Here is a 141,605-nt window from a genome sequence, read left to right as displayed (position 1 = left end):
AAGTCACGTCTAGTGCCAGGCAAAAGGTCATTTCAGGTCATTCTGGAGATGAAAGGAAGGGGTAATGTATGTGAGAATGCCTGAACTGGCAAGCGAAGAGAAAAAAAGGGCGAGGGGGTGAGAGAGAGAAAAAAGGGAGGAAGGAAAAAGGATGCGAGACGAGGAAGGGAAGGATAGAAAGAGGGAGGGAGAAGATGAGAGGATGATATCAGACTAAAAAGGAATGTTCTTATTGCCAGGAAACAAATAAAAGACTGAATCGCAGCACCTCTGCTGACACACTGTGAACTTGATTCCTCATCAAATAAAGCGGCTGCCACGTTTTCCGGGGTCATCTCTTTAATTCATTCCTTCAATTAGGTTTTTCTGGTTCTCTTTTTTTTTTTTCCCCCCCCCTGCACCTTAACTGCTGAGAAAGGCAAATGCTTAAGGGAGACAGGACTATCCATTGTCTGGGGTGTCTGCTTCAGCTTCCTTTGTCTGGGAATTATAAGAGAGAGGTAGAGGCTGCTTGCCTTTTTTTTTTTTTTTTTTTAATGCATCTTAAAAAAAAAAAATCAATTTTGCATTTAGCAGCGAAAAATAAAACATCACAATGCTCCAGCAGACAGCCCAGCCTTTCTCCATTCGCCTTTTCTCACTTCTCCCCCCCTTCCACTTCTCAGCCCCCACCCCTCCACGAGGTAGTAGTCGGATAAAATTTTCACTCGAGCCCATCAGTCATTCCTGAATCCATTCCAAGGCTCCCCCTCCGCCCGGACTCCTTCCACCTCCCCCTGCTCCCAGCCCCGGCTCTGCTTGTCTAACAAATCATTTTTGTAGGACAAGCCCGGCTCATGTGGATCGCACACCCAGCCCCGCTCTGCCGGCAGGGGAGGAAGAGCTCCAGTGCCTTTTTGTGTCGTTGTTCCTTTATTTGTAGAAGCATTCCCGGTCTGGGATACCCTCCTCCTCCTCCCTGCTCCCCCTCAGCCACTCCAACCTCGAGCTGACCACACTGGTTCTGCCTGGAGCTTCACGTTGGGAATTACATCCCATGGAATTCTCCCTCTCTCAGCGTGGTGGGATCCCTTTGTTGCTCAGCAGCCTCACCCAGCCCCGTAAAAAACACCACCTTTGTGCTTTATCCCTCCAAATGTGCTTTATCCCTCCAAATGTGCTCCCTGGCCACGCATGCAAAAGCTGCTGCTGTTCCCCTCTCCATGGATTCGGTGCTTCCTAAGGCTTAGGAGAAGGGAAGATTCCCTGGGGAATGACTGGAGATGTCGTTTTTAGCAGCAGGACGCTGTGTTTGTTGGGCTGGGGAGGGGAGGGTGGGTGTTAAACCACCTGCAGGTTTTGGGGGGGCTGCTGAGGGTCTGGGTGGGCACAGCCACAGCACAGAAGGGACCTCTGGAGATCTTTTAGTCCAAGCCCACCTTCCCAGGCAGGGTGACACAAAGCTGGGCCACCCCACGTGGCTGCTTTGAACAGCACACGCTCTTGAAAACCACAGTTTTTAGTAAAATAGCTCCGGACATGCAGGAAAACACCCAGGTGAAGCCTCTGGAAGCTGCTGATAGTGGTGACATTCCCAGCCAAGGCTGATCCAGAGGGTTTTTTCTCGGTTATTGTTCAGGCAGCCATTTGAACCAACAATTAAAACTCATTTCAAGGTTTTGTAGTCAAAGTCCTCCGAGAGCCCAAGTGACTCTCTGGCTGGAGCTGTGCAAGCCCAAGGTTTAAGTCCCACACCTAATTAAGTGGGATGAATTAGGTTCCCTCTCTCCTGCTGATGGTTCTTCATTGACAATAAATTACCCCGTGCACTTTTTTCATTCAGTCATGCTAAGTTTCCAGCAGACACACCACTCTTCCTCATTTGTCACTTTTATTATAGCACTATCTTAGACTCAGAGTTGCAGACACTTAATCAGTCCTGCTGAGCTGTTGTGTCTCTTTGCAACCTGCTGAAACTCTGGAGAAGATTCCTACACGACTCAGAATCCTCACCAGAAAACCTTGGCGCTCCCACTTGCCTATTTATTTCCTCCTGCTGGAAGTTAAGACATTCCACAGTGCCATTTGCCCCCTAAGAGCTCGTTGCCAAACAAAAAAAAATCACTCCCTACTTTGCTCAGGTGTTGACTCCTGGAGTACAGGGATAAAACAAACTCAAACGTCCCTTCTTGACACAGAAGTCACTCCACATGCAGAGATTTTCCCTCCTGTGTTTTTCCAGCCCTCCCAAGGGTTAAAACATGTTTGTGGATGAAGGTGCAGGTGTGAGAGCACTAATTGGGAGCTGAGAAATAACGAAGGCAAGAGCTGGGATGGTGGGAAGGGGCTTTTGCAGTGGGCTGAGCAACCCTAAGAGTGAGTTTCTGCCAGAGAAGATAAAAACCACGATGGATTTTAGCGGCTTGCCAGTGCCCCACACCAGAAGTGTGTGATGCCCACAGAGCTGTGCCACCAGTGAGGCTGATTCCACACATCCCTGGTTTGTTTGCCACTCCCAAAAGCACATGGACAGCAAACCTCCTGACCAGCACTGAGTCCAACCCAAGCTCCAGCTGAGAAGCGGCCTGAATATCAGGGGAGGATGAACAACACTTGGATTTTTAATTAAAAATTAAAAGTTTTCAGCCAAAACCCAGGGGGAGGAAAAAAAAAAAAAAGTAGTTTGGCTCGTGTCTCAGTGCTAAGGAAACAAAAGTAAATATTATTAATTATTAGAAGCAGGTAGGCAAAAATGCCAGCAGTGGAGGATAAAAATAAAATCCCCAGCTATGGTTCAGTCCAAGCCTGGCTCTGGTAATGCAAGAACAACAACAACAACAACAGCAGTGTAATTTAGTGAGCACATGGTGACCCCCACCAGCCCTTGGAGCTCCCAGAAAGCCACGCAAGAGGCAGGGAAATGCAAAGCAAGAGCTAATGCACAGCAGTTCCACAACTTCAGGCACGAAAAAGAAGAGAAAAATGATGATTAAGAGCAAGAGGTTTCTTATTCTCAGTACAAGGCACGAGGAATTTGCTCACCAAGGGGTTCAGGAGGAAAAAAATCGAAGTGGAAAAACATCTGTTAAGGGACAATCTGGGTCTTGTGATCCTGAAGTGGAGGGTGGGGTTGGACCACAGGGCATCCTCCCCAACCTGAGGATCATAAAGCCATGTTCAATCCCAGCTTCAGGTGGCCAACCTTGGAACAGTCAAGTGAAATCATAGATGGGTTGGGTTGGGAGGGACATTAAAGATCCTCTCATCCCACCTTCCACCAGCCCAGGTTGCTCCAACCTGGCCTTGGACACTTCCAGGGATGGGGCAGCCACAGCTTCTCTGGGCAACCTGTGCCAGGGCCTCCCCACCCTCACAGCCAAGAATTTCCTCCTAATATCCAACCTAAACCTCCTTTCTTTCAGTCTGAAGCCATTCCCCCCTTGCCCTGTCACTCTGTGCTCCCACGTGAGACACCAACCCCTGAGAGGAGCTCTCAGGATGAATTTACTGGGGTTTTTTTCCCTCAAATGAGAATTAAACAGAGCAGCACAGACCTCACACAGCATTTGTTTACTGTAGCTAACAGGGAGTGAATATCAGAGACTTCTAAAGCAGGAACAGCAAAGAACTTCCAGTGAAATTAAAAATGTAAATGTACTTCTGATATCAGTTTCAGGTTCCATCCCCCCCAACCCCACTTCCTGAAAATTAGTGTCTAAGCCTCTGCCACCAGATTTCCAAGATAGCTTCCTGTAATAGGACTGGAGGCATATGCCATCAGCACCTGAATATTACTTTGTTGTTAAGGACCAGCCATATGTTTCCTATTTAAAAAAATTACTTTATATCACAGGAAGCCACTTTTTCTAGCAACAATAGCAGAGGTTCTTGTAACCATTTCACCCATAGAGGGGAAAAATAATGACTAACCACCCACTAGAACAGCTTTGTCAAAGTCACAAGTGGAACCTGGGGGGGGTTTTTTTGAGGCTTCATATTCAACAAATCTTATGTTCTGATTAATTTATTCAGTGAAATGGGGCTGTTGCAACAGCAGCCAGGGGAAATTAAAAGACTTCAGGATATGAACAACATGTTGGAATAGTGTCAGCTTCCTCAGTCACTGTGCCTGAAACTAAACCTCAGCTTTATATAGGGACAGAACACTCGGAATCTTGGCAGAGCGTTTGGCTCTTTGACAAGGAGACACCTCTCCATCATGAAAACTGAGACCCAGTCACTCAACATGGAATTTCCAAACCCATACTAAAGGCAGTTTCTGATGCTCCACACAACCATAACAGGGGGTGTCTGCGACGGGAGGTGGGAGTTTGCCAAAATTCAATTACGGTTTTTCGTTTGAAAAGGAAACTTTTCTTTCAAACAACATTATTGGGCGATTTTCCTCCTGGAAAACATCCTGAGCACATTTCCATGTGACAGACCACTGCCATCACCCCGTGTCTGAGACAGGAGAGGGACCAAAGCTCCTCCCAGAAAAAGAGGGACAGAGAAATATGGCAACTGCAGCCTGTTAGGCACCACGATGTCTTATTTCTGGAACCCAAACCATTTGGGGTTTCAACTACAATATTTAGTATTTGATTTCTAGCAGGAACGAGGAAAAAAAAAAAAAAAGAATTTTGTCTTCCTCAGAAGCTCTTCTGGAAAAGCTCCACATCCCATTCCTCCTTTGCCAGCTGGCCAAGCATCCAGAAACATGGCACTAGGCAGCAGTTGCTTGTGGGTATTTATTGAGGGAGGCATTTGATGCGTCTCTTGACAGAAATTGAAAGTGTCCAAAGTTTTAAGGGAAAGCAACAACAATAAGCAAAGCTTTCCAGAGGTGGAGGGTTCAATAATTCAGGGTTATTCTCAGGGTGGCAGGTACATCTGCTTTACAAGGAGGAAGATGCCCAAGTCTCGAGCTCTGCTCTGTGAGGAACAACTCGAGTTCCCTCCTCTCTGTTACAGCTGGGATTTTTCAATCCCAGTGTCAGAAAATTCCCAGTCAGGCACAGCCCTGAAGCTGGTTCAGGTTGTCACAACATGGACTCGAATTTGAGTTGAAATTCTCATGGCATTTTTGGGAAAATGAAAATACACGACAAACTGTGTCCCAAACGTGAGCATTTCAGGTTTCACACCCCAACCCAAATTTCCTCCTGAGGGGTGGAGAACTCATTGTGCAGAACTCTGGCACGTGCTGTAATTCACATTGGACTTGTGGGAATTTCAGCAGGACGGAGTCAGACTCAAGACAGATGGAACTCAGAGGGAAAGGATGAGTTTTCTCAAGATAATTCGATGTTTCCAGTCCCAGATAAAACACCACGACTCCCAGATGCGTGAAAATCAGCAAATACTTAAGGTTAAATATATATATATATTTTATTTAAATTTTTTTTTTTTGCCAAGCAGATGTTTTGGACCAAGCTCCTGGTTGGCTGTGGGCGTGTGGAGTGGTTCAAAGTGCCATCTGCACTGGAGACAGTAATGGGATGTGATGGGAGCGCAGACACAACACGGCGCAGGCGGCTCTGCCTCACCCCCACCATTGTCCTCCAGCCTCTGGGAGCTCTGCCTGCATCTGGCAGAAAAGTTGATCAACTTGGGGTAGCTAATCAGGCTGCTGCAATTTCCGGCCCTTTCTTTCCCAGATTCCTCAGATCAAAGTTCAAGTCCCAGAATTATTATTCCCCCGAATGCTTAATGAGCTCCAACCGAGGGACACCAAAGGCAGAGCTCAAACATTGACCGTGCACTTCATTGAGTTTGGCCAATGTGGCTAAAAACAAGAGGGTGGGATCCATGGCATGCAAAATCACAATATACAGATTCGTATTTTAATCCAATTAAGATTCCTACACGGGAGCAGGGACACAAAAAAAAAAAAAAAAGGGGCTTCAGTGGCTTTGTAAAGCGAGATCTGCTTTCCTCGTTGCTCTCTCCCCATATTAAAAATTTTTTGCAAAGGTAGAACTGGCCTTGTCGTCAATCATTTCTAAAGAGCTCCCTTTGGGGAGAGCAGCAGAGCCCCACAAGCACAAAAGACTCCTTGAAGACTAAAGTTCAGGATGTTGAAATGCAAAAGTCAGATTTTTGCCAGGAGGCACGATTTCTGAAGCCAGATGATTCCACCTCAGATTAAGTTATTGAAGATCTTTGCATGCAGAAACATTTCTTTGTTCTGGCAAAGCGCTCCCCGAGTTTTCTATTCACAAACGTGACCCCAAGGAAAGCCAGCCAAGATTCTTTTGCTTTATCAGGTCAGAATGTTCGGGGCCCAATTATTTTAATAGTTACAGGGAAAAAAAAAAAGCAAGAAAAAAACACACCCACCCTGACAATGGTTCAGTACACCAGTGAGAACAGTATTGAGGGACTTAACAAGTCACTCACTCTAACATCTGGCATGTTCTTTCGAGAAGACTAAACACATGGAGAGTCTTGCTGCAAAAGTCAATGGAAAGGAATGATAATTGCTCATTAGAATGCCTCCTCCACAGGTTATTTTTAACTTCCCCTACTCTTTCTAATCACGGTGCACGCATCAGATGCTACTGAAAAGGGTCAGTGCATAGGTTTCTCCTCTCCAAAAATCACACTGGTGACAAAGGCCTTTCATGAAGCTGAGGATTCACATTCTGCACCCAGGGCACCTGTTCTGTTTGGGCCCCCGCCTGCAGCCTAAAAACAAAACAGTCCCCAAGCCCCACGCCCTCAGCCAGCCAGCCAGACTGCACAGGCACTGAATGGCAAAATGGAGAGCTTTGTTCCAACCTGTGGCACAGACAATTGTTTTCCCTCTCCCTCGGCTCCAAGAAGGGGAAGAATCCCAGGTGCCCAAAGGCAGGGATGTGAGACACGGAGAACAGGGACAGTATTGGGAGCTTGGTGTCAACAAAGCAATAAGGCAGAAGTCACTAAGAGTCAAATGAAGCAAACCAATTATTTATCTACTTTCAGAGGAAGTAAAATTCTGGCTGAATTCCCACAGCGTGTTTCACCCTCTGATTTCAAGGCTTAGGGCTGGAGGTCTTTTGCGTTGTTAAAATCAGTGTTACCAGGGCAGAGCCATGAGAAGAGACAGCAAACTGGTCAGGGAATATTGGGCTGCATCAGCCTGGCTTGGCAGGGACCCCTCTGCATCCTCTGCCTTTCAGGCAGTGCAATGCAAAGACAACTCAGCCCAGCCCTGCCTAAATGAGTTCAGATCTTTTTGCTGAGCCCATCACCATAGAATCTGAGCCTTTGTAAGCGACACAAAAACTATTTGCATGGGTCACCCCACTTCCTCTCAACCTAGTTACATGAAACTTTTCTTTTTCTTTTTTTTTCTTTTTTCTTTTTTTTTTTTTAATGGGGGTTCAGCAGAGCATTTGGAAAAAAGGGGGGTGGGGGGATTCTTTGTGGTGTAACATCAAAGACTGCACACAAGGAATCTTGTTCTGAAGCCTCTCACCAGGAAAAGCCAAATGAATTAAAAGCTCACATCAGACAGTCAGAAGACAGCAAAGGCAATGGACCTGGAGGCACAAGGAAAGCTTAAATCCAACAGTTTATGGCCTGGACTGGGGAGGATGTGTCCTTATTTAAGGCTTTTTAAAGCAGCAAAAAGCTGTTTGAAGAGGAACTGAAGGCCATGCTCATAATGGGCTGTAATTTGTTTGTTTATCTGTCTGTTTTTAATGAAGGAACCACAGAGCCTACTGGAGAATATTCGAGTTTCACTTCTGTCATTGTCCCAGCCATTCTCTAAGAGCGCTGCCACCACATCAAACAGCTGCCAGAGCTCCCTAGGAATGGGCCTTAAAACACGTTTCAGAGCACTGAGCCCTGGGGGAAGGCAGTGGCTGGACGCGAATCTTGGAATCTCCTGGAATGCAAATCTTCTTTCAGCAGCCAGCCCCGGCCCTGACAGTAGCATCCCTCACGCCTCCTGCTCCAACCTGCCCCCGGACCACCCTGAGAGGATAAATTGCAGGCAGAGAGGGATTTGAGAGCAGGCATAGAAGGGCTTTTCAGCCTTGATAAGTGGAGCGAAGCTGCCAACAAACCCGGCCACCTGCGCCGCGGCCACCGCCACGCTCCCTCCAGCTGCCCCGAACCTCCAGCACACGGCTCTCTGCGCCTGCCAGGGCACCCCTGGGCCAAAGACAGGGCAAGGGTTTGGAGGTGAAAGCCTGCAGCTCCCAGGATCCATCCAGATCCAAGCCATCTAGTGTCTGCTCCCAGCTCCCGGGCGCGAAACCCGCACCGCGCTCCTTCGGCGCTTTCCCTTCCCCGCTTTGGGGCAGATCCTCGCTCCTTCCAGGGACGTGTTCTTCCCTAGCACCGGGTTTTGCCACACTGGTTTGCTTCTGTGTTCAGCAAACTACCCGGAGGTGCCCAAGAGGAATTAACCTCCCTCCTGGGTCAAGTTTTCCTCCAAGGCCACGCTGACTTTTCGCTGCCGCATCCACAGTGCAACACTGACCTCCTGCGGCTGCCGCTCCTCAGCCACGGCCCCACGGCAGCTCTGCTCTTCTCCCCACCCGGCTGAGCAATGTTTAGATTATTCTGGGCAAAACGGGCTGAAAAACACCCCTCCTCTGTGCCCTTCACTCTATTCGTGTGACCGTCCATGTGTCTATCAGCAGAGAGAGGGTGAAGGAAAACTTGCCTTTCCTCCACTCCTGGCATGAGTCCCAAAGAAAACCAACCTTTAGGATGTCAAACTATTCCCTTCAGTGAGAAAAAGACACTTATTCCTACAAAACAAGGCTCGTGCTATGCAGGGTTCTTGTGACATCACCTACCTACAGTTGGATTCCACCCATCCATTCCGCCCCGTTCCATTACCAGTGGCAATGGTAACCTGACTTCTGTTTATTCTCATGGCTGCCTAAACTCAAAAAGAAATGGCACCTTGCCTGTGTTGGAAAGGGGTCTTGGGGACACGAGGATGTCCAGTCATTCCCACAGATACCACTCTGAGCAATAGAGTGGGAAGTGCAGTTTGTTCAGGGCTTTATGGTTGTCCCACCTCCCAGGTGCTGAAACAACTTCCACAGGGTGTTTTCCCCTCCTGCAAGCTTCTGCTCTTATACCACAGGAAATATGGAAATCCCTTCTAGGAGACAAAGGTAGGTTGTCCAGGAGTTTCTACCTGAGAAATCCTGCAGGAATCAGTACAGCTCAGAGCCCACAGAAGCCAGGAATCCTACAAAGAATCTCACAGAAACAAGGAATCCCACAGAAACAAGGAATCCCACAGCAAATTCAAGTGCTTCTAGAAGGTCACCATGGTGAAGACTTTTAAAGATCCAAGTCCTATTCAAAAAATTTGCCAGAGAAGTGTGTCAGCTCTCTGAGAGCCCAAAATGAAGAGGGCTGTGGGATCACCTTGCAGGAGGAAGGTGACAGCAGATCCCTCTGGGAATTTGTCCATTTAGGACTGTGCTAAGCCTGGCTACAGAACAAGCAGCTCAGGTACCCTCTGGGATGCTCAGCAGCACCCAGCCCTGTATTGCCTGACTCCCAGGAGCCACACTCATGATCCCAGTAATCCACAGAGCCTATGATCTCCAGATACCAAATATTTTAGGTTTTTCTTTAAAACAGCCTGGCATTAGGAGACTTTTACACTAAACAGCAGCAGCACACCTCTCAAAGACAAACAGCTGCCTCCTAAATGGGAAATCAGCAGGGACCAAGGTGTCCCACAGAGTGAAATTATTCCTCTTGGGTTCTCTGGGGGACCCCAAAACCTGCCAAAATCCTTCAGACACGGCCTGGGAGGTGTGCAGAGGGTACACTCAGCCAAGAGCTGTGACTTGGCACAGTGAAAGGACACTTTCTCTGTCGTGCCAGCAGGAAGCAGGAGGGAACCAGGAACTCCTGCCCTTGCCAGGAGCTGTTAATCAGTTGGGGTTTGCCCCTGTACAGAACAGTGGCTCCTGCTGAGCTGAGAATTATAAACCTACATTTTCACTCCCACCTGCCCCCATCTTGCCCCTCGTTTTGAACACTGGGTTGTAAATGATGCATAACCCTTCTGGGCCTTCTGCCTGGGCACAGAAACTTTCCCATATCAAGGGAATTAAAAACTAGGTTAGACAGACTTGTCACTCCAATAAGTTCCTTAAAGCAGATGCAAAAGACTTTTTTTTTTTTTTTTGGTCACTTCTCATTAGAGATTCATGACAAGATTCCCTCCAAAGGCTGGGGGTGTTAGATCACAGCTGAAACAAAGCAGAGAGGGGCTTGTGGTGGCCCAACCAGCCAGCCACCTCCATGTGTTTAACAGGCTCCTTATCCACCAGCCCTTCCAGAGATTATCAGGGAAAAGCCTTAAAGTCATCCAAGAGATTAAACTGACAGTACACCTGAGTACAACATTCCTTACCCTGAACACCTGAGCCTGAACTGAGCATACTGGAGCTCCACCACCTCTCAGGCAGCTGGATGGCAATGCTGATGTTGGGATATGAAGCATCCCAAAGTACAAAAAGTCACCACGTGGGGCATCTCCTCTGCCAGCTCCACAGAATCCCAGAATGGTTGGGCTTGGAAGGAAACTAAAAGCTCATCTCATTCCACCCCCTGCCACGGGCAGGGGCACCTTCCACTAGCCCAGGTTGCTCCAAGACCCATCCAACCTGGCCTTGGGCATTTCCAGGGCTGGGGCAGCCACAGCTTCTCTGGGCAACCCCTGCCAGGGCCTGCCCACCCTCACAGGGAGGAATTTCTTCCATATATACAACTAAAATTTTCTGCCTTTCAGTTTGAAGCCATTCCCCCTTTTCCTGTCACTCCAGTCCCTCCCTGTCTTCCCTGTAGCCCCTTCAGACCCTGGAAGGTGCTGTGAGATGTCCACACCACCTTCTCTTCTCCAGGCTGGACAGAGAGGAGGTGCCCCAGTCCCCCTTTGGACTTGCTCCAACAGTTCCACAGCCTTCCTTATGTTGGGGACCCCACAACTGTGCACAGTGTTCCAGGTGGGGTCTCACAAGAGCAGAATGGAGTGAACAAAATTTATCCCCATTATTTAAAGGCAAGGTAGAAGCCATCAGAACATCCTTTTTTGTGTGTGTGTGTTTTTTTTTCAAGAAAGCACATGGCACACATGTCACTGCTGCACAATGCAGGGCATGGGTGCAGTGAGGAGACACTGGCAGGAGGAATGTACAGCTAAAGGAGGAGAAAAGCAGAGAGACACGCCGTGACATGTTATCATTAGGGAGTCATAATTTCCTTCCTGTAGTCATACAACAGCTGTCAGTAACATCTTGAACACAGACCATGTATTAGAATACCATAGCAAATGCCTTTTCAAAGAAAAAGAAAGAGAGGGCATGTTAACTGGGTGAATAGCAGGAAGAATATTTTGACAGCTTGAATGCATTAACCTCCCCGGAGAACGCCCACAACCTCTGCTACAACTTGGCTGGGTGACACCTTCCCCAGGCTGGCTGGGGAGGGGGGGATCCAGCAGCTCCAGCTCGGGCACCCCCAGAGCCAGCAGCTGCCCAGGGGCACGTGTGGTGGGCAGGGCAGATGCACTCCCACATGGTCACCTCTGGGGTCACCTCTCCAGCCCCAGCTTTGCACTCTCAGCTTGGAGTCACCAGGGCCAAGGTGGGTGTTGGATGCAGTGTGGGTGTCCTGTCTTGTGGAGGGAGGGAATGATGGCCCAGGCTGACCTTACACATGGGGATATATCCTCTAGCCTTGCCTTCTGAAGGCATTTTTTACCTTCTAGAGCTGTGACTCTCAACCTCTGGAGCAGGTCCAGAGGAGAGCAACAAGGCTGGGGAAGGGACTGGAGCACAAGTCCTATGAGGAGAGGCTGAGGGAGCTGGGGCTGTTCAGCCTGGAGAAGAGGAGGCTCAGGGGAGACCTCCTCACTCTCTGCAACTCCCTGACAGGAGGGGGGAGCCAGGGGGGGGTTGGTCTCTTTTCCCAGGCAACAATCAGCAAGACAAGAGGGCTGGGTCTTCAGCTGTGCCAGGGGAGGTTTAGGTTGGATATTAGGAAGAATTTCTTTCCAGAGAGGGTGCTCAGCCATTGGAATGGGCTGCCCAGGGAAGGGGTGGATTCTCCATCCCTGGAGGTTTTTAAGACAAGACTGGATGTGGCATCAGTGCCATGGGCTGGGAACCACAGCGGGGTTGGATCAAGGGTTGGACTTGATGATCTCGGAGGTCCCTTCCAACCCAGCTGATCCTATGAACATGAGGTCCCTCCAAAGATGGCCTAATTGCCATTTCAAACCAGAAATAATTCAACCTAAGTAACCACATTCCTTGTGGCTTCTGCCTCGATCAAGAGGTTGAGAAATCTCTTTCTGAGAAAGCTCCACACCCTCCTCCTCACCAGGAATCCACCTTCTCTTAGCAGTAAAACCAGGCAACGCATTTTAAGGACACATTTTCCTCCCATGGATTAGGTCCTCAAGGGTTACTGTAATAAGACCACGTCCAGACACCTTGAATGTTTGCCATAAGTAGTTTATCTAAGGCAGCCTGATTATTAAAGCTTCCAGTGCAGCTTTTCCAGGAGCAGTGGTTCTCATTACAGGCAGGCTGCAACAACTCATCAATCTTGGGCTAAAGATAATTAATCAGCACCCAGAGCCATTTTTGCAAATATAAAGCCTGGCTGAAACAAACCAAAATAAGAGGGGGTTGGGGGGAGCCACGACAGAGCTGTTGGCACTTGCCAACTCTTCTTGATTAAACTTATTTTCACCTCCAGGTGCATACACAGGATGAGTTTTGTTAATTAAACCTGCCAGTCACCTCATTATGCATTCAATTAAAAAAGCCTGATGCCTTGATTTTATGCAGCTGGCAGGCTGTGCAGTGACAGGCCATGTTGTTATAGTGCACAGGTTCTAATGGGGAAAGGAGCTCCAAAATATGGCAAAGTGTGAGATTTGCTAATTGGACATCCTCTTGGTGTTTTGTCTTTTTTTTTCCCCTCCTTTTTTTTTTTTTTACATATATTTTTCAGGCTATAACGGGTGGGTTGTTTATCAGCAAAGTGGAAGTGGAGGCAGAGAGAGTGGAAGAGCGTGTTCACCTCATTTGGAAACCCAGAGAGATGCTCAGAATATTCATGATAGACTCTGGCAAGGTTAAGAGATGAGGAGAGTGGCACCTAGATGCCATGGTGATGAATGCTGTGTGAATAGATTAGACAGAGGCCCTGAAGCTTCTGTAAAATGGTGGGGGTTTAATTTAGATGAAAGATAGCCTTTATTCTCCAGGCATCACGCTGGGAGCCGGCAGAGCCCGATGCAGGTCCTGGCTCTGCTACAAACTCCTTGCATGACCTTGAATAAATCCCAGAGGACCAGGCTTTAAAGGTGGCTACAGTTACATCTTTGAAGTGGCAACCCTCAGCCACCCCTGTGTTCCTCATCCATCCACCAGCAACCCAAGGCTGTCACTTCTGCAGGGCTATTTATACCCAGCTCCCTAAGAACAGGCAGCATCTCCTGTCAGACGCTGCAAGAAACCCTGGTACAGAGGATCTCCCATCCCAGGGGACAGACAGACAGCACCAAGGGCTGAAGCATTTGTGACAAAAGAACTTGTGATTCCACGCAGCTGAAACGGAGCAAGAGTTCTGAGCTGCTGGAATTCTGTTCTGAGGGGGTGTTACAGACCCTTGCTCTGAGGAATAAAACTCTAATGTTAAAGGGACAAGTGGTACCCTGTTCCAAGAGCTCTGCCTAAGTATGTTCTGTACTAATGAAAAGATAACATAAGAAAGGACATAAGATAACATAAGAAAGGACAACTTATTAGTCATGAATTAGATAGGATGGACATCCAGGGAGATAAGCAAGCTGAAGCAGGGGGAGTTTTTCGCCAGCTCCCAGTACATAGTCAGGAAAAGTTCATGACAAAGAGGACACTCTTGAAGCTGAAGGACCAGAAAGACCACCAGAGGACTCCCTAAAATGTCAACTTCCGTCTCAAGCTCCGCCTAGACTCCACCTATTATGAATATGATAATTAGATTGTGAAATTAAATGAATATGCATGTATAGCTGTTGTAATCACTCATAAAAACTGTATCAATTACCTGGCTTTTCACTGAGAACTTCGGAGCTGGTTTGTCCAGCACGAGCTGGCTACACTCCCCAGTGTTGCTCAAAATAAATACCTTTGCTGCTTAAAGACTCCAAACTGTCTCTGAGCAGTCTCATTTCTGCCAATTTTGGCATCACAGCAGCTTCACAGTCACCCCACCCTGACACTGCTGAGGCCACAGGCCTGAGCCATGTCCTGCAGCAGAGGTGACCCATCTGTCCTGCTCTGAGGAAGAGGATTTATTGGTTTTTTTCCACTGTTTCTGTTGTTTTCTGCGAGTTTGCAGCTTTCCACAGAGCTGAGGTAAGATGTATTCTGTCCCCAGTGTTAGTGTGTTAATCACATCTCTGCAGCTCAGGCCACCCCCCAGTCCTTGTGAAAATCTGGGAACATTATTTAATGCATATCCCAACCATGGAAATGCCTTCAGACACTGGCAATAACACGGATTTCCTCCTTTTTGTTTGGCTTTTTTTTTTTTTTTAAAGATTGTGACTTTTCACATCTTTCCTGCAGTTCTCCAGTGTGTAACTGGATATTTTGTGACTGCTGAAGAATAAACCAGATATTCTAAATCAGCCCTCTGTCCTAGAGCTGACTGTGTGAGGAACTGAACTTTGACCAAGGACATCCCTCGAGTCTTGTATGTTTGATCAGCCCATGAGACAGAGAGGGTGTTGTTATTATTATTGTAACCTTCTTTGCTATCTGGTTTCGTGCCCCCTGCAACTGCTGGAAGCAGCTTCACCAGGATGTTTAAGGACAAAAAAGACACAGCAAACACTTGGTGAATCCCAACAGAAAAATCCAGTGACCTGAGTCCCATTGTCCACCAATATGAGGGTTGGTCCAAATCCAGAGTGACTCCAGTTAAATGCAAATCAAGAGTCTCTTCCCTTGTGGATTTATTTATTTTTCTGTTAGCAGCTGTGTTCCTATCATCAAACCCAGCAAGGCAATTTGGGGTTGGCAGGAGCTATTGCAGCTGCTCTGAATTTTTTATTTTTTTGTTTTTACGCTTTCATTGAGAAATATTTTGTCAGAACTCAAAAAAAAAAAAAAAAGAATAAAAAGTTGTGGAGGATGTTGGGTCAGATATTTTCTGTTGGGATCAAACCACAGGATGGATCCTGGAGACACTGAGCCCTTCCAGCCAAATAACCTTGGATTGAGGCTGTTTGAAAAGGCCAGGCTGGGCTTGGAGTAACCTGGGATTGTGGGAAGTGTCCCTGCCCATGGCAGGGGGTGGAATTAGATGAGGTTTAAGGTCCTTTCCAACCCAAACCATTCTGGGATTCCATGAAAATGCCACATTTAGGCTCAGATCTATTTTCTGACCCAGACTTAGACAGGAGCCTTTCCCATCCCAGAACTTGGCCCCCTGGACCAGCAGCCCAGGAATATGTTCAAGGAATATCATCTCCCTGTGGAAGTTCTCTAAAAATCACAGCTGGGCCTTACATCTGGATAGAGCAAAGTGATAAACCCACAGGTTGTTTTTTTATCAGCAACCTGTCCCTGTTGAATTCCATCCAACAACAGAAGCTGATCACCTTTTCCAACAGATGATTTGCAATTCCACTGTGTGGGAGCAGTTTATTAACACAGCCAGGGACCAGCAGCTACAGCCAAACAACGTTAAAACAGGACAAAACTTCCTTTCCCTCTTCAAACTTCCAGTCCAGGAAAACAGCCCCTGACTTCAGGGATTTTCTCACACAGAAGTTACACCAGGTTAAAACTAAACTTGCCACCTCAAAGGGAATTCGAAGAGAATATAAAATAAAAATAACAGACATTCCAAAAGAAGCTGGAAAAGCCTTTTCCCATCCTATCAGTGTAATTGCTGCCCACCTCTATTCACAGGCATTTGCAAGGATAAAATAGAAAAAGAGAATTACAGGGTCTACAAGTAATTGCTTTCTTTCCCAACCAAGAAAATAAGAATAGTTTGCAGTTTTATAACCAACTCCTCTCTGTGTACTTCCCCCATACAATTGTTGCTCCAACAGCCAGAAGGCAAAACAGAAACCAGGGACTTCGAGCTGCCTTAGATAAATTGAATTAAAACACCACAACAAACTCCAGGCTCAATACAGGGTGTACCCACTAGATGGGGCAAAAAAGCTACATTCTGATTAAAAAGCTCCTTTCAGAGCTTCACCCGGCCCTGACTACAGAGGTCTTTTAGAAATGTGTGAGAATTGAAAACAAGAGAAACTCAAAGTTGCTGACACAGTGGGATGGTCCTTTCTCAAAATCTTCCCAGAAAACACGGGGGGGTTTTTCAGGCTGAAACCCCGTTACCAATTGCACTCTGATCCAAATCCCACCATCCCAGACCAGCTCAGTACACAGAAACCAAGGATTTACAGGCACACTCATCCCACATCTGTCCTCCAAGCAATCCCTGCAAGACTGGAGTCCACATTAGACCCCAGTACAGACCAAAATAATGTCATTTATTTGCTGTAAGCACACACCAAAACGAGCTTTCTAACCACCACACCACAGCCTCCTCTCCACACCCAGAATTAGCAGCTGATAAATTAAATTCTCCCACCTCAAAAGGCTTCTTCTCTTCTTTGTGCTTTGCGAGACCACGGGACAAGAAATGAAATAAAAAGTGGTGAAGCTTCACAGAAAATAAAACAAAACAAAACAAAAAACCTCGGTTTGACTGGGAACTTCCACTCCCTGAAACCAGGGAGGTCTGACTGAGCAAAAGAGCTCTGGTGTCTCTGGAGGTGTTTTTAAAGCCCAGCTCTGCCTGATCACCTAATCATGGTTATACCCAACACCTGTGCAAAGCCTGGCACAGCCTTTGCCCCCCCCTCCTGCAGGGATTCATCCATGGGACTTCTTGAAAACCCCCAGGAAGGGCACAGAAAAGCCTGATTGAGCCCCCAAAAACCCGAGTCAGCTCCCTATAACCCTGTACAACTGAAATGCAGCTGCTCCTGACCAGGAGGACACTGAGGTCTGACCAGGGCTAAGTTTGAGGCAGGGAATAAGAATCTCCAGGCTGGATGTTCCTCCCAGGCTGAACCAGAGCCCAGCTGAGTGCAATCAGAGCGTTTCTTTTGCCTTGCCTGTGCCTTGGGTTTCTTATTTCCATGCTGAGAGCTCTGGGGCCACTCCAAGGATGGGAAATTCATTGCTAATGAGCCTCAACCCTTCCTCCACCACTGCCAGAGCACCTTGCACTCCTCTAAGAGGCTCATGATCCCATTCCAGCTAAACATCCTAATGCAGCCCCATTAAAGGTCTCAAGTCATGCCTGCAAACCTCATCTTCAATCACACATCCCACACTTGGCCACAGACTGGACCCTGATTCGTTTTTTCCCCCCCACACTCCTTGTTTTGTAATAAATAATTGCCAGGCTCTCAAGGAGGAGGATAAATGGAAACCAGTCATTTGAGGTCTGCATTAAAATCAAGTGCTCTCATCTCTCTTTACCTGACCTGCTGGAAACTTCCTTCCAAATCAATAGCTGAGAGCAGCAGGGTGCACACCAAAGAGCACTGAGAAAACCCACTTTGTCTGGGGAGGGCAGGAAGAAATTCCACATTTAAACACCTGTGGAGAACTTTTGCCAAGCAAAAGCAACTGCACCTCAGCACGGAGACAGATTAAACCCCAGCAGAGCAAGTCCCAGCATTCTGAGGACAGGCCTGGCAAACATTTCTGTACAATATTCAGAATACAGAGTTAAGTGAGGGAAGCTGATCCCAATCCATGTCTGGCTTCCTTATGGTGTCACATCCAGAGCTGAGGGAGGAAGACAGGCATCTGTGTGTATGTGCTGCAAGGATGTCTGGTCCTGTACACCCCATCTGCCACGAAAACCACGTGTTTGGATGTGTTGGGAGTTTGGGATTTGTCAAAGAAGTACCCAAATATGGTGCAGAACGGAGTGAAATCCTGCAGCAATAAAGCAGAACTTCCATATATGCCATATATGCCACATTTTGAAATATTTCTGTAGGAATATTGCTGGTCTGAGACTCCAGCACAAAAAAGCTCAGGAACAGCAAAAGCAGGAAAAAAGCCATTATTGGTCACACTGTAATTAAGCAGCTTCAACCTCCTTATTCACCCCAGTGAGAAATAATTGATTGGAATTTTCATTATTTTTCTACCATTACGTGGTTTTTCTTCACAGCAAAAATTCGAAACAAGGGCTGGAACACATCAGCCAATGGAAAATCTCCTCACTCCATCTCTTGCCTACAAAAAAATCAGGGGATACAATTATACTTTAGATTTAATATCTCTGGGACAGACCCTGATTCTGCCATTATTCCCAGACTGGTTTAAACTCCATGGGTTGGAGTGTGGAAGGACAGGCAGGACCTTGCCCTCTTGGGAGAAATCACTGTTCCCTGACATGGACTTTTTGTTCATAAAAAAGTCAAAATGTCACTGTCCTGGGGCAACTCCTCCTCTGTGTGCTCAGCCATGGGGTTGACAAACTGGCCAGGATCATCTCATGTTATTCAGTGCACAAAAACAGGGGGAAAAATCAAAAATGGCATGGGGAGTTATTGGACTATTGCAGAAACTCTTAGGAAAGGGGAAAATCGAGGAAGGGCAAACTAAAGCTGCTCAGCATCACGTGAGGGGGACACTCCAGAGGGAGGCTCTTGCAAACAGAGGAAATACAGTATTATCAGCCAACACAAGAGGGAAGTGCAGCACCAAAATCCAGCTTTTTGCAGGGAAAGAGCAACAGGCCTCGGTCTGGGCTCACACCCTGGGACATTTCCCCCTCCCCTTGCACTGATCCCTGAGCCCTCTGACTTTACTCCCAATACTTCAGAAAATGCTGTCATTTAAACCCAAGCTCAACTTCAGTTGCATTGCATGAAGCCCCATTTGTAATTATCCATGTTTTTTCTCGTTAAATTCAGCTATTCCATCAGCTACTCTTTGCCACGATGCCTCTAAAATGACAATCTGACCAGTCCCTGGAGCAGGAATCTAAATCCAGCCACTTTAGGATTTTTCTTCAGTATTTCAGAGGTTGACATAGGAAATCCTACCAGATTTAATGGGGATAATGAGCTTTCAGCCCGTGCTTTGAGCACAACCACAACAATTCTCCATCTCAATGGTGCTACAGAATAATCCAAAAACTCTTTGTCAAATGAAAACTTTTTAAAAATTATTTGGGTTTGGGATGTACCGGGGATTCCTGCAGGATGCCTCGGAACTGCCAGAAAACTCGGGGGACAACTGTGCCCCGGGAACTCCAGGAGTTGTCAGAAGATGTTTTCTCAGAAGAGGAAAGTCCCTCCTGCTTCTTTACCACGAAGCAGCACAAGTGAAGCAGCCCAGTCTGCCTGGCCAGGGCGATGCTGGGCTGGCAGACGATCAGTTTGGTGGCCACCACACCTCCATCCCCTTCCTGAGCAGGTCTGTCCTTCCCTGGCCGTGCCCCAGGGACCATCTCCTCCCTCAAACAGCAGCTCAGAGCTCAGTTTTCACTCCCCCGGGGCTGCTTTTAGCTCCTGTAACAGCCCGGATTCCTGCAGGGCCAGGAGCCATCCACACAGAGCCCGGGAAAACAGGGATGCAGCCCGGGAGGAGGCAGCTCAAAGCCTCCCCCAGGTCTGGGAGCTTTCAAACGAGACATCCACAGCGTGCAAACGTTCCCCGGAGTCAAACAGAACGAGAAACAGATGGGAAACGATTTGCAAACAGGAACTCTTTTCTTCCCTTGTTTGCCTCCCCTGTTTTGTTTATCCCTCGAAATCCTAACAAGGAGCACAAGCAGGATAATCCGACTTCAAGGGCTGCTTCATCCCGGCAGAGCTGCACGAACAGAACCACAAAGCACTGGCAAAGCATTTATTTTTTAAGTGATGTGTTGGGTAAGGCATCGAGTCTCACCTGGGGCTCCAAGCCCAGCAAATGCTGATCCAGGGACTTCATTTCACTGCTGGGAATGCAAGGAGCAAAGTTAAACACGTGGGTGCACTTTTAGGACCGTGGCCTTCACCACTAAATCTTAATTATCCTCTGTTTTGCAGAAGGTTTATGCTCAGAATGATTAGAAGAGATCAGTTTGGAACTGGGTGTGTTTAACTCACCACATCACTCAGATGAAGAGCAGCTGAAATCCAAGCACCACGGAAATTTATGCTCCAAGTAGGGATGTGACACTGGAGTAAATGATTGCAAAGAGTTACACGTGGAGCCACAGACGGGGGAATTTAATTTACAGGGAGCAGCCTCTATCTTTTAGCCATTCATCTAATGAAGATTTAAATATGAAATAAATTGCAGGCACTTCCAGCTGAAGCAGGATGTTGGATGATGTTCATTCATATTGAAATTACATCTTTAAGTTCCTCTCAAGCTACATAAATATATCTCTAACAGACACACACGGACATGTGAAATAATCCCCTGCTCTAATAAAAAGATGTGCATTATTAAACTGCTGCTTTCCAGATAAAGTTCTTGTCATAAACATTAAAAATTGGTCTCTTATGCATGTTTGATGACTACATTAACAACACTTTTTTCAAATTTTGGCCTTATTGCTGTTTTATTATTTCTATTTCAATGAACTTTGTGGAACTTGACTGATCATTTCCACTTCTGTTTGGAAGCACTTTCATTCTCTTCTCCATTCAAAGGCTGTGGTTGTATCCGAAGAGAGGAAAGTTAAAAAGCAAAAACTAACTAAAGAAAAATGAGAAAAGGAACCAGAGCAATTCTTAGTATCACTCCTCTGATTTTGGTCGGTTCATTCCTGCCTTTGAGACTAAACAAAATCATCCATCCTTGTTTTATTTCAAACAATTCCACAAAGGAATTGGGAAGATTTCAAGTGACCACAAACACCCCCTTCTTCCCTTCCTTTTCAATATTCCACCAAACAAAAGCATTTTTTTCCTTCAGGGACTCTGACAAGGGCCCAGGAATGCAGCTAAACAAATCCCAGCAAAAATAATAATTCCAACCCAAGCAAAAGTCAAAGAGAAAGGGCTTTGCAGAAAGGGCTGCAGACTTTGCACAACCTCCTGCAGCTCAGCATATTTGCCTGTGTGGGGGAGCTGGGGAAATCCCAGCAGCTTTCTATTGTATCCCGTTATTCCCTGGCTCATTCCCCAGCAAATAAATAATCATGGCAATAAACTGGATTCATGCAAGTGCAGCAGGAACACAGACATGGAATCCCAGAGATAAGGCAGCCAAGGATCAAGATGTTTCTTGCACATGGGCTGGAAGTTGGGGGCCTGTTAATGTTGGGTTTGGGTTTTTTTTTGCTCAACTGTTCTTCTGCTGACAGAGACCAGGCTTAGAGAGAGCAGAACCAGCCAAACCAGGCTTCTCCAGCCCAGAATAAGTGGATTTCACAGCAGTGTGCTGATTTACCAGTGGGTTTAGTCAAATCCCACCTGTGTTACTGAGCAGGGACTGGGAGTGTTCAGAGCACACTGGAGTTCTCCCAGTCTGTGCTGCTGTTCCAACAAGTCTGCAGGAGAAATTCAAAGGGATATTTGCTGAATGCAACTGATTTCATATATATATATATGGGAAAAAACTCAGCTCTGCACAGTTAGGAGAAGGTGGAATCTCTCTTTGCAAAGCCTCAGCTGCTCCCCTGGCCATTCCTGGTCCAGTTTCTAATGACCCATGAAAGGCCATCCTGCTAAAGCTGCCCAGGGAAGCTGCCATCCTTCCTCACACAGCATCCCCTATTGCCTCCTGACCAAAAATAGCTCCTAGAGGTTTAAAATACATATGTTATCTTGTTTTCCTTTCACTTGCAGGCTCAGCAAGCTGCACTGGATGTCGTCCCCTGCCCTGGAATATCTGGAGGATGTTTTGCCTCTTGTCTTATTCCTGCTCGACTCCACAGCTCCGTGCCCAAATAGAGGGATTGGGATGAAATTAAAGTGATTTTTCTTTTTAAAGGAGGAAAATACATTTCGAATTTGAAGGAAACCCGAGCTGGAAAAGCAAATTCTCCTGTGCCCATGGCCCAACATCCTGCTGCTCTCTAATGAAGCCCAGCACGAACCCACCCCACAATTCCACATCTGCAGCAGAATTTGGAGTTAAAACCCTGAAGCAATAAAAGCTGGAGATGGATAAAAAAAATCCCTGGTCCTTCAGGAGTGCTCTGCTGCCCTAATAACTCTCCCAGAGCCCAAACCTCATGGCAGAGGTTTGAGGTGAGGTGGATACAGTGAAGGGTGAGAAAGTCCTTTCACAGCCTTCTGGACAAAGCACAGGATCCCTTCTACAAACCAGCTGCTCTTTCTATTTTTAAACACTCTGGAGGGACTCAAATATTGCAGTGATGAGAGGAGAGGAGGCTCGTGTGAGTACCTTGGCAGATGGATGCTTAGCAAAGGAAGGGAACTATCCCTGTGGGATGGGACCAGGAATAAATGCTCATTCCGACCCCATTATCCAGCCCAAACAGGTAAAATAGCTGGACAAAGGTGCTTTAGGCTTTAAGGAATGTTGTTCTTCCACTTTTTCAGCAGTTGTTCCCAACAGGAGCAGTTACCAGGAGCATAGGAAGTGGGCTGGACTTTGCTGTTTCTTTAGTCTTAGCTTTGTCAAAACTCTGACTAATAATTTTGCCTCCCTTTTCATGCTGGTTTGAATCAAGTGTGAGGCAGCTGTTCATTTTTCTCAGCGATAAATCACCCTTTCTTGACACTTGGAAACTCAGGAGACTGGAAAAAAAAAAAAAGGGGGGGGGGGAGAAGTGCTGAGGGTGGAGTCAGTTTTATTTTTAATTTTTTAGCACCTTCAGCTGCTCAGCCCCAAAGGCTGAGTGTTGACACCACTTCAACGTGCAGGGAAATAACTGGAGGATGGATTTGCCAAGGATGGATAAGGGATGAGGGGCTGGAGCCCTCCCTCCCCCACGGGCCTGAAGTTGCCATGTGGAATATCTGAGTGTGTAAAATGGCTTAAAGCATGCAAATTATTGCAAGATCAGGCCCAAAGTCTAGGAAACAGCAATTGTTCAGCTTGGGCTCAATGTTTGCCTTGTGGCAGACTCCTTTCTCTCCTCCCTGGGAGCAGGGGGGAGCAGGGACAACATTCCCTCTGCTCCTCCTGGCCCAGGAGGGGCTCTGCATCCTGTCCCTGTCCCTCCCTCCTTCCCCCCGGGGGCAACCCCACAATTCAACTGGTAATAATTCAAAAGCAGAGTCTGGAACAAGGGCTTTCTGAAGGCATCTGACCCCTTTTTTCTTTTTTAAAGGAGGAGGAAAGCAAACCCCCTGCTCCATTTCCTGCTGTTGTGCTGGTTATTCCAGAATATTTCCATTGTCAGAGAGCAAACCCTTTGCCTGCCAGCAAGGAGGGAGCATCAGGCTGGGGAGAGGGCTAAATTTGGCTCCAATTCCTCAGGAGCCTGACCTCTTCCTATTGAAGCCTGCAGCAACACTCCCACTCACTGTCCAGCAGCACATTTTTAAACACTCCCCCCTCAATTAATTCCGTGTTGCATTGAAGGAAGTGATAAAAATAATCCCCTCAGAATGCATTTTCCTGTAGGTAAAAGGAGAATATTTTCAGTTCACTGGGGGAAATAGTAGGGGAGCACAGAGGGCACAGAGAGGAGGCTTTTGCTGCAGGAACTTGAACCTTTGGGCACCCAAAAACTGGTGCCCTGGCTCAGGAAAATGGTGAGCAGCAGCAGTAAGTGAGCACACACAAATATCCAGGGTCAGACCAGCAACAGGATAGCCATGTGAGAAAAAAAACCAAAGAAAACAACAGGTTTTCTGTAAAAATCTTACAGCATTTTAAATAAACTGAATATCACAGATTTCATACAGGCCCAATCCTTTCATAGATTTCCATTTTTTCACGAAAATTACTGTTTATTTGGGTGACTGCAACACAGTTTTCTCTGTGTTTGCTCTTTTAAAAATTTGCTTTCTGCTTTTACTCTCTTTCCCTATTTGCTCACTGAGACAGCTTTCATTTTCAGCCTTCCATCAAAAAACAGAAAAGGTGGGAGGAAGCTTTATTTCCAGGAATATATTTGATTGTTGAGGGAAAAAAAAAGGAATTGCTTCCCAATGAAAGGGTTTCCATGTAAAGAAGCACAGCCAGATCAAACACAGAGACACAGAAGTTACAAGGACATGAGGTGGTCTCTTGGGAAAATCATTCCCAGCCAGTCTCACCTATGGATTGGGAACTGTACACAGCCTAGATGTGTGAAATCCTATTTCTGCTCCTTCTTGTTGGTTGTAACATCTTTTATGCTTCCAGTGGAGTTGCTGCAGCAACTCATCCAACCAACAAAACTTCAACATTGCAACTTCTATAACGTGGATTTAGGTTTTTTAATTGATTCTATGAATCTGTCACAGCTACAGGGAAGAGATTCCCATCTGGGCAAAGCCCCTGGGAGCCACTTCCACAGCAAATTAAGGTTTTATTGTTATTTCCTGATTGAGAAATGCAGCTGGAGCACAAAAACCTGCCTAATTTGGGCACAGTGAGTTAAGTCAAACTACAGCAATCCTCCCAGATTTCTGCTGGCTGCAGATCCCTGGGCAGGGATCACATTCCCCTGGGAATTGCCTGCAGTGCTTGGCTGGGAGGTGGGAAGGTGGGACTGGTGTTAATTTGGGATTTTCATCTTCCCCTCTGGCAGGTCCAGCATGTTCATGGTGCTCCCAGCATGGCTGGGATGAGTTCATGGGGGACAAACCCTTCTGGGGGCTCTGGCAATCCATGTTCCAGTGCAAATATTCTTATTAATAACCCTTAAGTCTCCTCCTCTGTTAAAATGGAGTAGATTGGCTGCCTGATCCTGATTTAGGGCTGAAATCCAGGACTGAACACCCCTTGGTTTCACTCTAATGAAGTCCTTGCCAATTAACAGTGGGGGTAAAGGACAGAACCGGTGCCTCAGCAACACCAGAGGAGTTCAAAGTGTCTTCTTTTAACTTTTTACCTATTAAAAGAAGCAGTGTTTTGTGCCATGTCCTCCTGGCCCCTGAATTTCCATGGCATCCTTAGTTCAGGCAGTACAGGGAAGGGAAAAGCAAGGGGCTGGTTCTCCTCCTGCCTTCGGATCCAGAGGCAGAAAATCAACTGGCACAAGAGGGGAACGAGCAGGGAGCTGGGAGGGTTTGGTTTTTTTTCTTTCCCTTCATTGATACAACAAAATGGAAATGGGCTCTTTGTTTTCCCAACTGTAGTGATAGATTTGTCACTGCCAATATTGATTTCCTTCCCCGACATAAACTATTTTTAAAAACGCCTCTTAATGGGTTTTTCTTTGCTTGCAGGGCTGTGATTCCAGGCTGTGATCAGCAGCGGGGTCTGCTTGTCTTTAAAAGTGAAGGGAAAAGAGGGAAGAAGGGGAAAAAAAAAAAGACAATGAGAAGGATGAACTGAAATACAGCAGGGAAGAAAGCAGGAAATAATAATGGAAATAATAGAAATTACAGAGAAATAAATGGAAAATATAATAAATGAATAGAAATAATAATAGAAATCGCATATAAATAAATAGAAAAATATAATATGGAGATAAATAGAAGCGATGATAGAAATTATAGATAAATAAATAGCAAATATAACAAATAAATTTCCCAAATCTTTGGTCGCGAAGCCCAGCTGTGATGATGATGAACAAATAAAGAGAAATAATAGGAGAAATTACAGATAAAAATAGAAAATGTAATAAATAAATGTAATAATGTAATGATAAATAAATGGAAAATATGATAAACAAATAAAGAAATAGAAATAATAATAGAAATTACAGAAAAATAAGTCGAAAATACAATAAATAAATAAATATAAAAATAGAAATGACAGATAAATAAGTCGAAAATATAATAAATAAATGAATATAATAGGAATGACAGATAAATAAATGGAAAATATAATAAACAAATAAATAGAAATAATAATGGAAATGACAGATAAATAAATGGAAAATATAATAAATAAATAAATTAAATAAATCAATATAATAAATAAATATAATAATAGAAATGACAGATAAATAAATGGAAAATTTGACAAAGAAATAGAAATAATAATAGAAATTACAAATAACAGAAAAATCTAACAAAAAAATAAAAAAAATAAATAAATGGAAATAATCGCGCGTGCACGTGCTTTTGTGGGTCTTTTTTTTGTGTTCTTTGGGTTTTTTTGGGTTTTTTGGGTTTTCTTTTAAAGGAACCTTCCTTTCTCCTGCATCCGCCCCCCGGGTGTCTCATCCCCGGCTCCCGGGTGGGCTCCCCCCATCCTCCCCTCCCACGCCCCCGTGGCCACCCCTCACCCTCTCTCCCTCCCTCCCTCTCCCTCTCCCTCTCCCTCCCTCCCTCGCTCTCCCGCACCCGGAGGCGGCGGCTCTGCCGCGGAGGCTCCGCGGGGGCTGCGCGGGGTGGGCGGGTCGCTCGGCGCGGGGCCGGGGCAGCGGCAGCGCTCCCGCGGCGGGTGCGTGGATGGCCCCGCGATGGCTGCGCGCTGATGGCCCAGCCCGCGCCGCTCGCCATGGCTGCCAGGGACGAGCTGTACAGCAAAGTCATCCCCCGGCGGAACCGCCAGCACCGCGCCGGGACCATCAAACACGGCTCCTCGCTCGACATCCTGCTCTCCATGGGCTTCCCGAAAGCACGGGCGTAAGTCTCCCGAGCGGCCCCTTCCCCCTCCCTCCCCTTGTCGCTTTACGGCGGAGGGAAGCGGCGGGCGCTGCTCCGGACCGGCGGGAGGGAGCGCCGGGGATCCGGGGATCCAGGCGGGGATGCGCTGCCGGGGCGCGGGGATGAGGTCCCGGAGCGGGGGGATGCTCTGCCGGAGCAGGGGGGATGCGCTGCCGGGGCGCGGGGATGCAGCCCGGAGGCGAGGGATGAGCTGCAGGAGAGGGGGGATGCACTGCCGGGGCGCGGGGATGCGCTCCCGGGGAAGAGGGATGCGCTCCCGGGGAAGAGGGATGCGCTCCCGGGGAAGAGGGATGCGCTCCCGGAGCGGCCGGGGCAGCGCGGGATTCTCTCCCGGGCGCTGGGAATGCTCTCCCGGGCGCTGGGAATGCTCTCCCGGCAGCGGGGATGCTCTCCTGGGCAGCGCAGGAATGCTCTCCCGGGCAGCGCAGGAATGCTCTCCCGGCTGCGATGGGATACGCTCCCGGAGCGACCCGGAGATGCCTTCCCGGAACGCTCAGGGCAGCGGGGAATGTTCTCCCGGCAGCGGAGGGATGCGCTCCCGGAGCCGGGGGGATGCGCTGCCGGCCGGCCGGGGCAGAGAGAGGATGCTCTGCTGGGCAGCGAGGGAATACGCTCTCGGAGTGGCCCTGGGATGCCTTCTGGGAAAGGCCAGGGCAGCGGGGAATACTCTCCTGGCAGTGCGGGGATGCTATCCCGGAGTAGGGGGATGCGCTCCCGGAGTAGGGGGATGCGCTCCCGGAGCTGCCCGGCGGTGCCACAGGACCCGAGGGATGCTCCGGGTCGCATCCCAGCCTGGCTCCGAGGTGCTGGGGAGAGAGAGGCAGGTGCCGTCCCGGGCTCCGTCCCCACCCGCCGCGGTGCTGAAGGGCCCCCGCACCGCCGGGAAGTTGGGGATGGCCACGGAGGCAGTTTTTGCGCCCCTGAATTGAAATCAGAGCCCGTCGCTCCCGCGCCGTGAAAATAAGAAGTCCCTGGCGCGAGTACTTTAGCTTGGTCACCCCGGGGATTTTCTTTAATCCCTGTACAAGTCACCCAAAAAGGGACGGAGCAATGCAAGAAAATTTCCGTGCGTAGCCCGAAGTGGTTCGGGTTTTCTTGTCCGGTTTATGCCCTGGTGTCATCTCCCTCCCTACATGTGCTTATGCATTTAATTAATTAGGCAGCAACGTAATGGGAACTTAATGATGAGACGGAGTGACTCCTGAAGTGGGACCCGGCGCTTTAGGATGCAAATGAAGCCAGGGGGGATCGGGATGGTTCCTTGATCTCCTTAAGTTTTCCCGTTTGTACCGGTCAGAACTCCGTGGTTTTGCAGCCTGTCTTTGGGCAGGTTTTTTTCTAAATATAGAGACAGACAGATGCAGTTTAAGGACATATGTTATCTGTGGATTCATGGATCCACTAGCACGCAGGAAATCTTGTGTTTTCCACAGTCCTCCTTGCATTCCTGAGGACTGTCAGTGATCTATAGTTGTCTGTTGAGATCAGCACACAGCATTTATATACAGTGAATGCAAATGCAGATCAGAGGAGACTGGTGACTTCATGCTCTGCTCGACTGGAAAAACAGATGTGCATCTTTCAGACTAGCTAGAGAAAAAAAGCAGCCTGATCCTATGAATGAAACTGGTTATTACCTGCACAACAGTGCCATCAAGGCTGACAGGCAGCCCTGCTCTTACCTCGCTGAGGAACTGTGTCTATGGGTCATGTTCTTGCCCAAGAAAACACTGACATTTGATAAAAATGCACTCAGAGCTTTGTCAGACAAGCCAGAGAAGGTTAAACACGAGGAGCAAGCCAGAGAAAGGGGCAAAATATCCCCAAGTGCAAAAACTATTCATTGCAAATCTAAGCAGCCAGACGGGTGAAGCTGTCATGATACTAAATTCAGGATAATGTGACATAACCCTGCTTGACAGCTCAGCTCTCTGCTGGGAGAGGGACCACTTTCCCCATCTGAAGTAGCAATTAGTGCCCCTGTTCCAGCCTGCTGGAAATGCTACAAATAATTCATCATTAAAATTCAGACGGGAAGCAAAACGGAAATCAGACATCTCAGTAGTGCCACCAAGGAACAGCACAGGTTTGGGAGCCTGAGAGACAGGACTGTGTGGCCACAGGACATTCCCTAAAGGTCACTGTTCCCTAGAAAATGCTTTTTAACTCACAGAAGATTACTCTGTAAGTGTGAATGAAAGAGAATACCGAGATGGCAAGGAGGTAAAACCACCGTCTCACTCTCAAATATAGCACTGAGAAGTCCCCTTAAAGCCCTTTTGAGTTTTCCCCCCAAACTCTCCCACCTCTGTTTTCTACCCCAAAGCCACAGTTACAGCAGGAGACAGGGAATTCAGTGAAATTTGAGTTCTGTGCTTGTAGATCCTGCCTACAAACACAAGCCAGGCTGGTACTTAAAAGTGGTGACCATCTGTTTGGGTGGCTTATGCAAAACAAAGCTCCAAGTTGTCAGACGAGTCTGTCAGGCATGTCACAAAATGCCATCTCTGTTGGCATCAGAGGCCTCCTGGCTTTCTGTTAGAGCTGGGGGGTATTGATTGGGGCAGGGGACAGAGGGGACCCCTGGAGACATGATCAGAGGCACAGGAGTTAGCTGGAAAACACAGGGTTTGGGATCGAGCCAGTACTGAGATCCTGAGCAGTACTTTCACCTTCTAATTCAGCTCGAGCAACTTCATGTATCCCACTCCCCTGATAAAGAACACCTTTTGTCTCTTCTAAACTGATATTGTTCATTATTTGATAGTGTTTCTCTGTGCCTACATTTTAAAAGCTCAGATGGCCAGGATGACCCTGGGCTTGCACTGCTGACAGGAGCTGAGGAGTCTCACGTTCCTTTTATTTCCCTGCTTCTGTGTTACTTTGGGCAAGCCACTTCCACCCAGTGTATGATGAAATAATCAAAGGTGAAAGGCTAAATATGGTTTCCAAGTGTTACTAGGATGGTTAGTCCAGACTAACCTAGTACAGACCAGCTCAGTTAAGGGCAGAAAACGTGTGAGCCAGGCAGGAACCAAGAGAGGCTGTCGGGTATCAAGTGGATCTTGTGTTCAGATCAAGGTGTTATTAAATAAGCCCGGTTTTTTCCATCCTGAGTGTGGGTTGTGGGGATAAAAGGTCCGTCAAAGGACATACCCATTCACCTCTAAAATCCTTGTTGGCACAGGTCTGCCTGTCTTCCTTCCCAGCAACAGCTTCAATTCATCTGAGCTACTCCAAGTTACACAGTGATGCCCAAACCACCTTTGGATGCCTTTACCTGTGCATGGCAGCTGCTCAAACCACTGCAGTGTGTCACCCCTTTGAAGTGGTACCAGCAGCTGCAGTTCTACCTTGCCTGCTTTTGCCAGCACACAACCATTATTTCTTTCTTTCGCAATTAGCCCATCCCATTAGGTGCTGTCTGCTTCCCCTACCCCAAGGAGTTCCTGATTTAAACAAGGAAGGAAGGCAAAGGTGATGTTACAATTCCCATTTTGCAGTCTGGGTGCCAAGACAAGCATTTTACCCAAATCCTGACCAGATCCCCAACGCCTCAAGGTCCTAAACACAACAGGCTTCCTCTACAAAAGGATTTCACACAACTGTTATTTCCCAGTTGCCCCAAAATATCGTTTAGCATCTCATTCTGGATCTCCTGTTGCACCTAATTCTGATCTAACTACAGCTAAATACAACTATTGTGTATAATCCCTGTACATGTGCTATATTCTTTGTGAAAGGAGAGAAGCACAATGCAGTTTACAGGCCATCAAAACCACAGGGGGATCACTTAAAACTATTATGTAGGTCCAAGCAACTAAAAAAAAAAATCTATAACCTGGGTCTATAAAATGCTAAACATAGGAAAATTTAGTGATGGACTGCAATTTCTTTCAGGATGGAAGAAGACCTTTGACCAAATTTAAATTATTGAAACTTATCTGGCCTGCACGGTGCAGAAATCAATGTACCTCCAGAATCTGCAAGTTCAGTGATCCAGAGTTTTAAAAGTTTCATGTTAGACTTTAAACTCCTCCAAAACATCCTTGAAACCAGAAAGTTAAAATTCTAGCATGAGACCAAAAAAAAAAAATATCCTGCTTTCTTTTTTTTTTTTTAATTCTAGGTGCACATATGTGCAGGAATATATAAATATATAACATTTAAAATGTTACTTCAGTTTCATACAACTCTGAATTCAAGCCACAGCCCTGAGATGTTGTTTTAGAAGACATCCAGGCCTAGAAAAATGAAGATAATTCCCTGGCCCCTGTCATTACTCAAGCTGAGTAAATCACTGTTCATAACCAGAACGCTTCAATTAGAGGTACTGTGCTTTTTCAGTCACTGTGTTCTCTGTGATAAGAGTGAAGGATAACACAGGTGGCAAAGCTTCCCAAAAATAAATGGATGTTCCTTCCCATCACCTCAGCCTGGAAAAGGGGAATTATCTCCTGCAGACAGGTGGATAATATTGGTTTAATGTGTAATGCTGTGTTCCTGGGTGGATCCGAGCACAACTGCAAACATTTCCCCCCCATAAAAATGGGATAGACAGGGATATTGGACAATTTACAGTGATTCAGCTTCATCACTTCCCCTGTGCTGCACATTTCCTCCTTCTTCCCTCCCACAAAAGACCACCTGGTTTAACTCTGTGTCAGCTCCCCTGGCCCTGGATAAAACCAAGGCAGTCTGATTTGGATTTGCTTTCCCAGTGGCTGTGAGAATTTAGGGGTATTAAGGGTTCCATTATTGTCAAAGAAAAGCAGCTCAGACCCAGTTTACAAACAGTAAAATCTTCTCCTGTGTTTTGAAAACGTTTTCTAGCCTGCTACAACATGTTTTGCCTGGTAACAGACTTAGCAACACAGCAGGGCTGGAAGTCTCTCTCCTTCCTCTAGGGTTTGGGAAAATCCAGCATGGAAAAAGAAGTGTGGCAGATGATCTTTCCCTTTTGAAGTGGTTTCTCTTCCTCCGTGGCCTTGCCTTCAGGGTGTTAGTTTTCTGCAAATGCTCTTGGCTGAAATTCATCCTGCTACAAAGAACCAGCCCAAAACATGGGCATGCCCCAAGCTCCAACTGAGCCCAAGTCTTAGAAGGGTTTTCATGAGTTGTAGGGACTTGTGTTGGCCCAGGTGTGGAGGGAAACCCCATCCCAAGGGGAGAAGTTGATGGATAGAAACGTTTCTAGAAGCAGCAGCTTGGAAGGCTCCACTGAAGGGTGATTTCCAAGTTTTAACAACAGCTCTGGAGGAAATCTTCAGCTGTTGAACAGAAAATCCAGGTGTTGGATTAGGGAGAAGCTTCCCCTAAAGCTCTGCCTGTGCTCATCACTCGGGACAGTGAGTTTTGGGCTTGGCTGGAGCCGTGGATTGTGTGACAGAGAAACCACCTAAGCAAAACACTTCCAGTACTGCATAAAAACCATCAGGCCCACGGACATTTGTGAGCAGGAGCTTCACAGCAAGAGTTTGTGACCTGTTTACAAATAGTGAAAGAGGAAGAAGCTGCTGGAAGTGCTTGGAAAAGACCCCCCCTTCCCCTACATGACCCTCCCTTTCCACGTGCCCGTCTAAGCTCTGACCTTTAAGCTCGGCCCACGCCGGGGTTTAACAGATGAGATCGTAACTTGAGCAATAGTTTGAGCAATTAACTGCTCCAGTTCACTATTGCAATTCCTGGGCTCAGCACTGAGGCCTCAGAAGGATTTTGTACATCTGTGCTGGCAGGGATCCAGCAGGTCTGCACGGAGCAGTGGGACACGGGGAGTGCAATGGAATTAGCAGCTGCCAGGAAGGTGCACTGGAGGAAGGCTGGAGCAAACAGGCATTTGGGGCTGAGTCCCATGGCTGCTCTGCACATGGATTTATTATTTTTTTTTTCATTGGCTTTATTGCAATCTTCTGCTGTTGGGGCCAGGAGATGATTCCTGCAGGATTCAGACTGTTCCGTGCCAGTGGCTCCGCTGGGTTTGGGGGTGGGGGGATCTCCATCCTAACCTTAAAGATCTAAAGTGATAAACCATACAGGGCTCTTTATTTCCACTGTAGAGTCTGGAAACCGAAGCACAGAGAGGCTTAAATATATACATCAGATCTATAGTTAGGCTGATACTTGCACCCACCTAAATCTGATACTTGATATTCTTCCTAAATCTGGAGAGTTTCAGCCCAACAGCTTAATGACAAGACTCAGATGTCTGGTCTAAATGGAACAGCTATTTCCATGGCGTTGTACAGAATTCTCAGATGGAGGGACATTCCTTATCAGAGGCAGGAGAAGCCATTCCTGTGATAAGATCACCCCCTGACATGCTAATGGCAGCAGCAGTGCCCTGTGTTACCTCAGTGACTCAGGATACTGGACACAACTGCCATTAATCATATCTGGTGGCTGGGGGGGGGGGGAAGTGGAACAATCAGATATTCAGGTCTGATATGGGCAAAGAAAATGCTTCTGCCACAAACAGTTTAAGGCCAGAGCCTCCCTACACAAAGATTGCTCCCAGGACAGCCAAGGTCACTGCAGTACTGGCTGGATAAGTGCCAGGGAACAGGCTGGGTGTGTGCAGGGAGGAGAACACACCCCAAGCCCTTTCCAGTGCCTGCACACACCGGGCTGCAGTGGGAGCTCAGATTGAAATGTCTGAGTAGCATCCCCACGTGCAGTGAATCCCCAGTTCAGTGGCAAGTCAGCCAGAAGCCAGCAATCCCTGGATTGCTGGGATGTGGTTTTCAGGGCTCTCTAACTTTGGCAAACGCTGGAGGAGATGTCAGAAAGTTTCCCAGTCCCTGAGTACTTGGTTTGTTTGGGTATTAAAATTACATGGTGACAAGAAAACATTTGCTTGTGCTTCTGTGTCTCTGATGAGTTTTTTGTCTCGGAGCCAAGGTCCTGAACTTGATCCTACTCTCTGCACTGGGAAGGAGAGGAGCTTCAGAGGGTGCAACCCAGACCTCCCATGTCACTGAGAGAGCCTGAAAAATTGCTCTGTGCCTTCTGTGTCAAACCCCCAGGCAGTTAATAACTTGATCCTTAGCATGCAATTCCCTTTCAGGCTTCATATCAGTCTGGAGTGATACAGATACCAGTGTTATCTTTCCTGTCCCTTTTTCTCTCTCCTCACAGACCTGATACCACTGTCAGGAGCCAGTTTAAATTTACTGATGAGATTCTCAAGACAAAGGCTCGCTAGAGAAACTCATGATTTCAGATATCCAGACTCTTTGAATGGAGCCTTGTTTGCATTAAATGCTGATTATCCTTCCCCCCCTTGGAGGCTCGGTGGCAGTGGCAGCAGGTCAGCCTGTTCCTGCAGAATTCTGCACAGTGCCCCTTATAAAGGAAGTTTATCCCTAAATTATTGCTCCCACTTTGCTGTGGAGCCCATGCTCAAAGGATGCTGCCAGTCCTCAGCACCTCCTGGATAACTACACTGACACAAGTCAGGGGGGAATTCCATCCTTTGAAAGGTCACGAGCGAAAATTTGGAGAAAAAAAAAAACACACTAAAAATTTAGTGCTTTTAAACATCAAGTGCTAACCCTGCTGGCTCCTGATGCCCCTCGTGTTTTTAAGTCACCTTTGAAAGCAAATCCTGGCCTCCCAAATCTTGCTCCCGCTCGGAAACATTGCCCTGGGTTTTCACCAGAGCTCATAGTGGATTCACAGCATGTGCTCTGCAATTGCAGGAAGAATAGAGACATCCGTGTGTGTGTCTGTGCTGCACCAGTCTAATTATCCTCAACAAGCAGAGTCATCAAAAGAGCTGTAGTTCAGCAGCTGACAGGGTTTTGGATTCCATCACCAAGACTCTCTGCAGGCTTTGTGCAGTACAATGGGGTGCACTGCCGAGCCTGTGTCTTACTCAGCCCCTCTATAAACAGACCCAAAAAGAATAGGCCAGGGCTTTGCTTGGCATTATTCTGTTCCCCACCATATTCTGTGCTGTGCACAAGGATGAATCCAGAGAGCAGCAAAAAGTGGAGGGGGGAAAAAATAAAAACCAGCAAGAAATAGTGGAGTGGGTTGAGGGAATTGCTGAAGTCACCGTAACAAAGCAGCTGACAACCTACACAAACAGAGCTTTAGACACCTTGTACCTCCTGTCTGTGTTCATAAGGTGCTGTCCCTTCAAATCCACTCTCCCTGATATTTCTCCTCAAGCTTTGGCAAGCCCCAGCAGCAAAAGGTGCTGTTTAAGGTCCTCCTGAATACCCACAACTCGTGGTACATCAACCTCCCACAATCAGAGAGCAGCTCCTCCTTTCCCTGGGAAGCCTCAGCCTTCCCATTTTTCCCACAGATTCCCAAAAGAATAAAGGTGGGCACAGAGAGCAGAGTGGCACGTGCAGGTGTGACAATGCCCTGGGTGGTTTGTGTCACCCACCACTGGTGTAAAATTTAAACAGAAAGCAAACAATCAGGAACTGGAACATGGAATGAGCGAGAGGAGATGTGTTTGATGGCTTTGCTTTCCCCAGGCACCAAATCCATGTCCTTGAGGGTGAATTCTCCTGTCCCTACCAGCAGGAGATCAGCCATGGAAATGCTGGAGAAAGGTTATGGCTGAGCAAACCATGGGATGTCTGCCTTGTGTGCTAGAAATGCAGAGGCAAACCCAAAAACTGGGAGCTCTGGGAACTCAAGTTCCCAAGTCTGGGAACTTGATGTGGAAGGAGGTTTTAAACTGTATTTCACTCACACCCATCACCCCCCTGCTATTATCAAACACAGGGCAAGTGCCACTTGTCCCCCCTTTCATGACAGTGCAGAATTAATCCTTCCAGGCTGGTGACTGTGACACAATTCCAGTGCAGGGGCGGGCATGTTTCAGGGAGATTTTCCATCTCCCGATTTTTAAATTGACTCTTTTCCTTCTCCTCTGCTTAATGAAATAACAGCAAGTTCTCACACGACACAGATCCCATTAATGCTCTGATTCAGCAAAGCCCTTGAGCACGTGCTGGAGAATGGCTGAGACCAGGATGTTCCAAACCTTTCTCCCAAGTTGAACGGCACTGGGGACACCTGGCATGGCCAAGGTGGGGCTGTTTTTCTCCCGAGCTGTTCCCCATTTTATGGAGAGCGACTGAAGCAGTTTCAGGATGCAAATTTCAAGCCCAGAGTTTGTGCTGACACAAAACACTAATATCATTTTTTCCCCAGCGAGCAGAAGCCTGGTTTTCATGTCCCACAGCCCTGCTGTGCTGTGCAAAGAGGAAAGGCAAACACCCTCCCTGCTCCAGGAGGCAGGAAGAGCAAATTCCTCCGGAGAGGAGGATGGGGAGAGGCCAGACAGGATCATCTCCTGCTCACAGACACTGATCCCAGCATTGCCTCCAAAATCCCTCACTCCCTGTGTTTCCCATAGTTACAGCAGAGTTAGATTGATGGGTAGAATTCACAGCTGCATGAGAATGGCACTGGCAGGAACAGCCACTTCCAAATAACTATCATTCTCATTTTACAGACAGAAAAATTTACCATGAGACAATACATCAAGTCACTTGATGCCAGAGAGGGCACCTTAATTAACATTTGCCATCCACTTGAGACAAAGGGCTCTCCAGAACTGCAGGCTCTAAGTGGTGTCAATGATGTCCTGCTCCCTTGTTCTACAATTATATCGAATTTTTTCTTCCCAATCAATATTTCTTTCTGAGAGGAGCTGCCAAGGCCCAGCAGGTGTCAAATCACAACGTATCAGCCATGGATAAGTTGCAGTCAGTTCTCCCAGGCCCCATTCAAAGAAATCTCAACCTAACCAAGAGCTGGATCTGGTTCATATTCACACTGTCCACGGGCAACAGAAACAAGCCTTGGAGTAAATGTAGCTTACAGCTGCACCTTAGAAAACACATTTATATTCCCTTTACAGTCTCTGTGTAGCTGTGTCATAAATGCATTCATGCTCTGAGAGGCAAAGCCTTCCAGCAGTGTAAATCAGCCCAGCACCATTTACTTTCTTGGAGTGATGCTAATGCACACCAGCTTTGAGCATCTTACCCAGAAATAACCCAAAAAAAAGCTTCCTTTAGAGAAATGAGGGGGTTTTATGCCATTCAGAGCCTGTGCATAAATAAGACTCAGTACCAAAGCCTCTGGGAGAAAAATATAAACCTCAGGTGTTTCTCGCCTGTTTGCAGCACATTTATATGTTGGGGCCGCAGAGGATTTTATAAAGAGTGACTCCAGCTCTGTGCCTGGAGCTGGGGCACGTAATGATGTTTTCCCAGGCAGCTGGGGTGCATTTTGGTCCCTGGATACCCTGATTATTTGGGCCTGAAACACGTCAGCCAAGGCTGGGCAGAGGATGAGTCAGGATGGCTCCGCAGGGACCCGAGTGGTGCACGAGAGGCTGGGCTGGGCTGGCTCAGGGCAGCTGGGGCTGCTTCCCTTCAGCAGCACAGCAATTCCAGGTTTACTTTTGCAGGAAAATCCATTGTCCATCCTGTTTAACCATCCCTTCTGCCAGGAGCTCTCCTGTGTGGGGTGTCTTGCATGACTAAAACCCCTCACACCAACCTGAAACAACTGTCTGGGGAGTGTTTTAAGTCTCACTTTGACTGGGTAAGAATAGTGCAGTTTGGAGGGGGATAATGACCCACTTCCCTGTGGTATTTCCTCTTTTCTCCCTGAGGTAATATTTTCTACTTGCATGGGAAGATCAGCCTTTATAAGGACACTGCATTTCATCATCCAGCTTCCCAAAAAAGCTCATAGATGTTATCTCAGAGAGAGGACTTAACTCCCTAGGAAGACCCTGACTTTGGGGGTCAATTTATCTTCCCAGCTTCCTCCACTTCCTGCCCCAGAGCTGCTGATCCTCCTTGAGATCAAAGCAGCTTCAGCCCTTGGGAATTCCAAGGGGGAGAATGGCAGGTCAGAAGTGCACAGCACAGTGCCTGGAGTTCTGTTGGATTCCCATATCCCTCCCAACATTTGCCAGCAGTCACTGGCACAGCCTTTAGCTCCTCTGGAAGTGCATCCCACACAGAGGAGCTTCTGCTGGTGCATCACCCTGTGATTTTAGCCTTGGCTGTGTCTTAGTGCCCAGGAAATGTGTCTTGCCAGGCTCCTTGTGTGAGTCAGCCTGAGCCAGAGTGCTGGGCAGCCTGCTGGGATCCCTTCCATCTCCTCCTGGGAATCTCTGGTGACCAGCTGCTGATTTCTGTGCTTGCTTTTGGTCTTCAAATAGGCCCATCTGCTGCAAAGTCGACTTTGAAAGGGTAAAGCCAAGGCTGCCCAGAGAAAATTGGACAACAGGAGGGAAAAAGTGAATAAGTCCTTTAGGATGTGTCATTCCCAAAGAGCCTGAGGCCAGATTAGCAGAAGTAGGTTCCTTGAGCCACAAACAGCTCCCAGGGCAAGGTGCCTTGGCTCCAAGAGCACAGTAACTCCCTGTCTTACAGATATTTTGGAGGATAAATACATTAAAGGTGCAAGCTATGACAATGATGGAGCACAGGAGTTGTGTACAGACCACAAAAAGGGCACGATTCCCCCTTGGATCACCAAAAGCCAAAATCCCCCCTCCAAATATTCAGCTATCCAAGATGGTATAAAGGCCAAAAGCAACTTCTTAAGTTCTTCCTCTCCTCTCCTCTCCTTCACAATTCTTACTAAGAGCCAGTAATATCTAAATATGTGAAAATCTTAACCGTGTTCTCAAAAATATAACATGGGAGAAAGTTGTATTGCTGGGTTTGGGGTTTGTTCACTGAAAGAAACTGTGAAACCCGAGGGCCTTGCAGTGGGTGGAAACCAAGCCCTTTTTGGAAGTCCAAAATGACCCAAAGTCAGCAGCCACTTTGGAGAACCTTGGCCAGCTGATGCTCAGTGTGTCTGCAAGTGAAGCAGCTCCTAATGAGCATGAAAGCACTTTAAGGTATTTGCCTGAGGACACCAAGACAGTCTCTTGCAGCACTGGGTTTGGAGCTCAGTAATTTAGATTTGCCATCAGGCCATAAATAAGCCAAAAATGTGCTCTTAGGTGGCACTTAGCTCCTGTTCCAGGCATCGAGCTCAACCTTCCACCTACTAAATATTATTTCAGTTTTGCTGCAGAATATCCCCGAGTCTTCCAGGGCCTTTGATGGGACTTTCATTTCAGTAACAGACATGAAATTTTGTGGTTTCTTAAGATGGGTGTGAGTGCTGCTAAGGAAGGAATCCTTTTTCCATGCTGCTTTATCTTCCCCTTACTTGCAACCCCTGTTCTGAGTGTCAGGAACACGCAGGCAGTTTATTTGTGGAGCGTCTTTCTAATCACAAAAGTATCTGAAGCAGTTGAACAATTTAGATGAGATTATGCAAATGGGATTGAATGTTGTGATTAGATAATTGTCCCTTTGCTTCGAGGTATGAGTCAAAGCAGAGATGAGTTTTTGGTTGGAATGAAAATTCCTGAAAGCCGTGGCTTTCTTGTTATTGTTATTGGTGGGAAAACAAGCAGGGAGTGTCAGCAGCATCCCAGCAAGGCTTGGGAGTTGGTTCCACTCCTGAAAAGAGTATTTAAGGTACAACATCCCTGTGGCTTTTGAAGGTTTAAGGCAGGACTGAGCTCTGCAGCAGCACGTTAAGCAGAGGCAATGTGGTCCTTTGAACAGGGCACTCTGAGGAACCACACAGGTTTCCACAGGCTCTCCCAGCTCCGAGGAGGAAACCAGGATGGGTCTCAGTGCCAGCTTGGCAAGGGATTCAAACGTGCTGCTCAAGTTCAAACACATGAGTGGTTCCTTTGGTTTAAGCTGAGATTACTCAGGTGAATGCACAGCCTCGAAACAATTTTGTTTTTCAGTGCTGTGGTGCAGGGTGGAGTCTGCTGATGGCCCTGTGCTGTTGTTCTTGCCATTGCCTAACTGCCACCCCACATTAGAGCTGCTCGATTTGGTTATCTGGATTAGTGTCTCTAATTTCATTTCCTCTTGGGTGTTCATCAAGAAGGGTTTTGCTCTCCTGTCTGTGCATCCTGTTTGTTCTCAAACATGCAATTGCACCCTCTGGCTCTGCTCGTTGCTGTGCCCGCTGCCCACGTCCCTCAGCTCCTACTTGGAAGAGGATTTCAAGGACAGGCATTGCCCTGTGACAGCTGTGACTGTTCTGCCTCCCACTGTGGCGTGAGGAAGGCAGAGAGGTCTCCAGCAGCTTCCCTGGCCATCAGCAGGGTGAGAAGTGTTATCACAGAGAGGGAAACTGCAAGTACAGAAGGATTCAGCTGCTGTTTTCAAACCTGGCTGTCAGTTTTGGGGGTTTAGCCATGTAAAAGCAGGCATGTGTGAGTGCTCACACCTCCAGCCCCAGATGCAGCTCAGCACCGTCTCTGAGAGGTGCACAGCTCCTCCCTTGTCATCCAAGGGATGTTTCCCTTGCACAGCTGAGAGGGAAACATCCAAAATCTGCACCTGCTCGTGGCAAACTGAGACATTTCTCCAAACCACCAGTCCAATGTGAATATAGAACCTGAAGGGAGATGCCTGACATAGCCTGTGAATTCAGGAGTTATTTTCAGTGGTGATTTGGGGCTGGATTTTTAGTAGAATTCAGCCATCTAGACACACAATTCCATCACCTCCTGTTCGATTCTCTCAGCACTGTCTTGGCTGCTACCACAGCCAAGCCCTGCACTTTCCTGCCTGCCAGATTTTGCTGCATATCTGAAAATGGCTCCACTCATACCTGTGCTGTTACACTGCACATAATTCAGAAGAAAAACAGGCTTATATTCTACCTGATTCAGGTTAACCTTTCTTTTTCAACACTGCAGCTTAAGGTCTTCTAACCAGGCAGAGGAGGCAAGGGGATCTAACATCTAACACAAGAGCCTTCTTTAAAGATGCAGATTGCATTATAGGAAATGAGAAGCAATAATCAAAGGAAGTTCTTCATTCTCATTATCAGCTCGTTTCTCACAGTAGAGCACTTCTGCATCTCCAGCACAGCCCCTCTCAATTCTCTTCATTAGAGCCTGGAGCCTGCCTGCCTCTCATCATCACAACCTCTGCACAGCCCCAATCACCTTCCCCGAGCCAGCATGGATTTTTTTGCCTTTACTTTTAAGCAACTCATTTTCAAGCCCAGCAAAAGACGCAGCTCCTTTGCCTCAGAAATCAATGGCTATCAAAGCTTTCCTTTGTCCAGCCTCATTCAGAGCACGCTGGCTTGAAGAGGAATCATTCCCTTGGATTCAGCAGCCTTTGTAAGCATTGATTTTCCTGCCTCACTCGTGTGCTGGTGATATCCAAGCCAACTCCAAAGCCACTCCAGGCAGGAAGGGTGATAAGCCTGGCCAGGGAGGTTGGAATGGCTTCAGCTGGTCAGGAGACCAGGCTGAGAAGAGAAATATTTGCAATAATTGGAGAAAATTAATCTTACATGCTGGTGGCTGAATGGGATCTGTTAAAACACACAAAGACTTTTAAGGTTCTGATTTAAGAAAGCCCTAAACACTTGTTTACACCCCGTGTCAGTGATTTGGGATGGACTGAGGTAGGGGAATATTTTGCTCTCTGACTGAGGTAGGGGAATATTTTGCTCTCTGCCTCCCTGTGCCAGCTGAGCACAGGGCAGTCATTTCCCCACTTTGCATGTGTTCAGAATGGTTCCAGACAGCAGAGGGCTGTAGGAAACCCAACCCTCCAGGCCCCAGAGTGCTGTGCTTCACCCACACTGGTCAGAGTTGGCAGAAAGTAACTGGTGGGTTTCAGTTTTAGGAGGTTTCTGAGCACCCAGCTCGCTGCCAGTGTCACCCACCGTGCCAGGGGACACCTTTGCAGAGGGTTGCCTCTGTGGGTGGTGTTGGGGGAAACAAGAAGAGCAGCTATGGAGCAGGGCATGGCCATGATGAGCTCCCACCCAGCTGCAGAGCACATCCCTCCCCACTGAGGTTGCTCAGCACTAAACACAACCTTTCCTCCCCAGCCCTTCCCAGCCGTGCTCCACCAGCAGCTCTGGAGCATATTTTTTCCCTTCTCAGGGTCTCCACTGGTATTGTCCATGATGTGACAGCTCCCAGCAGAGCAGCACTGAACACATCCCAGAGACACCATCCCTGGCTCCCACTGCATCCCTTCCCTCTCCCAGGAGCGTGTCAGACACAACTGTTCTTGCTCTGGGCAGGAAACAGAGGTCAGAAATGTGGAGCTGTAAATCTGCCAACAGTGGCTATTTCTGGGTGTAGGTCTGGTTACAGAAACACGCTCTGGTGACAGGTGATTTTTGCAGGCCCACTTTAGGTGAAAAAAAATGTTGAAATACGGGATTTTTATGTCTTCCTCTCCCCTCCTCTTGATGACGCACTCAAAGGAGAGAAATAATAATTCTACCCCCTGAACTGGGCAAGTTTTAAAGCTGCTCTGACTTTTTATAAGTCACAGTCTTGTGGTTTCTTGCCCAGGCCAGTGCAGGCCCTGGAGCACTTCTTTGACGTGTCTCCATAACCTTTACAAGCCATGACACAAGCAGAGAGGATCTAGGAGATGGTGGAGGTTCACCCAAACACTGGTACTGGGCTTTGCTCCCTGCAGTTTGTCTCCTGTGTGTTTCTGAATCTGGGAAGGGAAAGGAAAAGGACTTTTTCCATCTCTACAGCCCTTCTGCAACTATCCAGCTCGCCCAAAACATCTTGAGGGAATTGGGAATCCATTCAAATACAGCTGAAAATCCCTGACATTCCTTAGGGCTGTAAAAATACACAGATAAACCTATTTACTCTATATAGGCAGGCATATGCACACATTTATATGCATGTACACAAGCATATGTTCCTACAATACATACACTGAAGTATTCAGGGGATGGACAGTTGAAATGAGGCAGGTCTGCTTTCTTCTTTATTTTTTTTTCCCCCCTCTCTACAATGCAAAGCAAACCATCAGATTTAGCAGCAGAAGCCAGGAGAGCTTGTTGGTTTGGAAAAGAACCTGAAGACTGATGACAAACATCACCTATTAAAACTAAACCCACATCCCAACCACCCAGGAGCTGCTGTGGAGGGTCTGGGGGGTGAAACGGTTCAGACACAAAGAATGTGCAAGGGCTGGCACTAAAAACCTGTCCTACAACATATTTGTCCTGATGAGGTTTGCCTGCCTGGCCACACTCTGTAGGAACTTGATGCCTGGTGAATTAAATCTTAACCTTTGCACAGTTTATTCTGTTGCTGTTTCACCCTCGCCTTGCAAGCTGTGGCCTGGATCACCAAACCAGACATAGAGCAGGGCTTTAAAAGAGCTTTGTGGAGATGGAGAGTGTGTCTGTGCTGTCTTGCAGGGCCTCTGGTGTGGGTTCACCTCCAAGGCTCCCAGCACTGCCTGGCTGAGCACACGCAGGATGTGAGCTGGTGGTTTTGGGAGATGAACGGGCTCTGCTCTGACCGCGGTGACAAACGAGCAGCCCAAGTCCCCCGGTGCCAGTGGGGCTCTGCCACTCTCAGCAGCCACCAGTCCTGCCCTGCTGCAGTGCCACAGATGTCAGCAATCAGCCAGCCAGCCCATAAAGAATAACAGCTTGTCCTTCCTCTAATGTGCACACATGAACATACAGGACCTGCCTGGCCCGTTAGAGGAGATTTATTATTTATTACATTTAGCTGAATACACCACTAAGGAGTTCTTTTCTTCTTAATCTGTGCTCAGGAGATTTCCTGAGCCAAACTTTGCATTTGGCCCAAAATGCTTGAAAGCCACCATTAAGCCAATCCTAATTGGATTTCCCTTTTCTTGATGCATTTATACTTCAACCACAAGACTTTGTGCCGGTAACTTCCACCACTCAGAGCATCGTTCTTAAAAGAACTCCAGTGTGTTTGCTCATGTTTTTAAGCACAAAAGCTGTTGACTCCTCTAAGCTCAGGTTTTAGGTTGTCTGAATACCCATCTAAACCAACTCCAGAGGATGCCCAAGGCTCCTTTAGGTGATATTTTAAAACATGTCTAGAAGCATCCAAACCTGAGTTTAGCAAATGATTCAACAGAGAGGACTAAGTTTTACTGGTTAAAAAAAAAAAAGTCAAACATCTTCCTTCCCTCTCTCCCCAAAGATCCCTGAGCCCTCTATTCCTCAGCCACTCATGGGGGTCCTGCTTTTATATTTTTTAAATGGAGAAACCTGGGGAAAAGCACAGACGTGCCCTTAGCTCTTCTAAATGCCTTGGGCAGAACTCAGTTATTAATTTGGCAGCATAGCAAGTGATGGGTCAGACAGATTTTAATCCTGGCTCTCCCTGGGTTTTAACAGATTCCCAGTTCACCTGTTTGCTGTGACCCCATCAAGTGCATGTTGAGGACACGAGCATGTTAAAGATTTCAAAGACAATGCTGCAAAGACACATAAAATCAGTGGGAGCCCAGCTCTGACCTGCAATCAAACCATAGCCAGTACAGTTTAGAAGAGTCCAATTTACTGATTCTTGAAGGAAAAGGAGAGAACTAAGTCTACAACACGAGGGTCCAGACAGACAGAGGCTGGTGGGTATTATTTAGCTTCATTCCCTTTTAATGGGAAGCCAGAGGCACTCAGTAGAAGTGGGAAATCTCTCTTCTGCCTTTCAGATAAAAAAATGAGCTTTACATTTCAGTGTGAGAATCTGATGTGCTTGTGTGGTATTCCCCTGCTCTCCCTTCTGCATCCAGGGCTGTGTGACACTTCACTGTTGATGAGTCTGAGCTCAGCTGAGGTGGAACACCCCAGAAATTAGTCAGCAGGAACAGGAGCGAGCCATTGTCAGGCACAGCAGTCATGTGCCTGCTCTGAGCCAGCTCTGGGATGAGCACAACTACAAACCAGTTTCCAGAAGCACAGAAAAGTGGGATATAAGCAAATCCCAGTGCCTGGCACCTTTGATTCTGAGCTGAGCTTATTATTGGATGGATGATAGTTAATTGGAGGTGGAGGGGAAACAATACAGGAATAGTTGGAAGCAAAGTGTGCCCCTTGATCCCGAAGAAAGTAGCCCCATGTGGGCTCACATCTGCACAGCCCAGGAGCTGGAAGGAGCTCAGAGTCAGCCCTGCAGTTAGTGTAGCCCAAAACCTGAACAGGAGCCAAGCTGTGCAATCTCTGGGATCCCTGCCATCCCATTTCCTTCGGCCTCGGTGGGGAGGTCACGTTTTAGAAGTGACTGAGAGTCATGAACATCTGGGCTGTCTGTTGGGAGCAGCAGAAGGTGTCACTGTATCTGCTCCGTGGGTGGGAGAGCCCCTTGCTTCCAGTTGGTGCCTCTTTTGTTTAATTCCTTCGTGGTGACACTGGATAAGGGAGCTTTTCTCAAAGCTGTGGCTGGTCCCTGGCATGGGGGAGCCACGAGGTCCTGCTGTGACCACCAGTGACTTCAGGCCACCTTCTGCCCCTCTTTCCTCAGAGCACATCACTTCAACTGCAGGAGGATTTTCCCTGACCAAGAAAAAGAGGAGGAGGGGCCAAAAAGTTCAGGGACAACTGCAGGGCTACAGAGATCAGGACTCCACCCAGATGAGTTTGGGCAGGAGCACTCAGACAGCGGAGGCTGAGATCTGCAGGGTGGTGGGAATGAACCTTCATTCTGCACCCAAACACTCACCAGGGGCTGGGATTGGAACTGAAACCTTTCCCTGCAGCCCTGGGCAGGCAGAGCCTCACCTAAACGTGGGCCACTGGAGGCTCAGCAGCGTTGGGAGCTGCTTTGCTGTGCTGTCTGGTGGCTCTGAATTTATAGCCCTGTGAATGTTCCTTAATGAACCCAAATGAACCCAAATTTCAGTGCCCATTTCCCTCCCCATCCATCACACATCTCAGGTACAACCTCACCACCACAGGGGAGGGAGAGAATCACATAAACCTCACAGCCCTGGCTTCTCCATTTTCCCACCCTTCTTTGCCTCCTGTCTCCTCTTCTAAAAATTGTTGGGAATTAAAATTTTTAGGAAGATTTCTTAGCAGACAATTGGACTTTTTTCCAACTGGAAAAGGGGAAATTTAGGTCAGATATTAGGGAGGATTCTTCCCTGGAAGGGTCCAAGGCCAGATTGGAGCAACCTGGGCTAGTGGGAGGTGTCCCTGCCCATGGCAGGGGGTGGAATGAGAGGATCTTTAAGTTCCCTTCCAACCCAAACCATTCCATGATTCTTTTAAACAGTCTCACCCAAACGTGGCCCCTGGAGCTCAGCAGGGTTGGAGCAGCTTTGCTGTGCTCTCTGGTGGCTCTGCCCCGAGCAGGGGTTGGGGATGACGGGAGGTTCAGCTGCTGACGGGGTGGAAAAAGCTGCTCACAGACCCAGGTCACTGTGCAGCTCTGGGGCAGAGGTGACAGTCACGTGAGTGACCAAATACTGGGCAGTTTATAACCACTGCCCTCCCCCCCAGCCCCCAGTCACACATCCTGCACGTCTTTGGGGGTGTAATTCTCAATATTTGCCGTATCGAGCCCCTCTGCCTGTTGTTAAGAATGATTGCACTGGCATAATACAGGTGTTTTATGCAAAACCCACAGAGCATTTTACAGTAGTGCAGGATGAGGGTGTCAGGGGGCACCTGGAGTGTGAGGAACGGGGTGTCCTGTGTAAAAGCAGCTTTCCAGGCACAGCAGTTGCCCCCCAAGCCCGTCCCTGAGAGTGCTGGTTCAAGCTTTGCTTTCAGTTCCATGTAACAGCTTGAGCTATTATGGATTTACCTCCAGAAAAACCCTCTTTTTGGGCAGCTGGACCCTCTGTGATAGGTGCTAAACTTACATGAAAGGGGAAAATCCAAAATAACAGTGCAGAAACCACTCTGCTTTGGGAGTGGAAAGCTTTAATAAAACAGGGGCTGAGACCTACTCAACACATCTGACCTGCGGTCTGGGAGGTCCCAGGGATGAGATAGTGTTTATTCCATCCTCTGTTTAGGCTGTGAGTACTCCAGGGCAGGGATTGTGTCTCATCCTCTGAACAAACAGCAGCTCTGGGCCTGGAGGAAGTCAGAGCATCTCTCAGCCTGCATATTTTAGCAAGCCTGGGCAGCCTGGCTGTGAGCAGCACACGGGGTTCAGCTCTTAGACTGACAGAATACATGAGAAAGTGTAGTAAACAACCCTGGTTATGCTGTTTGTTTGAGAGAGGTTTTAAGGGACGTGGGTGGTGTGATTTTTTTTTTAATTTTTTTCACCCCCAGTCACATTACAGTCTCTTGACTGTTGGGCTGTGCCGTGTTATAGTGAAAATGGATGGTTTGTTCCTGTGGAAAGAGATGGAGCATTCGAAGAAACAGCCTCCTATTAGTTCTGAGCAGATTTTAACACCCCTGCAAAGCTGCCATCTGCCACCCTGAAAGGGAAATTAAAGCAGGATGCTGAGATTCAGGCAGCTGCCAGGGCTTCACTGCCTCCCTGCTTTCTGCTTTGTTCCAGGCAGAAGAAAGCTGCCACCCAGTTCAGGTGTTGTGCCATTAAAAGAGCATTTCTGGAACTCCTTGAAAATGAGGAACTCTCGGGTTGGTTTGGGGGGTTTGTGTTTGATAATTGTCAGCCTTGGAGCTGTAATTAGCTTTTCTGTACTGTGTTTTTATACAGGGGAAAATAGTGCTTTAGAGATCAGGGCTTTCCCCGTGCTAACAGAGGGCTTGTGCCACATGCTGGGGGCTCTCTGGGGGCTCAGATGGATTCCAAACCAGCAGTGCCCTTCACCTCACCCCACTGGCAGCACAGGAGGTGGTTCTCTGATATTTCCTACTCAGCTACAAGAAGGGAACCCTCCTAAGGCAGGACTCTCCCCAAATGTCCCACTCCACGTCCAGACCTCAAGGCTGAAGGGGATTATATTCCCATGGGGATATTCTCAAGATATCCCAGCCCAAAGCCAAGGCAATGCTTTCTCCATAGTCATAGAAACATGGAATGGTTTGGGATGGAAAGGCACCGAGATCTTTCAGGGGGATGGGGAAATAAATGACTTCCAAATCAGTCAACACAGTGTGGGGGAAAAAAAGCAAGAACTCCACACCTTGGTTTTATCAGCCCTCCTGCCCATTTGCAAGGTCAAAATGACTGGAGCCCATTAAAAAAAACCAAATAAACAAAAAAACTCCACATTCAGGAATATTCCTCTGCTGATAAAACCAAATTAATTCCCCACAGTCATAGAAACACGGAATGGTTTGGGTTGGAAGGGCACTGAGCTCTTCCAGGAGGATGGGGAAATGATGTCTGAAGTATAAATTGAAGTCCTCTCCCTTCTCTGGGATGTGCTGTCCCTACCAAGCTGTCAGCCCAGAAATGACCAAACAAGCTTGGTGGGTCTTTCAGCTCTTTTTCTCTCTTCCAAATCAGTCAACAGAGTGTGGGGGGAAAAAGCAAGAACTCCACAACTTGGTTTTATCAGCTCTCCTGCCCATTTGCAAGGTCAAAATGAATGGAGCCTGTTAAAAAAACCCTCTCACATTCAGGACTATTCCTCTGCTGATAAAACCAAATTAATTCTACAAATGTACCAGTATGCTAAACACATGAAAATTAGAATTTCCTGGAAGTAGCTTGGCCAAATGTGACCATTGTCAAGGCAAAGGTCTTTACAGAAAAGGACAGACAATTCCAGAGATGTGAACTATTCACCATAATTATAACCTGACTGATGCTTTCATCTCCAATGCCCTCAGATAATTCCAACATGAAGTTTTACTCTGTGTGCTTCCTTTTATTCTCCCTTTCTAAATTATGTCCCCAACATTAACATTCCTACCTAACTTTTTGCCCTCAAGTCCTCGACTATATTATTATCTACAAAAAGACAATGCCTGAGGCAACAAACAATAGGAGCAGGAGGAAGATGAGATGTATTTTTTCCTTCTAATATTCAGCGAGCGGGACAGGAGAATTACCTTGTTCTCTCACTGAATTACCACGTTCTAAGTTTAGCTGCCGTGGTTTTCTCCCTGTTAATAAGGGTAGTGACAAGCTGAGACAGCAACCTGGAGTTTAATCCACTGTGAGACATCCCGAAATCCTCAGAAAACCAGGTGCAGGAGTGATGCTTCCCTTCAAATTCTGGGAAATTCAGATGTGTTCCTGAGTGAGACACCGTCCCTTTAAGTCATTAAATATGTAACTGCAATACAGACACGCTTAAATAAATTATTTAAGGTTATTTCTAGTCGTGTGTGGGAGGTGGGTGGGCGCTGAAGTTGATACTTGGTGGTTAGAGCAGCCTTTAGCCTTTCCATCCCTCCCCGCTTCTGCACAAGCACTTTTTTGGGGGCTTTTTAACTCCTTTGTCTGAGACAACAATTGGGCTGGTTCTGATCAAAGTCAGGCACCTTGGAAATGTCACTTTGTGGCACTACAAAAGCTGGTGAGGTGATGAGAGCCCAGGAAGGACTCCTCACACTTCAGGCAGCTTCTCAGGCTCTTGGCTTCCATCCTTTTTAGTTAAGTATTAAACCAGATCATTCCCGTGGCTTTTTTTTTTCTTTTTCTCATGAAACTTCATCTGTCTGCAACCAAAACTCAAAAACCACTCCTGAATTACAGCCCTGTGAATGTTCCCTAACGAACCCAAAGTTCACTGCCCATTTCCCTCCCCATCCATCACACATCTCAGGTACAAACCTTCCCACTGCAGGAGAGGGAGAGAATCACACGAACCTCACAGTCCTGACTTCTCCATTTTCCCACCCTTCTTCACCTCCTGTCTCCTCTTCTGAAAATTGTTGGGAATTTAAAGTGTTAGGAAGATTTCTTAGCAGACAACTGGACTTTTTTCCAACTGGAAAAGGGGAGATTTAGGTCAGATATTAGGGAGAAATCCTTCCCTGGGAGGGTGGGGAGGCCCTGGCAAAGGTTGCCCAGAGAAGCTGTGGCTGCCCCATCCCTGGAAGTGTCCAAAGCCAGGTTGGAGCAACCTAGGCTAGTGGGAGGTGTCCCTGCCCATGGCAGGGGGTGGAATGAGATGGTCTTTAAGTTCCCTTCCAACCCAAACCATTCTATGATTCTTTTAAACAAACAAACCAACCAAAGTTCCACCCCTGGATTCAGGATGAGTAGGATTTAGTTACAGGGAGAAGCAGGCAAGTAGCAACGCTGGAAGATGGGAAAGCAAGGAGGCCCTGAAAAAAAAACCTGATCAGAAAGGTTCCTACAAGACTGAAAAATACAGTTGCAGTTGGTTAAGACTGGGATTGAGAAGGAACTGAGACTTAGCACCAAGAACAGCCACATCACTGTCACACACTGAAAGCTGAGTGTATCATTCCTGCAAATGGCTCTTCATGTGTGTTTGTTGATGAGTTGCCTCCCTCAAACCTAAAATGAGCCTGGCATACATTTTCTGCCTTTCCCCACAATCTGCTGGTTCTGGGGAACCATCCAGCATGACCACAATCAGGTTTTGTTGACTCGTTATAAAAAATGCTCACTGTTTTAAAAGCAATTTCTCAAGTTAATAAGAAAACCTATGGAAGTTGGGAAAATAACTTCTGTTATTTAAGGAGCTCTCTTTGTTTTGTTTTTAAGGAGCTCTAGCTTAGACACAGCAAATATAGATGAAGCAGCTTGATCCATCCTCACAGAGCTTTATACACCAAAGCACAAAGGAAGAGAATTCTGGTTCCTCACAAGTAGTTATGATATTTGCATTAATAATGCATGTGCTGGCAGAACCAAAAAGCCTCCCTCTGACATCAAGGTCACAAGCTACTGAGCACTGTTCATACATATATTGATGCTCTTTGCTAATAAAAAACCCTCCACCTAAGAACTGAAGAGGCAACATCGTGTGAGCACAGACAGGGCAAGGAAAGGTGGGAAAGTGCAGGAGGAATTGGCTGCTTCATTGTCCTGCACCCAGAGTGGGTTTTGCCTGGCAGGACTGCACCTAGAGCTTCCCAAAAAGCCAGGAATATTAGCTCTTTTCACATAAAGCACTGTTTATTTCCCTCTGGAAGTCACTGACCCCACGCTGAGCTCTGTTCCAGCAGGGACCATATAGATGAGCTCTGACTCAGGAATCCTTCCAGGGGTGGGCTTGTCAGGGGTTAAGCAATTCAGCTCTTGGCAAAGCAAGGTGATTTTGATTTTAGGAAGCCCTCACTTCAAGGTGCCTGTAAAACTCCCTGAGCTGAGGTGCTCCAGGGAGAAAAGAACCATCAAAGGCTTTGTTGTGCTTGAGGTACCTAGAGGGGAGAGCTGGAAATGCAGAGCAAAGCAGCAGAGAAGGGATGAAAGGAATGAAATGGGCATTGTCAGAGTGACAGGGCTGTGGATCTCATGCCCTGGATGGAGCATCACGTGCTGGGGCAGTGCCTGGGACGTGGGACTGGCACCCAGAGCTGTCACCCCTGAGTGGACACGGCCCCTTGGAGTGACTCAGTGCCAAAGCTCTCCAAGGACACCGGCTCCAAACCCTGCTTTCAATCCAGGCAAAAAAAAAAACAACCCAGTCCTTCCTTAAGCAGACAGCAGGGAATGCAATTAAGGTTGGCTTGTGGAGCTCATAAAGGCTAATGCGTGAAAATGAGCAAAGACAAATTGCAGGGGAACATCAGGGAGAACATTTCTAATTGTGAGGTCGCCTGGCCCTGGTCCTTCAGCCTCTGAGTGCTGGGCTGGGGGAAGGAATGAAACAATCCTCCTGGGAACAGTCCTGTGCTCTTGGGGAGATGGGCAGGATGAGTAATATGGAAACTCCTTAATGCACTTCTTCAGCCCTGCTCTGGAAATCCAGCCACAGTTTCTGGCACTTCTTTATGAACCTGTGTCCTTCAGAAATTCAGATCTTCTTCTGTTGTTCTGGCCCAGCTGTTTTCTCTCTCCTCATGGGATGTTCCCTCAGCACAGGACATTACTCAGGTTTACTGATTCAAGAATATCTCAGTCACTGCTGGAATTGCTCTCCAGCTCAATATTTGACTCTTCTTTTTGGTTTGTTTTCAGAGCTTGGCTGTGACTTGAGCTTGAATTACAAAAATACCACATGCACACACTGAAAAAAAAAACCCAACACCTTGTTCTCAATGTTTCCTGCCATGACAAGTCAGGTATTCTGCCTATTCCAAACTTCTTTCCAGGCTTGTGTGGTTCCTGTAGTTTAATCCAAGGAAGGAAATCTGGGAAACCATCACTTGGAATCCCTCCCCAGTCTTTGGGTGCTTAGGATCACCCACCAACTTCTTTGGTTTTCCCCTGTGCCTGTTTTCCAGGCTGTAAAATGAGAATATCCCATTAGTAACCCAGCAAGCTTTTCCATGGGAGTGTAGCTGTGGGAATGGGGGTATTTGTCACAAATCAAAGCTGCTGGAGGGTTCATTCATGCCTCGGTGGGGAATGTGAGATGCAGATGAATATGCATGGCCATTTTTATTCTGTCTCTCATATCTTCCAAGGCAGCTGCAGGGCAGAGGGATGGACAAACAGCAGCATTATTCTGGAGTGTGTGTGAGTTTATCTCACACTCTCAAGCACAGGGAAAGAAATCACAAGATGGTGGTTAAATAAGCCTTTGTGCAATTTTTATCTACGATTTTCCACTGTGAGTCACCATCATTTACATGTTATCTAACACTGAGAGTCCCAGGTTTAGGTTACTCTCTGCTCTTATCCAGTGGGAAAAATCGACTCCTCCAGGCTTATCCTGCTTGGAAGGAGGTTCCCCTGGATTGAAGGAGTTAATGGCTTGCTGGAATAACTGTCAGCAGACAATTGTGTTATAAAGAGCAGCAGTTACCAAAATACATTTTAGCCTGGAGCACGGGGGAACAATGCAGCCATTGTGCTGCAGCCCCAGAACTTGGCACTGGGGGAAGCTGGAGAGGGAATCATGTTTTGTTGATGGAGGAAGTGATGGAATCCATTGAAAGGTTATTGTTTGACTCCTTTTGAAGCAAATCCCAGCCCCTTTGCGAGGGGTGTCTGCAATCTTTTGGGTCAGAGGCAGAGAGGACTTTGTGCAGTGCTGTTCCCTTCATAAAACCAACCTGCCTCCAGGTGACCCTCCAGAATCCCCCCCTGCCAAACCATAATTTCCACTACAAAGGGCTGAAATATTCAGGAGAGGTGTTTGTCAGAACTTTCTATTTCCACCAGAAAAGCCGGTCCCTAAAAATAAATCCAAGTTGAATAAACTTTCATCTCTTCTCGACAATGACAAAAAAAAAAAAAAAAGGCATTTTTGGTTTGCAAACACGTGGCTCTCAGAGAGGAAAAAAGTTGGTTTTTAGGCTACATAAAGAGTTTAATCCTCGTGGAATGGGACAAGGCTGTCATTGATTTGGCTTTTAGCAAAACTCCCCCATGGATTTGTAGCTCCTTGATGTCTTACTCTGACGGGCTCAGGTACCATTTGCACATTTGCTGCATCCCACAGCTGGGGCAGGAGGCAAAAGGCTCGAAAAAACCTCAAGGAAGACTTTTCAGAGTGAAAAATACCTAAGTAATTCGAGCCACCTTGATTTGAGAGGAGGAAAACGATGGGGACTCACAGAGTGTGTAGATTTTTCAATGGTAACAGATTGCCCCAAAAAATGCTCTTACAGGTCTTCCTATTAATGGAATATGGAAAAATAGCCTCATCCTCACCATAAACTGCCATGGATTTTTAATTCCTGGGGGGAACTGCCACAGAGTTTAAGGGTTGGAGTTTCTGATGCTTTTTTTTCTCTCCATCCTCCACCTTCTCCAGGAGAGAACTCGAGGCTTATGACTAAGGACAGAAATTCATGGGACTGGTTTAAGATTTAATTACCAGAACATTAAAACTTGAGATTTTTATTTGTATCACAATCTCTAAGGATTTAGGATACACTTGTTTTCTTGAGCTTTTCTCCCCAGATAGGAAGGATATGGATTGATTTTTAATGAGACTCCTTGATTCCGAAATAATCACTTGATATTAGGAGCTGTGCCATTAAAACAAAACAAAACAACAAAAAAAAGTAAAATTACAGGATTGAGGAACTCTGATAATACGAATATGAAATGGCTTTTAAAATTCTTCAAAGGTTATTACGTCCTCAACACTCTGCTGATTTTTAAAAGTGCATCATTTCATTGGAGTCACTTCCCTGACAAATGAAACACTTAAAAACCTGCTGATGTTTTGCCTCCAATACTTAGAAAAACATCCCATTTTAGACTTTTTTTTTTCCCTGCCCCCCCCCCCCCGAACCTCAGTTTTACTTGCATATATTTATTCCTTTCAGGCAATAATTTCTCCTTCTTTTTAACCTCAGGAGCAGCACAGATGAACTCAGTTATAATTATCTATCACACACAAGGCAGAGCCATCTTAAATCTTCTGCCCTTCTGGTTGTTTTGCAGCAGAAGGTTTATTTTCCCTGATTTTAATTAACTTCAGGCTCGGGCTTACTAATTTTAAGCCAAGTTCAGTAGGGAGCTGTGGCATTTCATATTCTGTGGGATCTTGTCCAAAATACCTACACCCTTTAATTAGAAATATTAAAGCCAAAGACATTTGTGGCAGCCCCTGGGATTTTCTTCAGCAGATTTTTGGGAAGAAATCTGTGATAACCTAAAGAATGACAGCGACAGGCAGAGACCTCACTACCTCTGTTTTGGGCACAGGATAAAATGCACCCAGAAATAAAGAGATTTGTCAACATCAACCAGCAGAAGAGAACGAAATCCAGATTTTGAGATGTAGCTACTCAAGCCCTTTCATGATTTTCAAAGTCATGTTTCTCTCTGAGTTTTTGTTGGTCTTCCAGTTCTGCAATGGAGGGGAAAAAAAACCTATCTGAGTTTCTTTTCTGAGTTCTTTTCCATCCCTATTCCATCCATCCATCCCTCTGGGTGCCACCAAGAACTGTGATTTGAGGATTTGCAGTGGGAATTCATGAGATCTCATTGATACAGTGGGGAATTACCAAACAACAGAGGTTCTGTATCCCTGTAAACGTCCCAGAGACAAAAATAAGGAAAACTCAGAGAAGCATAAATGTGTTTCTACCCAGAACAGTCTCCACAAAGAATACTTTGTACAGTTTTATTGTGGTGTTGTTGGGTTGTTGTTTTTTTTTCTCAGAAGCATCAGCAGTTCCTTAGGCTTGTAATTTATGAGAGGCTGAAATCTAAATTATGCATCAAAAAGGGAGAGATGCAACTTCAGGGTAATAATGCATTTCAAAAATAACTTCAAATGCGTGGCTCAGAGCAGCAGCCTATGGCTGGAAACGAGTGCCCAGTCAGCAAAGGCAGCAGAGAAGTAAAAATTGCTCTTCCTTACATTAAAAAAAAACCTGGGAGGGATCTTTATTTTTAAATCTGGCACCAGCAGAGTTGGCTCCTGGAACCCTGAATCCATTGGGGGGGGCTTTTCCTTCAGGAATACACTAAACAAAATATCAAAATAGTGCAGGAACTATCTGAAATTGTATTTCAGGCTGAAAAGAATTCTGTTTAACAGACACACCACTATAATGCAGCCTGGGGCTGATGTTTGTACAAATATGAGTCTCTTGAGATCCCTCTTCATCCTCTTTGAGCTGTTCCACACCAACCCACAGCAGGATCTAACTTCCTACTGAATTTCACTGAACCTAGAGATGACTGGTCCTTTATTAATAATTTTTATCAGGCTTTTTTACCGGAGTTGATCAAGAAATTATGAGTCACACGTAAAAGCTGCTTTCATGGCTTAAGGTAAAAGATCCTCCAGAGCATAGAGACCACACTATGAATAGTTTGTCTCTCACAGCTGATTTTTTGGCTGTCTGCATGTACTAATTAGAAGGTCCTGTGCTGTTATTTTTGCCCTGTTGCTGCTGAAGGGACCAGAGGTAACTCCTGATGTCAGGAGTTCACAGCCTGAATGTCCAGGAGGAAAGGGCAGAGCACCCCAAGAGGCAGAGGAAAAGAGGGGGCAGGAGTGCTTTCCCATCACCTGACGTGGCAGGAGGTGATGCCTGGGGTCATCTCCCCCTTTTTGCAGGCAGTGGGGGAGAAAGAGGCACTTGCAGGCTGTGAGTCACCAGCCCTGTTTGAAATCCTGCCCACACCGTGCCCTGTAAGTGCCTCCACTGAGGGCAGGACAAGCCCAGAGGCAGGTGCTTGTGTTTAAAAGGAGTGATGCCACCACAAGATTCCTTCACCTCACTGGAATGACCCACGGGGTGAGCAATTGGTGCCACCACTGCTGGGTTTTGGGGTGATTTCCCCTCAGCCTTCCCCTGAGGGAGAAGTCTGTCCTTACTCATCATGAGGTTCTTTAACTGCCCACATTTGCTGCCACAAAGGACCAGATTCAACCTGAAATGCCACTCAGGGGAACGGTTTCCACCTGAAATTTGGCTCAAAGGAATAGATCCGACCTGGAATTCCACGAGGCAAAGGGAAGGTGGACAAATCCAGGCACAACCCCACCAAGAGCCACCAGAGTGGGATGACACAAACCCTCCTTTGCTGCTGTCTTACTGTTTCCCACTAACAGCTGGCACTCAAAATATCAGCCAGATTCTGCTCCTGGGGACCCATATGGAGTCACTCCAGATTTACTGTGAATCCAGCCCAGTTCCTGGGGATTCCTGCCAGGATAACTGTGAAGAGCACATCCTCTCCAGCTCCCTTCACTCCCTTCTCACTTGTACTGGGAGAGTACAAGTGTGAAACACTTGTTTGGGAGGTGACAAAGCCGTGGGCTCACAGGTGGCTGCCTTATGCCCTCTTGGTAGACCAAAACAACCCCCCTTTTTATTTTTGGGAGTGCTGGATACGAGAAAACAGCAATAAGAGAGAGCAGTAGCTCTGAGAGATGACCTTAGACACGCAATTTCTTATCCCTCAGCCTTTACTTTCTCATCAGGGCTGTGCTGCAGAAATGAAAGCCTTGACTGTCACAGGGAGCAAATTTTTATCCTTCTCCAATATCAGGGCTCCAGTGAGGCATCAGGGCCAGGGCTGGAAGGGGTAATAAATTTTTCCCTTCCTCATTTAATGGAGTTTCTCATTTTCCTCCTGTGAGCAGGTTTACTGCTCCCAGGGAACGCAGTCATATTGAAATACTACCAGAGTATGTGATCACAATGTCAGGAGATACAACAATAATCACTGATTAAAAAGGAAGAATGAGAAGAGTGAGAGCTGGTGGCAGGATTGCTAAATGCTGATCAGCACTGCAAGACAGCCTTTGATTTTTTTAATTAATTATACATTCCCTCATACTCTGTGCTGCTGTAGATTTAATTGGACTCCTTATTTTTAGGCAGTAGGAAGATAGGATGCAGCTTTCAGAAGCTCAGCTCCAGCCTAATTCTGCCTCATTCAATACCATTGGGAGCAAAATTAGGCTAATGCTGAGCTCTTCTGAAAGCCTTGTCTTGATGCAGTTTAGCACAGAGCACATTTACCTGTCTTGCAGGATGGAGAGTAATTTCCACACAGGAATCTATGCAGAACTGGGCTTAGCATCCCTAAACACCCCAAAGCCTTAATGGCAGGGAAGAGTTGTGCTTAGAAAATGGTCCCAGTGGTCTCCTACCTACGGAATTTACTCTGATATTTGGTTCAGCCCCACTCCACACACTTTATTTACACCCTGCTTGCCAACGTGCCTTGCAGAGATAAAGCTTTAAATGTTAAACTGCAGAACAAAAGAGGAATGCACTGAAGGAAGGTCTGTTTTCAGCTGCAGCCTGAAATCGTGTATTGTCACATGGGGAGACAGGGGAGACCCCTGCACACACACACACACCCCAGTTCTCATTTCCTGCAGCCTCCTTATCTCTGCTTCCCAGGGGGGGGCTGTGGAATTGCTGGGAGGGCCAAGCAAAGCAGGGCTGTGGAGAGAGCAGGGAAGGGCTGAGGAAGGGCTGTGCTGGCTCCTGGGTCTGTGCACACACCACCCAGCAGCTGCTGGAGGGGAGTGCAGGGTCCTTTACCTGCAGGATGGCTGGGATTTCTCAAAGCCTCAGCTCCTCTACCAGCCACACATTCTGCTCTGTTGGCTTTCCCAGGGCAGCAATTCCTACAGAACACTCCCAAGCCCTGTGCAGCTGTGGCAGCATCAAAGTGCTCGTGTTGGTGCAGTTCCTGCACTCTCAGATCTGAGCCCTTGTCCTCCCTGTCTGAGCAACAGCCCCGATGAATCCACGGCACAGAAACGTGGAGAGCGTGTCTGTAGTGCCTTTGAACCTGCCCTGGCTTTGAACAACCAGCTCTGGGAGTGCCAGAACAGCTCACAAAGGCTGGGTTTGTGCACATCTGTCTGCTGGCTGATGCTTTCCTTCTGACTGCAGCATGTTTTAGGGCCTTGCTTCTGTGGGGATCCTCTGATGGCTAATAATGAGAAAAGCTCACCTCCCAGCCTTTTCCAGATGGTTCACTCTTAAAGCTGTCCAAAAACTTATTTTTATTCTTTATTTTGTTATATTACACAGAAGCTGCAAGACATGAAATAGCCTCGATAGCTCTACACCTCTGTCACACTGGGTTTAAATAAACCAGTAGGCTCGGAAATTATTGTGGGAGGTTGGTGAGACCCACAGACACACACACAGATGCAGCACAGTCCTGTAAACCTCAGCTCCTTTGAGAACCAGACTAAAGAGAGGCCTCACTGAAGAGAAAGGTTGTTCCCAGGATATCCTCAACTCCTTCCTATTAAAATTTTGTATTTTCTGGGTTTGTGTTAGTCTGAGGGTCTCTCATCCTGTCTCCTGGTGTGGTGATGCCAAGCCTGACCCTGGCTGCAGGGAGAAAAGCAGGGCTGCAGCTTTCTGCTCCTGTGGAACACACTGGAATGAGTTTGTCTCTTGGAAGAAGGGGATCCTGGACTCCAGAAGGGCTCTCCCACCTCTTCCAAAACACATGCACGACTTACAAGAGCACAGAGGGACAGGACAAGGGGGGATGGCTTCACACTGACAGAGTAGGGTTAGGTGGGATACTGGGAAGAAGAGTTCCCTGTGAGGATGGGGAGGCCCTGGCACAGGTTGCCCAGAGAAGCTGTGGCTGCCCCAGCCCTGGAAGTGTCCAAGGCCAGGCTGGAGCAACCTGGGCTAGTGGAAGGTGTCCCTGCCCATGGCAGGGAGTGGAATGAGATGGTCTTTAAGTTCCCTTCCAATCCCAACCATTCCATGATTCTGTGATCCTATGACTTCTATACATGCCTTGCCATCAGTCTCTGGAATTTACTGCAAAGAATTATTCTGCACTGACACCAAGTATTCTCCTTTCTTGCCTACTTTTCACAAGGCAGCTCTTAAATATTAACAAGGGGGAAGCTCACACCAGTCTGGATCCTCTGCCACAACCACAGGAGCCTGAAGAACAAACCAGTCTGTAAAAACCAAGAGGACTTTACAACCAATCCTTCTCCACACTAAGCATTGAATTGATTTATGGCTCTTCCTTGTTGTTTCTCCCAAGATCCCACTCTGACAGGTGCAGAGAGGGGTCTTGCTGTACCAACAGTACAAGGTGTTATTCCTGGGTACCACTTGCTAATCCTGCCTGGCTGGAAGTGTCACTGGATCACTGGCTCAGTGACTTCCATCCCACGGCAAGAAAGGCTGCGATATTACCACTACTCCTCCTGCATTTAACAGCAAAAAACAAACCCAAAACAGTTCTTAGGATGCTTTCAAGGTACCAGACACACATAAAAAAAAAAAAACCAGAGAAGATGGGGCTCAGTTGTAAAAGATTTTCATCCTGAGTAATTTTAGAAACACACCCCCACAGCAGCACTTCGCTCTCAGCGTGGGGGAGAGGGAGGCTGTGGGAATGAGGTGATGCTCCTGTGTGTCTGTCTGACAATACCTGCCTGAAAAGATCATTCTGGATAACAAGGTCTGCAAGGGAAGCATCTGAGACCAGGCCTCCTACACAACCCTGCCAGTGTGAGGTGCTAAGATGAGGTGTTGGCTGTTTTTGGGGACCGGGGAGGGAAAAACCGTGGGAAGAACCACTTCTTACTCCCAACACATCTCATCTGAGAATCCCTATGGTCAAAAGTCTCAGCTAAGGACTTGACTTAATTAAAAACTTAAATAAAGCCCCAGATCTCCCACTATTTGGATGGCCAAGCAGTCACAAAACATCAGGAGGTGTATTGGCCAAGAATACAAGGAGAGAGTCAGAGACAGGCCAGATTGTGTCTCTGATCCTCAGGCCTTCCTCAGGCAAAAGGAGTGAGAACTATCTCCTTACTTATTCCCACTCCATTGCTCCCACCTTTTAGGTGTCAGAAATTCAAAGGGTAATGATGAGAGAAAGGGAAGGAAGGAGACTTAACTAGAGCACAGGACCCACATCCCATCGATTCTGGATGTGGAAACACGGAGTTGGAGCCCAGCACCTTTATGGTCAGGGCTGGGAAGTTGGCAGGATCTCAGCTGGGCTCATCCCCTGGGAATTCCCATCCCTTGTGGTGGGATGGAACCGTGTGCTGAGCACTTTTTAAGCCTTGTGTTTACCCAGGTGGCTCAGAAGGGACTGGAATGGTTGAGGGATCCTGCTGAGCTGGTATTTTATGGTCTGTGCTGTGGTTGTGCCCTGCTGAGGTCTCTGACATGCTTTGTGCCAGGTACTGGAGATGCTGCAGCTGCAGGAGTGTTTTACAAGTGAAAATACAAAAGAGCACAGGAAGGTGAAGTTATTCCTCCACAGACACGAGAACTAAGCACTGGAGCAAACAGTGCATCGTGATACCTGCTAGGTTTGTGCTTAAATTAAATTAAAAGCTATGAATGGGGTCAAGGAAAATCCCGTGGTGAGGGGATGGAGCAGGACTGTGCAGGTGCTGAGGGTTGTGACAGACCTTTGCTCAGGTAGTGCTGCTTTGGGGGCTTTTGGGGAGCAAATACTCCAGCAAATACACATCCATTTGTTACTTAGCAGCACCAGATCCCCCCAGGTTTTCAGCAGGCTGAACAAAGTTCCTTTTATCACCTCAAACACTTGTTTTAAAGCCCTTAGAAATGCTGCTGGAAGGAAGAATAGACCCAAAGCCCTGATTTGCAATAACCTTTCAGCACATGCTTTGCATAAGAGCAGCTGGCGTGTGCTTCTGCCTCAGTGAAGTCTGTAAGTACATGCTTGAAGTTAAATAGATGCAGAAGTACTCTTTGGTGTAGGGATAATTACTAAATCCAGGTCTCATTAAAGTCTTCCTTTTTTTTGTAATTCACTTACATATTCTGCAGGAATATGATCAGCTCCAGGAATAAAGACTCCACAGTCAGAGCTGACAGGCCATAACAAAATCAGGAAAGTAGGCAAGGAAATATTCCCAGTCTGTGGTAAAGTTTTCTCATTACATTATTAAGATCCTTCTTTATCTCATTGTTTCTCAGTTTATCACAGTTCTTCATTTCCTGTTCCCTTTTAGACTTCAAACATATTTATTTTTGATATGGCTTTTTTTTTTTAACCCTTCTCTAGTAAGGATTTAAACCTTTTGGAGTCTCTTGGCTAGACCTCGTGTACAAACTCCAGATTATTGAGCCAGACACCACAAGGTCATTTTTAACATGTAATCTGGTATTAAAGTTTAAAGTCTGGCCATGAGTTTATGGCTTATCATTGTTGGAACAGCAAAATAATTGTATTGTGCATTTTTATGGCTTCCATCACTTGTATCACCCAAGGACTACAAAGTGCTCTGAAATAGAGACACCCAAGTTGAAATTCAGAGCAGAGCTTGCAAACTAACTTGTTTTCTCTTTCCCCTGATGGAAACTTTGACTTGATCTTTCGCTGGCTGCTTTAACCACACACCTCAGAGTCTCTGAGGCAAGAGACTGAGAACTGTGTGTGTGTTTTCTCACCCCAAAATGGAGCTTTGAGTACCACGGGACTCCCACTCCCAAGACTCTTCAGGGAGGTGTTTTAGCCTTGAGTCAGTGGCAAATGTGCCTCATCAGCTGCTGCTTTAACCCTCCTTTCCCCCTTTTCCTGCAGCACTTTGGGGTTCTCCCATATGAATTTTGACATAACAAATACTGACATAACCTGGTCTTACCTGGATGGCAAGAAACACTAAGCCAAGAATACTTATTTGGAATACTGTGAAATATGTGTATTATTGAAAACAGCAGGGCTTCAAAAATTTCCTGAACAGAGCTGTCTAGAGCAGGAGGCTATTTTGAGTCTCTCTTTTTGCCTTTAACCCAACTCTTTCAGCACCCCACCCTTCTTCCTTCCACCTTCCTTAATTTCTTAGACTTCCTTCTTGTTGCTTTGCTTGAGCCTATTTTGGGTGTGAGATCGTGGTTGGCTCCTCCCTGGGCATCCACTTCCCATTTTCCATCCCTGGGGTTTGCCTTTTCAGCAAAGTTGTGAGGCCACTGGCACACACAACCTGGAGGATCCCTCAGGGTAGAGAGACAGTGCCCACAGAGAAGAGAAAATCACTGAGAAGAAAACAAGGGGTCAGAATGAACACAGGCTCTTCCAAATGCAGGAGATAATGCAAAAATTGTGCAAAGAATACCAGATTAAGCTTTTTGAGAAGGGTGTTTTAGCTCATCTGTCTTTGGCAAATACAAGATACTTCCTCTACTAGATGAAAGGGACTGAACCAGTGAATGGGTTTATGGAAGAAGTTCCTCCCTGTGAGGGTTGGAATGGAATTCCCAAAGAAGCTGTGGCTGCCCCATCCCTGGAAGTGTCCAAGGCCAGGTTGGACAGGGCTTGGAGCAACCTGGGCTAGTGGAAGGTGTCCCTGCCCATGGCAGGGGGTGGAACAAGATGATCTTTTATGTCCCTTCCAACCCAAACCAATCTGTGATTCTGTGATTTGGCTCTGCAGGACCCAACCTGATGTTTCACCCTCTGAACAAACTTTGGGGGTATCTGTTGTTTGGACCTTAATGGACAATACAATCCAAATCCCATCCCTGTCCAGCAGAGCAGGTGCAGACAAACACTCCAGCTCTCCCTCTGAGGATGTGCACGATACAAAGACCTGGACTCTGACCTAGAAGGAAGTTTTGCATCACAGGTTTCATCACAAGATCCAAACCAAGCAGCTCAATGCTTTGTTTTCAGGCTTAAGCATCACCACGTTGGCTTTGGGCTGTGTTACCTCTGCCAGGCTGGGGAAATTCCCCCTCAGCTCTGGGCTTTGCTGTGCCTCTGGAGAACAGGTCAGCTCTCCACTGAGGAGCTAAAACAAGGCTCCTACTAACAAGAGCAGCACATCAAAACTCACTGAGAAGGGGTCCCAGAAAGTGAGGGCCTTGGTGGCCACCAGGGCTCAAGTTCCTGGTACAGCCCAGCATCACCAGCTTCACAGAACAGCAGCTCTCTGGCAAATTGTGCAACTGCACCGCCCCCAAACTTCCTGTTTTGAAACCCCAAGGAGCTGGAAAATGTTAACACTGACACTTTAAAGTGCTAGTTGTGGCTTTTCTTTTTTTTTTTTTTTCTCCTTCCTAAAGATCTACATGATAGTAAAAAGTCCTACTTGCAGAGGAGTGAAGTGGGGCTGCCTTAAGGACTCGGGGACAGCAAAGCAGCTCCTGTCCCTCCAGGGAGCTTTAAGCCAGGCTTGGCACAGCACCTGTGTGACATCAGACACCAAACTGGGGGGTGTGGGGTGTGATCCATCCCTGTGGCTCTCTGGTTCTGGGTGGCAGAGCCGTGCTGGGCCCTGCAGAGGGGCTGTGCCACACGAGGTGACAGATGGAGGGGCAGCGGGACAACCACCACTCCTGTGCCCTGCCTCCCGCTCGTGTGGCAGCTCCACACTGCCCCAAACCCACCCACGAGCAGAGAAAGAGGGATAAGATCCCAAAAACACAGCTGCAGCAAATCTCTGTCCCGTCCCAGCCCGCCCCTGTGTAGGAAGAAGAGCAGTTAGAAAGAAGAAAGCGCCGTGTTTGTCTCCAGCACTGCCAGGGACTTATTTATTTGCAATCAGCGTGACAACTGCTTCCTTTTCTGGCTATCACTGGGCCTCCAGATGGTACATTCGAGCCTACTTAAACCTCTAACTTGGCTCCTCACAAAGACATTGTCTTCCTGGTTAGCTAAAGATGTATTAATGGTGTTGGGATGGAAGCTCCTGCTCCCTGCAGGAATAAATCGTGGCCATTCTGCAGCATTCAGGGGGCTGAAGGGGACAAGATCAATGTGCTCCAGTTATATCCACCTTCCATTTGAATTTATTTGTTGGACTGTGTTGCTAATGGTCAGAATTCTCCAAACCCTTTAACAGCACCATTTATTCCCCATCTTCCCTTAACCCTGACCTCATTTTCCAGTGATTGCCCTGCATGACAGTTTTGGAGCTTTCTGAACCAGCCAGCTGAGGTGCTGCCAACTTTTATGGTTTTATTAGGGAATTGTGAGGCATGGTTCTCTTAAATTTCCAGCCTCAGGACTCCTGTTATTTTCAGACACTGCTGCTCTGTGTTTGGGCAATACATTTCTAGATCAGCACACAGGGAGAAAAGCTTAAGGAAGTGAAGTAGAAAGCCAGGCAACAAATGGAATCAACAGCAAAAAATTAAAAAGAAAACTGATATCATGTTTATAAGCAATAATAAGCAAAAGTAAAGGGTTTTGCATATGAAGGGGAAATTAAAAGGACAGAGGAATTTTGATGGGGTGTGATCAACCCAAATCAGCCCAAATACCTGCATCTTGTTCCTCCTCCATCCCACAGGGACGTGGAGTGACAACTGTGAGCTCAGGACTTGGCCATCTAAGCCCACGTCTCATAAAAGCTGGGCTGTTATTGTTTTAAGGAAAATAATATCCTGCTTCCTCTTTAAACTGTGTATCTCTTTAAAAAACGTTAAATGGCTGCTACATTCCTGCTTTTATCCCAAACACTTTTTACGAGCCTGTACTTCCCTCTCCCTCTGCTTTAACAGGCTGGCTGAGCACAGGATTAGGGGGATGACTTAGTGCACATGTGCTAAAGAAGGAGGGGGGGAAAGAAATCCGCCTTCAGAGTCTTACATAACTGTCAAAAACAAACATGGAAACCAGAGGCACACCCAGGCCCTCACTGTTTGCACTTAAAAACCATCATCATCATCATCATCATCATCCCGTGGCTGCAGTTTGCCAGCTGGGCTGTGCCCGAAAAAAAATGAATATTTAAATTATGGAGGCTAGGAAGACACAGCAGTGTGTGATTACATTTCCTATTTCTCTCTTTCCTGTTACCAGAGTTTGATATCCACTAGCTGGGAATAAACTTGGGAAGGAGGAGGAAGGGAACCCCTCCCCAGCACCTCCCACAACATTGACATGACCTCCAGGACACGGCCCAGTTTGAGATCTTGCACTCAGACACTTCCCCAGCCCCCTCTGAAAGTTCCTGTATTTCAGGCAAGACCTGGGTCTTTCCACAGCTCATAGGCCTGGCCTAAATTAGGGATGTGGTACAGAAAGGGCTGTTCCAAAGGGGATCTTGGGGTAGAGCTGCAATTAGAGGCACTCAGTGTAAAGATGAGAAGGGCTTTATGTCCATCATCAAGCATGAGAACAACAGAAGGAGAACCAGAGCTGGTGCTCTAAGGATCCAGCAAAGCTCAGTGAAGGGAGAAAAATTAATTATCCTGCCACACACTTGCATTAGAATTGTTTGTCTCACAAAAACACACAGGGTTTGGTTGGGGTTTTTTTTTTCCCCTGCAGAAAAGGAACATACCCAACCCCCTGCCCTAAACAGGAACTGGATCCCTGGTGATATCTTCCTGTGCTGTCCCTATTTATAGAAGGAAGGTCACCCAAATAAGAACAGAAATGGTATCACATGATTTTTTGGTGACCAAGTGAATCCTGCACATGGAGAATTCCGAGGGGCACAGCCCACACTGAAAACCCTTTGGGAAGGACACCTCACTGGGGCCATTTTTATGGGGAGGAAAACTATGGAATTCAGTCAGCTCTTTGGAATTCGGGTGTCTTTCCCCAGTCAGGTCATGAGATGGACAAAAATTTCACTGGCAGAACTTTTTTTCAACGTGCAATTGTTGACCGAAAGCCTAAAATAGCCACGTTTCTGTTCTTGCACTGATAGTGGCACAAACAATTGAGGAAAACTGCAAAAACTCAGGAGTCTGTAAAGGTCACTTAGATGGGCAGTTTGGAAACAATTTGGAAACAAACACACACAGAAAAATCTGGGAATTTTTACTGTTTATGAAGAATTTAGAACAGCTTCCCTGGAGGTATTGCTGGGTTTGAATTCAGGACCTCTCACACCATGGCTGAGCTTGACACAAAAGCTAAGGGAGGAGTTAAATATTGAGCTTCTGACCTGTACCTGGACTGACACATCTAGAAAATCCCTATTTTTTTCCCATTCCCTGGAGCCAACAAGCATTTTGCTGTCTATTCTTTTACCATAAACCAACAAAGACAGAAAAAGTCAAGCTTTAAATAGATCCATATACCTATTTAAGTACATATTTACGTAAATACATATTTTATACACACAAACAAGCAAAAATAAAAGGTGCCTATTTTATATTTGTAAGAAAAAAGCTCTGTGTGACAGCATCCTTCTTTCAAACTCCCTTGGCATAAATTATGATCTGTAATTCCTATCTTATCATGTCAGGCAGGCCTTTGAACAGAACCTAACGAGGAGAGCCAAGTATTCCATCATGTTTAATGCCATTTCCAAAAAAAAAATCAGTATTTACACAGCTAAATATTTTATGGGCCAGAGATTCAGGGCTACTGAAGATGATGAATTCATCCCTCCAAGGGGTTTTTGTTCCTGGGTAAGAAGTTTGTCTGGGCTTGAGAATGAAAGGGAAGATTTAGTCATTCCCTTTTTTTTTTTTTTCACAGGCTGCCTCCATCCTTCCATTGCTCATTCACAAATCCCCTGGTGCCTCTGCAGGCAGTTTGTAGGTGGGTCTGAGGTAGAGATGTTGGCATTTTCTGCTGCCTCTGAGAGCAGCAACTCACAGCAGAACAAGGTCCTCCTTAAAGACACAAAGCTCAGCTCTGCCCAGGGCAGAACTGGAGTCTCTGCTTGGCAAAGTAAAGGAAGAGCCAAAGGAAATCCCTGCTGGGGGCATCGACCCCCTGAAGTTTGCATACTTTTTTGGTGATAAAATATAATGCAGATACAGAAATATCTTAAAAATTAGTTCCCTCTCATCCCTTGCTCTTGCACTGTTTGCATTAACTTTTAATTCCCTGTTTGCATTAACTTTCCCACGCAGTATTTCATTGCCTCTGGCAGCCACACACACCTTCCTTTTTTAAACTGGGCTTGAATAAAGCTGAGCCCTTTTTAAAGTGCTGGACTAAAATCAGAAAGCTGAGCACTGAGCAGAGGGAGGGTTTCTGTGGGTGCTTCTGAGACTGAAGGATCTCTTTCTGGTTAATGCATCATTCCCCTTTACAGCCATTTCCTCTGAAGTACATGGGATTTGGCCATTATACTTTCTGTTTATTGATATATATATTTCCTAGCTGAATTGACATTCCCCTGTGCCTTTTTTTTTTTTTTTTATTTCCTACCCTGAAATTGCAGGAAGCCAAAACTCCTTCAAGGGTGAGGAGTTAAGCTGTGCAGCACACAGAGCTCTGTGCTCTCCCCTCCAGTGGGTTGGGGTTAACATGGGCACCACTCACACATTAACATGGAAACCAGGGCAGCAACACCAATTTGATGGAATGTTCTGTGCCAAGGGGTCAACTGTTTAGCTGGGATGTGCTCCCCAGCAATATTTTTATTATTAAATAAAACAATATAAATATTAAATATTAATATTTATATTAAGTTATTTTCTCCCTTTTTCTTTTTTTTTTCTGGTTCATCTGAGTCACAAACCCACTTTTTTTATCACTTGCTCCAATGCTACAGCCAACATTTGCTACCCAGCATGAGTAAATCTGAGCCCCCAGTCACCTAATTAAGTGACCTGATTTTCTCAGGAGCAGAATATGTCTCCCAGCTCCCACTGCACTCAGCAGTTGTGAAAACCAGGCCAGTTTTGTATAAGCTGTGACTAGTTTTGAGTATTCAACTTATAAAAAGTTAATCTCAGCCTGGGAGGTGGAAGATGAGCCCTCTCCAAGTTCTGGCTGCAGGGGAGGGATGGAGAGGCCATCAGTCACCATCACCATTCCCTGCTCTAAATTAAAAAATAAGGACAAAAAAGAGAAGAGCATCTTAGTTTCAGGTCCTGGGATAAAAATATACTTTGGTTTTTGCTTGCTTTCTGCAGCATTTCCTGCTCACACTGAAAATTAAATTGAAAAGGGAGTTTGTTGTCCCTGTGGATGAAAGAGGCAGCTTTGGAAATCAGGGATGAACAAACATCTGAGGGTCCAGCCTGATGTTCTGTGATGCCCTTTGTGGTCCCCAAGCACTGCAGGAGCTGCAGTTTATTCCAGCAGAGCTCCCACTGTGTGATTTGTTCCAAGGAAACATCAGTTCATTAAGGGAACAAGTCACAAGGGTGGGTGGCAGGACTGTCTGTCCTGCTGGATTTTGGATGGCTCCTCCAGAAATCCATGCTGGGGATCTGGGGAGAGGGAATCCCGAGGGAGAGCCTGCTTGGCAACAGCAGGGACTGCTCATTTCCAAACCAGAGCTTTACTGGGAGGGCAGCTGGAATTCCCTGCCCTGGGTTTGACACAGCCACGTTGCAGAGGGATGGTTTGGACGCTTCAAACACATTTCCCTGTGTTGCAAAGAGCAACCCAGGCAAGAGGGGAGGTGAGCTGAGCAAAGGCAACGCAACAGAAACGGGTGAGAAACCAGGGCAGGGAACATCCAGCCTCCCTGAGAGGTTCCCACCCTCTGCAAGTTGCTGGGAAGAGCTTTTTTGGGTTTTTTTTTTTTTGCTCTTTCCCTGAGCTACTTTTCAAAGCAAAGCAGTGGCTGCTTTGCATAGCCCAGCTGAGGCAGGGGCAGCAAGATGAACACCCCAACCTCCAGTGTTCACCACCCAAGATCTGTCCTTCAGAAGGCAGGTGCCCTCAAGGGAACCCTGGCAGATAAGGGCAGCAAAACCCTTGAGGAGGAAGTATTTTCATAATCACACATTTGCAACACAGGCCCCCCCCCCTTTTTTTTTTTTTTTTTTTACAGCAGCAGCCTTATCTTTCTGCCTTCCTCTTGCTCTCAAAACGAGCAAAAATATGTATATTCAAGGGGTGGGGAAGGCAAGGGCAGAGCTGAAACACAGCTGAGTCAACAGCACATGTCTAGGACTGGTGGGTGACATGGCATGAACATTCTGCATGGTTATCAGGGTGCTTTGGAGAGTTATTGCTGCAGACAGAAAGAGAGACAGAAGCACAGTCACACACCAACAAGTGCTGGAGGGTCCAAACTGCCCTGATCTCAGACCCACCTGGACTCTGCCCTTCTTCACTTAAGCAAGAAGCCTTAAAATCACCCATTCACGGGGAATTTTGCCCTTACCCAACTGAAAGCTTGTTTGCTACCCCACCACCCCAACGTTTCTATCCTTTTCTGCCTCCTCCACTCATCATTTTTCCCCTCAGCATTTCTGCCATGTGGATTCTGAGTTCCTCCCTGATCCCCAGCTGCATTTCAGTGCTGCTGTCGAGCATTTGGAAAGCACAATTCCACGTCCAGGAGTTAAACAGCACTGTGTTAAATCTGCCCTGCAACTGGAAAACTTGCAGAGCAGGAGACCTGGCTCTTCCCAGCTGGAGTGAAAAGAGATTTAGAGGTGTCTTGAAGGGGGGGAAAAAAAGCAGAAGAGCTCTGTCCGTGTAGCAAGGGCTGAAGGGAACTGTTCTAACCTTGAAAATCTCTGGTTTGTGCCCTCTCGTGGCAGTTGAATTTTTCTTGTCCTCAGTGCAACGTCTGCACTTTCAGACCCAAACCTTTGGGTTTTCATGGTGAAATGACCAGCAAAGAGGTCACTGAATGCCAATATCTGGTGTTTCACTGTCCATAAAACTGGGGAAGCAGGGAAAGCCCAGAGGTCCGTGTCTCATACTTTGCCCTGGCTGAAAGACTTTGCCCTTTAAACAGTTTGCAGCAATTTGGCAGGTGGCACAACCAAAAAAAAAAAAAAAAAAAGCCCCAGGGCTGAGAGAATCAGCCTGGAAAGGGTATCCCACAGGTTTCCAAACACACTGTTACAGCCCTTCCCACAGGGAAGGTCCAAGGAATGTCTGTGACAGGAGCCACATGACCCAGCAACACTAAAATGCTCTTTATTTTGCTCTCTCCTCAGACAAAAAGCACTGGCATCGACAGGGGGAAGAAGTGTTCAAGCAGCATGCGACTGGTTGGTATGAATAAATGTTAAAAAGTAAAAGAAAATTAGGGAATTTAAGATTTTAGCCATTAGAATGGGGAGTGTAAAACAGGGGCATTATCTGAGAAGCACCTGCAGAATTAGTGGAATGCCATTTAAGTGCTGTAAATAAGCAATCCAGCAACGAGCCTTGTCTGAGAGAGTTTGTGGTCTCGAGTAAAACCAGAAACAGATGAGAGAAAGAACCCCCCCACTATCTGCAGCTGATGAACAGAAAGCTGAGAGCTGCCTTTTCAAAGATGCTGAGCCATTTCCAGTGCTCTCCCCCCTGTGTTTTGCACTCTGAAAAGGCAGGAAGGCAGAAGCAGTGACCCAGGTTAGATCTTCAGAGTGTCAGCCTGAAACCAAACCCTGATTTTCTGTGTTGCTGAGTGGAGATGGGCTGTGGGAGGGAGACAGTGCAGCCCTGCCTGACCTGCCAGAGGGGATTCTTCCCATGGAAGGACAATGAACAAGAGCGAGGACGAGGGAAAGCTGGTTTTGCTGGGAGAAAATATGCCATTATCTGACAGTCTAACGGTTGTTTCTCCCTCCCAGGCTCTTCTCCCACGTGGGTGACCCGTTCCTGGACGACCCCCTGCCCCGGGAGTACGTCCTGTACCTGCGCCCCACGGGCCCCCTGGCTCAGAAGCTCTCTGACTTCTGGCAGCAGTCGAAGCAGATCTGTGGGAAGAACAAAGCTCACAACATTTTCCCACATATCACCCTGTGCCAGTTCTTCATGGTAAAGCCCAGCTCCCTCTCTGCCTTTGTGCATGAATTCCTGGGCAGCCCTGGCCAGGCTCAGGATGGAGCTCTGCACGCTTCCCTCGCTCCCTGCACCAGGGTTTGGGGAGCTGGGGGGGGGTTTGCTGATGCCTGGGCTTGTTGAGGAGGTAATTGGGTTTTAAGCTGTTGTTTTCAGCCAAGAGCAGCAGCAGAGGACCAAATTCTCATCATCCCAAGTGATGGTTAACACGAGAATGGATGAGGGGGGAGGTTGGGAAGGTCACTTGGGGATAGCTGATCCCACTTTGAGGACGAGGGAGGGGCAGGGGATTTCTAAACTGGGATTTTTCTGTGCCCCCCCCCCCGTGCTTTTTCTCACTGTGTTATAGCCAAGGTAGGCCATTCACACCCACCCACCCACTCCTTTCCTTCCCCTGCCTGACAAGTGCCTGTCCTTGCCTCGGCAGTGTGAGGACAGCAAGGTGGATGCTCTCACAGAAGCCCTGCAGGCCACCGTGATGCGCTGGAAATGCAAATTCCCCGCCCCCCTGCCCCTGGAGCTCTACACATCCTCCAACTTCATCGGGCTTTTCGTCAAGGAGGAGAGTGCTGAGGTGCTCAAGAAGTTTGCTGCAGACTTTGCTGCGGAGGCGGCTTCGAAAGCAGGTGAGTGGCTGTGCTGGAGCTGCAAAGAGCTCCAGCATTTGGGGCTTTTTCACTTTGGATGCCACGAAGGAACAAAGCTCATAAAGGCAGTGGGTGATTTTTAAGTGAAAACTGAAAGCCTGGAGAGGAACACCCCAGCAGGTGCTTTGGGTTTCAGTGTTTTCAGCTCAAAGATCACCTCAATCTCGAGTGTTATCTCCTGAAAGGGAAGTTGACATTTGGTGGTTCCTCAACCTTTCTCTCTGTCTGCTGAGTGTTTCCTGCTCCTCTCCCTGCCTCAAGCCACCACCACAGAACTTCCCTTGACCATTTCAAGGCCGTGCTTGTTTTGTCACTGCATTTCTGAGGTGTGAAGAGGACTCTGCCAAGACCCCTGGCAACCCAGGGGAGAACCTTTTCAAACCTCTGACTCTGTTGTCTGCTCCTCTGCTGCTTGTGGAGGGGGAAGTACCCAGAGCACCCCGTGCTCCCACTGCTGAATAGGCTCTTTGGGTGTCCTCCAGTGACCCCCAAACTCAGAACATCATGGGAGCACTGGAACAGCTCCCTGACTAATCCTCCCACCCTCCATCACTGGAGGGCTCAGCCTGGACTAGTCACAGCACAACTGGTTTAGCCTTTCACTGTCACAGGCTTAATCTGGAGCTTAAATGCATCAAGATAGAGCAAATTCTGCATCCCTGGGGTGTTTCCCTGCTAGACAGGCATCTCATAACCATCCAGAACAGCTACAAGTCTCTGCCCCTGGTTCAGAGGAGAGATCCAGATGTGCTGTGGGTTCACCACACCTCTGAAATTCTTTGCTTTCACTCAACAATGACCTAGAATTTTCCTTCCCTTTGGAAGAGGGAAGGAATGTTATCCTTAAAAATGCACATTTTTAGGCAGTGACAGGCACAGAGACATTGGGCAGGTCCAAGGACGCTGCAGCCACGTGAGAGAGGGACAAATGTTCCCCTCCAGAGTGTTCTCCAGACACACCCTCCAAACCAGCACAGTCATAGGGGCAATTCTTACCCCAAAAAAAACCACTGACCCAGAAGAAGGAAGCACCTACAGCTTCCTACAAACTTCTGCCCCTGTGACTGCTCCAATTCAGACCGAACTGGTTCTTTTTGGGGAAGGCAGTTGCTGCATTGCAGCCCCCACAGCTTGGGCAGGTTATCACATTAAAGCCTCTGGGGCTTTTTCAAAACATTTTTTTTTTTTTGATCAGCAAAGAAAAGTAAGAAAAAAAGATGGATGAGCTTGCAAAGCTACCCCTGGCTGGCACTTGGAGCCAAGTCTCTGAATAGCTGCAATTTTGACTGAATAATCAGTCAAATTTAATAGCAATTTTTGGTTGAATAAGCAAGAATAAATTACATGCAAACAATGTATCCTATGATTTCCACATCTACTGGAAGAGTCCCAATATTCCATACACCTTCACCTTTCTGCTTCCTGGAATCTTTTCCTAATGCAGGTTTTTGGTTTTTTTTTTTCTGCAGGATCATTTTGAGTCATTATTATATCAGTGTCTGTTTCCACAATCTGGGAATACCTCACACCCTCAGTGGCTAAACTGGTAATCCAACTAATGCCCAAGGGAAAACATTTAATCACCTTGCATGAACCTGTAAATTCCATGGATTTGTGATTGCTGGTGTAGCAGAGAGAACAAAGGAGGGAGAGGAAAAACTGTGCTTCTTAACTTGCTTATTTTGGAGAGATCCTCAGCTGCTCATGAAAGCCTACCAGTTACCTGGAAAAGTGTCTTTTTTTGGCAGTGAATGGCAATAACTGTTATCACACCACCCAGAAACAAGTTGTTTGGCAGTTGGGCAGGGAAGCCTCGTCTCCCACCCTGGGGTGACTCAGGGCTGAACCAGACCACAAACCTCTAATAATTTGGTCCAAGGTGCAATGCAGAGAACTCACATTTGACTTCCTCAGAGCCTGTTCAAACTGCCCTGCAGTTTGTTCCTCCTGACTGTCTCTCAAAGCCCCTCATCTCCCAGCTGCTGGCAGAGGTGACATTTGCCCTCCCAGCACGTCTCACCTCCCATCTCACAGCCAGGGGTTGCTCACCCACGTCTTCTCCTTGCAGATGTTCACGTGGAGCCCCACAAGAAGCAGCTCCACGTGACACTGGCCTATCACTTCCAGAGCAGCCACCTGCCCACGCTGGAGAAGCTGGCCCAGAACATTGATGTCAAGCTGGGCTGTGACTGGGTGGCCGCGATCTTCTCCCGAGACATTCGCTTCGTCAACCACGAGGTAAAGTTTGGAGCTTGTCTCAGAAAAAAAACCACCCCAAACTAACCAGTCATCTTAACAAACAGTCCTTACTGCCTTTCTTTTTTCTTTTTACTCCTGCTGTCCAGACTTGCTGTTTCACCCCCCTCATCCCTTGCTTCTTGCAGCAACAGTGTCCTGCTGGAGTAATTAATTCTAATAATGACTCTCCTCTGAGCTCAACATAAACTGGTCTGATCTCTCCAGAACCAGACCAGTATTTTAACCTGACCAGTATCCAGTTCTGCTGTACAGTCTTGACTTTATTATTAACCACAGCACTCAGTTCCATCATGTAAGAAACATTTACCCTCATATATTTCAATTACTCATGTGGATTCTGTAACTGCAGTATTTAAGTCCCTTATGATAGTTTCCTTAATAATGTTGTTTTCCACGTAACACACAGAAAAACAGTATTAATTCCGTTTCACAGATTGGGATCTTGGGCATTGAGAAACCAAACATGAGATTCATCTGACCTCACTGTAAATACCAGAGTTAGACCCGTAGTCTGAGGCTCAGTGCAGAGAAACAGGCACCTCCAGAACAGGAGACATCTGACCCATCTGAGATGCCTATCTCAGGATGAATCAGTGTCTGGAGGAGGGAACTTCCAGAGGGTGCTTGCTCAGCTCGGGTGTTTAACTCAGCTCCTAAGGTTGGGGTGATCAACCCCACCGAGGTGCATTGCCCAGAACCAGACACACAAAACCTGTGGCAGACTGGGGAAAAAGCAATTTTTCACACAAATGCCAAGGCTCCTGGAGAGCTGACATCTCTCTGAGCCAGCCCAGGCTGTGTGACAGCCTCCTTCCCTATCCAGAGCATCCTTGTGACCTTCAGAAGCTTCACACCGTCACCACTCCTGCTGCTGGCAAAGGCAGTTGCTGCTGAAACCCAGCTCCAGCTTTGCATATCTCACTTCAGGCAGCCACCTGAGAAAGTCTGGGCCATGTGGCATCAGGTGACAGTGACTTGTTTCCACCTTCCTTTGAAGATGCCACACAAAGTCTAGAAGGACTGGTGAGGGCTGACACCACCAGGAGAGCAGAGCTGCTCAGCACATGAGGGGTTTCCTTCTTTTCTGCAACCATCCAGAAGTTATTCGTGGCCAGGAGACAAGAATACATCTGTTCCCCTTTTAAACTGGGGACTCTTGTAGCCATTCCCAAGGAAATTTAATGGTAGACATTTAATACATGTGGATTCCTCATGCTCAAGTGAAGATCACAGAACTACACTCACTCATCTTTCTCCCACCTTTTAACTTAATCCTGCTCGTGTCAGGAAATACAAAGAAAACAATGTGGCCACAATTTCTCATCACCTGTGTTTTTTCCTGTGCATTCCCATGAACAGCTTTGAGAGCAGGAGGTCACAGATTCAAACCTGTTGCCCTCCCAACAGTGTCTCTGCCCTGAATTCAAAAGCAACAGCAACAAGAACTGCCTTTTCAGATCAAACATGTGTAGGTAAATCAAAAATGGTGACTGACCACTAGGGCTGTCTAAATTCCAGGTCCCAACAAGAACTCAGTTCCATTTTAGACAGGTCTAAGCACACAGTCATGATTTTGCTCAATTTAAAAAATCATCCCCCCCCTTCCCCTCCTGGTTGTCAAAGATGCCACTGGAATCAAAGAGGGAAGAAGGAGCAAATACCTAGAAAAGCCTTCCAACAGCAAAGAGGGGGAAGCAGCAGGAATTCCCTGAAGGGAAGCTTTCCTGGATAGAGCACAAGGAGAGCTGTTCACACCTTGCTGAGGTTAAAGGGGTGGGGCTGCTCCTGCCCCACTCTGCCAGAGGTTCCCTTCCCTTAACAACCCTCTCATTCGTTTGTGCTTCTGTTTCTCCCCCAGACTCTGCAGGTGATCTACCCCTACACCCCCCAGAACGACGATGAACTGGAGCTGGTCCCGGGGGATTTCATCTTCATGTCCCCAGTGGAACAAACCAGCACAAGTGAGGGCTGGATTTACGGCATTTCCCTGGCAACCGGCTGCTCGGGGCTGCTGCCCGAGAACTACATCACCAAGGCGGACGAATGCGGCACCTGGGTGTTCCATGGGTAGGTAAAAACCTGCTCAGTCCACTCCCCAGGGCTGGGAAAAGGGGCTCAGCAGCTGGGATTTCACCTGGGTAGGTGAGCAGTCTCCCAGGGCTGCTGAGAATCATAGAATTATAGAATCACAGAATCAGCTGGGTTGGAAGGGACCTCCCAGATCATCAAGTCCAACCCTTGATCCAACCCCGCCGTGGTTCCCAGCCCATGGCACTGATGCCATATCCAGTCTCTTCTTAAAAACCTCCAGGGATGGAGAATCCACCCCTTCCCTGGGCAGCCCATTCCAATGGCTGAGCACCCTCTCTGGAAAGAAATTCTTCCTAATATCCAACCTAACCCTCCCCTGGCACAGCTGAAGACCCAGCCCTCTTGTCTTGCTGATGGTTGCCTGGGAAAAGAGACCAACCCCCCCTGGCTCCCCCCTCCTGTCAGGGAGTTGTAGAGAGTGAGGAGGTCTCCCCTGAGCTCCTCTTCTCCAGGCTGAGCCCCCCCAGCTCCCTCAGCCTCTCCTCACAGCACTTGTGCTCCAGTCCCTTCCCCAGCCTTGTTGCTCTTCTCTGCACCTGCTCCAGGACCTCAATATCCTTCCTGAACTGAGGGGCCCAGAACTGGACACAGCACTCCAGGGGTGGCCTCACCAGCACTGAGTCCAGGGGCAGAATCACTTCCTCAGTGCTGCTGAGCAGGTCCCTGGGGGAAAGGAACTGGCACACCAAGCCCCATCTCCTGAGCCAAGAAGAGCAGATGCTGCCCCTGGGCATGGGGTTAGAGGACAGTGTGACTTTTTTAGCTGAGATGTTCCAGCAGCTATTTATCACTCACAGGATCACTGCTGGAGCAGATGGCTGCTGCAGACACTGCTGGGGAGACATCTCTGTGGTGGGACCAGGATTAGGAAGGTTTAAATCTGAGCATTAATTTGGGAAGAGACATCTTCTGTGGAAAAGGGCTTGGGATCAACAACATTTCTTAAGATACTTAAGCAAGATTTTTCAGAAGGCTTCAGTGAGAAGGCAGCCCTCACCTTTTGAATGAGATTATGCCTTATGCCTCTTGATTTTGGTGGGAATTAGCTAAACAGTGACAAAAAAAGTAGTGCTTGAGGAGTGGGTTGATATCTAAGCAGCCAAATGCCTTTGACAAACCTGGAGCACAGGGAATAGTTTGTATGTAAGGAGAGGGGAGAGGCACATCCTGCCTGCTGCCCCTCTGCCTGCACTGTCTGTGTGAAGGCAGGACTCAATCCAGACCCTCCAATCTGCAATCCAGCAAGACCACCCTTCCTTCTCCTAAGAAAAAATACTCTCAGGTCCACTCACACTGCACATTCTGCTCTAGTGGAGCCTGCCTTTTATTCTTACAGTGCCTGCAAGAGTTTTGATGCCCAGGGAGTAGCATGAGCAAGAATTACTGTTGCAGCAGCAGCAACTAAAAGGGAAGCCAAATGTTCTCTAACTCCAGCACCTCTGCCTCCAGGCAAGCAAAGAAAGGAAATGCCCCTTCCCTTGTTACCACTGAAGGCTATAAATCAGGAATTGGAGCATGAAATGTGGAGCATTTACCAAAACCATTGTGACACACCCAGAAACGGTCTCGTTTTACACAGGGGCTTCCCACAGGGAATATCAGGTAATGGAATGTCATGTGGTCAAAGCCATACAGCAAACTAAGGACAGCCTACCACGGCACTCATGGTAGGGTGGTTCCCTGCACTGCTTTTTCATTCCCAGCAAAGCCAGAAATAGTCACCTCCTCTGCCCCAGACTGGACAGGAGTGCTGTGGATGTTCCACCACAGGCTATTTCAGCTCTTCGTGAGATGCCAAAGCCATTCCCTGCCCCTTTAATAACCCTGAGAAATCAGACTTGGCACAAGTGCCAGGGGAGGGAAAACAGCCCTAATTTTTCCAGCTATATTTGGACCCGAGGAGGTTTTTTCCCCACCCTTTCTTCCTCCTGTTCTGCAACAAGGGCTGGTTCATTTTCCACAGCGATCCCTCTCCTCTGGATAATGATGAGGGATGTGGCAGAGGGGTCTTTTCCCACCCAGAGCTGAGGACCAGCTGTGGCAGAGACCCTTTCTCCATCCTCTGCTTGAACCATCCCCACTCTCCAAGGGGCCTTTTCCTCCAGGGTCACAGAGATACCCCTGAGAGAGCAGTGAGGACGAGGCAGCATCCAGAACACAGTGGATGTTGTTCTCTGCCTTCAGCCTCTCTTTGCCTCTTTTTTCCCCTTTGGGAAAAGCTTCCAAACAATGACCTGTGCTTAGAGGATGACTAAGCTGAAATAGCTTCAGTGGTTTCTGTTTTCCAGCAGCATGAAAGAGGTAGAAGACAAGCTGGTGGCTCTTCTCCAGACGCAGCAACATAGGGTGCCTTTGCCTCATCATCATTCCCATCTATAAATAGGTGCCTTGGAATAAGGGCTTAGAGAGAAAGAAAGTCTCAGAAATTGTGTGGCAGCTCCTGGGGGCAAAGGGAAGAGGGGTAACCAAAAAATCCTTAGTGTTCTCCAGGCAGTGTCCTTAAAAAACTGTCACATGGGCAAAGCAGGAAAGGGCTGAGACAGGATGAGGGGCTGGAAGCTGGAAGAAGATTCACTTTGTGCAGCAGTAGAGATGGGTCTGGCTAAGAAATTGAGATTCTTCTCATATTGAGATACCAAGTTTTGGGGTCAGGGAGGATGGATCTGTGTTGAACCTTTGCCTGAGAGGAAAAGTTCCCTGGAGCAGGGCCAGCCCTTGTTGGGAAAACTCACCATGAATAAAGCAAACACAGTTAAAATAAACTAGAAGGTCGGGTCTGAAGTGAGGGCAGGAGGCTGGAGAAACTATCAGGACCAACAAGGTGGCTTTTTTTCTCCTTTGAACTGGTGCAAATGGTGTGACCTCACAAATCAGCTCTTAACAAAAACGCAGGTGACCTATTTTTGTTCCTCTGGCAGAGGCACTCAGTGTTATTTCAACAGCTGTGGAGCCCCTCTGAGATTTTATCCTAACTAAATGCCATCAGGAAGCAAGTGCTGACATATTTAAGGCACTGAAAAGTGCAATCACTAGCAACTATTTCTGTCAAAGCAAATGACCACGTACATTATCTGATAATGGGGATTTTTTTTAATGACTAAGCAAAGGTAACCCACCCCATGTGCTGAGTCAGCAGAGAGGCACTGCAGCTTCTGTAATTGCCTGTCAGGGTTTAGTCCCAAGGGTTTTGGTCAAAGTCCTTGCATGTCTGGGCTTTATTCAGAGGCACCATCATTAGATAAACCCCTTGAGGCAGAGTGGGACCTATTCCATCCATTTGGCTGCACTTAACTGGGAGTACTGGTGAGAATAAATTCCCATGGAGGTGAGAAACAGAATAATCAGCACTGAAAAATGTAGACACAACCACCCAAGCTGATAGTGCCAGGTCCCTACCAGGGGGTAGGAGCTGTTTTGTGCCCAGGGGGAGAGGCAGGGCTGAGCCCCAGCAACAGCTTGTGCTGCAAAGGTGAGGGAAAGCTCCCTGCAGGCTTTAGTCCCCAAATTTTGGTCCACAAGACCACAGTCAGTGACATGCAGCTGATCCCCAGATGATGGTAGGGAGCATCCTGTGGTGGTGAGGAAGGTTGTGGCACTTCCATGAGAATATTCAGAGCCTCACAGACCAAAGTTTGGGAACTGTTGTTCCCTAAACTGTTTCCAAGGAAACAGCCTGTTGAGGTGGAATTTGTCTCTTCACGTGTGTAGATCACAAATAATAATAAAACACAAATAATAATAATACAATAACATTACAACAGGAATTCTCCTCAGCTCCTGAAAACTGCAGAAATGCCTGGGCACAAAAAGCATTCCCAAAGCCAACAACACCTTTCTGGTTTTGGCAGGTCCTACTCAATCCTGAATACTACATCCTCCCCATCCCTTCAAGGCTTCACTGATGGAGCTCTGGAGAGAAGACAGCAGGAAGACCAAGGACCTGGGGATGCAGGACCACTCACCATCATCTGCCAGAACGTGCAGGTGGGGACCCCCACACCCCTAAATCCACACAGCCTTAGGGACAAGCTGCCAGCCACTGGCTTTTCCCCAAAAACTTATCCCCTGGTCTCTTTTCCCCACAGTTACAAGGTAAAGTTCTCTGCAAGCTTCTGAATGACACAATTAACCACAGACATTGAAGACACTGCTGTCCCCAAACTGGCTCTTAAGAGAGGGTGGCAGGGCCCCATCCTCTGCTCCCTCCAGCACTTTTATACCACCATAAATTTACCAATATTATAAAATTCATAAAGAGTTCCAGAAATGCATAAAAATCATAAATACAGAAGGCTTTCCTGTAGTGGGTAAAGCAAGAAGTGCCTGGTCTTGACTCCCAGAGCTCAGCCAACCCTTTGCACTCTGATGAAGGTCAAACCCCCTGTGATTTCCCTTCCAGCCCCTGAGGATCACCAGCCAGCCAGGGCCTCAGAAACGCTGCCTGTTTGTCTGCAGGCACGGGGAAAGGATGGATGTGGTTTTTGGGAAGTACTGGTTGTCCCAGTGTTTCGATGCCAAAGGTGAGTCTGCTCTGGGGTCTCCCAGAGGGAGGAAGGAGAGGGGCAAATCCTACATAGAAGCTGTGATTTCCTAACACAAATTGATGCTTTCTGTGGTGGCAGGGCTGCAGTCAGAAGCAGAAACACAAGCCAGGGAGGAAATGTTTGTTTGCTAATATTTGGGAAGCTGTTGCAGGAGTGATTATGCTGTAGTTACGTGGCCAAAGAACAAATGTAGTCATGATGTTAGTAATCAGTGTTCAGTGAAAACACTTACTGCCATCAGGAATTTATTTTGCACAGCTGGCTTGCAGTGCTAAGTGAAAATAACCCCACTGAAAGTACAGTTCAGGGTGGCTTTTGGTGTTTTCAACCCAGTAATATGCTGGAGTTTCAGAGTATAGCTAACAAACTTTAACTCCAGGCTCTGTTGGTGTTAGAACTGATCAGAAATTTGTCCCAAAAGTCTTTTTTATATTTAAAACATAAGCAATATCTTGCAGCCAAGGGATGATTTCACAACTGCCTTCTTTCTAACTTCTGGCAGAAGAGCTCTGACATTTCGACCTCCTGGAAGAGTGTGACCTTCGGGGTTTCTTTTGTTGTGGGACAGAAATTGTTTTCCCATGGAGTAAACTGTCCTAAAGATAACTTTTATAAAAGCATCAGCAGCGTCCTTTGCTGCTTTTGAACCACTTCAGTTTGGGAGGTTCCTGGTGGTTTTTGCATGGGGAAAACTGCTCAAGAGCCAGGGCTGGGCAGTGCCCGCAGGATGTGGGTGGTGGAAGAGGGCAGAAGAAGGTGTGATGCTTCTGTGTGTCTCTGAAGGAACTAATTCCAGCTTGGAACCTTTCCCTCCAGGAAGGTACATGCGCAGCAACCTGAACATGCCTCACAATTTACCTCAGAGGAGTGGTGGGTTCAGGGATTACGAGAAGGACGCTCCCATCACCGTGCTGGGCTGCACGCAGGCGAGGCTGGTTGGTAAGTCCTCCTCAGAAAAGGGGTCTGAGCTGAAGGAGGGGAGGTTTGGATTGGATATTAGGAAGGAATTCTTCCCTGTGAGGGTGGAGAGTGGGCTGGAGAGGGGTTAGAGGGATGTAGAAACACAAGGACGAGGTGGAAATTTTGGGGTGCGACTCTTCTGCCTCGAGGTCCTTCCAGTTTAAGCACAAGAGGGTCAAGTGGACCTGTTGGATCCTGAGGATGCTCTGAGGGCTGGAGCTGCTCTGCTGTGGGGACAGGCTGGGAGAGCTGGGGGTGACAGAAGGCTCCAGGGACACCTGAGACCCCCTTCCAGTGCCTAAAGGGGCTCCAGGAGAGCTGGAGAGGGACTGGGGACAAGGGATGGAGGGACAGGACACAGGGAATGGCTTCCCACTGCCAGAGGGCAGGGTTAGATGGGATATTGGGAAGGAATCTTCCCTGCAAGGATGGTGAGGGACTGGGATGGAATTCCCAGAGAAGCTGTGGCTGCCCCATCCCTGGAAGTGTCCAAAGCCAGGTTGGACAGGGCTTGGAGCAACCTGGGCTAGTGGAAGGTGTCCCTGCCCATGGCAGGGGGTGGCACTGGATGAGCTTTGAGCTCCCTTCCAACCCAAACCATTCCAGGATCCTGTGGAGATCTTACCCAGGAAGCTTTGCTGTCTTCCTCCCACACACTCAGCCAAGAGAAAGATAAAGTGCAAGGCAATAAAAAATGAATTGGGTGCCCTGAACAAATGGGATTTTGACGTTTCCAGGAGCTTTACAAAGTCCCTTCACCTTCCCCAGCAATTTTTCCCTCTTTCAAAGGAAACCTTTTCTCCTTCAGCTGCTGCAGCTGAGGAAAAAGGCAAGGCAGGAAATCTGGGGCATGGGATGAAATGGGAGCCATCAGCAGGGTGGGTGCCTTTGGAATACACTGTTATTACCAGCAGGGTGACAGTCACCTTATGCAAAATATGCTCCTGCCTTGACTTTCACAATCTTCCTTTGCCTCCCCAATATTCTTTTGTCAAGCTGCCTGGCTTTATGTCATCAAAACCATAAATTATCAAGTCAAAATTATTTCCAGTGTTCTCCCACGCCCCCCCATCCTTGTCCCTGAATTCTGAGCCTCTCTGTGCACAGACAGAAAACCATTTGGTGGCCAAAGAGTGCTGTGATTAGAGGAGCCCAGCCCCACAAAGACACGAGCCTCAGCACTCAGCATTTCCTCAGACTCAGATCCTTCAGATCCTTCCCCTTGGTCACAGCCAAAGTAGGGCAGCTAAAATTACACTTGCTTCTTTAAACAGAAATAAATCCCCGTGCAGCAGCAGGATGCTGGGGCTCCACATGGCACCAGGGTTTGCAATATGCCCATGACAGCAGGGCAGTCTGAGCACACTTTGCTGGTGGCACTGGAGAGGGCTGAGGACAAAACTGCAGCTGCAAGTGTGACCTTGTGGTGCTGGAGCCAGAATTCCTCTGATGACTGAAGCCAAAGAGCAGCTTCCCTGTGAGGGAGGGGTGGTAGATCCCTCCTAAATTACCCTTCTCCTCCTAAATTACCCCACTTCTCTCAAGAGATTTACAGACCTTGCCATGGAGACAGGGTTAGTGACCCCTTCTTCCTCCCACTCCTTTGTCCTGCCTCTTCAAACAGAGCAAAAAATGTAATTCTTGCTTCCTACAAGCCTGTGCACATCCCTGTTCTCCTTTGGTTCCCTGAGGCATTGCAAGAATATTAATAACCCTGAGAGTGGAGCTGATTCTTATCTAATTTTCAGTGATCTCCCACCTGTGTAATGAAATGGTAATTTATACTAGAGTTGAGCCAATTGAATTAAGTTGGGTTTGAGTTTCGTTGAATCGCTCTGATTTACAGCTTATAAAAGAAATCAAATCAAATCCAAGCCCTCCCCAATTTTTCTGAGCACACTGGTTGCTTTTTGGCTGGACCCAAGGGAGGCAGGACCTGAGCAGCTCCTTGCTGGGTGGCTGCAGGTTGTTGTTGATGTTGCAGTGCCACTTGTCTGATTTTACTCACAGGAGGTAAAACTTCCTTGCAGGTGAAGCCTTGCTAGAAACTAATACCATTGTAGACTACATCTACAGCTCCCCATCCCTGAGGTGTGTGCAGACAGCACACAACATCCTGAAAGGTGAGACCACACAACATTCCTCTCACTGTCCGGGTAAAACACTGATCTGGGAGACCCAGGGGAAGGGGAATTCAGGGTGAGGATTATCTCCATGGGAATATATTTTATATTAGCACAAAAGAACCCTTCTTTAATTGCCATTTAATTTTAATGTAGCTGCCAGCCAGAGGTTTACCTTCCCTGGCATATCCTACCTTATATATTAAATATTTCATCTTCCATACCCACCATTAATCAACTGATTAAAACAATTCACAAACAATCAAACTGAACTGTTAAAGCTGCCAAGTCTTGCTGCCTCCCTCCCCAGCTGCTTCCATTGATCCCTGGCCTCTTCTCCCCCTTTTCCAGGTATGCAACAGGAGAACAACCTGAAAATCCGGATAGAGCCAGGCTTGTTTGAGTGGACCAAGTGGGTCTCTGGGAACACACTACCTGCCTGGATCCCCCCTGTGGATTTAGCTGCAGCTACTCTAAGCGTTGATACAACCTACAGGTAGCAGAAAAGGGGAGGGGAAAGGGTGGTTTTCAAGTTTAGGCAGTGCCTGGAAGAGCTGCTGAGGCTCCCAAAATAAACTCAGAGCAGGTTCCAGGCTGCTGGGCTGAACATGATGTGAAAATGGCTCATTATAAACCAAATTTTTTCCACACACCTGCCTAAAGAAACAGAAAGGAGCATCTCTACTGCAGGAGGAACACAAGCACACCCAGCTGCCTTCACTAAGTGATCCCCATCAGAGGAAACAATTATCATTTCCCCCAATTATCTCAAAGCATTCTTTTTAAATTCATTCCTGAAGTTTAAAAATCATCACAGCGGTCCTGGCACAAGTTCTGGGGACTGAGGGAAAGAGGAGGGTTAAAGAACAGATACCTTGAGATGAACCATAACCTGCACTTAGAACTTTATTGCTTCTTCCAGTTTACTGTGTGTTTTTCTGCTCACAGACCTCATATTCCTGTCAGCAAGCTGGTGGTTTCTGAATCTTATGACACCTACATAAGCAGAAGCTACCAAGTAACAAAGGAAATCATCAGTGAATGTAAAGGCAAAGGTAAGTGCTGCAGAGGGGCTGAAAAAACAAGCCAGGCTGGCTGGGATGTGAATGCCAATATTCCTGACCAGCCTTTCCCTCTTAAGGGGGGGGAATTCCCATACATGGATCTCTCATCCCTCTCCCAGAGACACTGGAAACTCCTGCAAGTGTCAGAGCTACGAGTTGAAATGCATTCACCTTATGAGAAAGGTCCATAAACTTAAATAACAAGGTATTTTAGGGATTGCTGCCCAACCCAAGGGAATAAATGAGCTATTTTTGCACTCTGCTGTCTGTTCCCAGCATCAGATGGGGCATCATCCCTCCTCTAGCTGAGCTCCTACTCTGAAATATATCTCCCAGAAAGACCTTAAAACGTTTCTCCAAGCACAATATTGAGATTTAAAAAAAGAAACAGACCTCTAGCTGTTATTTTTCATTCACAACATAGAAATGGGATGTTTCTAAGTCGTGGTGTTTTTCCTCATTTCATTTCACTGATCTGTCTCTAAGCTTTTGCTTTAATAGTTTGCACACAAAACTTCAATAGCACAGTGGGGCATTGGTTGTAAAGGAGCTTGGAAATGGAAATGTGAAATTACCACAGTGGAAAAGCAGCAAGAGAAATTAAAGTGTTTGTTGGAATAGGAATTGATGTTTGTGTAGGCAAAAAGCACCTGCTTCCCAAGACAGATGGAATCTCACTGCAATTCTTGTTTTCTTCAGAAAGCATCAAAAACTAAGTAGCACTGAGTTAACCATCATCCTTAAAATTGAGAAATGCTTTAAATATGTTAATAAATCACGTTTTTCCTCCCTAATACACAGCTTGATGTGTTGTTACGTGATGAGTTGAAACTGGTTTTTTTTAATGGTCTGCTTGATCTTGTGCACCAGTGCCTGAATTTGGCTTCATCTCCCTCTTTAACCTGTTTTTCTCCCTTTATTTCAGGAAATAACATCCTGATAGTGGCCCATGCATCCTCCCTGGAGGCCTGTACCTGCCAGCTCCAAGGGCTGTCCCCACAGAACTCCAAGGACTTCGTGCAGATGGTCCGAAAGGTAATTCCCACCAAGGGGCAAAGCTCTGGCTTTGCAGGGAGGAAAAGCAGTTTGAAATCTGCTCTGCCAGGCAGAGACACTTGGTTCTGCCCGAGTTTCACTCCTTTCAGCAGTCAGGGGAGTGCAGAAGGTTGATTTAAGAGGCTGATGGTCTGAGAGCATCCCTGCTGTCACTGTGGGATCAGGTGCCCAGCTCCACATGGGCTGGCAGTGACTCTGCCCTGGTTTTTTGGGGACCAGGGGCTGTGCAGAGACTCCCACAGTGCCCAGAACCCCCTCACCACAGTGGCCAGGGCACTTCTGACCTGCACTCCCCCTTCTCATCTCGCTCACTGCCATAGGAAAGGACTGAAAACTATAATGAGTTTTTTTATCACCTTCACTCCTTTCCTCCAGCCCTGCCCAGGGAGAGGGCACTGCCCACTGCCAGGCCCCACTGGGGTATTCTGAGCTGATCTGCAGGATCCATAGTTCCCTGCAGAGCTGTGCTGGCCTTCAGGGTTTGGGAACCATGTCAGCCAACACCTTTGGTGTGAACTGGCCTGTATTTATACCAAGATACAAGGCTATAATCTGTCTTTCCCAGAGTTCTGCACATACAAAGGTGCACAGTCAATCACAGCTGATTCCTGGCCTGTATTTAAACCAAGATACAAGGCTATAATCTGTCTTTCCCAGAGTTTTGCACACACAAAGATGCACAGTGTCTGTCACACCTGAGTCCTACAATCCCCTTCTGAAAAAGGGCTTTGGGGAGAGAGAAAGAGAGAAGGTGGTGCAATGATTAAGCAGCACAGCAGGACTTCACCCCTGAAGGCAGCTCAGCTCAATCCCTGCTTATTGTTACCTCTCTTTCCATCTCTCTTCCCACAGATTCCATACCTGGGGTTTTGCTCCTGTGAAGAACTGGGAGACACGGGTGTTTGGCAGCTCACAGACCCCCCCATCCTCCCTCTCACACATGGACCAACTGGAGGCTTTAACTGGAGAGAAACCTTACTGCAGGAATAGGCAAAGCCACCCCAGCCAGGAAAAGCCAACCCATGGCCTTTGGAAGTGTTGGAGAATGTCTCTTCTCTCTTGTGTTCTATTGACAGTGGAAAAACAGTCATCCCATGCCCAGGGGGTCACCCAAGCAGCTGTCCTGGTGTATCTCACACAGCCACAGTCACACAAAGAGTCTCATCTACGACTAAAATACAAAAAGGGACTGATTTCAGGGGGAAAAAATATATTAAAATACAGGTTTGAAGGTCTTGCACAGCACAGAGTCTGTGCTGAGTCACGTTCCCACCTCAGAGGGAGCCCTGGTGACACTTTCACTGCCATCTGCACCCCGTTAGGAACACCCAGCACTGTGGCAGTGGAGCAGTCAGGAGGCTGGGGATGGGTTTTTTTCCACTACTATTTTTGCAGAGCATTAGCAGGCTCCTCCAGCCCCACGTGTGAGCAGGGGCTACACTCACAGCCCCCAAATTCTCAGCACCTTTTCATCACCACCAGCTGCAAAGGAGGGTCCAGCAGCAGGTTGTTCCTCTCCTGTGTCTGAGCACTGTGGTGGGTGTTGTGCTGGATGCAGAGGTTGAGGGATGTTGACCTGCACCACAGGACAATCCCAAATTTCCCATCAGTTACAGGTGAAGTTTGAGCACCAAAAGTTGTTATGAACAAAGACTGGGAGCAGTTTCTTTTAAGGGGAGATAAAATAAACCTATTTCAACCAAACCTGGAGGATTTAGAAAGTTCAGGGTTGGTGAATTTGATTATTGAAATCCATCCCTGTGCACAGACACAGCCTAAAGCACTTGTGCCATTTAAATTCCCTTCAGAAAAGGGGTTTTCCCTTTTATACTGAGATTTAGTGCTGGTCATTCACACAGGGGTGGCTTTCTGTCCCCTGGGAGCTATTTTTTTTTTTTTTTTGCCAGCCCTGGTGAGATTCTGCAGTAAGCAGCTTTCTCCAGGAGGGAATGATGAAACTCAAAAAGATGCTGGAATTCAGTGCTTTGCTTCCTTATCCTTAATTCCCAAGTGCCATCTGTCATAAAGACAAAGCAGCTGAAAGAAAAAAAAACCCAGTACACTTAAATTTAGGAGCAACATGCTTTGGCCTATTAAGATGCTATTTATCCAGTGGGGGAAGGGTTAGGATTTTGGGAGAAGGGGAAGAGGAGAGTTTCCATCTTTAACTAAAATCTTTGGAGTCACAAGAGGAATCCTCCTGGTGCAAGGGCCTGCAGGATGCCAGTGCCAGGAGAATGCAAAATACACCACAGTGGGTAGTTTAGAGAATAAAGTGGCATCAGAGCGGGGGGGGTTGGATTAGAATTATCTAAGTCATCAGCCTTGGATGAAAATGTTGCTGCAGACACTTGTATGGATCTCATCACTGTCAGAAGGTACTTAAAAATGTGTTCAAGTGGGATGATAGAGATTTAGGCTATTTAGGCAAAGCCCTTTCTTGGTTTGAGCCATAAATCTGAGTATTCCCAGAAATAGAATCATCCCAGAATGGTTTGGGTTGGAAGGGACCTTAAAGCTCATCTCATTCCACCCCCCTGCCATGGGCAGGGACACCTTCCACTGGACCAACATCCAGCCTGGCCTTGGACACTCCCAGGGATGGGGCATCAACAATTTCACTGGGCAACAAAGAGTGAAAACAAGGTAACAATCAAAAAAATAGCATCAAAGGCACATTCAGATGTACCAGGGAGACATTCCAGCATCCTTCTGTCCTGCTTTTCCTCTGCAGAAAGTGTCAGAGCCCTCATTGGAAATGTGTGAATGGGTCAACACAGGTCCAGTTTGATGTAGGTTTAATATTCCTAGATCAGAGTTGCCTTTGTGTTGATTTATTTTAAGCCATCCAGCCTTCAACAGGACTGGTCCCACCTCCACCAGGACACATCCAAGCTGCCCTTCCAGCAGCCAGAACAAAGCAGGAGTCACAAACTGCAATTCCCTTTTCCTAAATGAGGCAAAACCGGGATGCACCTGACTCAGATGTCACCAGACTCAGACAAGCTCAGCTTGTCTCTGGGTTTAATTGAGCTTGACCACCAGATTCTGTACCTATTTCCAGCCAGCACAGAGCTCATCCTGTGCAAAATCCTGTCCACTGTCACCACCCACAGGAATATTCTGGGATTTGGACCTTTCTGCCTGTGTAACACACCCTGGGCCACTTGTAAGTGCATTATTATCCCAGGGATGTAACTGCAAAGTCAGGGAGATAATTCATGGGCTGACAGAGCAAACTGCTCCTGGGCAGGTTTATCACTGTCAGGTTTAATTTTTAATTGTAATTTAAAGTGGTTTGGGCTGTGCAAAGACATCCTGAAGAGCATTTCTGGCTTGTTTTCCTCCACGCTTAAAAACTAAGTAGTTGACAATCACACCAAAAGAAATTTGGTTCCTGATGTGGAATCCTCCAGATTGCTTTTTGTTTCATGCTGGGGGCCAGCCAGATGTAATTTGGGCAATAAATAGTAGTATATTATAATATCTATTGCCTGTACAAAGCAGTGGAGGCAATAAAATCATTATATTATAGTATTTATTGCCTGTAAAAAGCAGTGGAGGCTGCTCAGGCCCTGCTGCAGTTAAGTGACATTAGAAGAAGTGGTTTTTTTTTTAAGCAGAAGCATGAAACAGAGAGGGAACAAAACCTGAGTGCACAGTTTGAATAGTGTACAAGCTGCTCTTTGCAATAGTGATATAGAAGAATGTTCTGTTGGAGAAGGTAGTGGTAAAATACTCTCTTCTTAAAAAAAAAAAAAGTATATTTTTTGATGTTTGGGAAAGTATTTTGACAACTGTAGTCTTGTCTCGAACTAGGTGTCAAGAAAGAAAGAAAAAATCTTATTTTCTTCTAGCATTTTGATTTCTCTTTGGGGTTTTGTGTTGTCTCATGTTGATAAGGTTTATTTAGGGGGGGGGAAAGAATAAAAATGTGTTCCTTTAAAATTTTTAATTGAGAAATTAAGGGTACAAAACAATTGCTGCTTCACTTTCACTCCATTGCTGCTCATTAATGTGTGTTTAAGTCACTCCAGTGTTTTGTCCTAAATTTAGACTTGATCTATGTCAAGTCTTTCCCTTGCCTTCACTTTGAGCTGCATCAGATCCCAACAGTCTCATCAGGTTGGAGGAGGCAAATAGTTCCCAGATTTTTCCCTAATTAAGGAATAAAACTGCCAAGAATAAATTGTTAATTCAGTATTTTCGTTAATTGCAGCTCATGGGTTGGGTTAGAAAAATAAAAGAGTCAAATTGACACTGTAAACTGAAATCACAGAGCTTTGCTTTTTTTATGCAAAATGAGGATCCAGACCATAATAACTTAAAAAAACACAGTTAATTCCCTTTTCTCTCAGATTGAACAGTTTCAGGAAGAAGTTAGCTGAGAGCAGGAGCCTCCTTCTCCCCTCTGATATTACATTTTAGTGTCAATGTTACCGTGAGAGGGATAATTTTTATCACCAAAGAACGAGTTTGGTTTGTGGTTTGCTTTGTTTCTTAAAAAATAAGAGCCTGAGCACAGAAGAAATTATTTTTAAGTTAAAAATACACATGAGATGGTGGGGGCAGACATGCTTGAAATGGTGAATCAATGAAGAAAATAAATGCAATTAAGCAGTTGGTGTGATTGGCTGCAAACACCCTAAATTGCTACTTGCTGCTCACCACTTCCTCAAATACTTGTTCCCTGGGGAATATTCATGACCTGCACGTGCTTCCTGACAGAAAACACACAGCCAGTTCCTTTATTATGTCCCATTCAAACGTATTTTCTCAAGTTTCACTCAGTGACATCCCTTCAAACTCGATGTTATCAACTTTCCTGGTGTTTCATTTTCGACCTGTTGTAGCATTCTGTTTATTATGTTGTTGTTTTTTTTTAGTGTGAGCAGATTGTATTTATTTGAGGGGGAAAAAAAATGTTTGCTGTTTAAAAAAAAAACAATAATTGTATTGCCAAAAATAGCTGTAATTACCTGTGACATCTGTATTTTTTTATTTTGGGGGCGGGAAGGGGGGGTTGGTTGGTTGTTTTTAATCTCAGTTTCGAGTGCTAACAACTGTTAAAACAACCACTGCAGTTTAATTCGCTTCTGACATTAAATGGATTTCTCGAAAGTCAGACAAAAAAGAAAAAAAGTCTCATAGGTGATTTAATAAAGATGCCAAACACCCTTCCTATTCCAGTTTTCCTCTGGAGTGTGTTGGAATTTGAGCCACGTTTTCGTTCCCTGCGCTGATGGTGAAGTTCATCCGTTTGACAGCAGATGGCACAAAACCCTCTCGAGTGTGGTTTTCCCTGGGGTCTCATCTCCTTGTTGCCTTTTCCCTCCCCAGACTTATTTCATGTGTGGAATGGAAGCACAGCTTCTAAACCCAAAGCGCTGTTAACTTAAATTTGGATTTTTTTTTTAATCCAGCAATAGTTTTATCAGCCAGAGAGGCTCTTCCCTTTCAAACCAACTCCATGAATTCATGACCTGCAGCTCTGTACCCCAGTAAAATTGATTATATTATGATTAACATAGAAACCATAACTTTCATAAATCAGATGTACACTAATAGAAGGATGCAATTCCCTGCACCTGAAAGTTTAATGGAAACAGTTTCTAATAAATTAGAAGCCAAACCAGTAATGCATTTATAATTAACCATTTTGTCCACTTCCCTCAAGCCCACATCCTGCAAGTGCACACAGCTTTTAAGCCATAATTCTGACCTTATTAAAGTCAGTTTATTTGGACAGTAATAGCCATTTACACTAAATTTTGGGCAGTGGCAAAGAAAGCCCAGAAGAGGATGTGCCAAAGCCTTTTGGAAGTCACCACACGTGGCTACACCATGAAACACATGGATAAATCTTGGGATAAATCACAGACCAAGGGGACACAGAAGGTTTTCTGTGTCTCAGATCACTCCTGAAATAATCAGACCTGCAAGGGGACATGAGGAACCCAAATTGTGCCACCAGTCCTGTGGGACCTGCTCACTGCCCCCATCCCTGCCCAGCAAACCTTTCACAACCACCTCACCCCAGCTCTGCCCTCCCTGGAGAGCCACAAACCACACACAGCAAAATTACCTTTCTCTCATTATTTCACCCCAACAAAAAGAGCCAAACAAACCCCCTGGGGCAAGAGCTGAGTGACACAAGGATGTTTTTTTTCCCCAGGGATTTAAACCACACAGCCAGATTTTCAAGCCACCTTGCTCTGCCTTCCCATTTTGGGAATGAAATCCTGGACATGGCACAGCTGGAGCATCACAGGGTCATGGTTCTCTTAACCTTTTCCTGCTCCCCCCCCCCGTGCATCTCTCCAAGTCCCCCCATCCTGTCACCCACCAGTTTCATTTTTGGGCCCTGTGAGGTCACTGATTTCTCAGCAGTCGCCAACACACGGGAAATGTGAGGTGGGGGCAGAGGAGAGTGGAACAGCAGCGAGAAGGGAAGGGGCAGAGACCCTGGGGGGGATGAAGTCATGGGAAATCTGCTCCCCCCCGGGCTGAAAAGGGACCTGCTGCTGCTCAGCAGCCCCAGCAGAGAGAGGAAGCCAGCACTGCCTGTCCCCAGAGCACAGCATGACTGTCACCAGGGTGCTGCACGCCGTGGCTCTGCTCCTCCTGCAAGGTAGGACCTCTGGATTATTTTGCTCCACCTCCCCTTTGCGCCCAGTCCAGCCTGGAGAGTTCTATTCCCAGAGTTCCAGCTTTGCTGCCTTGTTTTCTGGTTGACACCGAGATATTGTGACTCCACTCCCAAAGCTGAGTCTCAGCTGACTCCAAAAACCAGGATCTGTGAGACCAAGTCACCTCCTAGCAGCTGGTGACATACTGGAGATAACAAGGGATTCTCCCTTAAATTGGGATCACTGCTTACTTTCCATGGCTTGGATATCTGTGTGTGCATTGCGGAAAAAGAGGCTGATAAAAGTCAGAATAATTTTAAAAGCACTTGCAAAGTACTTTGCAAAAAGAAAAGCACTTTAAATGCTCAGTCTCCTTGCTCCTGTTAGAGGATGTAGCTTATACCTGCTTTGCTAATCTCCTCTCTTTCATACACAGAAGTGTGAGAGATTCATATTTGACTGTGTCAGACAGGGAAAGATTTAAGGAAAAAACCAGCAGGACAGTGATCCTTGCTCAGGATTCCTGCAGGCTTCACTCCTGAGCTGTGCAGGAGGAATGAATGTGTGGTCCTTCTCCCTTAGCAGTTCCTGGAGCAGAAACCACAGCAGGGCTGCTGCTGCTACTTTGCTAATGCCCTCAGAAGCTTCTGCTCAGAGTACAAACCCTCTCCCCCCTCACTGCCAGACTCCTGAAGGATGAACCTGGGTCTTGCTGACCACCACTGGCTGCCTTGGGCAGCACAATTCACTCAAGCTCCACTCACAGGTCAAAAATAACCCTTTAAACAGGGTGTCTGTGTGGGCCACAGGTTCGAAGAGCTCTGCTCTGAGTGCACATCTCAGTGCACTGAGTTCTCAGTGCACTTCTGGGGGCTCTTAGAACAGCAACCAGAGGCATGAATTACTCTGCTCAGTGCACCCTGCAATTTCTAGCACAAAATTGTTGCTCTTTCTTGCCCAGAAGGTGGATATTTCACTGTATTTGATGCCAGACTCGCTTTTCCAAGTGGGGCACACGTGGTGCAAGAACCCCCATCCCCTGGAGCTGGCACAGGAGCATCTCCCACTCCCCAGTGACTGAAGATCACAACCAGGTCCAACTGCCCCCTGTGCAGGGAACATTTCACCTGTGAGTCATGGGCTGAGCAAAGCCATGGGCTCCCATGGAAATTACATCTATGCTCTGCTTCAGAAAAGCAAACAACACCCCCATTTCTGGCTCAGTCTTGCTGTTCTCACCTCCAGAGGTGTGATTTGAAAAGACCCCACACTGCTGGGGGTGACAGGAAACCATCATGATGAAGAAAGGCCCCATGGAAAACCACAGACAACCCTCCCCTGCCACTCAAACAACACTGCACCTCCTTCCACAAAGGCCACAAACCCCCCTGGGAAACAACTGTCTTACAGGGGGACAAGTCCTTCCCCTATTTCCAGTGGGAAAATAACAGTTTCCAGCAACGATGCTCCACAAAAGCTTCATTTCTGATATATTTAAAATCTTGAAGAACATGAAAAGCTTTCCCAAAGCCCAGAAAGATTCATTTCCCCAAACTGCAGCAGGAACTTGCAGCAAAGAGCTACCCAGAAAATAAAATCAAAACACATAAAAAGGGCATGAAAAGCAAAACCCTCTTACTGCCTATTTACTTAACTCCAACCCAGGAACTGCTCTTAGTAATTTCTCCAGGGCTTGCCTTTTTTCTGGAGAAGGTAATTCATTCCAGGTCAAATATCTTCACAGAATACATTATATATCTTAGAATGTCTGGAGAGAGCAAAAGACATTTTACTGTAAAATGAACTGAGAGAAGAGAATGAAATTTCATTTTAGTAACCTGTGCCAGGCCAGGTTTGTGGATCTTATCTTGGCAAGAAGTTTCCAAGCAGTTGCAGCATCATGATTTCTGAATAAAAAAGCCTCGTTTTTCAGAGGTGCTAAAAAAAAAAATCCTTCATTGCTCAGCCTCACACACTTGCAAATCAGATTCAACAGCTCCTCAGTGAAACACAGAATTACAGAATCACAGAATGGTTTGGGTTGGAAGGGACCTCAAAGATCATGGAGTTCCAATAATGGAATAAAGGAAATGAATGTTTGTTTTAACATGCAGGGAGCAAGTGCATTAAATGGGTCTACTACCAATCCTTTGATGGTTAATAACATTTAATAACTAAATCTGGTTGTGCTGATCACAAACCTTTGGTACAAGTCCCCACTGACCTCTCTAATGACTGTGATTGATTTATATCAGTACAACCACACTGGCAAGTTTCCCAGGGCAGAAAAACCCCTTGGGAAAAAGGACAGTTGCAGTATTACTGTGTACAAAACATTGTGAAATTTATTGTCACACTTTAAGAGGTGTTTTTTTCCCCCCCCCGGGCTGTGGCAGGGGGGTTTCCAGGGGCTGGCAGTGAAACTGTGACTGTGAAGGAAGGAGAAGACCTGACCCTGCACTGCACCTTCAGCCCCCCCAGCGCTGCCCCCAGCTCTGCTCTGCAGTGGTTGAACCCTCGTGGTTTCACCATTTTTCTCAACAGCCAGCAGGGTGAGTGTGAAGAGCTGCTGTTCCACTCTCCACGGGGGTGGGGGGCACTCGGGGTGGGCTGGCCCAGCTCCTGCTCTGACTCACCCACCACCCAACCCCTCCAGGGGCTTTCACAGTGGAGCCCTTTCTGGCAGGAAGGGGATGAGATGGAAACCCCCCCAGGAGGGGTCTGGCACTGGAGCTTTCAGCAGTGAACTGAAGTTCCCCCCAGCACCCAGAGCTCAGCACTAAACCCCACCCTGGTCCCACAGGAGAGACAGAGGTGGATGTGCCTGAAAGCCCTGGGCACCCTCCTGCTCACCAGGGAGTTGGATGGAGTGCACCAAGAGAAAGTTTTTAGAAACAAGCAGTGATTTCTTAGATGTGCTGACAAAGCCAAAGCTACAGTTACTGCATTCCCTTCCACTCCCTACACCTCACCTCCCTCTGTCCCTGTCTCTCCTCCTCTTGGAGCAAACAGCTCTGCAAGATGAGAATTGCTTTGGCCTTCCCTATTTGCACAGTACCCAGCCAGCATTCCTTGTTAAACGTTCTTGTTAAATCCTATATGTTTTAATGATAACAATGACTGGGATTTATCCAAATTGGGTACCAAATGCCCACTGAAACAGCCCAAGAGGTTGCTCTGGGAATCACAGCCACCAGGTCTTGTCACACCCACACCAAACCAGCTCACTGACGCTTCCCTTAAATATTGCCAATGTTTCTAAACAGAAAATGCCATGAGTAACTGTTGTTCCTATTTACTCAGCTACAAGAGCAAGTGGGATGAGTGCCCATTAGCCATTTGAAGTGACTCACCCCTGTATGGATGTGGAACTGTTTCCTGGGGAACCCAAGATCCCAGGTTCAGTATTCTCAGGGTGTGAACCCTCAGGTTTAAATGGGATCCAAAACAACTCCATGCTGAGCCCCTGACAGCTAGTCCAGGTGGGAAATGGGGCTATTGCAACCCACCCTGTGCTGCTTGGACATCCAGGCCCCCAAAATCCCAACAGCCTAAGGCAAGGGTTCCTCTCCCCTCTTGCAGTCTGTTAGTCTGCAAACCTGGAGGGAAATCCTCTCTCCATCAATTATCACTATTTTTGACATATATCTGTATTCTTGCTATTTTACACCACAGAGGTAGGCAACGGTAGGAAAATCCTTTTATTTACACAGGTTCTTTATGTCCACAAACTCTTTCTAAGCAATTTTGGACCAAGACACTTGATTCTGTCCATCTCCAGTTTTAAGCATCTGCACCTTTTAAGCTTCAGCCCTTTTGATGCTTGAGTGTTTCTGAGCTGACACAGAAGGGTAGGGTGGGGACAGGACATATCCATGAGTGTCTACAGCAGCAGATTTTAACCCAAGGGAACAAAAACTTCCATCACCTGAGGATTCCCCCCATAAATGCAACATCCCACAATTACCCTTCAGTCAGACACATGATACAACACCCACGAGGACCAGAGTTTGCAAAGCATTTGGATCCTGGATAAGTCAGGCACACCAAATATTCTCCTTTTGTATTACAAAAGAAAGCAATCCCTGTTTAAGGAGAAACCAAAGCTGACACTGCACATGGAAGTTTTCATTTTTCATTCTGAGTCACCCCAGGGAGCCTCTGTCTCGTGGCTTCTCCAATAAACCACTTTGTAAATCAGTTCCCTCCAGCCTCATTGCAGCTACAAACACAACACATCCTGGTTATCTCAGAATCGTTTAGTATTTAATCACTGTGGAAGTGCTGTGATTTTCTCCAGGTTCTGTATTTTTACAAAAACCTCAGCTGAAAAAAAAATTGGTAAAAATAAAAAGATAGCTTTTGAAGTCTTTTTCTCCCTGTGACTGGTGCACACCCCCAGTTTCAGTTCATTTTAAGGGCAGAAAGTTACAGTTTCTGTGTTGCAACAGTGGGAAAAGTCCAGGAACTTGGCCTGACCTTGAGGGCTCCTCTAAGTCAGCCAGGAGGGATGAAATAAAGATTAGAAAGTCAAGAGAGAGAAAGGGAACTGTACAGCAGAGCAGAGATATCCTAGGAGATGGTTTCATTAAAAACTGCTCTGGTACATCAAGCGAGGAATTTTAAAAATTCAATTATAAAAACTGTCCTCAGTCACCACTGCTTTGGTTATTTGCCTTCCTCTCATGTACCAACACACGTGGCACCCTGGGTTTTGTTTTCCTCACAGTTTTAAGAGACAAGAGGTACAAACTCATCCATTATTCCAAGGATGAATTATCCATCCAGCTGTCCCAGGTCACAGTGCACGACGAAGGCTCCTACAGATGCTTCTACTATGGCAAACCCTTCCAAAGCAAGGCCCAGCCTGTTGAGGTACTGGGTAAGTCCCTTCCCCTGCTTGTTCCAGAGGAGCAGGACAACAGAGCCAGCTCCTCAACCCCAAGCCTGCAGTTTTGCATGGAATTTTAATGGTGCTTAACACAACAGCATCCTGGGCTCAGCTGAGCCCCTCCAGACAATGCTCTGTGTGCCCCCACTCACAAAACTGAGGAGAAAGATGCCCCAGTACTGACTCTAAGCCTTCCTGCCACAGCTGCCCCTTCTAATCCAGTACTGGAAGTATCCCAAGACACAGGAAGAGGCATTACACTGTCCTGCTACACCCGAGGATGCAAACCCCAGCCCCGGGTCACCTGGCTGTTGGACAACGGGATGGAGCTCCCAGGTAAGTGCTCAAGGACCAGGGCTGATCACCAACAATTCCTTCTTACCAGCCTTGGGCAGCTTAAAAATACTGGAGGGGGAAACACCTTCTGCAACACATCAGTTTGGACCACTACTCATCCCCTACTACTCCTTTAGTACAACCTGGGGCAGGTTTGGAGCCTGGTCAGCACTAAATCCCAGTGTCTGTGCAAGGGAGAGGCTCCTCTGCTTCACTCAAACTCAGCACAGAACAGCAACACCTGGCACCAAAACCCCCAGAGAGCAAGAAATTCCACTGGAATGAAATGAGCCCAGACCCCTGGAGACAGAGTTTTCAACCCCCCCAGTACAAAGTCTGTTAACAAATCCATTATAACTATATTTCTCTGTTGGAACCAGCAGCCAGATTTGCCTCAGCTTTGCTGAGCAGCTCACACACACCAGCAGCCCTTCTGCTCACTTAACTATACAAAGAGCTGCTATTCTCAGATCACTATAAATAGCACTATTCTAAAAATCACTGCCTTATCATCTCTGGTGCACAACTGTATCAAAGTGTGAGAAAAACACTCCCAGATGCAAATGCATTTTCTTTCACACATTAACTCATATTTTGCATCATCAAGCAACATATTCAAAGCTTAGCCTCTAATATTCCTCTGCCCCCAAGATGGGCTTTTTTGTAACTAAGGCTCAAGAAAACAACACAGAAGTGTGCTGGCCTGAACATAGAGAGAAATCAGGAGTGAATAAAAAAAAAACAGGCTGCCAGACACAAAGACATTAATGCAAATAAAGTGCTCAGGGAAGCAACACACCACCCCTGAGTTTTCATGTCTGTTTTTCACAGTGTTTTTCTAAAACCAGGGGTTTCCTCAAATCAGAAACAACCTCAGTTCTGGCCTGATAAAGTCAATTATTTGTGGCATCACAACGCACAACTCAGACATTAAACATCTCCATAAATCCAAAAAAAGCATTTCTCCACTTACTTTAACAGTTGTGCTCTTCCTTCTTGAAGGCCTGGAGTGACTCTCCTTGATCTTCCTTCTTGAAGGCCTGGAGTGACTCTCCTTCCTCTCCCTTCCATCCTCAGCTTTAATCACTTACTGCAAATATTTAGACTAATCAGAAAACAGCTAATAAATCTTAATTACCAGCATCACCTGAGTTCCACCAGGGCCCAGCAGGGGCAAATCAGCTGTAATTGCTGAGCTGTTGCTGACAAAGATTAGTTCCTTCCCAGCAAAAACCACTCTGAAAGCCTTTGGAGCTCTTCCATGACCCTCCTGGGGATGGAAAAGAGGGTTGGGAAATACTGGTCTGAGTGATACAGTGACTTATTTGCAAAGGCTGATTTGGAAACAAGGAATTTCTTTCATTTAAGGGATCAAGGGAAAGCATCAGAACCTCCACATTATAAACAGACAGTTGAAATTATTGTGCCACCACATCTAAAATACCTCCCTCTCCACCAGGGCTGTTCAAACACATCTCTGTGTCACATGAAGTACATGTTTCTTTTCCCAAATCATATAAATACAGTCAGTATTACCTGGAGGGGTAGGAGCTACATCAGACAGGTTCCACAGCTCTCCCTAATTCACTCTGGCAAGGCAGTGAATCTTTGTGTTTGACTTCCCCCAGCTGGAAAAGGAGAAAAGTCAAACCTGCACTGCAGGGATGATGGAGAACTGTTACAGAAATATTTATTTAGTACAAATGTAACTGTTGCCCATCACTATTAACTGTGCTCGTTTCTCGATGTGCACAAATATTGCACAAAAATCGGGGTTTTTTATTTTTGTGGTTGGGGTAACAAATGCACAGCTGCTAAAACACAAATTCATTGCCAATGGGTGTCACATAGAATTGAAAATCTTCTTGATCTCAGTTGTGCTGCAGAGCACAGAGAATCCCAGAATAGCTGGGGTGGGAAAGGATCTCTGCAGATCATTCAGGCAGGGTCACCCTGAGCAGGTGACACAGGGACACATCTGGGTGGGTTTGGGATGTCTCCAGAGAGGGAGACTCCACACCCTCCCTGGGCAGCTGTTCCAGGCTCTGCCACCTCCATGGAAAGAAGTTCTTCCTCTTGTTGAAGTGGAACTTGTGTTCAGTTTATGTCCACTGCTCCTCATCCTGCCACTGGGCACCACTGAAAAGAGTCTGGGAATATTATCTGACACTGAGACCCCCCAGTGTCCCACAGAAAGCAATTTATTGTGTCTGGTAAGGCCCAGAATTGCCAGTGGGTGTGTGAACATTTCCCTCCAGATGGTGTGTGGGGAATTTCCCCGTGTGAGTCACGGCACGAGCAGAGGTTTGGGGTTTGGGTTGAGCAGAGGAAGCGCAGCCAGGCCTGCACTTAAAACAGCTGGGAGGAAGAAAACCTGACCTTTGGGCTCCCCTGAAATCCATTTGCACAACAAACCACTCGTGCACAGCGAGCAGGTGCTGCTTCAGCACAGCAAGGTGAAGCAGATTGGCCCTGGGAGGGTTTTCATCCAATTGCCCTCGGCTAGAAAGCATTTAAATGTTTTCTGAAACGTTCAGGTGACACCAAGCACAAGCTGGGATCTGATGGGAAGAAATGGAGCACAACCAGCACGTTGACAGTCCTCTCCTACGGGCCCAATGCCACAGCCAGCTGCATCATCCACCACCCAGCCCTGAGGGAAGAGAAGCTGATGGCATCTTTCCACTTCCAGGACCTCCCCAGGACGGGTACTCCAAGCTCCTTCCAAGCTCCTTCCCGCTGTACTGCTCTGAGGGGGTCAGAATTGCACAGATACACAGGGAAAGCCAAAGCCCAGAGTCTGCTGCCCTGTGTGTGGAATCTGTTTTTAAAGGAGAAGGTTCCCTGGGGCAAAAAGAATTTGGAGTTCTTCCTCGGGGTCAGGTCTGAACAGCAGCACAGCCTCTGCTCTAAAAACACACATAATAGTGCTTCATCTTCATTTTATTCCTCATTTCATAGCATTAAATATATTCAGAGAGCAGAGAAACTGAGGGTGGGAGAGTAGGACTGTGAGTGTGACCCCAAATCAGACAGAGAACCCAAACAGCCCAGAGCATGGAGCTTGTAGGGCAGGTTTAGCTTTTCCAGGATCATTCAAGTGGCAAAGTGTGTCTTCTGATTTCTGTCGTGTTTGGGGGGGGCTTCCTTTAGGATCCAAACAACCAACCAGCCCTCCTGCAGCACCAGAGAGTCCAGCAGGTTCCAGCTCAGCACCAACACCAACCCAGCAAAGCCTCCCACCAGATCTCACATCTGATTGTAAGTTTGGTCTCTGTCCCAGGAATTTATCGAACAGCAGGAGAGCCAGGCCAAACTGCCACACCTCCCACGTTGCAAAGAACTGTGGAACATTAAACACAGCATTCATCACTTGCTTTCCCAGTTTCCAGCCATGCAGGCAGCCAAAGCCTCTCTCCTCAGATGCAGCAGGATGGTGGGATCCAGGCTGGGATCCTCTGGATGGGTTGCACTAGATGGCACTGTGCAACAACACAAACCTGTGCCTGCACCAGGCTGCACTTAACCGAGTTCTTTCCAGCACAATCAAGAGCTCCACCGCCCAAAGAAGTTGGCCAAACCCCACCAAGGGTTTTGTGCCTGCCTGGCATGAGAGGCCCCCGCGGTGAAAAGTCAATTGCTGCTTTAGAAATGCACGAACTGTTTGTTTATTTTTGTTCAAAAGAGCTACATCGCTGATTACAAACATGACAGAACTATAAACAATTCATGCATGTGTTGATAAACATACATGGAAGAGGAGCCTGGATCTTTTAAGGGTGGAACTAGTTGGTCTTTAAGGTCCTTTCCAACCCCAAACCACTCTGTGATTGTGTGGTTTTCACAAGGTGTGCTCACCCACCGGAGAGGGAGGAAAATGCAAAGTTTTGGTGCATCATCATTTTAGCTTTACAAATCAAATTACACAAGGATATATTGTCTGTGCCCATAAGAAAGAACTCATCTCTCTGTCTGTGCAGGGCCTGAAGGATCAGCAGCTTCATCAGGAGATGAAGAACTGGGAAGTTCCTCGGGTTATGGTGACCCCAATGGTACGATTTACATCATCAGACACGGGGGGTGATGGCAAAGGACAGGGATTGTCACCCTGGGACTGCACCACTGGGGGCTGTGAAGACACTAAAGGAGGAGCCAGGGATATGAACACCAAAATATCTCCTTTAAGAAGAAGGATACACACTCACTCCTGGTTTTCCCAGCAAAGGAAGCAAACTGATGGACAGGGAAAGCCCCCAAATGACCAAAGAGTCAAAGCTCAGCTTTGTTTTAATTTGGCTGTAAATGGGAACCATCGAGTTCCACAATGTGTAAGAGACTCTGAGGATTTTCTTTTCACAAAGTTTCAGATTTAAACAAAATCCAGAATCAGGGGAGTGAGCACAGAGCTCTAAGTCAGGGGAAGTCCCAGGTGCTTCAAAGCTGCTGGGAAAATACGCATTTCTTAAGCATCTCTTGGTCCTTCAGAGAAATATTGTTCTCCTTTCTTTTCCTCCAGGGTCTGAGCCAGCATCCAAAGGAAATGTCACAACAGAGGAACTTCCCAGGACAGAAGCCCCACTGCCACGTGAAAACACCACTGGGACTTCCACCTTCACTGCTGGTAGGAACTCCTTAATGAGCTTCCAAACATGAAAGGAGCTTTCTGACACCAGGCTGGGTCTCTCTGACCACATTTCCCCCTCCAAACCCTTTGTCAGCGCACCAGGGTAATGTTTGTAAGGCTTGTAATTTTGGGGGAGACCACAGAAACACAGCCATTTGTATCATCTAGGGGGAAAAAAAGCTGAATTTTGCTATTTGTTGTGCCAGAGCACAAGTCCACCGATTTCAATCGGTTTTTCTTATTCATACAATAAGAAAATTGACCTCATATCCTAAAATTAAGTCAAATAAGGTGAATTCTGCTCCTCTATCATGTTCCTCTGGCCTGGTCCAGGTTATTGTGTTAATTACCAGAGGCTCACAGGACATTTCACAAGACAAACACCCCCTTGCCTCTGTTCCAGAGCAAGATCCCAAACCCAAAGGCATCAAAAAGAAGGAGAAGGACCTCTTGCTGCCAATCCTGGTGGCTGCCCTGATTTTTGTGCTGCTCATCATCGTCCTGCTTTTCATGATGAAGCTGAAAAAAGCTCATGGAGTGTGGAAGAGAGGTGGGTGCTGGCCCTGGAATATTGACCATGGAATTGCTGTGTTAAGCCTGTCTCTGAGCTGGTCAGGTTGATTGAACCCCCATTTCATAACTGGACCCTCAGAATTTTCATGCTCAAGGCAGAGGGTGAGAAAGAGTCGTGGGAAAAAAATCATTCTCATAATTACACTTGTTTTCTGTGCAGAAAATGATGTTTCAGAGCAGACACTGGAGAGTTATAAATCCAGATCTAATGAAGACAGTCCAGGCCACGAGAAGAATGGACAAGGTAAAAAACTTTAACCAACATAAACTAATCCCTTTGGTGCATTTCTGCAGATGATAGTAATAATAATAATAATAATAATAATAATAATAATAATAATAATAATAATAATAATAAATGTGTGTTTGTGTTTCAGTTGCCAATCACAAGCCCAACCTGCAATATGTAGCAGAAGCATATGGGGAAACCACCCTGAAGAATCCAAGTGACAAAACCACTGCAATAAGTGAGAAAACATTTGCATGTGGAAAGGAAACAGATGTATAGCAATGGGAAACCTGTTCCATGTGCAGAAACCCCCCTTTTTCCTCATGTCAAAGATCTCAGGTCTCATGATTTCAAGGAGCAGGAGCAGCAGCAGCTGCTTTCCATCCAAAAGCCAACTGGGACTGCTTTTATTAAACAGCAGGACAGGTAGATGGGACTGGTGCTCCTGAAAACCTGTCAGCAATGGACTGGTTCACCTGGAATCCTCAGAGGATTTCATTACCCACTGCCAGAAACAGAGCTCATCAATCCCATCCCAGATCCCACCAGCAACTGGGGTCCTCTGAAGATATTCAGTCCATACAAAAATATTAATGTACTGCTCCAGTGGTCACAGGGCTGAGCAGGAAATCCAAGGTGCTGCAAACCTTGTATGATCTCATTCTGCCTCCAGACATGGACCTCCAGCTGGATTTAACCAAGCAGGGGGGTAAAAAAGAAGGTTATTGCCCCTCTCTAGGACTTCTGCCTCAGTTCTTCACCTGTCCCAGGATAACATTTCTCACCTGTCCCAAGATAACATCCCTCCCCGCTGTGCACAACATCACCAGTTACAGTCTCCCACATCACCTAAGATCCCAGGGGTGTTATAGAGAAGATGGATGTCCTTTAAGGTCCCCTCCAAGCCAAACCATTCTATGATTTTATGCTTCTGTGAACGTGAAGGGGATGCAGGATGTTACACGTGGGACCCCCCCCAAATCCAGGAGTGGAGTCACTTCCCTGCCAGCAGGCGAGGTGGGAGCTTCGCCAGGACCTGACACCCGCAGAGCTCTGCCACAGCATCGCCTTTCCTGTCGCAGGAGGGTAAAACCGAACGCCTGAAATAAAGGACACGCACGGGACAACAGAAAGCGGCGGTTTTGTCGTTCGAATTCGTTATTTCTCGCCAGAAAAAAAAAACGATGCAAAGCGGGTTTGAATGTCTAATGAGAGAAATGTCCCTTTCGGTTCCCGGAGGGAGTGGGGGGGATGGAAATAATCCCATTTTTCGGTGGAAAAGCGGCTCCTCCCGGGCGCTACCACAGCCCCGCCCGAGGGGGGGGAGGACGAGCTCCCCCCGCTCCGCCCGCGCTTGGTACGTGCCGACCGCGTCCTCCCGGTTACCATGGCAACGGGGGGAACGGCCGGGAATGGGACCGGGAATGAGCCGGGAACTGAGAGGGTGAGAGGGGATGGGAGCATTGGGAGAGGGGATGGGGACAGGGACAGGGAGAGGGGAAGGGAATGAACGGGACAGGGGACTGGGGACCGGGAGAGGGGAAGGGAATGAACGGGACAGGCGACAGGGAGAGGGGACACGGTGTGGGGACAGGGACAGGGAGAGGGGACCGGAATGAACGGGACAGGGGACAGGGAGAGGGGACACGGTGGGGGGACAGGGACAGGGAGAAAGGACATGGAACTGGGGACGGGGACTGGGGATGGGGACAAGGGAAGGGGAAGAACTGGGACAAGGACAGGGGCTGAGGGGTTGGGGACAGGGGACGAAGAGAGGAGGTCCGGGACAGAGGATGTGGGACAGGGAAGTGGGTGAAGGGACATGGGAAAAGGGATGGGGACAGGGGACATGGAAAAGGGGATGGGGGTGAGGGGACCAGGGACGGGGGACTGGGAGACAGGGCTGGGAACAGGGGGCTGGGGTGAGGGGAAATGGGGTGAGGAACTGGGAGAGGGGAAAGGGACAGGGGGCATGGGAGAGGGGATGGGGATATGGGACAGGGGACTGGGGTGAGGGAGCGTAGGAGAGGGGACCAGGACCAGGGACCAGTGTGAAGGGAGCAGGGAAATGGGACACGAGCAGTGGACAGTAGATCGGGAAAGGGAACCAGGGTGAGGGGACAGGGGATGGGGATGTGGGACCAGGGAAATGGGACTGGGACAGTGGATAGGGGATTGGGAAAGGGAACCAGGGTGAGGGGACAGGGGATGGGGACGTGGGACCAGGGAAATGGGACTGGGACAGTGGATAGGGGATTGGGAAAGGGAACCAGGGTGAGGGGACAGGGGATGGGAACATGGGACTGGGGACACTTTGGGGAACACACACCTGGCCTGGCTTTTCTCCAGGGACTGGGGTCCTGCTTTGGCCCCTGAGGGACCTGGGACAGGGGTTGCAGGCAGGGTCTCACCTCCCTCATGGACACTGTGGAGGGAGAGGCAATTCCCAGCGAGATTCCACCTTCCTTGCCCACCCTGGGCTTTGCCCTCCGGGCTGTGGGTGACCAGTGATGGAGCAATGGGCACAGGGGTCTGTCCGGGTGTCAGGGTTAGCACTGCTGGTCTCACCTGAAAAATTAGGAATTATTTATCACCCACGTGCTAAGGTGACACTCCCTGTGCACCTTTACCCACGTATGTGCTGTGACTAATGTACCTTTTATCATAAACCAGCCTTTTCCCCCACTCCCAGACACTTTACCTTAAGGACTTCTGAACACTTCAATCAAATGTAAAGAAACTCTCATCCTAATTTAGAATGTTCCAGTTCTTTTCACTGTGTTGTTCCCTGTCACACTTCCTTGCTGGTTTTGCATGTCATGTCAAGATGGTATCAAGTCAAATAAAGAGAACATCCAGAATTTATTTGAACTCTCAAAAGTTAACAGATAACATCCTGTTGCTTTGTCTCAGCTTCATTTTCCTTTTCAAAAGCTGGTCATGCATTATTTATGACCACCAGTAGTTTAAGGTAGATTTCATAGCAGTTGCTGCATAGGGACCTTGATATTAACTGCTTAATGAAACATGAGTGTGACAGAGGAGGATAAAGAATTCTTGAACAATAAAAGCTCAAATTCTGAGCCTTAGCCAACAATAGTACTCACAACTGCAGCTTTTCATAAATATTATCATTATTATAAGGCCAACAACCTTTTTGTTTGCTCTGTTTTCCAAACACAGGGCTGGTGTAAATAAACCACGGCATGAAACCCTCAGCTCTGAAATACACTGCAGTGTTTTCTCCCCACTCCCGCACCGTGAATAAAATCCACGTGCCTCCAAAAGTCCTCGTGCCGCCCGTTTTCCACCCTCCCAAATGGCAAAGGGTGACTGTGAGGGAAGGGGGATCTGCCTCCAGCCCCCAGGACTCCCAGGACTCGGACTCAGAGAGCCTTCCTGAGGAGGGGCAGGACCAGCTGGGGCTCCAGCAGAGGATCCTGGAGAGTGAGGAGCTGCTGGGACTGGGCTCTGAGGAGCTGGACAGTGACAGCCTGGAGGAGGACAGCCTGGAGGAGGTCAGCTCAGAAGAAGAGACCAGTCCAAAGGGAACACAGAAGAATGGAAGGTAAGGCTTAGATTTCAGTAGGTGAGCAGAACAGTTTATAGAATCATAGAATCATAGGATCAGCTGGGTTGGAAGGGACCTCCCAGATCATCAAGATCCAACCCTTGATCCAACCCCGCTGTGGTTCCCAGCCCATGGCACTGATGCCACATCCAGTCTCTTCTTAAAAACCTCCAGGGATGGAGAATCCACCCCTTCCCTGGGCAGCCCATTCCAATGGCTGAGCACCCTCTCTGCAAAGAAATTCTTCCTAATCTCCAACCTAACCCTCCCCTGGCACAGCTGCAGACCCAGCCCTCTTGTCTTGCTGATGGTTGCCTGGGAAAAGAGACCAACCCCCCCTGGCTCCCCCCTCCTGTCAGGGAGTTGCAGAGAGTGAGGAGGTCTCCCCTGAGCCTCCTCTTCTCCAGGCTGAGCCCCCCCAGCTCCCTCAGCCTCTCCTCACAGCACTTGTGCTCCAGTCCCTTCCCCAGCCTCGTTGCTCTCCTCTGGACCTTGTATTCCTCAGAATATACAAATGGCATTTCAAGACCAATTTATGCTGCCCAAGTGCTGTTAAAGCACCTACAGACATAGTTTTAGAGGACCTACAGACATAGTCACACACCAAGATGTACTATTTCATCTTACATTCATAATTACTATGCCCATTTCTCAGCATATAACATCAACTTTTACTATGTTGGCTGAAACATAAAATGACCTATGACCAGTCCAGGAGGGTAAGATGGAGAAGAAAACATCCCTCACAAATCTTTGGGCAAGTTAAATATGAGTCACAGTTGCCCAGCAACCAGGAGGGACATCCATTGTCCTGGGGGGCATCACCAGGGGTTGGACTTTATGATCTTTATGATCCCTTCCAACCCAAGATATTCCATAATTCTGTGATTCTCCAGTCACTACTTGCAGGGAGAACTTGGAGAGCAAGACAAGAGAGGAAGAAAACAAGACTCAGTACTGAGCCCTCCTCTTCTCATTCCTTACAAAAAGTGCTGAACAAACCAGGCCACTTCTCTTAGAAAACTTACAGGCAAAAATTAATGGCTTGAATAAATGCAGTTTTGTCCTCGTGGCTGTGTAAATCTAAAAATGTCCAGGGTTACTGTCAGCTTTAAACATCCTTTAGAAAGCGTTAACTTGGTACATAAAATGAAATTTAATTTGCTGCCATGCACATGAAAGGTTTAACCCTCTATGAATTGGGAATAATTCTCAAGTTTAGAGGGATTAAATTAAACCCAAAGTAATAATAATGTGCAGTTTCAATTTAATTGTCTACTTAAAATAAAACGACAAACAAATGAAGGCTAAATGATTAATAGCATGCTTTTATTCACCTCCTCAACAAGCAAAATGGCCAGTTATTGAATATTTTATTGTGAGTGCAAATGATGTTAATTGTACTAGAAACATGCTCTAATTTTTAGTAATTTTTTTGACTGAATACTGCACTGAATGTGAGGCTCTTCATTAAATGGAAATTTGATTTTATTTTGTTTGAACTTAGCCCAGTAAGTACTCCAACCCAGTCCATTAACCAGAGTAAATATCACAGCATGTACATATAAAACCCCCTTCTACATCCATTACTAACCCTGGAATTTGAAGAGGAAGTGCTGCATCTGTTGTCTGCACACCCCACTTTTGTGGAGGAGCTGAGTCCATCTAACCTTCCTCTCCACTTGGGGCTGGGAGGGGGGAGGAATAAAAGGTGCCCTTTTTGTCTGGGGGATGATTAGGGCTGAAGGGGCTCTTCACACTCATTTTATCCCCGTGCAGTGACCCGGGCTGGAGCCCGCAATTGAGCCCCTATTTCAGCACAATGGGGCTCTTTAGCATTATCCTCTGAATCACTGCAATTATATCACATATTTCTGTACTCATTTCCAAATGTGCTCACCTAGTTCTGTTTACCTGCAGCGCTTGGCAACGGGAAATAATCACATTTTCCCCCCGGGGTAAATCAAATCACCTCCTTCTCCAGGACATGGCACACCAGTGGTCACCTGAAATGAAAATGAAACGTTATTTTGGTGTTGTCAGGAGCCACTTTGCCAGGCAAAGGCATGTCACTCATTTAGAAAGGTGAATAAATGGTTTATGGAAACGGTAATAGGATTAACTAGGCCACACTTTGGAGAATCCAGCACATCAGGACGTTTCTTTTAACAGAGGCTGAAGAGTCAACCAGGTTCCACTCTGAAAGACTCATCATGGCAGTGGCCAAGGAACTAGGGCTGTACTGCAGGTCCAGTGGAATAAAAACAGGCTTAAAAGCTTTTTCCTCCCACATTTCTTACTCCTGCTGCTCCCTCCACATCTCCTGGAAGCCACTTTTTGTGTGTTTGGCTCCTGCAGTTGGTTTTCCTCCCGTTGGATCAGATCATAAATCATAAATTGAACCAATTGTGGATTTTTTTTTAAAGCAGAGCATCTGTGTTTGCTTCATGGCAAATGTAATTCAGAGCATTGATTTGGCCACTTGTTAAAAAAATAGGCAAACCCACAGCCCTTTCTTATTCATGTTTTTCTACACTTAGCTTTTAATGAGAAGTTATTTTAAGTCTTTCACAGGAAAAGGTTTTTATTGCAATATCGTGGTGTTTCATAGGAATGAGAAGAGAAAATAAAAATACAGAGCTGGAGGCTGTTCCTGCTTGGACAGTCTCAAAAGGATGCTTGAGAGAGTGATTTTACCAGGATTTTACCACTTTTATTTCACTCAGCAGAGTCTCTGAAGAAGGAGAAACACACACTGCCTTTTGTGGGCTACGTGGTTTTTAAGGAAACAACAGAAGCAATATGAGATATCACTTCAACTTTTAGCTGATTCTACCACTGCTACTTGTGATTTCTATGCTGAATTTAGGATAATGATTGTATTCAACTGTGATCTGGATGTTAGACCAATTTATCATTCACTGCTAATGCAAATTAAAAATGAAGAGAAGGTCCTGCCAAAATTTTCTCCTAAAAAATGTTGGATAAAACTGTTCTGATTCCAATCCCAATTCCTCCATGCACTAAGTCACTTGGCCATATTTGCAGGACGTTTGTTGGCTCCAATTGCAAAATGAAATAATAAAGAATTTGTACAGTTTGTGCAGAATAATTGCGTGTTTGTTTTTTAAATAGGAAAAACCAGTCTGTGGACAAATATTCCAGCCTATGGTACAATCCTAACTGGAAGAACACAAGAAAGGCAGGAAAAGCATCTCAAGTTGGAGGAAGCAGTGTGGACTTTTCACAAGGGTCATTTTACCTCCATTCCAGTGGCTCCTCAGAAGAAAAGAGTCAAGAGGAGGCAAACCCACAAAATTCATTCTCAGAATTCGGTTCAGAATTTTTAAGCTTTCCTGAACCAAATGTCCTGGTCAGCAACGAACCCCTTGGGGTCCAAACCAAAAAGAAGGAATCTGGAGATGGTTTTCAGTCCAAAGATCGACCACAGAGAGCAAAGAAAAACTTTGTGAAAAAAAATAAGCAGACTTTAGGATTGCCCTCAGAGAGGATAAATTCCTATCTGGAGTTATACAAGAAAAAACAACAAGGTCTTCAAGAGCAGGTGGGTGATTTTTACATATTTTTATAAATTGGGGACTGTCTAGTGTTAAAATGCAGTGCATGGTGAGGTTTGCAGAGGAGATAAGGAGATTTGCAACCTGTCATGCAACTGATAAATTAAGATTTCCAGGGAGAATCTTGTTCCCTATGGAAGAATTGCCAATGGTGGCCACATTACAAGCCCAGTAAAGCCACGTGTGTTCTTGGCCATGAAGGTGTCCCAGAGGTGATCTCACACTAGTTTTTAAACTTGATGCTAAAGAAATACTGGTTCTACACTGCCCCTTCTCAGTGGTTCTTTCTTTGCTGCCTCTGATTTTTCCCTGCTTGGCCAGCATGAATTTGATGATGATGATCTCTGCTAATAGCAAATTCCAAGTCTTGTTCAGTGCAGAAAATACCAGTTGATGGGATCACAGAGTGACCTGGGTTGGAAGGGACCTTAAAGCTCATGCAGTTTACACTTCCCACTAGCCCAGGTTGCTCCAAGCCCTGCCCAACCTGGCTTTGGACACTTCCAGGATGGGGCAGCCACAGCTTCTCTGGGAATTCCATCCCAGCCCTTTACCACCATCACAGGGAAGATTCCTTCCCAGTATCCCATCCAACCCTGCCCTCTGGCAGTGGGAAGCCATTCCCTGTGTCCTGTCCCTCCATCCCTTGTCCCCAGTCCCTCTCCAGCTCTCCTGGAGAGCCTTTAGGCCCTGGAAGGGGCTCCAAGGTCTTCCAGAGCCTTCTCTTCCCCAGGTGAACCCCCCCAGCTCTCCCAGCCTGGCTCCAGAGCAGAGGGATCCAGCCCTTGGAGCATCTCCATGGTCTCCTGTGGATTTGCTTGGCCTCAAGCCTGCCAAGATCCCTGTCCAGATTTCCTCTTGGCCACCAGCAGCTCTAGAATCACGTGCAGCACCCGGGTTTGAAGGGCCTGGTTTTCCTGGGACTGTGAAGTCTCAGCCACCTTGTGTGAAGGATGAAGTGGAAACGTAATTACAGCTCCTAATGAACCATTACACAGGAGTTTGTTGCTTTTACTTGCTACTTACTGTGCCTAATGGGAAGGTGGGAGTCATTGGGTCGCTCCAGGAGTTGTGGAATAGAAAATTCTAAGCTTGGAAAACCACTGGGACTTTGTGCTTGGAGTGAAACTTCTGCTTCCCAGGGCTAATGAGCCGTTGACACAACATCAGAGGGCGTGTGGTGACTCCATTCCTCTGACAGGAACAGTGGACAGGTTTTCTTCTAGCAGGGCTATTAAGAGCACTTGTTTTCTTCCAGTAATAATTTGGCTGATGGCAAAAATAATTAGTGCAGATTGCTGCTAATTAAAGCTGTGTTGATATGATTATGTTTGCTATCCAGGGAGTTCTGAAAATCTTTCATATCTGAGTCTTGGAGCCAGGGATCAGGACTCCATTGTGTTGGCACTATTCAAAGATATGTAATAGGAAAAAAGGGTTAACATCAGGGCTGTGATATAAGATTTCCTTGCTGAAGGGGCCATGGGGACAGCAGAGCTGTGACAAGTGCAGGAAAGGGTGTTTCTTCCATCAAAAACTTGATACAGCCACAACAGCAGAGGGGGTGGACTCCCCATCCCTGGAAGTGTCCAAGGCCAGGCTGGACAGGGCTTGGAGCAACCTGGGCTGGTGGAAAGTGTCCCTGATCAAGGCAGGGGGGCTGAACAAGGTGATCCTTGAGGTCCCTTCCAAGCCAGTTCTGGAATTCTGGGATTCTAGGGGCAGCATCACCACCCATGTATTTGCTGCACAGGAGGAAGCACTTACCTCTTACATCCTTAATTCATTGCTCCATCTTGTTGGAAGGGGTGAAAGAAGTCCTGAAGGAAGCATCTTGTTGGCCCATGAGCAAACTCTGGTCACCTCACCTGGAAAACTTTACCACAAAGTGCAAAAACACCAAGGATGTGAAGAAGCAAACAAGCCACAGCCTCTGCTGAGGCGACCAAACTGTTGTTTCCTAAACTGGATTAATCTGAGCTTTGCAGGGGGTTGAAGCTGGTTTTATTGATAGGATATTTCTATTGATATGCTACTGGTGCTGTGGTAATGAAACAGGGTTTACACTGAAGTCAGTACTTTGGAGTTAAAATGTTGGAGTTAAAATGTTGGAGTTAAAATGTTGGAGTTAAAATGTTGGAGTTAAAATGTTGGAGTTAAAATGTTGGAGTTAAAATGTTGGAGTTAAAATGTTGGAGTTAAAATGTTGGAGTTAAAATGTTGGAGTTAAAATGTTGGAGTTAAAATGTTGGAGTTAAAATGTTGGAGTTAAAATGTTGGAGTTAAAATGTTGGAGTTAAAATGTTGGAGTTAAAATGTTGGAGTTAAAATGTTGGAGTTAAAATGTTGGAGTTAAAATGTTGGAGTTAAAATGTTGGAGTTAAAATGTTGGAGTTAAAATATTTGCAGCCTCCTTCTTGCAAGATTTACGTCTGTTCTCTCTGTGCATGCGGGCTGCATGTACCAAAACACACCATAAACCTGTGCTGATCTGTATATTTACTAATTTATACAGCATTTTATAAAGCATCAAGTTCTTTGCAGCGTTGCCTGATTCTTAAAGAACCCGATGATGAGTTTCTTTGAGAGAGAGAGAGGGAGGGAGAGAGAGAGTAGTGGCCCAATCTAGCTCAGCTGTGCTCAATCTGAGTTGCTTTCCTACCTACAAGCCCCTTACTTCAAAGCCAGGAACATAATGTACAATTTTTTAATGGCTCTAGACCAAGGCACTCAGACTCTGTGTGCACTGTGCCTTACCTCCGTGTAAACACCTAATCAAGATTGCCTGTGCTTCAACAATAGCAGCCAAATGCAATTCGAGAACCACAAGCCTTTGAAGTCCTCCCTGCAAAGGCTGGTTTTCTAGTCTGGGATAATGACATGCCATGATTGCTGTCTTTGTTGTATCTTTTCAGTAGAGAAGCAATTACGGGCCTCAATTTAACAGAATAGGCATTACACAGCTTATGATTCTCAAAATGCAATTTCATTTGATCATTTTCTCAATTTGATTGGTATTAATAGAATGGTTCCCAAAAAAAAAAAAAAAAAAAAAAAAAAAGGAAGAAAAAAAAAATGCTGGCAGAGGTTGTGTCCTGTTCCTCTTTCAAAGAGATAATGTAGAAGTATGTTTTACCTGCCCAGGAAACCATCAGTGCAGTGAGTCAGTTGGTTCCACCAAAAACATCCTGCTGCCTGCAGAGCTGTGTCTTTCCACGTTCAGGAAACCTGTGGGCAACGTTTTAATTTGCTTTATAATTTCTGCATTTCCATTTGGAGCAATAAACCCCACTCACCTTTTCTTCGTGGTCCTGATCTCTCACCCCCAGAGAGGCTCAGCTTCCCAGAAGGTTTCCTCCACACTTTCTTCCCACTGATTTCACCATTCTGATCTGGAATTCCTGGTCCTCTTGGTCACAGGTGTGTTCTCAGTGCAAGTCCTGTGTGGGTCACTCCTCAGTGGGGTGACACTGCCCCGCTCATCAAGGTCACTTGGCAGGATAGTTTGGGACAGCACAAATAGAAGTCGAAAAAAATCTAAAATATAATTGTTTTCCTGCAGTTTTATAGATTAAGGGGGGGGGGGGGGGGAAGGAAATGATGCTTTCAAGGAAAATGTTCATTATTGCTGTATTTACAAGGGCATCACCGGGCAAAAAATCATTCAGATCAGATTTGCAGCTCCCACATTTGCAGCTCCCACATTTGCAGCTCCCACATTTGCAGCTCCCACATGTGCAGCTCCCATCCTGCTCCCCCAGCTGTGGGCACGTGAAGGTGTTCTTGTCTGTGAGCTTGTTTTGCCAGGTTCCATGTGTTGGATGCTTTATTCCTGCATCTCCCCCTGCCCTTTCCTCCCAATATTACTGTGTTTTGCCATCTCTTTCTGCAGGACTTGCTCAGGCCCTGGCAGAGGGGGGGGTGTGTCATCCATCAGTGTCTGATTGCTTGGCCAGGGATGGTTTCTGCTTGTTTTTCTGTCATTAGGTGCATCCACTCCTAGAAATGGAGCAGCCCAGACACCGGAGGCTCACAAGGAGGTTTCTGTGCTGCAAACTTCCCGCAATTTTCTTTTCCTCTCTTCCCCTTGAAAGTAGAAGGAGCACTCCCTAATACCACACCACCGTTAACTGGATTTTTGCTTCCTTTTCTCTTCTAACCATTTGTTTTCTTGTTGCCTATTATATAATGCCTAACTTCAGCATTTTAGTTTTAATAGGAGGTGAATTATTGCTCATTCTTTCCCCTAGACTTTTAAAGCCTTTCATTTCTTTGGGCTGTTGCCATAAACATTCTCAATTTTCAGGTTACAGATCCTAAAACAGTTGATGAGGAAGAACCACCACCCCAGACTGTGAAAAAGAAGCCTGAAGACAACCTGAAAGGACAGCAGCTCAAGGTTCCTTTTGGATAGAATTTAATAACTGAAATATATGTGTAAAATCTTTGAAGTTTGGGTATTTAAAGCTGTCATCTTGTTACTTTTAAAGTACTGATGGTTGACAATAAATCCCTGAATATTTATCAATAGGTAATCACCAAAATTTAGTGCATGTGCTTTATGGAGTGAATATTTTTAAAGCAAAAGGGATCCCAAATGCCAAGGAATTCTGAGCTTAAAGAATCTCGCCTATTTATGGCATTTAGTTGATTTATGACATTATTTAGTTGATAATAATGCAAAATCACAATGGTACATGGTCATGCTTGATGGTTTATGAGGATTCTGAGCTAGAACTCAGTTATTGCTGCCTTATTTGTCCCCTAAAATCCCTGTGAAAATCAAAAGTCACCATAAATACAAGTAGAAGCAGTTGGACTCACCTCCTCTGTACACATAAATCTGTTTTCTGCTGGCTTTAAACCAACGCACTGTGAGTCTTTGGAGCACTGAAGAGACCAGGTTCTGATCACTGATGACAAAACAGGAGCTTCAGAACCAGCCAACTGCGATTATTTCTGGCAAACCTGGTTATTCTCAACTATTTGAGGTAATCCAGGCACTGCTTAAATTCCCAGCTGTTCACGCTGGAGGCTGCACCTCTGCAAAGCACAAACAGGATTTTTAGGCTGCTGTTCATCTGGATTTGCTTTATATATATGGAATTTCAGGGTGTTTAAATGGCAAAACTTTGGCCTGCTCCCAGTTTGGCAGCAGTGGCACGATGTGGATTGTCAGAGTAAAGGTTGAGCTAACAAATCACCCCGTGGGCTGCAGGAGGCAGGACTGCCCAGTGCTAAAGCTTTCACCAAAACCCCCTGGTCTATATGTGGATTTAATTCCTGCCATTAAGCAGTTATTCTGAGTGCATATGCCATGTGCTGATTGCAAGTGTTGCTGACAAAAGAACCCTGGAGAGACAGGAGGATGAAATGGAGGATTTTAGCCCCGACAAAGATTAAATGGGCTGAGAATGGATTTGTGTGTCCCCGTGTCTTCCCTCCAAGTGGGCAACACCTGAGGCTGTAATTGGAAAGGGATAAATCTTAAATAAACTCCAGATTTAGAGCAGGGCAGTTCAGCTCACAACAGCAGCCCTGGTGTGGTTAAACTCTGAAATTGTTTCTTATCATCTGGGTTATGTTTTGTGGGGTACAGGCAGGGAGGAGGTTTAGAAATAAAATCATTCATATGATTGACACCAGTCTGTTCCTGCTGTGGATCGGTCTAATAGTGTGGACAAAGCCACCTTTCCCTGAAATTTGGGACAGTTTGCTCTGTACAAAGCCATCTTTCCCTGAAATTTGGGACAGTTTGCTCTGTACAAAGCCATCTTTCCCTGAAATTTTGGACAGTTTACTTTCATTAGGGAACAAAATCCAAGAGTTGCTTTGATTTTTGAATGATTCTCTCCAGGTTGACAGTCCTCAGAGTTGGGAAGAGGTAGTCCTGTGCATTTAAGGGCTCCTGTTGAACACCTAAACTGAAGCTCACCCCACTTTTGGTGACTTGTTTCAGGATCAGCACAATAAGTTCTCCCAGAGAGAGAAAACAAAACCCACTGGGAATCTCGATGGCAAAGATTTTCCAAGGAATGGCAGCCAACAAGCACCAGGAAGAGCAGCAGAACCAAAGCCTTGGCACCACAATCCCCAGCAAACACCAGGATTTCAGGCTGCTCCCAGTGCAGAGGAGCAGGACAAGGACACTGCCCTGCAGGAATGTCTGCATCCCAATCCTGCTGCTGGCCCTGCTGCTGATCCAGCAGCAAAATCCAACACTGGCTTCAATAATTCCCCAAATTCGAGACATTTTGTTAACCAAGGCTTTGGTTTTCCCACATCCACCTGGCCTGTTCATCCCACATCCCAGCACTGCAACCCAGCAGACTCCAGCAAGGAGAACAAGAAATATCAGCAGGAGTCTCCACGTGGAATTCCACATTCACCCCACCACATCCCTGGGCAGCATTTTGCAAGTACCAGTGGCCAAGCAAATCCCAAACAGAGGAACATTTCAAACATTTCATCTGCTTTTAATGCCAGTTTTCAAGAATTGAAGGATCAAATCCCACTTCAGGACTGCAAGAAACACGTTCATGAGGATAAAAGGTACCAGAACTATGATATCAGTAGTTTATGGTAAGGATATAAGTGTTGAAAGAGTATTATTATAGCACTGTGATGCCCAAAATATATAGAAATGGACAATAAAATGCTTTAAACCCGAAGTATAAAGTTATTCTGCTACAAGCCTGCCACTGTAGATTATTATTAATTTAAGATTCGTTGTAGCTATTGATTTTTAAATATGGCACATTGGCAAAGGACACTTCCAGGCACAGAACTTCCAACAGCTGGAAGTTTCTAGAAGGAAAAGTTTAAAACACAGATAGGAAAGAGAATTTGTGCATAAAGCAAACCTGCCCTTCCAGGTGGATATCCAGAGTCAGTCCAGTGCCAGTTCTGGCTCCCTGCCTGTGGGAAAGAGCAGGAAAACCCTCAGTTCTGTGGGATTTATTTCAGTGCTCAGTGGACCTGACCCAAAGCCATTTAAAAGCAGCTTTCCTTGGCTTTAGGTAACTTTGATTCAGGCTGAAAATCTCCCCATCTATAGTTTTTTCCATTTATTTTAAGCAGTTTCCATACACTGTGCAAGCAAAGTCAGTCGTTGTGAGATACCTATTTTTCCATCTTCATGCTCCCAGTATGTTCCATGTGCAGGTTGCTTGTTGAGCTACCTGCTGTATATAAAAAATATATGTAATAAAATATAAATAGATATAATAAATAAATATATAAAATATAAATATAATATATAAAATATAATATGTATAAAATATAAATATAATGATATAAATATATAAATATAACTGTAATATGTATAAAATGTAATATGTATAAAATACAATATGTAAATATAATATATAAAATACAAATATATCATGATATAAATAAATAATATATAAGTATAATATGTATAAAATATAATATGTATAAAATATAGTATATATATAATATATAAAATATAAATACATATAATAATATATAAAAATAAAATAATAATGTTCTATATAAATAATCATACATAGCAAAACATATATTTATAAAATATATTAAAAAATTATAACATTTATAACATATATTTATAAAATTGTGAGAAATATTTATTTATAGAAAAACTAATTTATATAGTAATATATATAATATAAATATATTATAAATTATATCAATAATATAGATTATATATAATCGAGATATAATATAGATAGATTATATATCTAGATATATAGATATATATAGATATATATAGATATATATAGATATATATATAGATATATATAGATATATATAGATATATATAGATATATATAGATGGATTATATATCTAGATATATAGATATATATCGATATATAGAGATTATATAGATATATATAGATTATGGATATATGTATAGATACACAGATATATAGATATATATATATATTATATATCTGGATATAATATAGATATCTCTGTATACATATAGAGATAAATATATAGATTATATAGATTATAGATTATATAAATATATCTCTCACTTTTTAAGGCCTTCCCAATGTTTTGTTCCCAGCTCCCCACCAGCTCCTTGTGCCACCTCCAGCTTTCCCCAGCTGCTGGAGCAGCATCTCCCAGGAATCCCAGGCTTGGCAGGAGCTGCCTTTGCTGACAGGTGGCTGCTCAGCCTCCTGCCCCCTGCCATCCCACGGCTCCCCAGTGCTTCCCAGGGAGATCCCCAGGCAGGGAACCCACTGGCAAGAAGCAGGAGCAACTCAGAGGGACATCTCACCCAAATGAGAAAGCAAACCCAGCCTAAAGGCAGCAAGAAGGTAAGAAAACAGCTGTGGGTTGGATGGTTTAACGTTTCTATTCCCCCTCTATTTTTTTTTCCTAATAATCCAAAGTTCTTTAGGGAAAAAAAGTGGGTGCACGGGGGAGGTGAGTCCAACTTTTTCTACCTGTAACATTTTCTGGTTTATGGTAACTCCTTGAGTTCTACCTCAGAATCCTCGTGAACCATCAAACCCTTCACTGTTACAGAGAGCACCCACACCAGCTTGCCCAGAGCATTAAAAAAAATCAAGGGACAAAGGTAAGAAACAGCCACTAAAATCATTCAGTGCAAAGAAGAAGGTGATCCCCCAGCTCTGCCCGTGTCCCTTGGAGTCCTGATGACCTTCAAGGGCACAGAGGGCACCGTCTGTCCCTGAAGTTCTCAGGGCTAAGGTGATTTAGGAGCTGTTTGGATGTGCCAGCAGGCAGCCTGGCCTCACATCTGAGCACACCATTGTCCTGCTCAGGCTCATTTGCTGGCCAGCCCAAATCTCCTGCTTTCCAAGGGGTTCCCAGGGAACAGCACCAAACTCGGGGGATTTGCAGAGCTAACGGCATAAACACAATTCCAAGCCTCCTGATGATCCCATTTGGGTCTTTTTGTCTCTTTTTGCCTCCTCTGTGTGTCCAGTTTCACAGTGGAACCAGTTAACACGGATGCAGTGGAACAGCATAAAGGGATCCCTGTGTGTCCATGACAAATTAAACGTTTAAGAAGTTTGCTCCAAGTCTCGGGGCAGACAAACTTAAGCTGGAATAATTATTGCTGTGTTTCATCTGTGTCTTGCTGCTTGGATGCCTCTAAGAAGAATTAGCAGGATTATGATAGTAACTGAAGGGCAGATTTCCTTCCCTTTCTGTTCCCCTGAGCTCAAACCATTGCTTATATCCTGTATTTTCAGTGGTTTTCTCACGCTTCATATGTGAGGAATGCCCAGAGAATAAGAGTGTTTGTGTCTCACAGGAAAATCCAGCTTTTCCTAATAAACAAGTGCAATTCTACTCATCATCTGAAGTGAGAAAACCCTGATTTTGCTGTAGACAGCTAAAGGATTAACTCCTCACAGCAGCTAAAATTAAAAGTTAGTAATTTATACCATAGGGGTACCTGACACAGAGAAACCTCAGACAGAAAATTCAGTGCATTGAATTAGTTTCTCTGCAGTTGAGTTTTCAATAAATGCATATTTTACTTTCATATAGAGAGGTCTTGGTGCTTCTGCTTTACTCCATCATTAAAATTACTACAGAGCTGATCATAAGAAGGAGTTTTTAAAACATAGTTCACTTCTAAAAATTAATCTGGTACTCTCAAAAGAGCACTTTTCATCAAAGTTTATATTTAAAAAGCACTTTGTACTAAAGAATCTTTTTATTAGAATATTCTGGAAGCATTGGGGTGCTTACATAAAGAAGGATTGAAGTGGCATCACCCATCACTCTTCTCTTCCCATGCACTTGTGAAGCTTTTGCTGTGCTCAAGGCATGGATTTTTCAACTGCCTGGGGATAATTTTCCATTGCAGTTTTGAGAACAAAGAAAGGTTACAATTGCTATCAACATTTGCCTCATTTTTTTACCACCAAAATCAGGTACTTTTATCTGCTTCTCTTACAACACCTCCTTTGGAGTCTCTTATAACAGTCAAAGGGGTCACTTGAAGCTGTTTAAAAATAAAGCTCACAAGAGGTCAGTTTGGACTGAGAAATTACTGCTTTGTGATTCGGATAATTGGCAATTTCCCACCAAGATTCAAAGGAAATACAGTGTCCTTTGCCTTGTGCAATTAGCTCAGGCTTGTTGGTCACTTATTTAAGATGAGACATGCCAGGGGTAAGGCTGAGACCCCGTTTGAGCCCCACTCCTGCTTTAATTATTCTCTCTGTGAACCCAGAGGAAGGAAAAAATCTCTCCCTGCTGTTTGTTTTTCAGCCATGTGGCCCAAAAGTCTGCATAAACCTCAATGTGAAGCTCGGGGGCCTTGGACCTGACTATGAGGCAATCAAAGAAAAAGTGAGTAAATCCCTGTTACCTGCTTTTCAGCTGTGCAAAGTGATTTTATAGGCAGAGAAATCACTGCTGGGAAGCAGCTTGTGGTTGGTTGGTGCTTCCTGTCCTTGGCTCTGGGTCTGCCTTGAGATCCTGAAGGGAAATTCAGATAGAAGGGAAGATAACTGGGTGATTTTAACCCTCTGATTTTGTAGTTCTAGAAGCAGGGAGTAGCTCACAGAACTCCTCAGTAAATTATCCAGCCATGTGACTGGAGTTGCACTGTCATTCCCAGTGCTGAAGGTCTGCCCAGCCTTCCCAGTGGAAGTAAAACCAGTTGTGTGTGAACAGAAGCAAACAGCTGGATGCACATTTGTACTCTGCTGAAATGGAGGCAGATTGTTCAGAACACTCAGATGTCACCTTTCTGCTGAGCTCTATCCTCAGCCCGAGGAAAAGCTCTTAAAAATGAAAAGCAACTAAAAAAAAAAAAAGCTGTGCCATTTATCAGGGTTTCCTGTTGTGTTCTGCTGAGGGGGGATCAATGGCCTGGCCAGGTTAAACAGCAGCAGAGGTGTAAATGGAAGGCTTGGTGGAAAAAGTGGTTCATTGATGGATCCACTGAGACATTCAATGACAAACCCTTTTTTCCCTTTTTTTCAGAAGCAGAAGTTAAAGCTGCAAAAGGAATATTCAAGGCAGATTAAGGAATACAATATGAAAAATATTACTTTGGTTCAGAAGTTACCTGCAAAACCTCAGGTCACATCTTCAGTGTCGAGACAGAAGGTAAGAACAGCTTCCCTTTAAAATACACCCAGGGAGAGATTCTGGGCTTTGCACAGAGGAAAGGGAATAAATTTAACTCAGAGTAGGCTAAAATAGTTTCTCCACTTTGATTTTCCTTCTAACAGCTCCATGAATCACAGATTTCCTCTTGTTAATTATTATCCACCTGCCCCTCAGGCTCCCTCCCAAACGTGCCCATCAGTCCCATAGCTACAGTAATTACTCTGATTTTTCAAGCCCACACAACATCACTTCAGCCTTCACTGGCCTCCAAAAACAGCCCAAATGAGCAATGAGGGACTCCCTGGCACTGCATCCACACACACAGACCAAGGGAGCACCTTTTCCTCATTGCAGGAATTAACAAAGCTCTGGAAATAACATCTTTTGAGCCATCAGTTCTGCAGGAGCTCACCTGCCTGGGGAAGTGTTTCTCCAAGGGGACAAAGGGGGACCTGCAGGCTTCAGGAACAAAGCTGGGGGGTTGGATGTCAGTTGAATTCCTCAGTTACCTGCAGTTATTTCCCAACTTCACATGAACCACAAAGTGACAAAACTGAGTTCTCAGGGTGTCAGAAGGGCTTTGGATTCCTTCAGAAGGCTTCCCACACACTCTGACCACGGACATGCAGCTTCCACTTGGGGCATAACAGGTGTTTTCCCAGTTCATGCAGCAAACACAGACACCAAAACACATCCCAGGTTAAACCAGGGCTCTCTCAGATCCAGGATTTCTGCAATCCTGTTCCCATTCCCTCTGCAAGACAGCCTTCAGCTTCCAGACATCATTCCTTACTACTGGACACTGGAAAAAAAACGTTTATAACCTTAATAGACTCGTGTTGCTCTTTCCTTTTTACCACTAAAACACTCTTTCAGTGTCTGAGGTGGCTTCCAGTAGTGCCAGAAAGCAAAACTCCTTGGGGTGGGTTACTTGGCAGTCACCACTGAACCATCTGCTGTTGAATTCTGTCAGAAACAACATCAGGAATTAGGGGAAATATTAATTGGACTCAGCATAAACCCACCTAAGTGCTCTTGGAAACGTTGGTCAGGTGTTCTCCCCATCAGTTACCCCAGTTTTCCTGGTTTTAGGCACTGGAATATGCCAAGAAGATTCCAAGGCCAAAGACTTTCATGACAAGACCATCAGACAAAGAGGTGAAAGAGGAAGTTCTGTCCCAGACTTCAGAGGGAAGCAGCTTCCCCAAAATCCCATCCCTGGAAACCCTGCGGAGCAGACACGAGAAGGAGAAGGAGGTTGTGGCTGCTTTCAAAGCCCTTCACATCCTATAAGGGATACATCTGAAAATATTTGGGATGTCTTCAAATCAAAAATGCCCAAACTATTTAATTATGAGCTCTGACCATCACATATTTATTTACCAGCCCACTGAAATACAAAGTGGCTCAAGGTTAATCATTGATAAATTTTGGACTCGGTTCTACCATACCTTTTTTATTTAAATAAAATAAATCTTTGCATGTGTAGCATTTTAAATATGGTCTTCTCTGTTACGTTTCTTTAAAATAACTGACCTAGCAGTTGCATCTTTCAGACTAATCAGCTGTTGGCTTGTCACAGCTGGATCGTTTTTGGACACGTCAAACACATGGACACATCTACAAAACATTAAAAATTAATTTCTGTTTCATGGGATGATCTTAACACCATCAATATTTCTCTTTTTGAAGTGCAGAGGAGATTTTGGCAAACTGTCCAGAAACAAAGCCAAAAATAAGCCATTGCTGGTAAGGGAAAAAAAAACCAAACACAAAAATATGCCCCAAACCCAGCAGTTGGTGATGATACAATACTAATTATTCAAATATTACTCTGCTATTTATTAGGGAATAGTTGTCACATTAAGACCAAAATTTCGAAGCTTCATCTGGGACAAGAAAACTCCAACCAAGTCCTGGCTGAGCAGGCAGACAATCTGTTATTAGCCAGAAGCAGTTGGAAAATGTATTGGGTGACTGAGGATAATTGAGAGCTACATGTTGGAGAGGAAACAGCTTTTAACAGATTAAGTCCATAAAAATAACAACAAACAGATGGGTTTCTTATGGTGGTTCCATTCCTTTAACTTGGTAAATTATGAATTAAGTCAACAGGTGAAATGTGATTGGAACTCACAGCAAGGGAATTTGGACTAAAATCTCAGAGAAAACAGGTTCCAAGGAAAATAAATAACCAACCCCCTTGGGATCGTGTGCAATTGCTTTGTCCGATTTGTTAGGTCTCTTTTTGCCTCCTGCTGAGTTGGGCTGGGCAGCTGGAAGTTTGGGACACACATAACATTTGGGGAGAGCTTGGTGGGAGAAGCACCTTGGCCATGGGGAGGATGCTGTGCAGGGATCACCTTCCCAAAGGGGTGAGGCTGCAGGGGGGATGTTTGGCACCTCAGGGAACATTTCCACTTCCATCCTCTGCCTCAGCCTCCCTTCTCCTCACCCTCAGGCACTGCCTGTGCCCTCTCTCCCTGTGGAAGGTGGTAAAATCCACCCACCCCGGCTGGAAAAATGATCCCATGCTCTGCCAGCCGCTGCTTTCCTACTTTTCATTTTGAAGCCAAATGGTAGCACTTGGAAGCATTTCTGCTCAGGGAACCTCAACTTGTTGTTTCTGCTTAAAAGTGATAATCCCCCCTTAATACAAACCTCAAGTGCCTATTTTAATGAAACCTTCAGATGAATATCAAAGAGCTATTTACTCGTATCTAATATTTTAATTAGATTATATTCTCAATTTAACCCATTAAACCCCCTTTGATGATCTCCATGTTTAGTGTTTAGCCCCAGATGCTGGAGGTAATGAATATTGGACCTTTGATTTAATGAGAACTTCTGCCTTTCCAGCCTGACTCCCTTTGTATCCCCCTTTTTTTTTATTTTCCCAGCTATAGAATCCAGTTAATTGAAGAAGTCTCTTATCACCACACATTAAGGAACCTAAATTAGCATCCCTTTTCTGATTAGAAAATGCGAGCAGACATTTTCTCTTTGATCTGAGGATTGAGTTGAAGTAGGCAACAGCCCCCTGAAAATGAGCTGATGGCCTTATTATTTGGCTGCCATGCAGATGCACCCATGTGGTACAAAATGCTTAATGTCTTAATTGATCACCTTCCTCCCTATCTGGCATCCCACTACCTTTGAAAGCTCCCATAAATTAGGGGGAATCTCTCTGGGTTTGGGGCTTTTGGAAGGAAACAATGAACTTCCTACTAAAATAAAAGCCCTGGATGTGAAGCTGCTCCCGGGGGAGGGGGAGGTTTCTTTATAAACACTGATCATCTCACAAAAATTCAGAAAATCTGTTTGTTATGGTGTTGTTTGGGGGGTTTTCTTCCCAAAATTTGCAGCATAGGGTGGAAAGAAAATCTTTTTGATCTCCCCCAATACCAGCAGACGTTTTTTCCTGCACCCAGCAGGTCTGGTGGCACAAAGAGGGACCACACAAGTGAAAGATGAGCATCCATCTGCTGGAAAGCAAAGGCCAAACCTTCGTGTCTTTCACATCAGGAAGACAAGGAATTTCAATGGGAAACAGGCCTTGAATGTGGCATTAAATGTTGAAGGAGGGGTTGAGCTGGAGCAGAACCTGAACTAGCCTAGACTGACTTTATTTTAGTTATTTTAATTAGAGTAAGGGCAGTGACTTAGGGATCAGTTTGAAAGTAAGAAGTAAAACATTTTTTGATAATATAGGTAATGAACTGTCCTTTTGATTTTGATTCAAATTGCTGGGAAAAGTGTTTCACTCAGATAACAAAGGCACTTCAGTTATCCAGGCAGAAATATATGTAAATTTGTATATAAAAAATGTCTGCTGCTCCCGTGGTCCAACACGGGGCAGAGAGGCATTTGTGTGCATCATCCCACGGAAATTCCCAATATTTACTTGGCAGGCCCTTTGTAGGGCCATAATTTCTTAATATTTTGGCTTCTGGGAACGTTGCAGCCCAGAGAACCTTCAGGGGTCAAAGACCTGGGGTCACTTCTATTTAGGAGCAACGTTGCTGCAGCAACATCAGCACCTCACCAAAGGCATGGACAGGCTGCTGACCCCCCCAAAAAAAGGTGGGTTTATCAGTTAAAAACATCAAATAAGGCAGAACCTCAAAGCCACGTTCCATCATCACGTCTCTAAAGACAAAAGGGAAACCAGCCACGGCTGTGTCCAACTCCTGCAGTCATTAAATACTTGAACAAGCTCTGATGTCCAGCAGCCCACAAGCCAAGCATTTGATTGTTATCAGCTCCTAGTAGGGTAAATTCTACAATAAATTACAGTGGCACAAAGAATATGCCCCTTTTTTTAATTATTATTATTTTATTATGTAGCTTGTTTATTTTATTATGCTTATTTTCGCTTTTTATTTTATCGTTTTGCTGGGTTTATTTTATCATTTTGTCCAAACCCGAGTGCTTTCTGCGTGAGGAAAAGCAGGAATGTGAAGAAAGGAGTGACTCTGGCCTCCCAAAAACATCCTTTACACCCACCTGCCTTGCTACAACTGCATTAATCCTGCGAGGAGCTGCACCCACCCCTGGCAGTGGACCTGGAAGGGTCTCATCTAAACTTATAATTTCTTAGAAATAAGATAATTCCAAGACAGAAATCGGCCAAATTATTCACTTTGTAACTGCCCACACAACCTGCATATCTGATGTGCTTTTATGTAGCTCTGGCCACTGAATGAAAAAATTCGCTTTCCAGATCCAAAAAAAGTTAAAAATGTTTAGGGCAGCAAAGGGGAAAGTGTTTAACATCCAAACAGCAAAGGTACATGGAAGGATTTTAGGCTGCTGTTTGATTTTCTATAAGGAAAACCACAAGAAAACCATTAACCGCTTAGGTGTTAAATAAATTAACAGGAAACAATTTCATTTAAAAAAAAAAACAAAACCTCACTGGAGAATTTTAATGAAAATCAATCTTCAATGGATTTCTTGAAAAATAGGAAATCCACCAATTATTTCCTGCAAGCCACTTCCACTCCAGCATTTCCCAAATGAAGGCACTAAATATTCTTTTAAAAAGAGAGAGAGAGAAAGAGGCAGCTCTAAACAATCTCTCCCCTACTCCTCAAGCTTTTGGGGAGAGCAGGAAAAAGTCGGGCCGTTGTCATGGAACGAGCAAGGACCCAGGAATAAAAAATTAATTAAGAGAAAAATCGTTGAAATGAACAAATAAAACACCTCCCCAGCCCTTCCTTCTTCCCAGGGCCATCTCCAAGCTCCAAACACGCAAGAAGCTCTTCCCAAAATCTTGCTCTCCCTGTCTAGAAGCTGCATCTTCCCAACACCAGCCTGGCAGGAATCGCTTCCCAGCTGGGAAGGAGCTGGCTGGGGCCAGCGGGAATGTCTCAGGCAGTGACTAATTCCTTCAACTGTCTCAATCTCAGGGTTTTTCGCTGCAAACTTCCCGGGATAAGCAGCCTGTTCCCGAATCCTCCCGTTGCCTGCAAGGCTCAGTGCTCACCGCTGGGATGGGGACATCCCTGGGGTTGTCCCATTCTGCCCGTGTTTGTCACTGAGGTTGCCAGAAATCAGCGGCTTTGGTTCTAAATAATATGATTGTAGCTTTAAACACCGTCCCAAAAGTGCCTAAAAGCACAGAGAGGCGGAGATGGGCGGGTGGTTGTGGGGGTTTTATTTTATTGATCAGCATAAAAACTTCGGGAAGAGAGTTCCTGTAGTGGCGGGGGAGAAACGGCAGAGACTTGAGTGTTATTTGGGTCACATTCTGACCCTTCCTGGCACATCGCAGCCCCCCAGAGCAGAGCCGGGCCAGCCCTGAGCTGTGTGCATCCCACAGGCTCTTCCCAACCCTGGGAACACGGTCAGGAAAACACGATCGTGAAAATATCACGGTAGAGCTTCTCTTTTCTATCATTTTTAGCAGTTCCCAGCCAAGCACACGCTCGGGGGAGGCTGACAATGAGCACAGAGCAAAGCAAACAAAATCCTTGACGGGCAGACGTGGAAAAACAGCGTCAAATCGAAAGGATTTTGAGGCAGTTTCCATCGCATCCCTGCACGTGTTGGGAGAAGGGAAGAGCCCCGGAGCTGGGAGAAGCATTTCCAGCCAGAGATGAGAAGTGACCTGCTGGACCTGCCCTTGGCTCCCTGAGCTGCTTCAAACCACAGCAAGGCTGCAGGAGGAAAGTGGTTGATTTACCTTCTGAATCATGATTTTTAGGGTGGCGTTTTGTTGGCGAAAATTATTGCCCTGAAAGTATTCACTAACACCACATTAAAAGCTTTTTCTGGATAGCTGGGATTTTTTTTTTCCTCCCCACAACGTGTAACTTTTATTATTTTACATGTAAAAAAAACCCATAAAGAAAAACCCACAAAAAGGAAGCAAACGTACACTTTTCAATCATCTGTATTTTACATATTAAACAGGGACTCATTTCCCCCTCACAAAACAACACGTCCCGTAATCCAAAATACCCTGAAAGTGCTGATAACGCCAGACGACCAAAATTAAATTCCCGATTAAATCGAAAAACGTAAGGAAAATAAATTAAATAACGTAACGAGACATCGACGTGCCAGCGGGTTGTTGTGCAGCGGAGGCTGCACAGGTGATTTCTGAGCCAGAACAGCCTCTGCTCCAGGTTTTTATGGAGGAAATCCCCAGTCCCACTATCTCCTCCCCGAAGATGCCCTGGGAGCGCGGCGGAGGCTCCGCGTTTCCCAGCCGGCAGCTCACAAAAATAAATGATAAAAAGCTTAATTTACCTGGAAATTAAACCCATTTCCCCGGCGGGAAGATGAAGGCAAAGCGAGGGCGGCCGGTGGCTGCTCCGTGTGACCGCGACACGGAGCGCAGGGAGCCGGGGGGAGATGCAGGAGAGGGGGAACAGGAGCCAAACCTGGAGCGGGAGCAGCTCCGGGGCTATTTGAGAGGAAAAGGGAATATCCGGGAGCCGATTCCCACCTGGAAGCCGTGAAGGAATCAGGCTGCCAGCGCAGGTGTTTCTCCAAGCTGTAGAAAATCCCTTTTGCTCGGTGGGAGCGCGTTTGCTCCGAGCATCCCCGGCAGGATCGAGTTCTTGGCGATGCTCCCCCTCTCCCTTGTCCACATCGGAATTAAATAAACAGTAATTCCGCTCTTACCTGTTTCTTTGGAGGGCTTTTCTGCAATTCTTTTTTGTTTGAGCGTGTGCACGTCCTGGAAGCTCTGCCCGGGCTCAGCGTTAGGGATGGAGGCGGCGAGCCCAGTGCGTGGAAAGAGCGGCGAGGATTTAGGGATTCGGGGAATGGGGTTAGGGCTTGCCCTGCCTGCCGCTCCCAGGAACGACAACATGCTGCCACGAGTATACATTTATTTGAAACTCCGGGAAAGTTCGGGGAACGGGGAAAAGTCCGACATCTCGAAGGGAAGGGGAAACCTAAAGGAAACTCTGCTTAGTTTACTCCCCCCTCCAGCCCAACATCAGATTTCCAAGCAAACCTCAGGCTTGGGGCGATGCGGGAGGGAACCGGCGGTACTGCCTTCACCCCGGAGAGGGGAGGGGGCTCCCCCCGCACCAACAAAACCTGTGCCCCCCTTCCCTGTGCGCGTTCCTCAAGGCTGGGGAGGAGGGGGCGACCTGCGGGGTCGGGGCTGGGGCAGAGCCTCCCCGGAGCACAGGAGAGCCCAGGCCGGGCTAGAGGCGGTGGGGGCAGAGATCCCCCTCCTCCAGGATGTCCACCTCGTCCTCGGGGTCCTGGAGCAGGAAAGGGCCGGGGGGACCCTTGCGGGGCTCGGCGCCGGCCGGCTCGGGCAGCTCGGGCTCGGGGGAGCTCGGCTCCCGGCTCTCCTCGCCGCCCGCCTGCTTCGGGTCGTCCTGGGTTTTCCTCAGCTGCTTTTTGTGCTTCATGCGGCGGTTCTGGAACCAGGTTTTCACCTGGGGAGAGCGGGGAAAGAAGGAGAAGGGAGGGGGGGAAAAAAGTAATAAAAATGAAAGGGAGAAGGACGTCGGAGGGGATGTGGTGATGCTGGATGGAATTTGGGGATGCTGGATGGGGTATCGGGGATTCCGGATGGATGGGATGTGGGGATGCTCAGTGTGATACAGGGGATGCTGGACGGGATTAGGGGTGGGCACAGGTGCCAGAGCCCTTCCCGGCAGGGTGATGGCTGTCCCCGCCGCCCCGTACCTGGGTCTCGGAGAGGCTGAGGGCCGTGGCCAGCTCCACCCGCTCGGGCGTGGAGAGGTACCGCTGGATCTCAAACCTCTTCTCCAGCCCGGAGAGCTGCGAGTCGGAGAACACGGTGCGGGCTTTGCGGCGCCGGCAGTGCTTCCCGGGCAGCTCGGCGTGAGCGTGGTGCTGGAAAAGGGCTGGCACCGGCATTCCTGGGGGGACACACGGCGGAGACCCCGGGCTGCGGTCGGGAAGGGACCCGGGGCCGGGAGGAACCCGCGGAGAGGCTGCGGCTGCTCGGGGTGGGATCTCCCCCTGCCTCTTTTTAAATTTTTGTTGTTTTTTTCGTTTATTTCGTTTCTGAGGTCGATTTATTCGTTTGGTTTGGGGGATCTTGTTGCTTTTCCAAGAGCTTCGAGCTCACCCAGGGAAGGTGAAGGCAGCGCGAGCAGTGCCCGCAGCGCTGCCACCGGAGGGGAGTCGAGACTGCGCCCTCCCGGCAACGAAACGGGCATGGAAAAACACAAGGGAGCCCTGGAAAAAGCTGGGAGGAGGAGAGCGGTCCTCCGCGGCACCGCTGGTGCACATTTTGGGCTGCCCAGTGGGAAACTTTTGAGGTTTTCTCCTTCCAGAGCAAGGAACGGGCCCGGGGAAGAGCAGACAGAGCTCCGGGATGCGGGAGAGGAGCGGCAGAGCCCCGGTGGTGGGAAAGCGAAGCCCGATTGGACAGCGCAAGGAAAAGGAGAGGCTATCAGTCCCAAAATAAAAGTGATTCTAAAAAAAATAAAATTAAAGGCAAAGACAGGGAAACCCTCAAGATTTCGGGCAGCCGAGTGAAGGATGAGCCGCAGCGCGGTCGGCTGCTCTCCCTTCTCCCCACTAACGAAGCCGGTGCTGCCCGGGGCTCCCCGGCGCTCCTGCCCCGGGGGATGCAGCCAGCGCGTCGGTGAGGGGTGTAGGAAGATGCCCACCCACCCCGGAGGGGCTCATCTTTCACCCCTGTCCCCACCCGAGTCCCCACCTCACCTTCCCAAACTCCCCGCGTCCCTCCCGCGCTTACCCGAGGTGGTGAGGAAATAGGGGTGGTGGTGGTGATGCTCCGGCTTGTGCAGGGCAGGGTGCGGGTGAGGCGCCAGCAGGGTCGGCGTTGGCATCAGGGGGTACCCATAGTCCAAGAGGGGCACGCGGGAGGCCAAGGAGCCCGGGAAGTGCTCGGGGGGCACCTCCCGCAGGGGTTTGGGCTTGTGCAGCAGGATGTCCTCGATGAAGAAGGAGGTGGGCCTGGGCGCCGACACGGGGTGCACGGGCGACGTGAAGTTGAGGTTCATGTCGCTTGTGTCCCCCTCGGGCAGCGCGGAAGGGAACGAGCCGGGGGGCTGAGCTGCCGGAGGAGGGGGAGAGGGGGGCGGGCGGCTGCACCCCCCGGGGCGGAAGGGAATAAACAAAAATAACGACGACAAAAATAAATAAACAACAGTTTTTAAAAAGAGACGGAGTAAAAATAAATAACTATAATAATTTTTTAAAAAAATAAAATAAATAAAATATCCCCCGGCCAGAAATAACCTGGCGGAGCCGGGGGAGGCGAGGCGGGCGGGTCGGGGATGCGCGGGGCGCTGCGCGCCTTTGAGGCGCGGTGGGAAGGGGGCTGCGCTGCGAGCCAATGGCGAGCGGGGGGGGACGGGCCTGCCGGGCCACCCAAACCACCCCGGGGGCGAGGAGCCGCTTTGGAGCAGCTCCGGTGCCTCGCAGCACCCCCCGCAGCATCATCCGCACCCCGCAGCCCGCACCGCACCAGCCCGCTCAGCCCCCTCGGAGCGTTTTCCCAAATCTCAGTGTTATCTCCTCTTTCCCCCTTATTTTTAAAAAGAGAAAACTTCGGGGGAAATAAATTAGCGGTTAAAATCGCTCCTAAAGCTCCCCTGACCTGTCCCCGCGCACGCAGGTTCTCCCTTCCCGCTCAGCTTCTCACCCCGTTGGGGTTTTGTTCCCGTCCCTTCCCCGCTCTCTGTTGAGCCAAGACTTTTTTGGGGGGTTCTTTCCTCTGTTTGTCTTTTTTTTTCCCCCTCTAATCTGTAACATTCATTTCCCCGGAGTCAATTTGCTAAAATGAGGGTGATACACCACATCATAGCCGAGGTAATTTCGGTTCGCATCTCGGAAAATTGCTCTAATTATTGATGTTAAACTCAGGGAAATTAAAAGAAGGCGCTTCTCCTTCATCTCCTGATTTTAAGCTCTAATTTGTTGAAATCGAGTTGTCATCACAATTCCAATCACTGCCGTTAATAGTAAAAGTGTTCTAATAGAGCCAGAATTCGCACAACCCATGCTATTAGATAATTAAGAAAGATGTTAGAAAGGCAAGTGCTAATCCTTGGGCACACGGACAGCGCTTCCATCTGATCCAGCAGGTAGAACAAATTAATTACCCGAATCAATTAGTCCTAAAAGTACAGTTCTCAGGGAAGTGTAAGCCATGTCTTCCATATGGATGAGCTGGTAAACGGTAAATAGATGAGGAAAAAGCTTTAAAAGAATAGAAATGGCAACCGTCGGGCTTTAATGAATGTGCGACGCCGTCGATTCTCCGCCACCGCCGGGCACGGACACGCGGGGGTGGGATGAAGATGTGGCTCCTGCAGCAGTGCCAAAACTCGGGGGGGAGCAGAGAGCTCCCCATCCCACCGGGAAAACCCACGCGGGCGTTTTTTACCCTGTATGTGTTAGAGCCACACACACCCCCTTGTTTTACCCCTGTAGTGTCCACTTGCAGGCAGTCAGCACTCACTTAAACAACATATATATGTATTTTATATATATTTTAAAATTTATTTTACTTATTATATTTATATATTACATTCTATTCTCATATTGTACATTTTGCATATTTATATATTATTGTATATTCTTATATTGTATATTTTATATATCTATATATTTATTCCATTTATTATATTTATATTATATATTATATTGTATTCTTGTATATATGATATATAGATATATAGATATATAGATATATAGATACATAGGTGTATAGATATATAGATATATAGACATATAGATATATAGACATATAGACATATAGATATATAGATATATAGATATAGATATAAACTCCTGCCTGCAGAGTATGGATGCAGGTGCACTAATTCAGAGAAGCAGAAGCAGCCCCTCAGAACTGGGGGAAAAATCTCTCCCCTCCCTGTGCTACCCACAAAACTCCCTCTTTTTCTCTGGGAAGAATAAATAAATAAATTGATAGACGTATGAACAGATAAATAAATTGATAAATGTAGCAAATCTGTCGTGGTGTCCCCTCCTCAAATGCCCATTTCAGCATCACCACGGGGTTTTGGCTGGGGGTTTAAAAACATGCCAACAACTTTCTCTGAGGAGCAAATGAGTAAATGAATTAACAGTGATTAAAAGGGTCTAAAGCCCAACATGGAGTGTATAAGCTGCTTGACTGGCCATTTCATCAGCTGAGATTTCTTCTCTGGGAGGGCTGGGGCTTTACTCAGCCCATAAATATATTTATTTAAAGCAGATCTGAAAGATTAAAGTTGTGTTGCTTCAGCCAGATTGGGTGACAGCTTTGGGACTCAGGCAAGAGCTTCTTGCCTGAAACCACATTGAGAGAGGCTGCTTTTTGGGGTCCCTCTTTGTTTAGGGCACAGACAAATAAAGGAGAGGGGGGTTGGGGTCCTCTTTTGATGTTTTCTTGCAACAACAGCAGCAAAACCCGTCCCCAAACCAGGCAGTGGCACTTCAGGAGCTGGTGCCAGTCCAGGGGCAAGAAGCAGAGGTGATAACCCCCATCTGTGGGGAAGGGAAAGGCTCCAGGAAGGAGGGACCTCTGCCCTGCAGCCCTCACACCCAGGGATGGTTTAAATTTAACATTTCGTGGCTTTTTGGGACAGAAATGGGGTGCCAGGGGCTTCCCACCCTCTTTGCCCCAGAAGTCTCTTACCTGTTTTCCCCTTTTGCCCCTCTCCTGCAGGTCCCTGGGGTGGGGGGGCCCAGCAGGATGGATCTCACCCAGGGACCCCCAAACGTGCCCTCCCCAAGGAGCAGCCCCCAGATGCCAGGCTGGCCCTTTTTGCTGGCCAGCCATGCCCACAGCAGGTATTCCTGGGGGTTTTTGCAAGCACACATCACCCCTTTTGCTGCCAACCTCCTGGGTGAGCAGGGCAGGGGCTCCTGGGGAGGGGCTCCCACGGCTTTTCACCAAATTCAGCAGCAGCTGCCCCAAAGCTGGGCAGAAGCTGAGGTTCTGCTGGGCTGAGGAACACATCAAGGAGGGAAAACAAGAGGGCAAGGCAGGGAGAAGCTGCAGGTTTGGCTGTTTTACTCCCTGTGTGTTTCCCTCCCCGTTCGGGAGGAGCAGAATCGCCCCTCGGAGCTGCACTTTTACACCTTGGGGGGCTGGACCCCCAAACCTCATGGTTGATACCTAACCCAGGCAGCCACACTGCTGTGGAGTTTGTTTCTTGTTTCTTCAATAAAATAAAATTAGTCTTACAGGCTCAAAGAGCTGTATTAACTTTTACAAACACATCCTCCCTGTGTATGTACACACCTCTCCCTTTCATGATTTAATAACACACATAACACGTGTGCTTTGCTTAGATAAACCCCAGCCATCATTACTTGCACACTTAAGATCATTTCAAGGTATCACAGGGAGAATTTTGCCCAGGAAAACAGAAATTTATTTGACTCAGAACCTCGGGGGTCATTTAAAAGGTCGGTGCAGCCACACTGATGTTGGCAGCTTTATTTCAGTGTGCTGCATTAGGGATAAGTTTGGTGCAGTTTAAAAATACATGCACTTACCTTCCTGTGGCTCTTGAAGAGGTGAGGTAGCCTGGGAGCCCGGCCTTTTCATGCCTTTCAAGACAAATCCACTCCAAAAGGAAGGGTTAAATTAAAACCAGACAGCCCTGCTATGCTCAAAATGGGAGCCTGGCTGCAGGAAAGAGGTCTGAAGAGCTCGGGTTGAGTAGCCACACACGTAACATAGAGAGAGGTCTTTTGAACACAAAGCATGGCTTAATGGAGAATGTTCCATCCTGGTGCTTCAGGCAAAACCACTTCCCACCCTGCAGGAGCAGGTGCCCCTGACCTGTGGTGCTGCTGGGGAGAGGCAAAAACACTCCTGTCTTGCTCCAGCCCCTCTGCCCTTCCACACCCCACCTACCTGTGCCTACACCTGGCACCCAACCCTGCTTCCCACCACCCTGCAGGCTGTGGAAAATCCATCCAGGAGCAGGGATGCTGTGATTTTATAAAATTCAGCTCAGCTGGCACGAGATAAAGGCAGTGGTGGGAACCCCCTGAGTACCAGGTTGGGTCTGCACCAGAGGCTTCTCCTGGCATGTCAGCATTGCCACACAGAATGGGGAGCTGGGCTCCCTGTGGATCCCTTCCAGATGGGATATCCAGTGATTCCATGGATATTTTAGTGTTGGAAACCCTCTGCTCTGCCCTGGCACCAGGAGGGTGTGGTGGATGGGATTTGAGGTGAAGTGCTGCCTGAAACTGCCTGAAACAAACCCTGAGGTTGTCCCAGGGCTGAGAGAGGGTGGGAGGGGAAAGGAGCATCAAAGAGGGGTTTAACTCCTAACCAGGAGAATATTCAGAGTTTTCCAAGAATCAGAACTCCCCCTTGGCTTTTGCTGCCTCAGAAATGTGTCATCCCATGGACTGGCCCTGTCCTTCATCTGTGCTGAGAGGAAGAGGAGGCAGAGTGAGAAACAGAGAAGAAATCAGCCTGTTATTCTATCCCCAGACAAGAAACACTCAGGTCAAAAGCTGGGTCTGTGTTATTCTCACAGAATCACTGAATCTCCCCATGAACAGCACAATAATTTCAGGGCTGTAGTTCCAGGTGAAAAGCACAGGGGATGGAAGGGTGGCTGATGCCACATTAAGAAGGTGTTGAGACAGGAAGGCATTTTTGAGGTTTGTATCACTACCAATAACTGCAAGAATCTCAGGGATAAAAAGAGGTTTGGCATCACTGAGGGGCAAAATGAAACTTAAAGTGTAAAACCAGACTGCAGCTTCCTTACACACCTCCCAAACCCAACTGTGTGTGCATGAGCTCAGGGGTTCTATTCCTAGACCCAAAATTTTATCTCTGTGCCAAAAATTGGCCTCATTAGCTGGAAATCCTGAGCATTTTCTGAAGGCAGGGAACTTGCAGAAAGAGAATGAAAGTGTTAGCATTGGCAGGTTTGGTCTAAACACTTCCATAAAATAGTGATTCTTATTAACCAAGACCTTTTTAATTCTCTAATATTTGTTTTCAACTTCAGCAGGGTCATCTGGATTGTTCCAAAACACAGCAAGATTATTCCTTCTTCTTTGTTTCTTTCTTTTCTTTTTTTTTGTTGTTTTTTTTTGGGGGGGGGGATGAGTCAGAAATTGGGAGGGAGGCTTAGAAGTTTCCCTGGGACCTGCTTTCAATTAGTCTCCTCTTCATTTGGTTGCATCTCAATTCCTCCTCGTGGTGTGCCCAACCCATGGGCACTGCTGGCTCCCTCGAGGCCGAGGTGATTATTTCACCCAACGCCATCTGTACTTTGGGATCTGGGCTAATCCTCTGCTCTCTAAAAAAATCCATTCTTGCTCCTCTAGTCCCTGCTTTGTTGTTGCCTTTAGCACATTAATGCTCATTGGTGCTCTTTCATTCCAGCTGTGTAACAAGCATCTGCACAACCCAACATTTTGAGTCACTTTTCTGCATTAATGGCTCGGGACCTCCCTTGTTTCCCCAATTTCGTGATGTCTGAACCGTGTACGTCCTTGCTTTTAACCTCTGGGGCAGGATAATCCTCCTTTTCCCTTTCTTATCCATTCAACCTTGATTTTATTCCCATTGTCTCCCTACTTTTCTTTGTGGTTTTCCTTGTGAAAACCTCATATCCCTTTCCCACTTGGAGAAACACTGAATATACAACCCCCAAGTGTGAGCTCAGGCTGGAGGAAGTGAGAAGTAACTGAAGTAAAAACCAGCAGAGCACAGAAACCAAAATGACTCAAATACTTTGATTTTCTTTCCAATTCCACTCTTCGCTTTCCAGCCTTAAAGTGTCTCGTTTTGAAGCCTTAAAACCAAAAAAGCAGACAAATGATGCACTCTGAGGTCAGAGGGAGCTGTTATGACCATCCAGGCTGACCTCCTGTATCAGACACGGAGAAAACATCCAACCTTGGCAGCCTGTGGAACAAAAACCCCACTTTTCTAAGTCTTTAAATTTATAGTTTGAATCACAGTGTATGCAGAGGAAATAAGTGTTTATAAACAGGGTGAAGGAGCAGCTTTCTCTCATCCCCAGATCTCTATCACGGCCCTCAGCTCCGTGTTTATATTTTATATTTTGAGCAGCTCCCCTGAAAATTATCTCCAAACCACACTCAGCCCCTGTAAACACGATTCAGCCTCCAGTTAAAAGGTCATTTCTACTGGAGAGTGGATTTTATAAATCACTTAGGACTGGTTTTTAAACCCCCTGGTTTAAACACACAAATGGTTGTCTCACCTGAGGCACACAAATGTCACGACTCAGGTGTGTGTCACAGGGATGGGCCCAAACCCAGGTACTTTGTCCAAAGAAAAGGAGTTGTCCTTGGTTGAAAGATAATTAAACCTTTTCATGTTTACTCCAAACAGATTGCAAAACTAGTCGGACCTAGTTTACAAAAAAAAAAAAGAAAAAGATAACCTTTTTTGATGATCAAAGGGAGAGATTGGTTCCATTACTTGCATTAGTCAGAGTTGCCTGTGCTGTGGCCTTCAGAATAAAGGCAGAAATGTACTTTAGAAAGATCTGAGTAACACACTTTACTCGAAACATTTTTGTATTATATGGCTTCTTGACTGTTTCAGCTTACTCTGTATCTGTGCACTTTATTTTAAGCACTCCAGAAGTGGATGACAGGTCTGGGAGGGGAGGGAGGAAAAGAAAAAGAAAAATAAGGACAGAATCCAGTCGGCATCTCACAAATGCATCTTCAAATAACGCTTTAAAACTGGAAATTACCTTCTGAAATGGGATTTTGTCCCTTTCCAAGGGTGAGGTATTCAAATGGAAGGGAATATTGCTTAATGTTAAAAACACTCACTCACATTTGTCAGTATAATTTTTAAAGGGAAGTATTAAAATGCTCTAAGTCATCTGAAACAAGTGGTGATGCAGGTGGGTTACAAATTAGTGAGGTAACATTTCCATGATTTAAAAACAAACCCCATTTATTTAGTTCTGCAATGTTTGATTCAGCCCAGCTATTCCTTGCTCTTTCTGATATTTTATTTTAACATGATTTCCTGCTCAAACAAAAGTGAGCCTTGTACATCCCTCTCCAACTCTCCTTTTCCCCCTTACTGTGGTTTTAACAGAGCAATCAAATCCAGTCAAATGAGTTGGACAATTATCAGCCTCAAACATACATTTTGCCCCAAATATTTCATAATTAAGTGGCTGGAGAGAAGGCAGCAACTCCATTGTTTCAGTGTGAGCCTGAAAATCACTGTGGTGACTTTGGCATTTGTTTTTTAGACCAGAAAGGTGAAGGAAAATTGCCCAGACTTAAAAACACGCTGATTTCTCGCTGGGGAAATACACAAATTTGATATTTTTAGGTGTTGATTTAGCTTCCACCCATCTGTTATTTTTCATAATGAGTTATGGGGCTTCTTAGTCCATAAATTCATTTTCTGCTCTTCAAAGCTGGTATTAGAAACACTCAATTCAATGTAATCACCAGATTCAGCAGTGCAAAGAAAATCTTAGTTTTTTGCCCAAATTTTGGGTGTTTTTTTGACTTTGGAGGGGATCAAGACTTGGAATTCAGCAGCCCAAAGGAGTCTTGGCAAAGGAGTTTGCCATTTGTTGTGGTGGATGGAAAATTAAACCTGCAAGTCCAACAGGTCAAGTAAAATAAGCTTGGAGAGAGTGGGAAACAAACAGATCATAGAAAATGTCCTCAAAATAGGGGGGATTTTAGAATTTTATAAGCCTGTGCATTTTCTTGTATAAAAGAGGTGTCTATAATACATATAGAACATAAATAATAATCATAAAATAACATAAAATGTGTGTGCCTGCTTGTCGGTGCATTTCTGCCCAGCCGAGATCAGTCCTTGAGCCTCCAAATAAGTACAAAAAGAAAAAAAAAAAAGAGAATTTTCCAGTTTGTATCCTCTGGCAAATGCAACACACATTAAATTCATTTAGCCTAGTGCATTTTTAATAGGCATTATTCATCTATTACCTTAATGAGCTTGTGGTGAAAGCATATTGCCTCCCAATTTTAACAAAAGCAGTCTAATACTGCTGCAGCTTTTTCCCCTTTTGCCTTCTAAGGCAGCAACACGGAGGGGGGAAGAAAAAAAGCCATAGAGACAGATAAGGTTTTTATTCTGTGTCACAACACTACATTAAGAATAAAACCTTCCACTTAAACACTTAAATGAAAACATCGAGAAACTAATTTACCATTTGTAACCACATGATTTAAGTAGGAGCAGCTTTAATTTTCTTCCCATTTTCCTCATATTCAATGTGAGCCCACATTAGATTTCACTGGCTCAAATCACAACACTTAAAGCCACTTTCATTTTCTTTTTGATTAAATAATTGAAATTCCTGTCACTGCCTGCACTTTACTAGCACACAAATTTTCTGTGTAAAGATAAATACTCTTTTTTTTTTTTTTCTCCTCTCACTGGCTGTAGGGTTTGGGGGTTGTTTTTGTTGTTTTTTTTTTTTTGGCTTTTTTTTTTTTCCAGTTTAATCTTAAAAGCAGGCAAGGTTTAGTTTATTGATGGTTCCATAAAATGGATCACTACTCCATTCACCTATTTCGTGGAATTACACCGCTCCCATTAAGTGATTGTTTGGAGAAATTATGGAAAGCCATCTTGGCTAATTTAGCTGTCAGCCTTGGGAGGTTATTGCCATCCAACCCTAAAAGGCCAGGAAACCTGGTTCCTCCTGCTCTGCTCCCTTTCCACACACACACACATCCATCAGTTCCTGGAGCCCGGATTTTTAGGGAAGGGTTTGTTTCACAAGTTGATTAACTAATTTTATTAACTGATTTTATTAACTAATAAGTTGCTCCCACCAAATTCAGGACTCTTCCCCTGGATGTGCAGCATCCCTGGGGTGGGAGGGAAAGATTCCAGAACTCCACAAATTCTGGGATCTGTTTTCAGTTTTGGGCTGTGGAGGGACTGACCCTGCACAGGGTGTTTGGGTCTGCTCAGGGACAGGTTAACTCTGGGTGAAAGGGTTTAATTTTGGGCTTCAGGTTCTCATATTTATATTTATTTATATATATAATATATATATTTATATATATTATCTATAGTCTGTGCTTCAATTCCTTATATATATCATGCATTTATATATATTATATACAGTCTGTGATTCAGTTCCTTACATAGGAAGCATATACATATATATATATGTATAATGTATATATTATATATAGTCTTTGGGCTTCAGTTCCTTATATATCAAGCATTTATATGTATTTTTATATATTATATATAGTCTGGGCTTCAGTTCCTTATATATCAAGCATATATATTTTTTCATACATTATATAAAGTCTGTGCTTCAATTCCTTATATATGAAGCATTTATATATATTAATATATATTATCTATAGTCTGTGCCTCAGTTCCTTATATATATGATGCATTTATATGTATTATATACAGTCTGTGCTTCAGTTCCTTACACAGGAAATGTATATATGTGTTATATTGTATATAGTCTTTGGGCTTCATTTCCTTATATATCAAGCATTTCTATATATTTTTATATATTATATACAGTCTGGGCTTCAATTCCTTATATATGAAGCATTTATATATATATATATATATAGTCTGGGTTTCAGTTCTTTATATAGAAGCATATATATATATAAAATGTAAGTATTATATATAGTCTCTGCTTCAGTTCCTTGTACATGAAGCATATATATATTTTCATACATTATATAAAGTCTGTGGCTTCAATTCCTTATATATGAAGCATTTATATATTTTTATATATATTATAAATAGTCTGTGCTTCCATCCCTTACATAAGAAGCACTTATATATATATTTATATACATTATCTATAGCCTGTGCTTCAGTTCCTCTGGGAGTTTGGGTTTGGTGCTGCTCATCTCATCCCCCCACCAAAGCACTGACGGCCTTGAGGTTTGTGCAGAGTTCTTTGAGAAGAGTTTGTGACCTTCAAAAGGTGTTTCCAGGTTTTTTCTAAGTGTATCTGCTGAGCTCTTGGAAGGTGTTGCCCTTGGATCCCGGGCTGGTCAAGCTCGTCTCAGTCATCAGCAGCAAAAAAAACAAAGGTAACTTTAATTTTCATATAAGAGGAGTCCATTCCACACAATTTAGAAGCCTTCCTGACAGTGTTGACTGTGCATTTTCTGATTTAAAAAAAAAACCAAATAAATAAATCTAGGAACAAACCCAAACTCCCAGAGGAAAATCAGCCACGTGAGCCGGGGCCAGAAGTTAAGGACCTTCCTGTGAACAAAGCAATGCACCAGGTCAGCCCAGGCTTTCTGTGCTGAAAGGAGCTCCAAGGAGCAGAGGGAAACCCAGCTTTGTGACTGCCCCATCCCTTCCCCTCTACCCATTCACCCCAGAGCACATTGTGAGCACAGAATAACTGGGCACGTCAGCCTCAATTAGGCAACTGCTAATAAAGCAGATGCTGCTATTGTGGGCACCAAGTGTGGGTGCAGGAAGGCCCCCAGCACAGCCCAGGCTGAGCAGATATGATGCTAATTGAACTCTTGCTGGCAATTTTTCACCCCTAAATGAACAAGAAAGAGAGGAACCTTGGAGTCTCATCTGTTCAGGGAAATGTTTTCAAGCCCAGCAAAATGAGCAACTTAATCCACGGGGATGTTTGGCAGGAGGGGCTCCTCAGCAGAAAGCAACACCCCAAAACCCTGAGAGGGTGAGGGTGGGTTGTGCCCTGTTCCCTCCACAGCAGCAGGGCTCAGGGACTTGGTTATTTTGTTTAATCTTAAAGAAACTGAGGGTTTCTGCAGTTTTTTCTTGCCCAGAGGCTGGAGATCCAACGTGAGGCAACAGGAAGGTTTTCCAGGCTGCTTCCAAGGCAGCTTCAAGGAGGCTCTGACAGCACAAATGTTTCAAAGAAGGACTTAATTAGCCCCTGGGCACCTGAATTTAAACCCACTCTTCTCCTGCCCCTTTACTGCTAAACCCACATCTAGAACCTGCCTCTTAAACCTGCCCCTTCTTTCCCTCTCTCCTTTCCAAGGGTGTTGGGAAGAGGGAAGCTCAGCCCCAAGGCTTTGGTGTTTAAACCCACTCAGATGTCCCTGATGCAGCCAAGCAGCTGGAGGTACCAGCAGGCAGGAAATTTGGGGTGCTCTGGGACCCCCTTGGCACTGCTCAGCACCCCCTCACCCCAAAAAAGACAAGAGAGACCTT

General features: G+C 46.4%; 4 protein-coding genes and 1 long non-coding RNA gene across 7 annotated transcripts; 3 read left to right on the top strand and 2 right to left on the bottom strand.

Annotated features, from left to right (window-relative positions):
* Window positions 1-5,351: 5,351 nt before the first annotated feature.
* Window positions 5,352-8,753, bottom strand: LOC135401890 (uncharacterized). The gene is made up of 2 exons (XR_010424957.1): window positions 6,382-8,753; window positions 5,352-5,569 (listed from the first exon to the last, which is right to left on the bottom strand). It is a non-coding gene; the product is annotated as an uncharacterized LOC135401890 (long non-coding RNA).
* A 17,594-nt stretch (window positions 8,754-26,347) lies between these two features.
* Window positions 26,348-90,621, top strand: UBASH3B (ubiquitin associated and SH3 domain containing B). Its single transcript, XM_064634609.1, has 14 exons — window positions 26,348-26,710; window positions 69,857-69,910; window positions 70,478-70,664; window positions 71,116-71,314; window positions 73,404-73,573; window positions 75,453-75,661; window positions 79,534-79,669; window positions 80,085-80,205; window positions 81,046-81,168; window positions 83,220-83,312; window positions 83,664-83,808; window positions 84,261-84,367; window positions 85,302-85,411; window positions 86,285-90,621. Exons 1-14 carry the CDS (start codon window positions 26,559-26,561, stop codon window positions 86,420-86,422), a joined length of 1,944 nt encoding a protein of 647 aa, XP_064490679.1. The 5' UTR covers window positions 26,348-26,558; the 3' UTR covers window positions 86,423-90,621.
* A 1,393-nt stretch (window positions 90,622-92,014) lies between these two features.
* CRTAM (cytotoxic and regulatory T cell molecule) lies at window positions 92,015-103,916 on the top strand. The gene is made up of 11 exons (XM_064634381.1): window positions 92,015-92,063; window positions 94,458-94,613; window positions 96,791-96,943; window positions 97,157-97,288; window positions 99,826-99,996; window positions 100,442-100,549; window positions 101,269-101,340; window positions 101,805-101,909; window positions 102,316-102,462; window positions 102,646-102,729; window positions 102,863-103,916. Exons 1-11 carry the CDS (start codon window positions 92,015-92,017, stop codon window positions 102,991-102,993), a joined length of 1,308 nt encoding a protein of 435 aa, XP_064490451.1. The 3' UTR covers window positions 102,994-103,916.
* Window positions 103,917-103,989: 73 nt separating this feature from the next.
* On the top strand, window positions 103,990-122,456 carry JHY (junctional cadherin complex regulator). Of its 3 annotated transcripts, none has more exons than XM_064634857.1 (9): window positions 103,990-104,071; window positions 105,898-106,282; window positions 109,421-109,850; window positions 114,170-114,262; window positions 115,823-116,415; window positions 117,918-118,173; window positions 120,110-120,190; window positions 120,830-120,955; window positions 122,051-122,456. In XM_064634857.1, exons 2-9 carry the CDS (start codon window positions 105,921-105,923, stop codon window positions 122,249-122,251), a joined length of 2,142 nt encoding a protein of 713 aa, XP_064490927.1. In that variant the 5' UTR covers window positions 103,990-104,071; window positions 105,898-105,920; the 3' UTR covers window positions 122,252-122,456. The 3 variants fall into 3 exon arrangements, with proteins under 3 accessions (XP_064490927.1, XP_064490925.1, XP_064490926.1); XM_064634855.1 differs by lacking the exon at window positions 103,990-104,071 and adding an exon at window positions 104,099-104,158; XM_064634856.1 differs by lacking the exon at window positions 103,990-104,071 and adding an exon at window positions 105,217-105,348.
* A 4,881-nt stretch (window positions 122,457-127,337) lies between these two features.
* BSX (brain specific homeobox) lies at window positions 127,338-130,792 on the bottom strand. Its single transcript, XM_064634469.1, has 3 exons — window positions 130,164-130,792; window positions 129,119-129,315; window positions 127,338-128,865 (listed from the first exon to the last, which is right to left on the bottom strand). Exons 1-3 carry the CDS (start codon window positions 130,429-130,431, stop codon window positions 128,626-128,628), a joined length of 705 nt encoding a protein of 234 aa, XP_064490539.1. The 5' UTR covers window positions 130,432-130,792; the 3' UTR covers window positions 127,338-128,625.
* Between the last annotated feature and the right edge of the window lie 10,813 nt (window positions 130,793-141,605).

This window comes from Pseudopipra pipra, chromosome 23, assembly GCF_036250125.1.
Source record: "Pseudopipra pipra isolate bDixPip1 chromosome 23, bDixPip1.hap1, whole genome shotgun sequence".
Lineage (NCBI taxonomy): Eukaryota > Metazoa > Chordata > Aves > Passeriformes > Pipridae > Pseudopipra > Pseudopipra pipra.
Note: the sequence above shows the minus strand (reverse complement) of the source record. Positions and strands in the feature narration are given on the sequence as shown.

What these genes read in the sequence shown, in the direction of transcription:
- UBASH3B (XM_064634609.1), top strand. Translation starts at nt 26,559, where the DNA reads ATGGCCCAGCCCGCGCCGCTCGCCATGGCTGCCAGGGACGAGCTGTAC. An exon ending in AGCACACAACATCCTGAAAG is followed by an intron (nt 83,313 to 83,663) that starts GTGAGACCACAC and finishes CCCCTTTTCCAG; the next exon opens with GTATGCAACAGGAGAACAAC. An exon ending in CAGTGAATGTAAAGGCAAAG is followed by an intron (nt 84,368 to 85,301) that starts GTAAGTGCTGCA and finishes CCTTTATTTCAG; the next exon opens with GAAATAACATCCTGATAGTG.
- CRTAM (XM_064634381.1), top strand. Translation starts at nt 92,015, where the DNA reads ATGACTGTCACCAGGGTGCTGCACGCCGTGGCTCTGCTCCTCCTGCAA. An exon ending in CCAGCCTGTTGAGGTACTGG is followed by an intron (nt 96,944 to 97,156) that starts GTAAGTCCCTTC and finishes TTCCTGCCACAG; the next exon opens with CTGCCCCTTCTAATCCAGTA. An exon ending in TCATGGAGTGTGGAAGAGAG is followed by an intron (nt 102,463 to 102,645) that starts GTGGGTGCTGGC and finishes TTTTCTGTGCAG; the next exon opens with AAAATGATGTTTCAGAGCAG.
- JHY (XM_064634857.1), top strand. Translation starts at nt 105,921, where the DNA reads ATGAAACCCTCAGCTCTGAAATACACTGCAGTGTTTTCTCCCCACTCC. An exon ending in GGAACACAGAAGAATGGAAG is followed by an intron (nt 106,283 to 109,420) that starts GTAAGGCTTAGA and finishes TTTTTTAAATAG; the next exon opens with GAAAAACCAGTCTGTGGACA. An exon ending in ATGAGGCAATCAAAGAAAAA is followed by an intron (nt 120,191 to 120,829) that starts GTGAGTAAATCC and finishes CCTTTTTTTCAG; the next exon opens with AAGCAGAAGTTAAAGCTGCA.
- BSX (XM_064634469.1), bottom strand. Translation starts at nt 130,431, where the DNA reads ATGAACCTCAACTTCACGTCGCCCGTGCACCCCGTGTCGGCGCCCAGG. An exon ending in CTATTTCCTCACCACCTCGG is followed by an intron (nt 129,316 to 130,163) that starts GTAAGCGCGGGA and finishes GTGTCCCCCCAG; the next exon opens with GAATGCCGGTGCCAGCCCTT. An exon ending in TCAGCCTCTCCGAGACCCAG is followed by an intron (nt 128,866 to 129,118) that starts GTACGGGGCGGC and finishes CGCTCTCCCCAG; the next exon opens with GTGAAAACCTGGTTCCAGAA.